This window comes from Callithrix jacchus, chromosome 3 (genome assembly GCF_049354715.1).
Source record: "Callithrix jacchus isolate 240 chromosome 3, calJac240_pri, whole genome shotgun sequence".
NCBI lineage: Eukaryota > Metazoa > Chordata > Mammalia > Primates > Cebidae > Callithrix > Callithrix jacchus.
In genome coordinates this window covers 87,232,119-87,371,621 of record NC_133504.1, presented here as the reverse complement: position 1 = coordinate 87,371,621, position 139,503 = coordinate 87,232,119, and the positions used below count along the sequence as shown (strand labels likewise).

The 139,503-nt window shown below is 39.4% G+C and overlaps 1 protein-coding gene and 1 pseudogene across 7 annotated transcripts; one reads left to right on the top strand and one right to left on the bottom strand.

Moving 5' to 3' along the window:
• Window positions 1-5,563: 5,563 nt before the first annotated feature.
• On the bottom strand, window positions 5,564-6,490 carry LOC118152224 (keratin, type I cytoskeletal 19 pseudogene; annotated as a pseudogene).
• A 26,901-nt stretch (window positions 6,491-33,391) lies between these two features.
• EGF (epidermal growth factor) lies at window positions 33,392-137,977 on the top strand. 7 transcript variants are annotated; one of them, XM_008992846.5, is made up of 24 exons: window positions 33,392-33,980; window positions 55,712-55,911; window positions 58,535-58,716; window positions 59,123-59,350; window positions 60,094-60,296; window positions 73,418-73,543; window positions 75,278-75,400; window positions 76,237-76,359; window positions 77,538-77,663; window positions 79,008-79,144; window positions 81,751-81,899; window positions 90,976-91,080; window positions 92,277-92,500; window positions 96,608-96,775; window positions 97,483-97,632; window positions 100,955-101,074; window positions 106,967-107,083; window positions 107,784-107,909; window positions 111,638-111,760; window positions 113,078-113,225; window positions 117,733-117,900; window positions 128,877-128,994; window positions 133,199-133,253; window positions 136,268-137,977. In XM_008992846.5, the coding sequence occupies exons 1-24, from the start codon at window positions 33,854-33,856 to the stop codon at window positions 136,519-136,521; spliced, it is 3,600 nt and encodes a 1,199-aa protein (XP_008991094.3). In that variant the 5' UTR covers window positions 33,392-33,853; the 3' UTR covers window positions 136,522-137,977. The 7 variants fall into 7 exon arrangements, with proteins under 7 accessions (XP_008991094.3, XP_002745534.3, XP_078222824.1 ...); XM_002745488.7 differs by having other exon boundaries at window positions 133,199-133,280; XM_078366698.1 differs by lacking the exon at window positions 58,535-58,716.
• Window positions 137,978-139,503: the final 1,526 nt, after the last annotated feature.

The following is a 139,503-nucleotide window of genomic DNA, read 5'->3' as shown; positions in this document are numbered from 1 at the left end:
CACAGGAAGGTGGGCTCCTAGGAGGAGGGTGATAGGGACCGTGTGGGTTGGGGGACATCCTGGGCTTGAGCCAACCACCAGCTGGTGTGTCTCTAGCCTCGGCTGTGGGAGAGGAACTCCTTTCTTATCCCCAAAGATCCTGACATCATGACCTCACAGACCAAGAAGGCTCGGGCACAGCTTCTCCACAGAAAGCTTATCTGTTGTTGTCCACTAACCAGAGAAAGAGACTCCACCAACAGACCCCTGGTCTAATGCCACTAGCAAAGTCACCAAATCACCAAAGGGCATGTGGCTGCCATCCCTCTTTCTCTGCATGCTCCCAGTGGGACAGTGCGGCTTCTCAAGGGTTTCACCACCCCCTACAATGCCTGCTGGGTGCTGCTGGCAGCAGCCCATGAGCAGTACATCCAAATCATAGGGGCTCACCTCAGACTTACGACTCTGTGTCTGGCTGGCCTGGAGGCCTGTGAGCTGTGGCGTGATCATCCTGAGTGTGCCAGATTCCCACCAGCGGCACCACAGGCATTTCCAGTCACCACTTGACCACAGTTAAGAAAGCAGCTGCCACCTCCATAAACAGCTAGGGTGAGGAAGAATGAATCCCAGTTCCCAAAGCAAGCATTCTCTCTATCAGGACTGGTTTAGTAACCATCAGAGCTGGTGGTTACACAGTGACGGTCCTCCTTGCCTTGGCTCCCTCTGGCACACTCCACTTCCTTTTCCACTTCTCTGCCATGCTGTGGCACGGCAGAGGCCTCGCTGGAAGCTGACCAGATATAGTGGGCAGATCTTTGACTTCTAGGCCTCCAGAATGTGAGCCAAAATAACCTCTCTTCTTTATACATTACTCAGTTTCAGGTATTCTCTTACGACACAGAAAACAGACTAAGAAAATTCTTATGGATAAAAGATTCATTCTTAACCTTAAATCTTAGAAACCTCAGCCTATGAGGGTTTTTTTTTTTTAACCTTAATAAGTCAGGAACTTTCACCTTTTCATGTAAAGGAAGCACTTTATGCTTCTCGTTGGCATATTCAAGTTGCCCGTGTCACCATTCTTGTGTTTCAGGACCACTGTCAAGTAAAACAAGGGTTACTAGAACCCAAGCACTGTGATACCGTGACAGTCCACCTGATAACCTAGGCGGCTCCAAAGTGACCGATGGGCTGGGCGTGCGTCGTGTGGATCCTCTAGACAAAGGGATGACTTACATCCTGGGTGGAATGGAGCAGGATGGCAGAAGATTGCATCAGACCACTCACAGCCACACCTCCTGGAAACACTCGGAGCCCTACTTGTGCTTGGCAGCCATCTGGAACGGACAAAACCTGAAACTCTAGCTTGATTGGACCACCTCCAAGATCAACTTAAAATTTATGAATTGCTTATTTGTAGATTTGTCCATTAAAAATGTTGGGACTGTGGTTGAAGTTGGGCATCTGAAAACATGGAAAACAAAACCTCGAGTAAGGGGGTGCTACTGTAGGCCCTTTGATACAGGCGGAAATCCAAAGCCTGCTCAAAGACCTGGTGCAGCGGCCCAACAGGAAAGGTGCCACCTGGCTGTACTGTGTTTACTGAAGAGGAAGGGAGCTACAATTCACAGGCCAAGAATACAACAGCTAGCAGCCATTTCCAAAGATGGGAAGGTTGATTTCATTACCTAAAGATCCTGTCCAGCTTATCCAGGAAGGACAGTCAGGTGGGACTCCGGACCCAGAGCAGGCAGGCGTGATAGAAGCTATTCCTGTACTCTGTCGCAATGGCTGTTCATGGCCTGGCAAGCAGCCAGCTCCAGCATAAGCCGCCTTACAGCGAAGGCTGAAAGTGGATGATGTACCTACCACTCAGGAGGGAAGAGAGCCACTGAGACATTTAGGTGTGCTCCAGTGGGTTTACTTACCTCCGTCTTCACAGGACAGAGGCGACACTCATCTAGCCCTTAACCTCAACTCAAGTCTATCTGGGCTGTGAGGATTTGCCTTGTGCACAAAAGCTTCTCCGCCTTCCCCTCACAAACACATTTTGGGCCCAGTCACTGCCTGTGCACCTCTGAGCAGCATTATGAGGGCCCCTGCCCCATCATGTCTGCAGTGACTACTTCATGCCCTCTTGGACCAAACCCAGACTTCTCTACCTGCTGCTGGAAGACACCTTCACCGTTGACACCTAGCATAGCCATGGAGACAGGCCTACCAACCTCGACTAATCTCTACTTGGCGTTTGCCAACTAGGCCACCTCTGCCACAGTTTCTATGGCCTGGAAACCTCGGTTGTGCTGGGCAGCCCGCTGGATGGACAAGACCTGAAGCTCTTGCTTCACTGGACCACCTCTGCATCTATAACATCCACCAGCGCACAGTATCTTCTTCAGACCTTACTGCTTCGCTCTGAGTTCTCCTGGTCCTCCTCTTCCATTCTGGCCTGTCGTTGCTCTGCAATCAAGCAGCTCCAAGCCTGCTACTGCCAGGTCCATTCAACTCCTTTTATATCCCTAGAGCCATTTTCCAAGACGCAGCGTGCCTGCTGTCTTTCACTGCTCCGGGTGGCCCAACATTCCGCATTGAGATGTTGCTTCTTGAGACCTATTCACTGGTTACCCAGCACTGAAGTCACTGACAATTTCCACCACAGGGTCATTTTGATTACCCAGAGTGGCCAAACCCAGCTTGCTAAGCACGCCTTCACCAACCTTCTGCCACTTGTCCACTCTTCACAGTCAAGCCCTAGTTACTGTCAACTGCCCCTCCTTTGCCATTGGTGAGACTGCCCCATATCCACAGCTGAACCCTGTTCTCATGACCTCTCCTAATTGCTCAACCGGATGCTGGACTTACCGTATATCCTCTGCTGATACAGTTCAACGCCCACCAGATTGTTCCGAGGATGCCACTTATTCCTGCCTTACCATCACAATATGCTTTCTACAGAACACCTTAATGCTGATTGGTGTACCCGGACTGGACGGCTGGATACCTCTCACCTGCTCACCCAGAGGTGGTGTGGTGGTCCTGTTCTGGTGACCTCCCTTCCTCCTGTCTACAGTCTGACCATCTGCAGGTAGAGGTAAGGGTAGATTCCCTTACCTCTACCCTGACATGGCTAGAAGTCCTGCTAGTGTTCTGGGCCTCCACCCCCTTCCCTTTCTTGACGCCATGCAGCAGGGGCAGTTGTGGCAGCCATCTTGATAAAGATGCTATTCTCTTTACAGGGAAGATTTGGGAGTATAGAATAGATTTCTAAAGCTGTGTCAGGAGTCCTGAAATATTCTGAGATGCAAGTTCTAAGAAAATACAATATTTTGTGTAAGAAACAGATTGGCTTTAAGGTACCACTTTCTAGAAATTATAATACAAGCAGCTGTAGAATGGAAAAATTGTTCATTCTACGTGGTTCTTAATTAAAAAGAAAAAATAATTATAGTATAGGCATAATCTGTGTATTAGTAAGAGGACCAGTAAGAGTGGATAGCCTCTCAGAACTCCCCAAATTCCCCTTCTTATATAATTTTCTTTCCTGTCCCTTCACCTCCCTTGTCTCCTTTCCTTATTTCCCTCCCTCCCTCCCCCCCCCACCCTGCCCTTCCCTTCCACTCCTCTCTCCTTTCTTTCAGGCCTCATTGTCCTTGGTGCTTTCGTCACTCAGTGCATTGTCTAATGATCTAACAGTTTTCAATTTAGTATTCATTGTTAACAATTTAAAAAAATATCTTTTGCAGACAATTTTGTGTTTAGCTTAAATTTATTTTAGATCAACTTATTTTAAATTAAAAGGTTACAAAGCTTGTATGCCTTTACTCTGCTATAGATGTAATGCAATTTCATTGCCATGAATTTAAAAGGCGCATATAAACCGACTACTAATATACTACCAATATTCAAAATAATATGACTGTATGAGAATGTTACAGACTACTGAGCCAAATGGTGGATATGGAAAGGTGCCTGAATTGTACAAAGGCGGGTTATTTGTCCAGGCAGTTTAACTTGTACCATCCTGATCAGATAAATTACTTACTGTCCTCATAATGAAAATCAAGCTAAGCCTGGGCTTAATTTTGACAGAGTAAAAAAACTAGTTGGTGGTGTGAAGAGGGATAGGAACCTCAGGAGAAAGCACCTGGATTATTTCTCAACAGGGTTTTGGCACAAGAGGTGTGTTGCAAGTAATTTATCACTAATAGTGAAAGCACTAAAATGACACACGATCTTCTTTCTAAAAATACATACATTTGAGAGTAAAGTTATCTCAATAGTATCAGTGCTCTCATGTTCTTACAAGTATGTTTTCTTAAGTGAGAAAGAAAGGTTGATCTTAGTGAAAAAAGCACGGAATGCCACATCATCAATAGTTTATCAGCATCCCCAGAAACACTGTGGACAGCAAGCCTTACTAATATATAGCCAATATATGTGGCAACTAAAAATGATTACAGCGTTTTATTTTCAGGAATAATGTATTTGAGTTTTGTGGAAATTGTGAGAGTGAGAGCGTGTCACACACCAGTGAGTGTGTCACGGGTGAGACTATTATCAATGTTATACTGTGACATGAAAAATTGCAAATGTTCAAAGCTCTTATCATGGCCAGAAAATGGAGCTCAAATATACTCAAGCAAATACCTTGGCTTTGGGGAAACTTTAAAAAAATTCAAGGAAAAAAACAGCTTTGCCCCATGAAATTGAGTTTCAAATAAGATTATGGCTAATGAAGAGAGATTTTTTTTTAAAACCAAGAAATAATTCAAATAAAATGGGAGACAGCTCAGGAAAGTCGAATGATTGTCTATTAATCTCAAATTTTAAATGACATGTTTATACGAAGGAAGAGTAACCAAAGGTGAATGTGGAAATATAGCAAATCTACTCTAAAAGTGCTATAAAGTAAAAACCTAATGAATTGAGGATGTAAAAAAAAAAAAGGTAAACATGACCAAAAGGAGCTGTGAGGCTTTACTTTATTTATTTATTTTGGTAGAGATAGGGTCTCACTGTGTTGTCCAGGCTGGTGTGCAGTGGCATGATCAGGGCTCACTGCAGCCATAGTGTCCTTGCCTAAAGCTCCCCTCTCTCCTTGGCCTCCCAAAATGCTGTAATTATAGCTTTTAGCCACTGCATCAGACAGATGCCTTTTTATGTCAAAAAGAACAAGGAGGGGAGAGTGACAACAGTGAGATGTTGAGTAGGAGGTCCTAGACTTCATGTGCCTTCAACCAAAGTCCAACTAACAACTATTCACAAACAAGAACTTTTGTGAAAAAGTCCCTAAATTGGGAATGAGCCTGACTCCAGTGTGGACCACAGAATGAGATAAAAACCACATTAAAGGGTAAGAGACATGGTCTTATTTTGACTACATTTCTCCCCCCACCCCCAAGTTGGTACAGGGCCACACAGACAGAGTTCCCCTGGGTCCATGATTTTATTTTATTTTTTCCTTGGGCCATAAAATTTTATTGGCAGTTCAGGGGAAGTGCTAGGGGTAAGTATCCCTTCCTTCCCATTCTCCTACCCAGGAGACACCCTCTAACGGAGAGCAGAAGCCCAGGAGCCTGCTACCTTAGAGGATCTTGGAGGTGGACAGGCTGTTGTAGTGATCTTCCTGATCCTGGAGCAGGCTGAGGTAGGTGGTGATCTGCTCCAGTTGCGACTTGATGTCCATGAGCCATTGGTATTCTGGATTCTGCCACTGTCAGCTCACACATTGCCCAGCTGAGCTTCAGTACTGCTGATCAGCGCAAGGATCTGCGCCAGCCAAACTCCAAAGTGCGTCAGTGGCCTTCCAAGTGGCTTTCATGCTAAGCTGGTACTGCAGCTCAATCTCAAGACCCTGGAGTGTGCGCCGCAGGTCAGGGACCTTGGACCTGTTCATCTGGAGCTGCTCTGTGTGGTCAGCAATCTCCAGTTCAGTTTCTCAGTCTGGCTGGTGAGCCAGGCTTCACCATCCTTCCAGTTCTGCTCGGCCATGACCTCATATTGGCTCCGCATGTCATTCACAATCTTGGCAGCATGGGTGCCCAGAACCGAATCCACTTCCACACTGACCTGGCCTCCCACTTGTCCCCTCAGGGTCTTGATGTCTTCAGGTAGTCCAGCTCTTCCTTCAGGCCTTCAGTCTGCATCTCCAGGTTGGTCCTGGCCAGGGTCAGCTCAACCAGCACCCTGTGCAGGCCATTATGTCGCCCTCCACACTCATGAGCAGAGTATGCTCCCTCTCATACTTGGTTCGGAAGTCATCTGCAGCCAGACAGGCATTGTCAATCTGCAGGACAGTCCAGGAGCTCTCAATGATGGCACCAAGAATCTTGTCCTGCAGGTCCTTGATGTCCTTATAATAGTGGCTGTAGTCGTGGGAGGGCCTGGGGCCCATGATTTTAAAATAGGAAAACAACCAGAGACAGACATCCAGCTTTCCTAGCATTCCAGGGTGCATCCAAGGAAGCTCACACCAGTCTTGCCTTATGGGGGACACTGGAAGTAATGGCATGGTTAGACTGTCTGGGGTCAGTTAGAAACAAAAAAGACAGAGCTCACAGTGACCAGTGTGCAGATCTTGGCAGTAGCTTTCTGTTCCTGCCAGCTGTGGTGCCCAGTCAGAGATGCCAGCCAATAGCACAGGCCACATGAATTGATCACTCCCAGAAGCATGGTGGGAAATTCAACCTGGCTTTAGTCTCTAGACATCCAGCATCAAAGCCCAGCCTCAGAGCCCATTGCAAGGCCCTGCCTACTCAGGGAGATGCCCACAACATTGCATTCTTCAAAACACAGGTGCTAAACCTGCCAGACATGGGAGGTCAATCAGTGACTTGATCTGGTCCCAGAGCCCACATCAAGGCACCACCCAGGCAGGGCAGCAAGCCTCAACTGTGGATTTCCATGGCGTATACCCTCTGGTCCCATTTGTCCCAAACAGCAACTCTGTTAAACCCAGCCTGCAGTCCTGCCCAGCTGTGGAACCCAAACAGTGATACCACTCAGCCAGGGGATATACCTGGTGACCTGGCTTGATCAGGGACCATCACATTGCTTGGCCATCAGCTTCACCTGATAGCAAAGCCCAGCAAGTGGTTTCACTTCACAGCAGAGCCCAGCCACCAGCCTCACACAACCTCAGAGCAATGGCAGTGGCCCAGCCAACCAGAGAACCCAACAGCAACCTCTACCTACGTGTGGCCATTACCAGCTGACCTATCCAGAATCACAGGGTAGACTAAAGTCTATCCCTCCCAAAGAACACCTGTAGACTGTAAGAGGTGGCTGTCTCTTCAAATACACAGACACCTATCCAGGACACAAGGATTACGAAAAATCAGGGAATCATGACACCTCCAAAAGAAACTAGTAAAGCTCCGATGACAGACCATAAAGAAAGAGAAATCTATAAAATGACTGACAAAAACTCAGAATAATCCTTGTAAGGAAACTCTGAACTACACGAATATATTGACAGAAAATTAAAAGAAAGTTAGAAAACAATACATGAACAAAATGAGAGGTTTGACAAATAGGACCTTTTAAAAAAACCCTAGAGATGAGGGATGCAATGACTGGACTGAAAACATTGCATAGAAAACTTCATCAGCAGACTCAGTCAAGAAAAATAAATAACCTCTGATCTCAACGACAGAAAATTTTAAATTATTCAGTCATAGGAATAAAAAAAATAAAGAATGCCTACAGGAATTATGCAACACCATCAATAGAACTAACATGCATATAATAGGAGTTCAACAAGAAGACAGAAAAAAAGCATTAAAAGCATATTTGAAGAAATAGTGACAGAAAACTCTCCAAATTTGGAGAAAAGATGCCAGTATCTAGGTACAGAAAGTACAGGAGTTTCCAATCAATTTCAATTCAAAGAAGAGTTAACTAAGACATGTAATAATCAAAGTATCAAAAATCAAAGATGAAGAAAAAATTCTTTATTGAGAGCAGCACTAGATAAGAAACATATCACATATAAGGTAGTCTCAATGTCAGTGGATTTCTTAGCAGAAATGAGGGAGAAATAAAAGCATTCCCAGACAAAGAAATGGTAAGGGAACTCATTACCATAAACTAAGGGAGCTCATAAGGGTACAAAGTTTTAGTTAGACAGGAGGAACAAATTATTTTAGATATATTGCGTAGCATTGGTAACTATAATAATGTATATTTCAAAATTGCTAAGAGAATAAATTTTAAATGTTCTTGCCACAGAAAAAGATAAGTGTTGAAATGATAGATATATTAATTAGCTTGAAAATATGTATATATACAATTGTAGTTTGTCAATCCACGATTTCAAAAAGAGCAAGGAAATAAATCTACTTCTTAGAGATGATAACAGAAGGTATATCAGAGATTAACAGCATCATTCAACTCCTACTTTTTTCTTCTCTTGTTTCTAGATTGGGTTTAAATTGCATATGGAGAATAAACTATGAAAAGTTGAAATTGCAGCACAAGATAAAATATGCACTGGCAAGCTAACTCCAAGGTGTTTAAAATAAGACCAGATAAATTTTGTACCAGGGTGGAATAGAATTTCCAGCTGTAAACTTAGAGCTACTGTTTGGTAGTCTTTGAAAAGTCATGGCAAATAGGAGAGATGCCACAAGATCACAGATGGGTACATTTCATCTTTATTTTTAAGAGAGAAATAGAAAGGATTCTGGAAATTATAGACAACTTAATTCATATTTGCAGATTTAACAACAGATTGTTAAAAATGCTCTAGTTTTTGAGCATTCAGAAATGAATGTTAGTAACCAACTAACATTCATTGTTGGTCATTAGTAACCAACAAATGTAAAATAAGGACAAGCTTTTGTTACACTCATCTGATTTATTTTTTATGAGGTTACTAAGCATGTAGATGAAAGGATTGCTTGAAAATTAAATTGAAGCAGCTAGTGATTGGTATTCATCTTGACGTGATGTAGCAATATGGAATTGTCTGTTTTCAGGAGTGTCTATTAGCGATGTTATAGTCTCCAGTAGTATGCCTTTACCCTATTTTATTCAGCATTTTCGCCAATGGCTGGATGAATATAGAGGCTTCTCAACTTTGCAGAGGGCATGCAAATAGACAAGGTATCTTATTTCAGTGCTTCTCATACTTTTTCACTGAATAGCCCTCCTAATGGAGGGGAAATAAACATGTACACCTGGAGAAACTAGTCCATCTTATTTCTCGAGGTAAAACTGCCATTTCTGTGTCTTTGAATATCTTCCACATTCCCCTAGAAGTACTCTGTTTATCTTCACCCAAATCAATTATGAAAACTTCAAACTGAATGGCCTAAAGGAAAGAGAACAGTGGCTTTTTCGTGCAGTATAAAGCCATCAATAAATGATTTTATATGATAGATGAAGAAACTGAAAATTAAACGTTATCTTAATGAGATGGCATATTAACACAATTAAATTTAATAGCAATAAGTGTAAAATTTTGCACTTAAATTAGAAGTCATATAGCACAAATATGGAAACTCAAATGAAAAACTGTGACTTTGATTGATTATAATCATTCTCTGAATTAACAGAATTATGTCATTTAAAAAAATTTAAGTAGTAGTTAGATCAAGGGAAGGAAGAATCCCTATGTACTCTGCATTAATAACCATCTCTACAAGGTCAGACTTAATTTCTGGGACCAAATTTAAGTACAGACTTTGATGAACTATAATATCCATAGTAAGACAACTAGGAATACAAAGCACCATGTTTATCGTCAGGTTTATCATGGAAGGGTTATGGACCTGGGGAATGACTATGGGGAGACCATTTAGCTTAGTGCAGCAAATGGCATGATTACTCTAAAGGACCATGCTTAGGAGCGTCTGCTTAGGATGTTAAAATGCTGACTACTTGGCTTTACATGTAGAATTTCAAATTCAGCAATATGGGCTTTTGAAAACTGCATTTTGATACTCAACTCAGGAGAAGGAGGTGAATTAATGACTTTGAAAAACACTGTTCTATAAAATGTATGTAGAGGCCGTACTGGAATTACACAGAAACAGTGTGGTTTTACATTTAAAAAAAATCTACTTTGTTTTGTTTGATTTTTTGTAACTGTCAGAGTTAGAAAACAGTGGAGTAAGCCTTATTATATTAATTTTATTGAGAACATTCATGGATATTCCAGGAGTCAGGCATGCAGCAGAAGAGACACTGAAGGACATTGTAAACTAAACATCCTCTAGTCAATCATTTAGACTACAGCAGAAAGACAAGAAAAACTTTGAAGGAGAAGTAGTGAAAATTGAAAAATTGAAAATCGTTATTAATGTAATTAAGGTGCATCTTTTGGTCAATGGTGCACATGTATTATTAGAACATGACTACTTTAGGCAGGCAGTTTTGGTATTTGCTTAAATATGATCTATGCCATTTGATAGCCAATGTCAAAACACAGCAGCGGATTGTCTTTCTTCTGGAAAAATGGGGTCCTTTAACCATGGGAAATACTTATAAACTCGACATTTATTGAATTAACTTCCCTTAGGACTCCATCTCACCCCAATCCTGCCCACACATGCTGGCCAATCCTGATACCCTTTTATCCTTAGCAGAATCTTTTTTCACTCTAGCAATGTGCACATTCGTAAAATGGAACATCTAGGGTTTTCATTTTCAAAGCATTGCTTAAGAGGTGTGTCCCTACTTCTTGGCTTTTAAAAATATGTGTGTGTGTCTGTGTGTGCATGATTGTGTGCCTGCAAGACAGTCTGCTTCTTGATAAACTGGCCCTGTAGTCATCTCTTGGAGGTCAAATAGATTTCTTGATGCATGGCTATAAGTTTATTGACTGTGATCACATTTTAGAGACTAAACTCTTGGAAGGAAATGACCATGTCTGTCAATTTACCAAAACAACATATGATTGTTTCACATGTGTTACTATGATGACCAAGGAAAGAAAGTGTTTTGGAGAATACAGTTTTATGGTTCTGATATTCACTAATATTTTTGATTTGTCTGAGCCAAATTAATATCTTTTTTTTACTTGGTGGCAGAAGAAAGTCCTTATAAAGGATAATTGAAGATTAAAATGGATCCATTATTTCCCCATCAAAAAATCAAGGCCTCATTATAGTCAGCATTGTATTCCTTGATTTATTCATTCATTCATTTTCTTTTTCACTAGGAAGATACTTCATGTTCTTGTAATTACTGAAGGTTGAAAAAGAAAAAATAAGAATGCTGGGTTCCTTTTAAAGCCAATTATGTACAACTGGTTTGCTTTATAATGCAAAAATTACTCATCATAAATTTTATATGATTAACAGCTGAACACAGAGACAGAGCACAAAGAAGGACCTCAAAAAGCATTTGCTTGATAAAATTCTATAAAATGTTGCAGTCTTTGTCAGGCTCGGCCCTTAAGCCTGTAGGCCCCATAGGCTGTTTGAAGGGTGTACTTCCTTTCAAAGGGGCCCACATATTCTTGGGAGTGTGCAAATGCAGGCACATGGGCTAGAGTATCACAGAGGGGAGGTATTTGTTTTGTTTTACCAAAATGGAAACAGCATTTTTGTGTTTGATGATTGTTAATGTATGATTTTTTTAAGCAACTTAGAAATATATATAGTCAAAATTTCTTACTTGTTCCATCTGCCACTTCTCCTAAAGATAATAACGAATAGTAATTTGTATATAGCTTTCTAGACTTTTAAATTTAAATAAACTTTTTTTTTACATTAAATGAGATGAAATTGCACATGTTGTTCTGAAATTGCTTTTAAAAACTAGCAATACATTGAGGGCATCATCTCATGTCAGTAGATAAAGACTAACTTCATCCCTTCACAATTCCTCTAATAAGGATGAAGCACGTTAATCTAGCCAAGTTCCTAATGATGAATAATTAGGTTGCTTCCATATTTTTTGATATTATAAAGAATGCTCCAGTAAATATCCTAATTTGTTCATCTTTGCCCACATGTCTTGTTTTCTCAGGATAAACTCCTAGACAGGATTGTTGAGTCAAAGTGTATTTAAAAATTGTAGTATATCTTTTCAAAGTATTCTCAGCTGAAAGATTGGACTCCAGTAGTGCATTGAAGTGTCTGTTTCCCACACCATTGAAATCACTGGCATTATCGAATCATGGCCAGTCAGATAAGTACGCAAACGTTTCTTCGTTATTTCAATTTCAATTTCTTTTTTTCTTCCTGAGACTGAATATCTCTTCATCTATTTTGGTTGTTTATACTTCTTCATGAATAGTTTATTTGAAGACTTTACACATTTTCTATTAGGTTGTTAATCTTTGCCTTTTTAGTTTGTAAAAACATTAAACTATTAAGGATATTAACTGTTGATCGGCTACATATACTGCAAATATCCATCCCCGATTTTTTCATTTGTTTTTCAGCTTTTATTTATGATTTTTGAATAAAGAAGTTTTACATTGTCGTGTAGTATCAGTTTATATTACTCTTATGGCTTCTGGCCTTATAACCATGCTTGGAAAGACCTCCTCATCCTGAAATTGCTTACATATTTCCAAATGTTCTGGACTTTTCATAATTGTGTTTTGCTTTGTAGTTTCTAATCTGTATAAAATTTAATTTATGTATGATATGAAACAGAGGGTAAATCTAATGCCAAACAGGATTAATTGAAATTAACTTGGTTTGTAAATATAAAATATTTTTTGGAACTATACGGTAAAAGATCAGACTTGAAATGTATGAAATGTAATACATTTACAATGAACATTAGGGAAAATAATATAGCTGAGAAAAACATACCTCTCTGATTATCTCAGTCATCTCTGAGGTGAATTTGTTACAAGGGTTACTACTTATGAGTTGTGGAACACCAAACCACAAGACAGATATATGATCTGCTTAGGTAATCTGCATCATGGGACAAGTGAATGACAGATGTTTGGGCCATTTGGGTGAAACATTCTATACATTCTAAGAATTGTTGAGGGGGTGGAGTTCCACTGTTTTTTTTCTCTAAAGCAGAGTTCTCAATTTTAAATGTTACATAGGAATCACTTGCTTTTATTTTATTTTATTTTTTGCAATCAGCAAACACCTGCTTTTTAAAAAATGTTCATGCCAGACCCTGGAGATTCTGATTTTATTGGTCAGTGCCTAGCTGTCTTGGATTTTAAAAGCTCCCCAGGTGATTATATAGTGCATGGCTAAGGTTGAGAACCACTGCCTTAAAGATTCCTAATGATGCCTATCTGATATTATTTGCTTAAAGTTTAACCATTTTTCAATTACTATTTCTCCAAATTTCAGTTCTAAGGCCCTGCCATCCTGGGCCATAATCAATTGTTTTAAGGAAATCACTAGGACCTTGGGTGGATAAAATCTGCACATCCTTCTAAGTGCATTTGAATCTACACAATGGTTTTAAGAGAATTGAAGAAGTGATCGGTCTAATAAAAGTTTTCAGAATCATTTCCCATGACAGTGAATTTATTAATTTGTTTTATAAGTATTCTTTTCTACAATTTAATTGCACATTCAAAATGGAAAACTTTTGCAAGAGCTTTGTAAGGCAAAATGTTAGCATCAGTGTGTTCATTTTTCCTTTTCCTTTTTAATAAAGCAAAGTAACAGCATACAATTATGGATACTCGAGCCCCTGTTGGCACACAGGTTTCCTTACTTTCATGCAGGTGAATTACTTAAAGTCAAGTGTTAGACTAGCAGAACAGAATTTGCTAGTTACTGAACTAAATATCCAACAGACTTTTGCTCAACATAAACAGCATGAAACAAACGCATGCAATCTAAGGGGAACTCAGGTGAAACACATTCCCTTGAGCATCAACTGAACATTCTTGGTGCCAGGTAGAAAACGTGATTGGGAAAATAGCTATGAATATCATTCTTTCTGTGCCTGAGAAATGTCACCTTCTCAGGAATGCAATTAACTGGGTGTTCAGGAACATAAAAAAGCATGTGAAATAAACTGGTGGGTGCTGAAAATTTTCCTTTATTCATTTCAAAATAAATAGCATGCACATAGCAAACAAAGCAAAAGGCCTATTATTGGGTTTTGGCAAGACTGGTGTTCTCCAACGCTTGATTTGGTTAGTCTATAATCAGTAACTTCCAGGTCAATGTTAAGTACGGGGTCGGTAAGTGTGAATTACCCCAAGCCATATGGTGTGTTGGAAAATATAAGTACAAGGAGTCATCAAATGAAGTTCTAGTTTTAAATAAATTCTAGCACAGATCAATCATTCCTACCACCTGAGCCAAAGTCTTCTGACTTTGGTCTCAGTTGGCCTTCTCCTTGTCCCTCCCATCCAAGAACAGCATGGACAGCTGTGACCCAAAATAGGGTGTGTCTCTGGCTATGAGACTCAGATGCCACACTCTAGATTTTCTCTCTCATCATGGCATTTGAGGTTGAGATCCACATGTTGGCTTTGCTTCCTGGGCAGCTGGGAGGTTGTATAAGGTCACAGGGCTTCTCACATGGGTGCATTGCTTCCTCTTCCCAGGGGCCTCATTTCCCTTTAGGGTCTAGGGTAGACGTGACACATTTCTGTTCCCTTTGGAGATTCCTCAAAAGTTTCCAAATGATCAGGTAGGTTTTTACCTTGGACTGATGCTATATTTTGGGGACAGTTTCCACAGAGGAGAGGCACTTTACATAACAACCAGCCTTGTGAAGGTGGTTACTGAATTTTTGAAAACTATTTGTCTATGAATCAATTTTTTAAGTCTTTGTTTGTGTACATATGCACACACACACTCTGCAAGATTTTTTTTTCTGCTTCTTTTTACTTTTAAACTATTGGTCATTCATTTATTTACCTGACAAAGACATACTGAGTGCTTGCTCTATCACAGACACGGTCTCTGGAATGACAAACTGTCTAGCTGGTCATATGACTTAGGAATCTGGTGGAAGCACTTTGGAGAAGTTTCCTCTGAGATAATTAACTTTAAGTCAAAAACAAGGCAGTCATCAAGCAGTAATATATTTTCAGGACTCAAAAAAAAAAAAAAAGAAAGAAAGAAAGGAAGGAAGAAAGGAAAATTTTAAGACCCAGGCTCTATTCCCAACACAAGCCTTCTCAGTTATGTGATTTTGAGTTAATCTGAAGGCTTTGGTGTAGTTTCATTTGTTCTTGCAGTACTGTAGGAATCAGGTTCCTATGTTGAAACTACACCAAACCCTTCAGATAAATGCCAAGGCTATATTAAATGTTTTTTGAATCCAGAAGAAGGTAGGAGATAAGAAATTGTTTTTCTCCATAAATGAAAAAATCTTCAATTTATAGCCCAAAAACATGTCTTTGTCTTTTAATCCCTATGCCAATAATAACCCAGATTTGATTGCCCTCATGGGGGCTATGTTTTCTGCCACTCTCAGGACTAGGCATTTATGTTTTCCTCAAAGAATCACATCTCGTGAGACCAACTTTTCTCAATGAAGACTCAGATATGGATAAGGTTGCTATACATGAAACATTCCACATGGAAACTGGTTTAAAAAATTTATAATGACCAGGGAAATGCAAATCAAAACCACAATGTGATACCACTTTACTTCTGCAAGAATGGCCATAATCAAAAAATAAAAAAATAGTAGATGTTGGCATGGATGTGATGAAAAGGGAACACTTTTACACTGCTGGTGGTGATGTAAACTAATATAACCACTATGGAAAACAGTGTGGAGATTCCTTAAGGAACTAAAAGTAGATTGCCATTTGATCCAGCAATCCCCCTGCTAGGTATTGACCCAGAAAAAAAAGAAGTCATTATATGAAAAATATACTTTCACACACATATTTATGGCAGCACAATTCACAACTGCAAAAATGTGGAACCTACCCAAATGCCCATCAATCAACAAGTGGACAAAGAAACTGTGGCGTATATATACAATGGAATACTATTCAACCGTAAAAAGGAATGAATTAACAGAATTAACAGCACATGCAGTGACCTGGATGAAATTGGAGACTATTATTCCAAGTGAAATAACTCAGGAATGGAAAATCAAACATTGTATGTTCTCACTCTTAAGTGGGAATTAAGCTATGAGGATGCAAAGGCATAAGAATGACAAAATGGACTTTGGGGATTCAGGGGGAAAGGGGGAAAAGTGGGTGAGGGATAAAAGACTACAAATTGGGTTCAGTGTATATGGCTCTTGTGATGGGTGCACCAAAATCTCAGAATTCACCACTGAAGAACTTTATGTAAACAAACACCACCTGTTCTTTAAAAACCTATGGAAATAAAAAAATTAAAAAATTGTAACTGCATTACATTATTAACACTTACTTGGATATAAGAAAAAAAATTAATACTATAAAACCAACGAACTTGATAGAAAGTTAATGGAAGGTCTCATCTTGAAGAGACACAGTGGTGGGCTAACTCCAAATATTCTCAAAGGAGTTTTGAAAGAAATGCCTTAATACATCCATACATATATATCAAGAAATAGACCGAAAGAAAACTAGTTAAGTAAGGTAGAAATAAAAAACTATCATACAAAATATAACTGATTAAGCACATGTATTACCAAGATATCCCTAGTTTCCACCATTATGTTATGCAAACTATTTTTTTAGTCATTGTCTGGGGAAAACTGTCCTATTGAGGCTTTCTGTTTCTCTTTCTATGCTAGAAACATGTGCTGTGTTGATAAAAAAATTAATTTGCTGGCCATGCACAGTGGCTTAGGCCTATGATCCTAGTACTTTGAATGGCCAGGGCAGAAGGATCAGTTGATGCCAGGAGTCCAAGACTAATGTGGGCAATCTCCACGCAAACTTAAAAAATTAGCCAGACATGGTGACATGTGCCTGTAGTTCTAGCTACTTGGAAGACTGACGTGGGAAGGTTACTTCTGCTGAGACATTGAAGCTGTGGTGAGCTATGACTGTGCCAGTGCACTCCAGCCTGGGCGACAGAGCAAGACCCTGTCTCAAATTGACTTAATGACAATAAGCAATATAGAGACTTGAAATTTTGAAGCCATACATCCTCTGGAGAATATTTTTATCTTAATACCTAAATTTTTAAACAGCACATTTGTTTTTGACTCAGAATGTTTGATGTGAACTATCAGGACTAGGTTATAGAATTCTTACTTATGAATTCTGCATAAAAATTTTGGTAGTTTAGCTGTGACTCCGTTAGGAGCAGGAGAACACTCGAAAGAGTCTGATATGGTTTGGTTCTGTGTCCCCACCCAAATCTCATGTTGAAATGTAATCCCCAGTATTGAGGGAGGGACCTGGTGGGAGGTGATTGGATCACCGGGGTACATTTCCATCTTGCTGTTCCCGTGATGGTAAATTATCATGAGATCTATTTGTTTAAAAGTATGTAGCATCTCCTCCTTCACTCTCTCTCTCTCCTGCTCTGCCACGTGAAAATTGTGCCTGCTTCTCCTTTACCTTCGGCCATGATTTTATCTCGAGACATCCTCAGCCATGCCTCCTGTGGAACTGTGAATAAATTAAACCTCCTTCTTTGTAAACTACCAAGTCTCAGGTTGTTCTTTACAGCAACGTGAGGATAGACTAATACAGTCTTCCTTTAAAATGTTTTTTCTATTGGTTTGATCACCAATATCCATGTTTTTCTCTTTAAAGATAAATTATCAGTGCTCTAGAGCTAGAATGAAGCAAGTTATATTAATCTGGGTTCCTCTAATTAAGTCTGCAAATTTTTTCTTTTTTCTTTTTTTTTTTGGAGATGGAGTTTCTGCTCTTGTTACCCAGGCTGGAGTGCAATGGTGCCATCTCGGCTCACCGCAACCTCTGCCTCCTGGGTTCAGGCAATTCTCCTGCCTCAGCCTCCTGAGTAGCTGGGATTACAGGCAGGCGCCACCATGCCCAGCTAATTTTTTGTATTTGTAGTAGAGACGGGGTTTCACCATGTTGACCAGGATGGTCTCGATCTCTTGACCTCGTGATCCACCGGCCTCGGCCTCCCAAAGTGCTGGGAATACAGGCTTGAGCCACCGCGCCCGGCAAGTCTGCAAAATTATTTATTTGATTGGAATGGCTTTACTGTTTCACTGTTTATACAGAAAAATTTTGCTACTTTGCAAATTAGTATGCAAAAGTTTGTAGCGTCTTATTTATCTACTTAAAATCCATTTTTTTTTGAGAAAAGGAAAGTTCTCAAACTTCTCAATTTAATTCTGTGTTACCAGATGTTCCTAATTATGAATATGTTGTTACTCTCTCCTTTTTTTCCTTCATGGGAGTTTAAAAATATATTTTTATTATGACTCTTATTTCACTGTATTATAGTATTTAGGGCTTATCTTTTCCTTCTTAGATAAGGCACTATTGAGTCGGATCTTAGTTTTTTAAATCTAGTGGTTTTCATAAATAAATATTTGTTGAGTGAATAACATTAACTCAATAACAATAAACATTTGTGAGTGCTTTCAATAAATATTTGTTGAGTGGGTAAAGGATAGAAAAATGATTAGTGTCTATCTGAAGAGACTCTGTGAGGCAAAAGAGTGTCAAATGGTGACAGACTGCAACTAGGGGTCCTGAGGTGACAGTTTTACCCTTAAGGGAAGAGTAGGTAGTTTGGTAGTAAAGGCAAGGAATGTAAACTTGACTTTTCAAAAAATTAGGTTAATTCTCCCTATGTTAACAATTCCAACTCTTAGAAAGTATCTAGAGAGTTCTGGGGTGTTTTCAATTATCAGAATAATTGGGGTGGCATCTAAATAGCAATTATTGGTAGGGAGACAGGAAAGCTAGATGTCCTCATGTATTAGAAAGACCCATTCCATGAAGAGTTTTCCAAATCTCAAACAGCCCTTGGATATTCTGCTGGACTTTCAGGATGATGAAGCGCATTTTTGTGTGATTATCTGAGCCTAGACCAGTGTTTCTTAAACTTTAATATGTATATGAATCATTTGGGAAGGCTTTATGTAATGAAGGTTTTTTTGCATTTTTAAAATTGATCTATAATAGATGTATGTATTTTTGAGGTATGTGTGGTGGTTTTTTTTTTTTGGAGACCAAATTTCACTCTTGTTACCCAGGCTGGAGTGCAATGGTGCCATCTCTGCTCACCGCAACCTCTGCCTCCTGGGTTCAGGCAATTCTCCTGCCTCAGCCTCCTGGGTAGCTGGGATTACAGGCACGCGCCACCGTGCCCAGCTAATTTTTTGTATTTTTAGTAGAGACGGGGTTTCACCATGTTGACCAGGATGGTCTCGATCTCTTGACCTCGTGATCCACCCACCTTGGCCTCCCAAAGTGCTGGGATTACAGGCTTGAGCCACCGCGCCCGGCCGTGTGGTGTTTTAATACATGTATACAAGGTGGAATGATCAAGTCAGGTAATTAGGACATCCAGTAACTGCAACATTGATCCTTTCTTTGTGCTGGGAATATTACAATTCTTCTTTTGTAGCAATTTTGAAATATATAATAAATTATTATTTATTATAATTTCCCTACTGTATTATTGAATATTAGAACTTATTATTTCTATCTAACTATATTTATATAATGCAGATTCTAATTCTTTAGGTCTTATTTGGGCCTGAGAGTTCCATATAACCAGCTCCAGGTGATGCAAGACACTAGTGCCTGGGTCCCCTCTCAGAAGGTGTGATTGAACCAACTGGGGTGAGTACTGTGCATCTGGAGCTTTGAAGGCTTCCTGGGCTGTTTTAATATGCAGCTATGGTTAACAATTACTAGCCTAGAGCCTAACTCTTTTTACATATAAACACAATGTATTTTTTACACGGTTTTATGCACAGGGAACTTTTTATGACACCATGTAAATGGAAGAAAGGCTGTACCTTGATTTGTTTTGAACTGTTCCTAAGAGCTGTTCACCACTTTCCAAAGTTGAGCCCCTGATGGCAAGACCAGTCATGGTATTTGAGATGTTAATTCATTCTATCTCTATTGGTCACTTTTGAATTCACAGTGATCCACCTACCTTGGTAAGTTTTTGACACTTTCAATGGGGCTTCCCTAGTATAATCATGCCCAAACATTTCTATATAAATATAATATAATTGATTTACTTTCTATATAAAATACAATATAATTGATTTGCTTTCTATTTCTCATTTATAATAAAATTAATAATTATGTTGATTTTTTAAAAATATGTGGGCAGGGAGGTTATTATCTGTCAATGTCATTTTGCGGTATTAGTAGGGGAATTAGGTCTGATAGAGCTGAAAACTTCTGAATCAGAATGAAAGGTGGGGGAGCGCCATCACAAGCAGCAGATTGAGGAAAGGGGCTTTAGGCTATAAGAGAACTGAACACAGTGTCTTCACTTGAAGGTCAGTTGATGGCTTAGTAAGTATCATTAAAATTATGCCTTTTTTTCTTTGAGACAGAGCCTCACTTGGTCATCCAGGCTGGAATGCAGTGGTGTGATCTTGGCTCATTGCAACCCCTGCCTCCCCAGTTCAAGTGATTCTCAAGCCTCAGCCTCCCGAGTAGCCAGAATTACAGGTGCGCTACCACATCTAGCTGGTTTTTGTATTTTTGGTAGAGACAGGATTTCACCATGTTGGCCAGGCTAGTCTCAAACTCCTGACCTCAAGGGACCTGCCTGCCTCGGCCTCCCAAAGTGCGGATTACAGGTGTGAGCCCCTGCACCTGGCCTAAAATTATAACTCTAAATAACAAAAATTTAAGTCAAAAAGGAAAAAGCCCATAATCTGACTACCTACTCAAATAAACTATTTTCATTTTTTCTGTTTCTTACCCATGTATATGCAATGATAAATACTATAATTATAAAGTAGATATGATTTTTTATTTTTTCCATTAATATTGTGGTAAACATTTCCCTTTAATAACTGTATCATGTTCTTATAACAATGTCTTAATCATTTCTCTAATTATAATTGAAAATGGTTTTAAATGTTTACAACTATGAATAAAATTACAATATACATTTGTATGATTAGAATTTCTTTTTATAGTGGAGAGATTATTCCTTTAGAGAGAAATGCCAAGAGTGAGATAACGTGGTCAACACTTACAAATATTTTTATGGCTCTAAAATGTGTTGCCAGATAGCTTGCTGAAAGGGCTATACCAAATGCAGATTGGCTTTTAAAGGTCAAACTTACTTTCATATAAGATCAACATATGTGCTACATTAACTACCCATCAACTGGTGAGAAACAAAATATGTCATTTCTTAACATACAGAATACGAATATAATCCAGGAATTGTGCCAAAATTTCATGCTATGAATGGGCCAGGCAATCACAAAGCTCAGTTCTCTTCATTTCGGTCTTTTTTTTTTTTTTTTTTTTTGAGACAGAGTCTTGCTCTGTCACCCAGTCTGCAGTGCAGTGATGCAATCTCGGCTCACTTCAACCTCCATCTCCTGGTTTCAAGTGATTCTCCTGCCTTGGCCTCCTGAGTAGCTGGGATTACAGGGCCCACCACCACACCAGGGTAATTTTTGTATTTTTGTTAGAGACAGGGTTTCACCACGTTGGTCAGGCTGGTCTTGCATTCCTGACCTCTAGTGATCTGCCTGCCTTGGCCTCCCGAAGTGCTGGGATTACAGGCATTGCCACCTCGCCCCTCCCTTTGGTCATAATTTTAAAGTAGAGCCCCTCTTCTCTAAGTCACATTTTGGACAGACTGTGGCCCAAGCCTCAGGTATGATTATTTCAATTCCTCTTTTTGCCACAGCATATGTGGGAAGGTCAAGGCTATAATTTTACTTGTGTATATGCATGTTAAATCTCATTTTACTTCAAAATCTCCAGCACTTGAGAGGATTAAGAATGAAGATTATGGCCGGTGAGGTGGCTCACACCTGTAATCCCAGTACTTTGGGAGACTAACATAGGAGAACTGCTTGAGCCCATAAGTTTGAGACCAGCCTGGGCAACATGGCGAACCCTACCTCTACAAAAAATTTAAAAAATGAGCCAGGAATGATGGTACGTGCCTGTAGTCCTAGCTAGTTGGGAGGCTGAGGTGGGAGGAGCCCTTGTAGGATTGAGGCTGCCATGGGCTGTAATTGTGCCACTGCACTCCAGCCTGGACAACAGAGTGAGACCTTGTTTCAATAAAAAAAAAAAAAAAGAATAAAAATTACAACTTGTCCCCAAACTTCTTGGAAACAACATCATTATTTCTCTTAAAAAATAAAGCAGTAAGGGCCGGGCACGGTGGCTCACGCCTGTAATCCCAGCACTTTGGGAGGCCAAAGCAGGTGGATCACAAGGTCAAGAGATTGAGACCATCCAGGTCAACATGGTGAAACCCCGTCTCTACTAAAAATACAAAAAATTAGCTGGGCACGGTGGCACGTGCCTGTGATCCCAGCTACTCGGGAGGCTGAGGCAGGAGAATTGCCTGAGCCCAGGAGGCGGAGGTTGAGGTGAGCCGAGATTGTGCCATTGCACTCCAGCCTGGGTAACAAGAGCGAAACTCCGTCTCAAAAATAAATAAATAAATAAAGCAGTCAGCTTCTGAGATATAGTTTCAAATATATCTTATATAAACAATTTATCTGCATAACGCCTTTCATTTTATGAAAGGGCTAAAATACATACGTGAAAGCACTTAGGGAAATTGGAGTCATAGGTGACCTCAGAGAGAATGGACACTTTCCACGACATCAATTTAAATCAGGTGACAGGATCTGAGATCTGGTGTCTTTAAAATTGCCTCAGGATGACTTTTAGTCTTAGCAAAAGTGGCTAAATACTTTCCTTTCTTTTTCCTCCAACATACTTAAAATCTTTGTGCAAAATTTGGAATAACACCATTTATTGGCTATTCTAGAAGTAAGAAACTCACTTGCATTCGTTCTTGGGGTTGTTTTCTTACATTTTATTTGATTTTCCTCTCTTGAGTACTGACTTAAACTTCCTTGAAGACCAGGGCATCTGTTTATTTAATTTCATGGCTGACTCTTTTTCTTATTATCTCCAGGCACATCTTTATGGATCACTGAAGAAGAATACTTCATTTCTCAAACAACACAAATTATGACATTCAGCGCAGCCAGATATACCTTAAATGTGAAAATTTAAATGCAGGGGAACACCAGATAAGTTGGCAAAACCAGGAAGAATGGATGGGATGGTCTCAGGAGCAATCATGGGAAATGCGAACTCATTATAACATTATTGGTGAAATAAAATAAACCTTTAAGAGTGTGTTTTAGGTTCATGTACTAGAGATAGTTGTGAGACCTTGGGCAAATTCTTTATCTTTTCTTTTTTGAGACAGAGTCTTGCTCTATTGTCTGGGCTGAAATGTAGTGGCACAATCATAGCTCATTGCAGCCTCTGGGCTCAAGAGAACCTCCCACTCAGCCTCTCGAGTAGCTGGGACTACAGGTACATATACCACCACCACTCCCAGCTAGTTTTTTAATTTTTTTATAGAGAAAGGGTCTCAATCTGTTGCCCAGGCTTGCCTCCAACTCCTGGCTTTAAGCAGTCCTTCTGCCTTGGCCTCCCAAAGTGCTGGAAATGCAGGTGTGAGTCACCATGTAGAGCCTTCTTTAACTTTTATAACCTCAGGTTTATCTTCTGTAAATGGGGTTAATGTCTACTTTCATCAAGTTTAGACAAGGCTTTTCTTCCTCAATTTTCTTCCTTGTGGTGGGTCCTGAATGATGGCAAAGGAAGGTGGGTAATATTTGAAAAAACAGATAGGCATTTTATTCTATTTTTTTTTTAAATTTTACCACTAGTATTTTGGGAGAAATATTAGCCTTTGGACTCAATAAACAAACTCCAGATATAATGAAGTATTTAGCAAGGTGGAAAAATACAAGGCCCATATACAAAACTCACTTTTATTTCTATAAAGCACCAGCAAAAAATTGGAGTATAAAAAATAAAACTAATAAAGTAAGCAACCTATTTATAAAAGCATCCAAAAAACACAAAACAAAAATAAATTTAAGAAAAGGTGTGTAAAGCTCTACACTAAACAGTAAAAAATAATGATTAGAGAAATTAAAGAAGTTCTATATAAATGCAGAAATATGCTTATAGGTTGGGAGACTCAATATTGTTAAGATCATTCTTCCCAGATTGGACTATATATTCATTAATATCCCAAACAAAACTCCAAAAGAAATTTTTGGTAGAAATTAACAAACTAATTCTAAAATTTATGTGAAAATGCAAAGAACCAAGAATAACCAAAAATAATCTTGAAAAACAACAACAACAACAACAAAGTCTGAGGATTACCCTACCAGATTTTAAAGACTTACTACAAAGCAATAGTAATCAAGACCGTGTGGTATTGGCATGAGGACAGACCAAGCAATCAACAAATTAAGTCTTAAAACAGACTCACACATAGATGACCAAATAAATTCTCCATAAGTGTCAAAGCAATTCAAGAGTAAAAAAAAAACTCTCTTCATAAAATAATGCTGAAGAAATTGAATATCTAAATGGAGAAAAAACCCTTCAACTTCAACTTTATATAATATACAAACATTAATTAATATGAATCACAAACCCAAACATAAAAAGCAAAAACTCCAAAAGTACTATTATGATTTCTACAAAATCTATGAATTCAATGCAATTCCTATTGGGTATAGTGTACACTGCTCAGGTGATGGGAGCACCGAAATCTCAGAAATCACCACTAAAGAGAAAACAAAAAATGTTAACCACAAAAGAAAAAAAAAGATAAATTGAACTTTATCAAAATTAAAATTGCCTGCTTATCAAAAGACACTATCGTCCTAGCCAAAGCAATCAGACAAGAGAAAGAAATGAAGGGCATCCAAGTCAGTAAAGAGGAAGTCAAACTCTTGCTCCTTGCCTGTGACATGATTGTGTACCTAGAAAACCCTGAGGACTCATCCAAAAAGCTCCTAGAACTGGCAAATGAATTCAGCAAAGTTTCAGGATACAAAATTAATGTACACAAATCAGTAGCTCTGTTATACACCAACAGTGACCAAGCTGAGAACGACATTAAGAACTCAACCTCTTTTACAATAGCTTGAAAAAATATATATAATACATAGGAATATACTTAACCAAGGTGGTGAAAGACTTCTACAAGAAAAACTACAAAACACTGGTGAAAGAAATCATAGATGACACAAACAAATGTAAACATATCCCATGCACATGGATGGGTAGAATCAATATTGTGAAAATGACCATACTGCCAAAAACAATCTACAAATTCATTGCAATTTCCATCAAAATACAACCATCATTTTCACAGAACTAGAAAAAATAATCCTGAAATTCATATGGAACCAAAAAAGAGTCCACATAGCCAAAGAAAGACTGAGCAAAAAGAACAAATCTGGAGGCATCATATTACCTTACTTCAAACTATACTATAAGGCCATAGTCACCAAAACAGCATGGTGCTGATATAAAAACAGGCACATAGACCAATGGAACAGAATACAGAACCCAGAAATAAATCCAAATACTTACAGTCAACTGATCTTTGACAAATCAAACAAAAGCATAAAGTGGGAAAAAAACATCCTATTCAACAAATGATACTGGGATAGTTGGCAAACCACATGCAGAAGAATGAAATTGGATCCTCATCTCTCATCTCATAAAAAAAAAAATCAAGTCAAAATGGATCAAAGACTAAAATCTAAGATCTGAAACCATAAAAATTCTAGAATATAACATCTGAAAAACCCTTCTAGACACTGGCTTAGGCAAAGCCTTTATGACGAAGAATGCAAAAGCAAAAGCAAAGAAAAAGCAGATAAATGAATGGGACTTAATTAAACTAAAAAGCTTCTGCACAGCAAAAGAAATAGTTTGCAGAGTAAATAGACAACCCACAGAGTGGGAGAAAAATCTTCACAACCTACATAGGCAACAAAGGACTAATATCCAGAATCTACGAGAAACTCAAGCAAATCAGGAAGAAAAACAAACAATTCCATCAAAAAGTGAGCTAAGGACATGAATAGACATCAAAAGAAAATATATAAATGGGAGACAATCCAAGATGGCCGATCGCTAACATCCCGGGATTGCAGCTCTCAGTGAAGGTGTGGAGAACTAGAGGACGCCACACTTTCAAATTCTGGTCGCTCATGGAGCAGAAGATCCCCAGTGGAGGAAACACACGGGTCGCCAGTGCGACTCTCGTGGCTGGCGCAGCGGTTCTGCCCTCTGCGTGGCAGCTCTTGGAGCAAACAGGTTTGGAGAACCCGCACGGGCCCCCAGCACAACACCAGAGCCCTGCGCAGTGGTTGTGACGGCAGCGCTCGGCGCAGAGTAAACGGGACCGGTTCCCTTTCTGACCGAGGTTTGGAGCCCCGGGAAGGCAGAGTCTCCTACTATGGACACAAGAAGGAAGCCCGACAGGAGAATCCTGGGAAGAAAAGCACCATCAGTTTTAACGCCACTGCTCTGGCCCTGGGAACTAACAACCTGGACGCCCACTCAAGAGACCTAATCTGAAAGTTGGTAAATTCAAAGATGACAGGAGGATAAATTTACAATGACGTGAAGAAACCAGCATAAAAAGGCTGAGAATACTCAAAGTCAGAACGCCTCTCCCTCTAAAGATGATCACAGTTCCACATCGACAATGGAACAAGGCTTGATGGAGAACGAGCACATCCCAATGACAGAAGTACTCTTCAAGGAATGGATAATAACAAACTTTGGTGAGTTAAAAGAACATGTTGTAGCCCAACGTAAAGAAACTAGGAACTTTGAAAAAAGGTTTGATGAAATCCTATTGAGAATAGACAACTTAGAGAGGTGTATGAGTGAATTAATGGAAGTGAAGAATACAATACAGGAACTCCGAGAAGTATGCACAGGTTTAAACACTCGAATTGTTCAAGCAGAAGAAGGGATATCAGAGGTCAAAGTCCAACTTAATGAAATAAAACGTGAAGAAAAGATTAGAGAAAAAAGGACAAAAAGGAATGAGCAAAGTCTCCAAGAAATGTGGGACTATGTGAAAAGACCAAATTTACGTTTGATAGGTGTACCTGAATGCGACGGAGAGAATGAATCCAAGCTGGAAAATACCCTTCAGGATATTATTCAGGAAAATTTTCCTAAACTAGAAAAGCAGGTCAATATTCAACCCCAGGTAATACAGAGAACACCACAAAGATATTTCTCAAGAAGAGCAACCCCAAGGCACGTAATCGTTAGATTCACCAGGGTTGAAACGAAGGAGAAAATACTAAGGGCAGCCAGAGAGAAAGGTCAGGTTACCCACAAAGGCAAGCCTACCAGACTTACAGCAGATCTCTCAGCTGAAACTCTACAAGCCAGAAGAGAGTGGGGGCCAATATTCAACATCCTCAAAGAACAGAACCTTCAGCCCAGAATTTCATATCCAGCCAAACTAAACTTCACAACTGAAGGAAAAATAAAATCTTTTATGAACAAGCAAGAACTCAGAGATTTTATTACCACCAGGCCTGCTTTACAAGAGCTTCTGAAAGAAGCATTACACACAGAAACAAACAACCAGTATTAGCCTTTCTAAAAATATACCAAAAAGTAAAGAGCACCAACATAAAGAAGAATTTACACCAACGAATGGATAAAACAGCCCGTTAACATCAAATGGCAGTAACCCTAAATTTAAATCGACTAAATCCCCCAATCAAAAGACACAGCCAAAACCCAACGGCATGTTACATCCAGACCTGTTTCACATGCAAGGATACACAAAGACTCAAAACAAAGGGATAGAGAAAGATTTACCAACCAAATGGAGTGCAAAAATAAATAATAAATAAATAAAAAGCAGGAGCTGCAAATCTCATATCGGATAAAATAGATTTTAAAGCAACAAAGATACAGTGGTAAAAGGATCAATGCAACAACAAGAGCTAATGATCCTAACACCCAGATACATAGAGACTTAGATTCAATGAGACAGAAAATTAATAAGGATATCAAGTACTTGAACTCAGATCCGGAACAAGTAAACTTAATAAATATTTATAGAGTTCCCCGCTTCAAATACACAAAATATACATTCTTGTCAATACCACATCACACCTACTCATAAGTTTAAATGAAACATTGATTGGCCATTATTAATACCCAATTTATTTCAGAATAAAGCAATATTTCCGTTTACTCTCCCTCTTTCTCTTCCTTGTTCTTCCTCTCCTTTACTTATTTTTTTCTTTTTTTCTTTCCTTCTCTCAAAAAAAGAAATCAACTTGTAAATCTCTATATCCAGGCCGGCAATGTCTCTCTCATTGCTTGATTTCCTTCCTTCCCTTCCCTCCCTCCCTCCCTCCCTCCCCCTTCTTCCCTTCCTTCCTTCCTTCATCCCTTCCTTCCTCCCTACTGTCCTCCTTCCCTCCCTTCCTGCCTTCCTCCCCCCCCCAAAAAGAAAATATATAAATGGCCAACAAACATAAGAAAAAAATGCTTGACATCACTAATTATCAGGGGAATTCAAATCAAAACCACAATGAGATACCACCTTACTCCTGCAAGAATGGCCATAATCAAAAAATAATAGATGTCGGATTGGATGTTGTGAAAAGGGAACATTTTTATGCTGTTGGTGGGAATATAAACTATGGAAAACACTGTGGAAATTCTTTAAATAACTAAAAGTAGAACTGCCATTTGATCCAGCAATTCTACTCCTGGGTATCTACCCAGAGGAAAAGAAGTCATTATACAAAAAAGACACTTGTACACACGTGTTTGTGGCAGCACAATTCACAATTGCAAAAATATGGAACCAGCCCAAATGTCTACCAATCAACAAGTGGATAAAAGAAAATGTGGTACATATATACCATGAAATACTACTCAGCCATAAAAAGAAACGAAATAACGGCATTTGCAGCAACCTAAATGGAATTGGGAACCATTATTTTAAGTGAAGTAACCTAGAAATGGAAAACCAAACATCATATGTTCTCACTCATAAGTGGGAGCTAAGCTATGAGGACACAAAGGCATAAGAACAATACAATGGACTCTGGGGACTCGAGGGAAAGGGTGAGAGGGGTACGAGGGATAAGACTACACACTGGGTACAGTGTACACTGTCTGGGTGATGGTGCACCAAAATCTCAGAAATCACCACTGAAGAACTTATTCATGTAATGGACACCACCTGTTCCCCAAAAACCTATTGAAAAAAAAAAGACACTATGAAGAAAATAGAGGACAGGTGTGACGGCTCATGCCTGTGAGCCCAACAGTTTGGAAGGCCAAGGTGGGAGGATGATTGCTTGATGCAGGAGTTTGAGACCAGCCTGGGCAACATAGTGAGACCCCATCTCTATAAAAAATAAAAATATTAGCCAGACATGGTGATGCACATCTGTAATCCTAGCCACTTGAGGGGCTGAGGTGAGAGGATTGCTTGAGCCCAGAAATTTGATGTCACAATGAGCTATGATTGTGTCACTATACTCCAGCTTAGGCAATCGAGTGAGACCATATCTTAAAAAAAAAAAAGAAAGAAAGAAAGAAAAGAAGAATGCATAACCCCCAGACTGGAGGAAATATCTGTAACACAAAGATTTGACAAAGAATTTGAATCTAGACTATACAAAAAGAACTTCTACAAATCAATAATGAAACTTCAAACAATGCAATAAAATAAGCAAAAGGTTTGAACTGATGTCTCACAAAAGAGAATACATAAAGGATCAATTAACCAAAAAAAAGATAGTCATATGTCATCAGGAAAAGGCAGATTAAAATTGCAAAGTGTTTTGTTACATGTAGAAAAATGGTTAAAATTTAAAAGACTAACAGTACCAAATGCGGGTGAGGACACAGAACAATGGACCTCACATACATTGCTGGGGAGAGTATAAAGTGGAACAGCCACTTTGGAGAAATATTTGGCATTTCCTTATGAAGTTAAACATATGTCTACCCTATGACCTAGTAATTAGGTATTAACTGTTGAGAAATGAAAACATTCATTGAGCCAAACCTGGAAACAATCCAAAGGTTCATGAACAAGGGAATAGATAAACAAATTGTATTATATCCATACAAAAATATTTCCCAGCAATAAAAAAGAATAAAGTATTCAATTAAAAAGAATATAGTACTGATATACACAACACAAATCTCAAAAAGATCATGTTTAACAAAACCAGCTAGACCCAAAGTTGAACATACTGTATGATTGCATTTACATGAAGTTCAAAAACAGACAAAACTAATCTATGATGAGAGAAATAAGAACAATGGTTACCTATGAGCAGGATTCACTGGAAGGAGTTTATGGAAAATTTTGACAATAAAGGAAATGTTCTGTGCTTGGAAATTTCTACCCAAAATGGTGTTTTTAAAAAACCAGTTTGAGATATTGATGAAATATATATATACATTTATCACAACTCATCAGACTGTACACTTAAGATCTGTTCACTTTATATACATTTTACTTTAATGAAAATGAAAAAGAATACATCTTAATTATAAGTCAGGCTGGGAAAACCAAATGAAAGCAATGTAATTTATTTTTTTTCTTTGGTATTTAAAACGGAAATAATCCATATATCACCAAGTCAAATATTTTCTCTCACCATCTATTTTATACATCTTTTCAGTTTTGAGTGGCAAGCCGTGATTATTTTCACCTAAATAATTTCTGGTTTTGGAAATAGAAAAAGGGAAAGAGGATACTGATTCGCAGTTTTATACACGTAATAAGAGCCGCGAACCATGGTTTGCATTTTCATTACTTCCAGCGAGTAGTGTTTCATTCCATGCAGTTGACAGTATCTCTAGTTCTCTTGTCAAGGCTTGTAGAGCTCTTGAAGTGCTCTACATTTAATGGTACAGTACTTTTATAGATTGAGCCAAACTGAAGGCCAGGGAAAGATTGTTTTGGAAATGACAGAAAAGCCAGAGTTATTTCCCTAAATAACTCATTTTTAGAAATGAAAATACCTGGGAGGATGATGAAGAGGTATGCTGTAATTAAGGAGGCAATCTGTTGATGGTGTGGTGGTGGCAATGACTAGCAAGAGGTGCTGAGCACAGCAAATAGATAACTCAGGAGAATTAGGTGCTCTGCGTTTCAATGAGGAAATTTCATCTAACAAGTTAGAAAAATGACCAGCACACATAAATATGTGTCCCAATAGTCCCTTCCAGCTATTGCTGTCCACTTACACTTACAAGCATTCCGAACTGTCTCCTTGTTATTAACGTCCAACTTTCTTACTGACCTGCCTGCAGGGTTTCCCCCACCCAGCTGTGTCCCTTCGGGTTTTGTCCTTTCCTGTTCCACAACCTATTGTCAAGATGACCCTTCCATGTCCCCCTGAGGTGTCCTAATTACTCCACAGTGCTTCACACTGCAGGCTGTAGTCCAAAGTACATTGCAGCTCCCCTCCTTCTTTCCTGACAGCCAGTACATGATCAGTCCCATACTTGGAGACTGGTCATTCATTAGCTCATACTCATATACTCTTTGTTGTTGCTGTTAATCAACCTCAGTAAGCTCTTAATGTTGAGGATGATGACTTCTGTTTCCTGTACTCCAGACAGTGCTCTATCACATATAACTGTTCAATTAATTAATCAGTTAGCTAACTTTAACTCAATTCGAAAAATTAAAGCATATTTGGAGCTCAAACCCATAAGTCATTATGCATTTCTTGTCAACTTTAAAATACAGAGTGTATTTCAATCTTTTTGAATGCAAGACAGGTTCAGTTTTATCTAGAAGTGGAAACATAAACTTATTCAATATCTCTGGAAATCCTTCCTATTTGGGTAGCTCTGTCCTGTGATTTTTCCATCCAGGCACTTGTGGATGATGAATTAGCCGGGATTGATCTTCATCATCAGTCATCAGCCATAGCATCTGCTATAACTCTGTTGACTCTGTCATCTCCTAGGGGGCTTGTACTCAACATTAATGACAACATTAGCCCAGATTACATGTAATTAAGAAAACAAACCTTTTTCCAACCAGAAATAATATGAGAGGCTCCAGATCCAAACAGAACAGAGCTGTGGATCGTTTCATGTTTGTCTTCATATCATTCTCCCCTCTGACACAGCTTGATGCTTGACTGTCCTCTAAGCCCTTTCCATTGCTCTCATCTCAGATGCTGGCAATGTATTCTGCTAAAAGGGAAGCTTATTAATAAAGTTAGTAACTTGGAGAGTCAGTGCAGGTTATTTGTAGGACACTCATTATGAGTCTTGAGTCTGACTGAGTCCGGAAAGCAGTGGAATGTTCCACATATCCACCCACAGGACCTCTGTTTCCCCCCTCCCCAGGGTCTGTTTCGCTTGTAAGGGTTCAGAGCTGCCTGGCAGAGGCTGGCTGAAATAGGAGAAATCCTGAATTAAGCTGTTTCAGAAAAGTGACCCAGTCTTTGGAAAATAATTAAGTATGAGTAAAAGGCTCAGAGTCATTCTATTCTCCTCTGTAATGGGGTGTTCATTGTTTTTGTGACTACTGCTTTTATGGACATTTTGGTTGGCACTTGGAACACTACCTCAGGGTAACTTAAATGAAAGTCTATTTTTCAGGATGGAGTAAACTGGCAGAAATTTCCATTGTGTATCAAATCTGCTATAAATTGTTTGCCTTCTGGGTATTTTGGGCCCAAGATGTACTCCTGAAGAAATAACCCCTGTTGCTCCAAGTAGAAAGTGGTTGAGGAGACAGCTAACAGATACGTCAAGCTCTTATTTTCTATCACAGAGCTGTGAAAAAAAAAAGCCTAAATTATCTGAGAAGGAATAGCATTCTGTTGTGCTGGATTCCCAGTGCTTCCCAGCTTTTGCACTGTTAGCTTAATTTTTCCAACGGCCCTATAATAACAATCCACTCTTTCCCCTACACTCCTGGCCCGGGTGATGTTTTATCATGCTCATGCTGAAAGAAAAGGTATGTGTGCATACTGTATCTCTTCATTTGGCTTCAGGGATTTCCCTTTGATTTGGAAAGAATAATCTTTCAAATTCCGCTATAAACTATACAGGAGAAAGAGAAAAAAGAAGATTAAGCTTCTGGAATGTGCACTGGTATTGACATTTTGTTCAAATAATGAGCCGAAGGTGAACTATCTTTAGTATTGCTCATGTGAACAATCAATTATTATCAATCCAAGCTATCAGCAGTGTTGCTCATCATTAATTTATACTGGATGGTTTAATTTTGTCTCCATCCTTCAAGACTTTAAAATATAGCCAATATTTAGCAGGTCCTGCCAAGACACCATGAGCTCCTCCACAGCCTCTTAACTGCTCTCTCCCTGTTCTGTCCAGGATATTTATGGTGAGCAGCAAGTTATCTCCTCTTTGGCAGCCATCCCTGCTTTCCTGTGCGGAGGAATTGCTCACATTCTCATTTGCAAACAGAGGCTCACTCAAGTGTCACTAAAGGAAAGGGGGTGGAGCCTGAAGAGCTTTAAAAAGCAAAGCTGAGTCATTCCACTTTTCAAAAAGAGAAACTGTGTTGGGAGAGGAATAGTATCTCCGTATTTCTTCTTTCAGCCCCATCCAAGGGCTGTGGCTGGAACTTTCCATCAGTTCTTTCCTTTTTCCTCTCTAAGCCTTTGCCTTGCTCAGTCTGTCACAGTGAAGTCAGCCTCAGGTCGCCAGAGTGGGGCTATTGAACTCTGCGAAATTTGTCATAAGGGTGCCAGGTGTTTCTTACTGGCTTCCAAAGAAACGTAGATAAAGAAATCTTCCCTGTGGCTTCCCTTGGCAGGCTGCATTGGGAAGTTCTGTCAGTGGAAGAAAGAGCTGGAGGGCAACAGCACAACAGGAGGGTAAAACATGCCCCACGGCCAAGGCTCCGCTCAGGCAGCCGCATTTGGGGTCAGACACACTCACCTTGCCCAGGCCATGCTCCAGGAAAATCAAGTTGTTTTCTTTTGAAAGTTCAAACCCATCAAGATTATGCTGCTCACTCTTGTCATTCTGTTTACAGTAGTTTTAAAATTTAGTTTTGTTAGTCTGTCTGCACCGCAGCACTGGAGCTGTTCTGAAGGTACTCCCGCAGGAAATGGGAATTCTACTTGTGTGGGTAAGTAATCCGATGAAAGAGAGCTCCAGGTCTCCGGGAAACTGCCCTCACATCCCTGTTGATTCAATCCTGTATACTTGGGCATTTAAAAAAGTTTGTCTTTGGGTGTATACAGTTGCTTAATTTTTGTTTTCTGATGCATGTTTATTTTCTTACTGGCCATTAGAGCTAATGTGCTACCAACTAAAAATTTATAACTCTCAAACTGTACTTCAGTGTGTAAGTGAATGAATATACCTCATTTTAAACTAGCAGAGCATTTCATGGAAGCTTCAGTTTTTATTCTGACAAGACAAGTAATCAACACCTAGTTGATTGGCTTTATATTGGAAACTAGGGAAACAGATGGTTAATTTTTTGTTTGTTTGAAACTCTTCAGTCACAAAGAAACAATATCCTTCCTTCTGAAAGCTTGGTGTAAGAATTCAGAAGTTGCTAAGAATTAGTGAAAAACGGGAAGGGAACTGTGAACAAAGATAATTGTGAGAATTAACCTAACTTTCAATTTCAACCTCCTTTACTTTCTCCCCACTTTCGCTATTTCTGAGGCTGACACGACTCTGGAGTTTTAGTAATAGATGCATTGTAACTCTGAGAACTGCCAAATATGACAATGGGCAAATAAGCCACACTGTCCTCTCATATTAAATGGATTTATCGCCAAGGGGAAATGGGAGCTTGACTGAAGGCAAATTACATGCCTGCCAAAATATATTGCCTGAAAAACATTCTCTCTCTAACTGTTAATTCATTTGTTGAATCCTTGGGTGGGTCTCCAACCTGCTGATCCGACACGGCAGCCACCTCCATCGATGAGAGAGTATAAGCTGCTCTGACATTCCATTCTTATCAGCTTGCTCTTTTGAGATGGGGTCTGACTTTTAAAAAGAGGTAGATGGAGGGGGAAACACAGTACAGTTTTCAGGAGAGACACCTCTGGAAGACAGTACGCAATAGTTTGAATAAAGAGAGCAGAATGGAGCCAAACTGCCAAAGCCAGGCTGCTGTCCTGGCTCACTCATTAAGGAAGTTCCCAGTGAGGAAATCAGGTGCTTCTGCTCACAATCTCTGGACTCTGTTCTCAGGCGGCACTCCTTGTAACAGGTGAGCAGAACTCTAGGGCGTTTGAAAGAAAGGCTAAGTCCTAATGATCTCTATGTCCGCAGCACCTAGGACATTTCTGCTTCCATAGTGTGTACAGCAAATTGTTGTATATGAATGAGGTGTTTTTCTCTGATCTGCTAATGACATTGTCTTAGAGAACAGCAACAAAAGGAGGAGACAAATGACAAAAGTGACCTCATGAACCTTAGACTCAGCTGCTGGAGGCAGAAGTAAAACTTTTGTATACAGTTATATCAAATGGACTGGAGCCCCTTTGGGGTGGAAGAATTTTCCTGGGAGTAGCTGGCAAATATCTAGAGTTGGGCACTGTCATTTACATGGGATGTGAGGGGTGACAGTTGGACCAATCTATCAGGCAGCCAGCAGCTAGGAAAGAAGAACCCAAGTTGCTGAAGCAGAACCCAGGAAATTACAAAAATGAGCTTTAATGGTTGGCTCTGGGATCTCAGAATAGTTTGATTTCTGGAAAGCAAGTCTATGCCTTGTTTTCCTTGCCACCCCTGATGGTGGCTCAGAAGTGCCTTCGTTGAGCTAGGTTGTACCCAATAAACATAAAACCCAGGATAGAAACAATGAGTTGGGGAGACTGTGTCATGAAATGGAAGGAACCACAGGTTTCAGAAGCAAGCAAACCTCGTTTCATATCCATGCTACTAACTCGATAGCTGAGTTACCTTAGAATATCTCTGGGAAATAAAGCCCTCACCCACTGCTTTTAGGATTTTTGTGGGGAGTCACATGAGATAACCCAGTATGTACCAAAGCATGGTGCTTAGCAGTGTGTGTTCAACTAATGTCCTCTTGGGCTCCACGTCTTGGCTAAATCTCTTTGATCAAGTCATATGATGAGATGTCATATTTGAACAGCGCAGTGACATGGCACAGATCCCTGGAGTATGGAATGTATGGATGCCACTTTGTGACTCCCGGCCTCTCTGCTTCCTCATTTCTTGCAAGTCACTGGTTTAAACCCCGTACTTTACACTCGCGGTCTCATGTTAGCTGCTAACTGCCTGGGTCACCCTCTGTCACTGTGTGCATTTCAGAGGATAGTATTTCTTTCTCCTCCCTAAATAGATACGGTACCATCATCTATTTTTCCCTCATTTAAATTCTACTTGCCTTATTTCTTGACCTTGTTATTGAGACCTCTGCAGCCAACCTGACCCAGCAGGAAGAATGCTTTGTGATCTAACAGTATTCATGTAAACTTACGCAGGATTATTACTCATGTGGCTGCTGGCCAGATAAACCAAGTCATAGCAACACAATTAGGTTTCTTTCTATTCCCCTTCCTCTCCCTGCTTTTAAACAAATTAACTGAGTATTCTCTTGGCTTCTACTTGAGCTACAAAAGGTGAGAAGAGCAGGGAAGAAAACTGCTGGCAAGTGGTTTCTGAACTTTCAAGGCTATTTACCCTGGAGGACAAATAGCAGTTGAAAAAGAAACGGTTCCTGTTTGGCATCTGTACCTACATTATTTATATGAACTTTTTGGTAAATAAAGAGTAAGAAGAAGTACAGTCTCCCAGCTGCAGGTGGGATCCTGGGTGGCACTACGTTAGCCAACTTGGTAGATCACTTTGAGTAGTAAACAGTGAAATCACTGATTTCAGCACCAGCTAAGGCTTGGTCAGCTTCCCAGTCACGGGCAAACCAGAGTAATTCTGAGACCAGGAGCTTGTTTGTTTTTTCAGTCAGGGTTATGTGAACTTTTTTTTTTTTTTAATCCAACTCCAGTGAAACTATCCTCCAAATATTCAGTGGTTTTTGGTCGTTGGGGGTAGTAGGGCTTAGTGGTAAAGAGCGTAAGTTTTGGAGAGAGATTGCTTGCCTGTGTTCAAATCCCATTTCTGCTGCTTGTGAACTGTGTGTCTCATTTTCCTTACTCTAAAATGAAGATAATTGTACCCTCTTCCTAGGACTCTTGTCAGGATTTCGTTAATGTATTCATTTTCAACGAGGGCTGCACATTAGAATCACCAGTGTTTAGGTGATCGGCCCAGGCAGTCTGGATCACAGACTCTTCTGCGATTGAAATCTAGGTCTCATTTTTAAAAAAAATGTTCTCTTGGTGATTCTAATCAATAGCCTGGGTTTAGAACCACTAAGTTAATGTGTGTAAAGTGCACAAAACAGAGCTTGGCATATAATAAACACTTGATAAGCCTGAGATTCAATTAATGTTTTTGTTGTTCTAAAAATTATTTTTATGGATGTAACAGTATTTTCTAAATGTGACTTGGTTTTGCCTATAATCATTGAACATTTTTTATACATGACAAAATGCCATATTGAAAAACCCAAGAATAGTTCTACAACATTAAAAATTATAGTCAAAGTAATTTCAAAATACAAAAATTCATATTTTTGCGATCAGAAGAAATGTTTATTAAAAATACAAAAGCATATCAACTCGATTTGAGTAAGTACCCTTGTGGAACTGCAGCTCTGGTGTTTGTCTTTTTCTTACACCAATTAATAAAAAATTCCATTCATCGCAAATTAAGTCTGTTTGTTAGGTTTCTTACTGGTAATAATGTTATTTTAACAGCAGCAAAAACAAGCCACTTGAAAGTGATAGTGATTATTTAAATTTTTTGCATATTTTTGTCTATATGTGGAACCTTTCCTGAAGGATTTTTAAAGCTATTAAAGGCATATTAATTTTCGTAATGAATTTACATTTTGGGGCTAATTCGAGCTGGTCTAAATATTTGACATTCAATTTAGAAGTTGGAAGGTCAGAACCACTTGGTTGTGTTAGGGTAGAGCAAATAATTGATCATTTCCATCAATAGTAAAAGGAGTAGAAGGGGCATGGTGGCTCGTGCCTGTAATCCCAGCACTTTGGGAGGCTGAGGCAGGCGGATCACTAGGTCAGGAGTTTGAGACCAGCCTGACCAACATGGTAAAACCCTGTCTGTACTAAAAGTACAAAAATTAGCTGAGCATGGTGGCTGCCACCTGTAATCCCAGCTACTTGGGAGGCTGAGGCAAGAGAATCTCTTGAACCCAGGAGGCGGAGGTTGCAGTGAGCTGAAATCATGCCACTGCACCACTCCATCCTAGGTGACAGAGTGATACTCTGTCTCAAAAAAAAAAAAAAGTAAACAGACTAGTAATTTGGCTCAAGTAAATTAAAAACTTTATAATTTACAAATCTGCCTTTATGAAAATCCATTTCAAAGTATGCCTTGTGTAGTGTGATTGGCTGTTTTTTTTTTAGCTTTTAGTTTTTTGTCTTTTTAAATTTCAATTGTTACTTTAGATTCAGGGGACCATGTGCACATTTGTTACAGGGCACATTGTGTGAGGTTTGGGCTTCTATTGATCCCATCGAATAAGTTGTTTTTTTATTTTTATTTTTACAGACGGATTTTGCTCTGTCGCCCAGGCTGTAGTACAGTGGCGTGATCTTGGCTCACTGCAACCTCTGCCTCCTGGGTTCAAGCAATTCTCCTGCCTCAGCATCCCGAGTAGCTGGGATTACAGCCATGTGACACCCACACCCAGCTAATTTTTGTATTTTTAGTAGAGATAGGGTTTCACCATGTTGCCCAGGTTGGTCTCGAACTCCTGACATCAAGTGATCCATGCACCTCAGCCTCGCAAAGTGCTGGCATTACAAGCACAAGCCACTGAGCCTGGCCTCAGTTGGTTTTTTACATCAGTAGTCTTCAGTCTCTGTTCCATCAGTAAAATAATTAAAATGTGAGCATATGCTCCTAATAAGCACGTTTATTTATTAATTAATACATGTAATAAGTACACTGTACACATGAATATGTAATACAATGAACATTACACAACAAATAATATATCTAATATTTTCTTTATCTAAAGACTTTACCTGAAGGGCTGCTGTGGGGAGGATATCGGGAGGGGCAAGGGTGGCTTACATCCCAGCACTTCAAACAGGATGCCTATGCAATTGCAAACCATCTTAACATTCTCTATATGATATACACCCTCCTTGGAAGATAGTTTTAGAAAAAAAGTGAAATGGCAGAATAAATGTTTACCTTTTCTTCACTATAAGCTCTATTCCTTTCTCTTGATTGCTAGGTGTGTGTTTTTAAACAATTGTTATTTCGAGTAAAGGTGGGTTCTTCATAGCAAATGACTTTTCTCAGAGTGTGTAATGGTAGCAATAGAAATGGTTGTGCTGAGATTCTTCCAGAAGGACCAGAAAGCCAGATCATCTTCTTGACTGGGGCCTGGAGTTTCAGAAATGCCCAGGTCCTGTGGCTTGCTGGCTCTGCATCTATTTAAATTGAAGTGGCCTGCATGCACCTCCATCCTATGTTCTGGGAAACCTGGAGTCTCATCTGTCATGGAAGATGCTGGAGGTGGGGACTGTGATGAGGAAGGAAAGGCTACGTGTCCCTTCTGGGCCTCCTGCTGAATTATTCATCTACCTTGTGTCTGGCTGCCTCATGTACTGTTCCCATTCCCATACTTCACCCCTTCACGCCAGCCACAACCCTGTCTCACTTCCACGAAAGAACAAGGAAACAATTGTTTTGAGCTGTGAGGGACAGACTTTACCTGAAGGGTTGTTATGGGGAGGCTTGGGGCAGGGGCTGCTTACATCCCAGCACTTCAAACAACAAAACAAAACATTTCTTCATTCCTATTCTTAAAAGTGACACAGTGTCGTCTGTGGAAAGGACTTGCCAGGCATCTCTTCTTCTTGGGCCTTAGTCTTCCACCACGTCAGCCAAACCCTCTCCCTCTGCGGTGGTGTTGACCTGCACCTTGGTCCCTTTCCTGGGCCCCCCGAATCTACTTCAGACCATCCACATCCTTCTGCAGAACATTTTAGATTTCTTCTTTCTCCAGTTTTGTTTTTCTGATCATATCCTAGACCTTTTTGTTCTTTTTTTGAGACAGTCTTGTTCTGTCGCCAGGCACTAGGCTGGAGTGCAGTGGTGCAATCTCGGTTCACTGCAACCTCCGCCTCCCAGTTCAAGCAATTCTCCTGCCTCAGCCTCCTGAGTAGCTGGGACTGCAGGTGCACACCACCACGCCTAGCTAATTTTTGTATTTTTAGTAGAGACGGGGTTACACCATTTTGGCCAGGATGGTCTCGATCTCTTGACCTCGTGATTCACCTACCTCGGCCTCCCAAAGTGCTGGGATTACAGGCATGAGCCACCATGCCTGGCCTTAGACCTGCCTTTTTAAATGAAAATAATTTTTTAAACTGTTAAATAGTGCACTGATATGTTTTGCTAACCAAAACAGTTGTATACATGTAAGAATTTCTGGCTCCTGGTTTCATACCAATATTTTCCTTTTCCTTCTACAATGAGTGATACTAATTTTGAGACAGAACTGAAGGTTCTCATCGGCAGTCCCAGGTTTTGGGAATCCATGCTCTTCTTTCTCTCTCTCTCACTCCCCCCCACCCCGTCTCTTTTTCCTCCTCCTCCTCTTCTTCTTTTTCTTCTTCTTCTTCTTCCTCCTCCTCCTCCTCCTCCTCCTCCTCCTCCTCCTCCTCCTCCTCCTCCTCCTCCTCCTCCTCCTCCTCCTCCTCTTCTTCTTCTTCTTCTTCTTCTTCTTCTTCTTCTTCTTCTTCTTCTTCTTCTTCTTCTTCTTCTTCTTCCTTTTCTCTCTCTCTCTCTCTCCCTCCCTCCATCTCTCTCTCTCTCTCTCTCCTGTATTCTGAGTCTTGGAAGGGACTATAGCACTTTGGGGCTGGGGAGTGCCCTTACTTTGGCTTGGTGGACAAAGAGACTTGAAAAGAGACTTTAACAGGTCTGGTCATGGCCAGTGGCTGTGAGTTACACTATAGGTTGTCTGTCCTCCTCCTCCATTATCCACGATCCTTAAAGAGGACTTTATTCAAAGTTAGAACTTGATCTCACTTATGCTCAGGTGAAATGGTACCATGAGTGACAGGTATGGGGAGCCTTCTTCCAGGAGCACTGTGGCCTCACACTGGTGTGGCCAGAGATCAAGGAGGTCAGAGGAGAGCTTTGGATGGGGTGAGGATGAGAGAGGCAGGACCTGGAATCTCTCAGAGGGGTCTAGGGTGGGAGGATTTTAAAGGAGACTAATTTCTAGCAATTTGTTGGTGGTATAAATTTTTTGGCATAATCCAAAAAATTTCACTATAAAAAAGAAATATGCCCTTGTTTAGTAGTCCTTGACTGGTCAGGCCAAGTGTAAAGTCTGTGAATAGAGATGTATGCTCCGAATATTCCCTAGTCAGTGGTCTACTAGATGGAGCATCAAATAGTTTGGCTTGTGAATCAGTACAATGCCTTTTATTTTTATCACTGATATGTAGGTTTCATTTAACCAGTTCATACAGATTAATTTATAAGTTGCTTTTTAATGCACATAGAGTAAAAAGTCAAATGTTGAATTTCAGATGAAAGATAACAAAGATTCCTTACCTGGAAAATAAGTCTTCTAAAATCTGTTCAACATCCTTAAACTTTCAGTCACTTTGATTACAGTAGAGGAAACTAGGAGAAACTAGCAACTTTCCAGTGTAAATTGCCTGATCTAAGCTATTTTAGCAATTATTGTACAGAAGTAGACTTTTTACAAACGAATTGTGAACAAAACAATTGACTCAATAACTATCCTCAATAGCTGGAAATGACTGCATTGGAGAACATTTTCCAATGATCAATTTTTAAGAAAGAAATCACTTTCTCTCATTGGTGCGGCCAGAGGTCAAGGAGAACAGAGGAGAGCCCTTGATGGGGTGAGGATGAGAGAGGCAGGCCTGGAATCTCTCAGAAAGGTCTAGGTCAGTTTTAAAGAAATTAATCATTTTCGGCCGGGCGCGGTGGCTCAAGCCTGTAATCCCAGCACTTTGGGAGGCCGAGGCGGGTGGATCACGAGGTCAAGAGATCGAGACCATCTTGGTCGACATGGTGAAACCCCGTCTCTACTAAAAATACAAAAAATTAGCTGGGCATGGTGGTGCGTGCCTGTAATCCCAGCTACTCAGGAGGCTGAGGCATGAGAATTGCCTGAACCCAGGAGGTGGAGGTTGCGGTGAGCCGAGATCGCGCCATTGCACTCCAGCCTGGGTAACAAGAGTGAAACTCTGTCTCAAAAAAAAAAAAAAAAAAAAAAGAAATTAATCATTTTCTTTTAAAGGATTCCTAAATCTTTTTCAGGAAATGTTCGAATTCCAGCAAGCAGTTTAATTATTACTCCGAATTTGGGCCATCCTGGAGCTAGAAAACAAAACGTTAATCTTGTTCATGTTGTAGTTTCTCATGTCAGAGTTAGAATTAACCTTAAGAAAGAACCAAAAACAACAACAGCAACTACAGAGATCCTGACGATTGGAATGCAATTGTCCCCATTGTCTATTGACTTCTTGCCTACAGGCCAGCACTTTCCTCCAGAATGCTAATTTTGTTCAGCATGAAGGAAGTATTCCCTGGATATTAGGTGAACTAAGAACATAGATTCACTCTGTAGAGATTCTTTGTTACCAATGAGGTGGCTCTGCGTATGGCCATCCCAGGTCCTTCCCAGCTGTCCTATTTGCTGGGGCTCATGACAAGATGACTGAGAGTCAGGTCTGGAAGGATGAGGACTATTATTGCCAGATGTAGAAGAAGAAAAAAATTATACTGAACAGAAGGGATCTTTATACCTCTTTTTTTTTTAAAGTATATTTTATTGTGTTTTAGGTTTTGGGGTACATGTGAAGAACATGTAAGATTGTTGCATAGGTACATACATGGAAATGTGGTTTGCCGCCTTACTCCCCATCACCTATATCTGGTATTTCTCCCCATGTTATCCCTTCCCAACTCCCCACCCCTCACTGTCCCTCCCCTGGTTCCCCCCTTTACACTTCTTGAAAGATCTCAGTATCTCTGAAAATGCTTTACCCTTTGGTTTTATATGGCTAAAGTTACTAACCTTCAAAGGCAATTGTGGAATAATGCTTGTCAATATGTCTTTCTTTAGGGGATGCTCTATTTCTTAACAGCATCTTCCAGCGCTTTCTCCTCAATTCTGGGAATTAGCAAATGTATAGAAACTTCAGTTGTTTTAGCCAAATACAAGGCAGAAACTTCTACTTTCATTACCTGTTGACCTCCTTTCTGAGTCTGGAATCTGTATTGGCATCTGTTTTTTTGATTCTGACTTGATTTTCTGATTCTCCTAAGTTGGCCAGAGATACTAATGCCTCTCAGTGTCTGGGTTTCCCAAGTATTTCCCAGGACATTCAGTACACTGGACTTGGTGTGTGTGTGAAGGTATTAGAGAGCCGGTCAACTCCTGCTACAGTGATCCATGGTAGGCACTGATTTATATGCAGAGCCTCTTCCCCGTGATATAAGAGTCCTTTTGGAGAAAAGCACTGCCTCCTTCCTCCATTCAGACTAGCTTCCCAGGGTTCTGTGGACCAGCTTTGTGCGTAGTAAGGGGACTGTATCGGTGAGGTGGTTCTTTCTGTGGGTAGGTGGTTGCTAGGCTACAGATAGTCACAACAGTGTCATGGCAGCTGCCTTGCTCTTCAGTACGTGGTATATCAGTTGAGAAATAGTGTTTTATTTCATTCATTCAACATTTTTCTGGTTAAAATTTTAAAAGCTTGAAGAAAGATCTTTCTTTTTCATATATACCATTCTTGTATAAATAGGTCAAAAGCAGATTAGTCAAACTCAGCATTGTCATACTACATGATGGTTGACACCAATCCTCTGCCCAGGACACCAATCTTCCAGCCCAGCCCTTTTCTTATGAGGGTTATAAACATGCCAAAGGGTTGAAGCTACCAAGGGTCTTCTGGTGTTTTTCTCAATTCCTCTGAAGCACATTATCCTGTTTCCTATAAGATTTTCAACACAGAGGAAATTGCAAAGGTTATTGTCATTAATGTTAATTTACCCACGATATCTTTTAGATTCAAGCAACATTGTTTAGAATGTTCAATGCTCTAAGTGGACCAAAAGGCTTATTATTTTTTGGAAGACAAATTTCAAAAACCTACGGGAACTTTTATCTCTCCTGGTTATTTTAATGAATCATGGCAAATATTCCATGTAAGTGGGAAAATAAGAGGTATTTGAAGAAAAATGTTCACGTAGGATTTCAATCTATTAAAAAGCACCCAATTATGGACACCTACAAGAGGATAAGTGACTGTCTTTCAATACTCACATGTTGTCTTCTGAGACAGGAGCTAATAGAAGCACATAGCACGTGACATCCTCTTTAACATGAGCTGTGTTGGCACATATGAAGTTACCAGGTTTATTACTTCCAAGAGGTGCAGTGCCATTTTGAAACAGAGGACACATTTTAAGCAGAGTGAGTTCTGGTTGGTTCTTTATACAGTGGATTGATCTTGTCACACAGACAAAAATGGAGCAGCTTTGGGCAGATGGTTCTAATGTTACATTTGCTTGTTGCCTCACTTTGCACGAAGGAGTTCACTCATCGTTGGTCAATAGCCTATACCTAGCATGTCATGTTAGGCCTCAGTTTTGAAATTGATAGGGTCTAATTCTGGAGCTGATACAAGCTGCTAATACCTACCTCTTAGATTGCTACGAATACTAAATGGATTAATTCATGTAAAGTGCTTAGAATCTTAGCTGATACATAGTGAGTTATCAGTAAATGCTGCCTATTACTCTCTACCAAAACCCATAAATGAGACATATTACAAACAGCTTTGCTTTCTATGCTTTTTCTAAAACCCATTTCTTCAAATTTTCAACAATGCTTAGAAAAGTCTAAAGTTAGTTTCCTGGGATGAACTAAGTCCTTAACCAGCAGGTTCTTTGTGATTTGTTAAATTATCTTTTTTATTATCCTAACATATGACACAAATTCCCCATTAATTATTTTTTAAATAGTTAATCTTTCTATTTTTACATGTGCCTTCAAGAAAATTATATAAATTATTTTTCTCTCTATTTATATAGCTGTACCTATAGGTATATATGTATAAAGGTAGGGCCCAGAATTTAATGACCAGGGTAGGATTAATGAGAACAATGAAATTGGACTCAGGAAATATCAAGACTCCAATACTTCTTAATTTTACCTCATTGTTATAGATGGTACAACACTCAGAATGTACCATCTATAGGCAAATATTTATGTGTTTATCCTTGCAATTTGAGAAACTAAATTTAAAGTTGGCTAAAAAGGAGAGAAGATAATTGTGTCCAGTATAAATGACGCTTACACCAAATTTTGTACCTCCAATAAATTTTTTATAGATTTAATCAGTAGATTAATTTTTAGAATTCCTTCAGAATATTGGGTTTTCAGTGCCACTTGGGGGAGGTTATTTGTTTTATTATTTTACTTTCCTTAGTAGGGATCCTGATGACACGTTTTTAAATTATTATGATTATTTTTTTTGACAGGGTCTCACTCCTGTCACCCAGGCTGGAGGGCAATGGTACAATCAAGGCACACAGCAGCCTCAATTTCCTGAGCTCAGGTGATCCTCCCACATCAGCTTCCTGAGTAGCTGGAAATACAGGTGTGTGCCAGCACACCCAACTAATTTTTGTATTTTTAGTAGAGACAGGATTTCACCATGTTCCCCAGGCTGATCTTGAACTCCTGGGCCCAAGAGATACACCCACCTTGGCCTCCCAAAGTGCTGGGATTATAGGTATGAGCCCCCATGCCTGGCTTATGACACATTATTGATTTTATATTAAAATTCAAATAAACAGAAAAGGAAACAATTCACAGAAAATAGAGGTTAAGATAATATGCAGAAATTTACCACAATTTTAAGCCTCCTTGCCAAAGTGCCATAAACAAGAAAATTATTGAATTCTATAGGACAGACAATATGAATTAAATTGATAAATGTCAAATTACAAAGGAACTTCAAGGTCATTTAGCCCAATTGCTTCATATTATGGATGAGAGGCTGAGATCTAGACAGATGAAGTAGCTCCTCAGGTCCTATGAGAACAAAACTCAGGACCCTGGATTTTATTCTGCCAACTTTACAATGCACATGACACCTCTCAAGATTAATTGTTGAAAATCCATCAATGTAATGATTTTATTAGTTCTTTCTACCAAAAAGTATTAATAGTTTTAAATTAGTTTAGGAAAACTTTCCTAATATATCTAGTTCTCCATGTTGAAAAAACTTTGAAAGTAGGACTTATATAAATGAAATTTTCTTTTGTATAAATTATACCCATTAACTAATTCAAATCAAGTCAACAAGTGTTAATTGGACACTATGTGCTTGGGCTGACAGTGGAGACATCACTGATCCACATACACAGGGTTCCCTGGCAGGACAATGGGGCTCCAGAGCTCAGTCAGCAGTTTCCTTGATGACTTACAGATCATGTTATTTGGTTTTATCAAAACTAACTCTTACAAAATTTAGCAAGTGTCTCAGACACCTTCCTACAGAGAAACTAAAGATTGCAGACAACACTAATGTTGCAAACCCAAGAGAATAATTAGGAAAGGGCAGCCTTGACACCTCTCTTATTCCTAGAATGAGCATTTTGTTGGCTACATAAGAGCTGAAAGCAATGCAAATCTCTATAGATTTTACCAAAAAAAGAAGTTAAAAAGAGAAATTAACAAGAAGACAGCCTGAAAAATGGATTTACAGTTGTTATTATTAGTGACGAACCTCACAACAATTGTAAAATGTACCTGGGAAGATGTTAGCTAATGATAACAAAAAACCATCAAGACAAGCAATATATTTGAAAATGGGTATTCAGATCTGAAAATGATTTTTAAAATAATTTTTACAGTTGTGTTCAAAGTTATGGTAGTTAAGACTCTATTTACTAAGCTTAATGAAAAAAGTCAGAAGCCTCTCTTGAGGTTTCTTAAGGCAAAAGAGGAAAAGCCTGATATTATTGGTGAAACACTTGTTCCTCCGGCTTCCTGTGGTGGTAAAATATTGCTAAAATAATACATGGAAAACCAGACGACAACAAATTAAAATGGGTTCCTCTGTAAGCAAATAATGCTGAAAACTGTACAGAAAGAATCGATGAAAATGTGATGAAGTAAATACTAAGCAATTATACTGTTGAATGAAAGTAAAGGTGCCTCTAATATATCACAGCTTAGGGGTATTTTCTAGAAACTAATAGCCGACATTTACTGAGAACTCACTATGTGTCAGACAAGATTTTAAGCACTTTACATGAATTACTTTACATGAATTACTTTACTTATTCTTTTTGACAATCAGTGAGGTAAGTATTACTATTATTCCCATTTTATTTTTGCAGTTGAAGAAACCAAGATACACAGAGGTCATGTCGTGTGCTGAAGGTCACACAGCCAAGAGTATTGAAGCCAAATAGAGTCAACATGAGTACTCTGTCTTCACTGCCAGTAACCTTAGCCACTATCATATTATTTTCTATGAGAGAATAAGGGAAAAATGCACCGGAGAAGAAATTTTCTCAGTGAAAGTTCTCATAAGTCAGAAATGACTTTTTCTATATGTTAAAAAATGATCTACAAAAAAAATATAGTATAACTGTGTTTAGCAGTGGTAGAGCCACTGGACTTACTAGAACATCAACTGAAAAGCATGCTTGGTGAGATGACCGAGAGCCCCACAGTCTTCACAGCAAGGCTGTGTGGCAAAGAAGTTGAAACTGGAATTGCATCAAGAGCTATGGAATGTCACTGATGCAGTTATTCCTGTAAAAACAAAACTAACTAGTCTCTTTATAATACTTTGTATTTGATGGGGAGTAATCATAAAAATATTTGTCTTACATACCTTCCACAAAGTATCTTGAAGCAAAGCACTTAACAGAACACTCAAATATCACATTATTCTTTTTTTAAAAAAAGACAGGTGTTGGCTAGGTGCTGTGCCTCACTCCTGTAATCCTAGCACTTTGGGAGACTCAAGCAGGAGGATTGCTTGAGGCCAGGAGTTCAAGGCTGCAGTGAGCTATGACTGTGCTACTGCACTCCAGCTTGAACAACAGAGTGAGATGCCATCTTAAGAAGAAGAAGAAGAAAAAAGGACAAGTGTTTAAAATTTTTTGGCTTTTTTTATTTTTGTGATTACAGAGAGATGTCAGTAGTATGCTACCCAAAAATAACTAAAACAACAAAACTTTATCCGAATTATAGATGACATTTTAATAAGTGAGAAAGTGACTACTAACTGTAAAATATTTGTGTATGAAGAGAGCAGTTTGAAGATTGATATTGGAGATGTTTCCATTGTTATGTCATTTTATTGTTGAATCAATGCCAATACATCACCTATTCAAAACTCTGTCTGCACCTTTAAAACGTTTGCAAACAGCTAAGTTATTTAAAAAAATCTTCCAAATGCAGCTTTTGTTTTTTTAAAAATCACTTGTTAAAAATATAAAATGCATTGCTATGTACGTACCTATGCAACAATCTTGCATGATCTGCACATGTACCCCAGAACCTAAAGTACAATAAAAAAAAAATTAAAAAAAAAAACCAAAACATAAAATGCAATGCCTTCTGGTTAGTTTTCATTTACTTTTTAAAATCTAGAAGATAGAAATTTGCTGGTCTAATTCAACAAAATTTGTGAATTGAGGGATGTAATTAAAAGGTAAATTTTGTGATTTTGTAAAGACAACCAAGGGTGCATTTATTTTATTTAATATAGACATAATTGTGAAAAATTCTTTTTGTTTACAACAGCTGTCAAAAACCAAAAATCAAAATATATTGAACTTTAGATTAGATTTTTCATCAAATTCAAGCTTTTCAGTAAGCAAACTAATCAGAAGGTGTTATGTAATATCAATTTTTAACATGCAGAGGTACTTTTGGGATTCTGGGACATTCCTGACTAGAGATGTCCACCAGAGACATGTTCAAAGTAGATGCAAAACTCAGTAGACAGATCAGGATAGTGATTTCTGAATTTTGCTGTGTGTGTGTGTGTGTGTGTGTGTGTGAAACATTTGGAAAAAATTTTCTAATGCTTCAATGTTGGTAAATTTATGTTAGTCTAGTAGTGGTAGTCTTTAAACAAAATTGAGTGTAATTTATGTTGAAAAGCTGAGGGGTGTTTAAACATGCTTACTTAAGATTAAGGATTACCTACAGCATAGGAACATCATAACGGTTCACTGTTCTGCAAAACTGTGTTATTATGAGTTTTAAAAGTTATACTGAGCTGTAGTATTGGCTAAGAGATAGACACATAAATTAATAGAAGAGAAAGTTCAGAAATGGACTCACACAAGTACACTCATTTGATATTTAACAAAGATGTTAAAGCAATTTAATGGAGAAAGACCAGTCTTTTCCAAGGGTGTGGGACCAATTAGGCATCTATAAGCAAACTAGTAAACTTCAACCTAAACCTCAATCAATACATGTAAGATGTACATTGGTTTGATCAGGAAAGGCAGGGCAACTCAAAGGGCAAGGTTAGGTGGGGGTAGGTTCCAGGTCACAGAAAAATTTTCAAAGATTTTCTGATTGGCAATTGATTAAAAGGCTTATCATCTAAGGACCTGGAATTAATAGAAAGGAATGTCTGGGTTAAGATAAAGGGTTGTGGAAAGCAAGGTTTTATTATGCAGATGAAGCCTCCAGATAGCAGGCTTCAGAGCTCTTATAAGATTAAAAGTGGTGCCAAACCCTTAGTTAATTCTCTCCTGGATCAAGGAAAAGACCTGGAAATGAAAGGGTTTTTTCCTGCAGAATGTAGATTTTCTCCACAAGAGACAGCTTTGCAGGGCTGTTTCAAAATGTTAAAGAAATACATTTTGGGATAAAATACTTTGATTTCTTTCAGTGTCTTCTAAGTGCCATGTGATGTTACACTAGAACCAGGCTGGAATTTGGTTGTCCTGTTGCTACAAAAACTCTGTTTTGTCAATCTTAAGATTGTTCTTTAAATGTTAATGCTGGTCAGCTGTGCCTGAATTCCAAAGGGAGGAGGGTATAATAAGGCATGTCCAGCCTTCACTTCCCATCATGACCTGAACTAGTTTTTCAGGTTAACTTTCAAATGCCCTCAGCTGAGAGGAGGGTTTCATTCAGTTTGTTGGGAGGCTTAGAATTTTGCTTTTTGTTTACAAATGCAACACATTATAGAAGTAAATATAAAATTATTCAGGTGATGTAATTATAGGAATCTGTTTAAAGGGACCTGCTTTATAATTAATTTCTGAAAGATAAATGTAGGGAATCCATCCTTATGGTGAATATGCCTAGAACAGAGTTTCCCGGAGTGGGTTCTTTGACACAATTGAACTATAACACACTAAACAATTTCTGGTATATTTAGATGAGCAGTATAGCTTGGTCTTTAAAAGCTAGGGTCTGTGATGAGAAAGGCATAGCTCTGTATCCCTACTCCACTATTTATTGGCCTTGTGACTTGGGGCACGTTAACTGTTTGAAACTTTCCTTTCTTCTTTTGTAAAATAGAGATGTTGAGAGCATTTATCTCCTAGTGTTCTCCAATTAAATGAAATAATGCATTCAATGTGCTACCCCAGAGATAACACAACATATGTTGACTAAAATTATTCTGATGAAATTCACTACCCACTCTCTTAGAGTAATAGCACATTAAAGACTGAGAAGTCCTGTTGAAAAACAAAACAAAACAAAAAAAGTTTTATGTTGTAGAACTTGCTAGTCTCAATTAATATCCTGGGGATCTGGGAAGTAAGCCTTTTCAGCTTACATGTGAATGTGGTTGGGAATAGGTAGGGGCTTATTTTCTGCCCCAGATGACACATTTCTATCACTACTTTAGTTAATCTTCATTCACAATTTTGGGGAAGCAAAATGAGTTTCAGAGCATTTTTTTTTTACATAATTAAGACTTAAATTCAAATCTCCTGGCTCTTCTTTCTGAGTGTATTATTTTTAAATCACCTGGCTTCTCTCTCTCACCTGACCTGAATTTTGACATGAATGAATAAACTGAGAAGAAAGCTGTGATTGTCTAAAAAGTACATTTGTGCTTGATATCGTTTGGCTCTGTGTTCCCACCCAAATTCCATCTTGAATTATAATCCCAGGTGTTGAGGGAGAAACCTGGTGGGAAGTGATTAGGTCATGGGGCTGGTTTCCCCAGTGGTGTTCTCATGATAGTGAGTGAGTTCTCATGAGACCTGATGGTTTTATAAGGGGCTTCTCTGCTTTGATCTTTCTTCTCTCTCCTGCCACCATGTGAAGAAGGTCCTTGCTTCCCCTTTGCCTTACGCCTTGATTGTAAGTCTCCAGAGGCCTCACCAGCCATGTGGAACTGTGCGTCAATTAAACCTCTTTCCTTGGTAAGTTACCCAGTCTTGGGTATTTCTTTATAGCAGTGTGAAACTGGACTAGTACAGTGCTCTTTTAAGTATCGTAACTGAAGAGAAGATGAGATAGTCTTTCAGAGTGAATAAAACTTTCTGTACTTCATGAAACCCAAGCTATCATTTGAGTCAGCCCCTTGGGAGTGGTAATAAATGACTCTTCTCAGAGTCATTTATGTTGTTCCTGTGGGAGCAGTATGAGGAGGCTTCAGCCTTTCTTATGTAGGTCCATTAGTTTAGAGCTACATTCTTTTCTCATAGTGTCCCTGAAATTTTTGAGGTTTGGAAGCTCCCTTTTCACTTTCTTCATCTTGTGAACTTTCAGTCTATCTCTAGATTTAGGGCAAAAAACCTGTGGTGGTGAGGGCAGGTGGCAGTGTTGGCCTGAGAGACAGCTAGGATTTCTTGTTAACCTGGTTGTGGTTGTCATTTATGTGTTAACTAGCTTTCATGATGTTTGCCCCCAAGGCCTGCAGAAGACAGGTAATATCTCTTCTCACTCACCTGTGTGGGGCCACTCCCTCAGACTCATGGAGGATGAAGGGGTGCATGTTATGAAATGTTCTGTTTCTGCTGCCTACTTCAAGCAAAGCCTGCTTTTCATCACTGACCTCTGTGCGATGTAGTCCTAGTTCTTTGAAGTCACTGATGAACAGCTTCAATATGCTCCAAACATTCGGAACTCCTTCTAATTCCTTAAGATCCCCTACTAATCCCTAGGTTGAGAAGTCAGAGGTTCTAATTCATTTGCTGTGACCTGTTTGCTGTCTTAAGGTTTGTGTTCCCTAGAAATGTTTCATTTTCTATATACTTCCCCCTTACTGAAATGCACCCAGAACAAATGCTGTAGGTTTTGACATGGGAGAGCGTCAGCTGTTCAAACATGCACACCCTGCTTACATTCAGATCCACAGACTGTACCACACACCTGTGTTTACAGAGTCCTTGACAGGTCTGAAAAACATTACCATATTTATCATTTCCATAGGCAGAAGAGAATAATGACTATTTCACAAAGCCTTAATTCTCAAAGTGTTTCATTTTCTTTAAAATTATATTTTATTTCATTCTTAAAAATGTAGCCTGGGCTCTGGTTTACATAAAATGATGTTGGCTGGGCGCAGTGGCTCATGCCTGTAATCCCAGCACTTTGGGAGGCTGAGGCGGGCAGATCACAAGGTCAGGAGCTTGAGACCAGCCTGGCCAACATGGTGAAATCTTGTCCCTACCAAAACTACAAAAATTAGCTGGGCATGGTGGCGGGCACCTGTAGTCCCAGCTACTCAGGAGGCTGAGGCAGGAGACTTGCTTGAACCTGGTAGGCGGAGGTTGCAGTGAGCCACGATCGTGCCACTACGCTCCAGCCTGGGCATCGGAGTGAGACTCCATCTCCAAAAAAAAAAAAAAAAAAAAAAAAAAAGACAGTGTGGGTAAAACAAACACTGCTTTGAGGGAATGGAATTGTAATTGGTTACACAAAGAAAATGAAGATTGTGAACACATGACAACCCAGACCAAGGCAGGGTAGAATTGGAAGTGTACTAGATTGGCAGTGTAGTACCTGGATTCTAATTCCAAGTCTACCACAGACTAGTGGTGGGACTTTGGGAAACATCACTGAATTTCCTCTTAATTAGATCTATGTTTTCCAGGTCCGCTAAGACTGAGAATCACCTGGAGTGCCTGTTCAAAAAACACATGCATACCCCTCAGATCAGCCCTACAAGATTAACTGGAATCTCAAGAGTAGGAATCTGCAGAAAATATGAACATCCACTTACACACTCACAGAGAGGCACCCTGGGTGGTTCTTTTGAACAAACAATTTGGGGAAACCATTTGAAAACATCCATGGTCTTCCTAATTGCTAAGAATCGCAGGCTATGATTTGCTCTTGGATGGGCAAAATCTGAAATCGAATGTATTATTTATGCTTTGATTTCATATTTTTATTATCCTGTAATTTTTTTGAGAAGTTACAGAAGTTAATGCTGTAATTTGTGTGTTATGAATTTAAGAATTCTTGAGATTTCTCTTTTTCCTCTGATTTATTGGTTCATAGTGTTATATTGAGGATAAATGCAGTCAGGATGTAAAAATTTGTTATTATTGCTGCTAGTAAAATAACTACTATTGAATATATTCATCTTTTATTAATTTGATGTGTCTGTTTCTATGGCTTTGTTACTTTTGATAACAGCTCAAATAAAAAAAGAACACAATTATTTCTTCATTAATTTATTGTTTTATTCAAAATTTTTGAGTACCTGTTATGTACAGAGGATTGTACTGTTATGCAGTAAGAAATATTAAAATGTCTAAAGTGCTTTTCCTTTCTCCTTTTTTACATGGAAACCTCACACTTAGTAATATTTTTAATAAATAAAACGTTTTCTTGATCCCACCAATATGTCAGTGCACTACGAAATTAACAATATGTATTGGATCCATTTATTCAGCTTATAGAGCGTGCATGATACACATAGCAGGAAACTGTTAGAAATAAACCTAGATGTCCGTGATCATCTATGTTCCATGAATTAGTAGCTATGGGTTTAAGGTGTGTCTTCCTAATGCCTTCCTTTTCTCCATGATGAATTGCTCTGTTAGAGACAAGTTATACCAATGTTCTAGTCCCTGAGTTCAAATCCAAACAGTAGCACAACCTATGTGGTGAAAACTTGGTTGTGGCAAAAAGCAATGGCGAATGATATACATGTAGTCCTCCACAATTAATAACATACGTTCACGTCTATAATTTCTTTTTCCCCCCATAATAATCCTCTGATACAGGCAGGGAAGATCCTGTGAGATGTCCAGAGAAGTGAAGCTAGTGGGGCCAGGACTGGAAACCTGGCCTCTGGCTTTTTGTCTGGTGGCCTTTCCCTTTCTCCCAAGATGCCTCTGTGATTCTACAACTGAGGCACAGTGCAGCGGGGGCTCCCCCACCACATGTCTGTGTCAGGGGGCTTGTGTTGTAGCAAAGATCTGGGAAGAATAATTTGAGTGAATTCTCTTAGACATTTATGCTGGTACCTATTTCAAACTCTTATGATCTTACAGTTCTCCCCGCCTCTTGTAGCTTTAATACAATGTACTCTCCAAAGTGGAGTTAGTGTTTTCTGACTCTAGAACATAGTCCCTGCGTAACAGGATGTTAACCCATCATTTTGTTCAATGCTTACAGCAATAAACACATTTATCAAGTCATATTAAGGTATTACTTTTAATGATAAAACAGAATGGAGTAAGCCCACCACAGAAGGAAGAATATGTTAGAATTCCCCTCTGTTCCCCACTTACCTCAGTAATTCTAACATTTTTCTAAAGGCAGAGTGGCACAAGCTTCCTCACACTTGGGCAAGAGAGAAAGACCAAGGAAACTAACTTGACTTAATGAAACAAATTTCATCCTCTGGCGTTATCTCAGAGCATCAAAGGCAAGCTCTGTGTGGAGTCTGATAGTAATTAGTGGTGAGGTTTCCCAGGAAGGGATCAAGTTCCCAAGTAAATATTGAATATTGGGGCCATCACCTAGAATAGGAGAGGACCTCAGGTGCAGGATTCGGATACCAAACAAGGCCCTAAAGGAACCAAGAAATCCAGTGAAGTTTGCCACACAGATTTAGCAAATAAAAATGCAAAGTGCCCAGTTACATTTGAATTCCAAGTAAACAGAGAAAAAATTTTAGTACAAGTCCCATGCAATATATGTATGGAATTCAAATTTATTTGGGCATCCTGTATTTATGTGGCAAAGCTGACAGGGTCAAAATATTTCAGGACCTTTACAGGATTCTGAAACGGAAACAGCATTTCAATTTTTCCTGCTTGCATGTAAGACCTCCTGTTAGTTTTCACCATCATCTTCTAGGTCATGTTGCTGAAGGCTCTGGTCATAGGTAAGGCCCTAGGAGTCCATTTCCAAAATAATAATACCTATAATTTTTGTTCCAATTCATGTCATTAAATGTTATCCTTATATAGATACTTTCCACAACAGAATATGGTGGGTGGTTCCCTTATGAACATAAAAAGTTATTTTATGGATAATAGTAAAAAGTTTCTTTCTCTTCAGATAGTTCATTTTTCATAATTTATCAATGTTCATGTCTTAGAATCAGTTTGTGGAGAAAATGTACAAAATGAAGTGTGAATATCTATGAGAACTCTTTATTATCTGTACAACAGACTTTAAACAGAAAAACCAGTAATTAGAAATTATTTCTGCTTGTGTTTGTGGTCATTGGGAGGTATTCTGTTTAAATGAGATGAAATATTGAAAATATACACTTTGGTTTCTTTCTTCCCACCCAGGTCCTGCACCATTCTTAATTTTCTCCCATGGAAATAGTATCTTTAGGATTGACACGGAAGGAACCAATTATGAGCAATTGGTGAAGAATGCTGGTGTCTCAGTGATCATGGATTTTCATTATAGTGAGAAAATAATCTATTGGGTGGATTTAGAAAGACAACTTTTGCAAAGAGTTTTCCTGAATGGGTCAAGGCAAGAGGTAAAATACCATTACCTGCAGTATTTGAGCTGTTTTTATACGGGCTAACAAATATAATATATTGAATTCTTAATGTATAGATAAATGAAAATTATATTACCGTTCAAATGTGTGTCTGTCAAATATAGGCAACTATTTAATCTGCACCTGTGGTAATATGGTAATATATTATGGAATAAGTTCACACATTGATATTTAGAATCCCCAAAATGAGAAAGTGAGGATATGAATATAATTTTGAAAAATATCTGAATTTATTAAGTCAGATCACCATTTTATGATTAAGATAGATTATTTGCATACTTATTTCTTGCTATTTTCATGGTACCCCAGTATTTCTCAGGTGGGGGGCAGTTTTTCCCTGAGGGAACAATTGCCAGTGTATGAAAATATTTTTGGTTGACACAAGTAGGTGAGGAAGGTGGAGATGATCCAGGCATCTAGTGGGTAGGGGCCTGGGATGCTGCGAAACATCTCACACTATGCAGAACAGCTCCAGAATAAAGAATTATCCAACCCCAAATGTCGATAGTGCTGAGGTTGAGAGACCCTGTTTTATCTGTATAAAATCTCCGTCATGGGTTTTGGCACCTGACATGTAGAAAGAAAAAATTTCTTCGTTTTATTCTCAAGGTACTTGCACTTTGGAAAAAAATAATATGGCAGATGACAGATATAAAGTACTTTACTTCAAGTACATACAAAAGATTCTTAATCTTTCTTTTTGGCTGGTAGAACCCTTACATGAGTCCCAGGGGGAATGTTCTCTCAATTTTGTGATGGATTACAAAGAGCACGTGACTAGAGAAACTTTAAGAGTTGATTCTCTATACAAAGTGCACAATGTTTTTTGGTTTTTAGCTCAATCTCTTTCCAATTATTCTTAAAAGCTCCAATTAGGTGCTAATATGTTTTATCAAATCTCCAATATTGCTAACCTCACTTTTCTCAAGGAAGGCTACTCATTATCCTACAGATATCTGGTAGTATAGTTTAAAACTCTTGAGTCTAAGCATCTGGAGGGTTTAACCCTATCAAGAACACAGAAAAACTTCAAATAGTTGTGAATTTATATCAAGTCATTAGGAAAGGATCCACTTGATACCTAAAATTCCATCCTTATAGTTCTTCCTTTGGGTTAAAACATTGTTTATAAAGGACGACTGTTAAAATGTAAACAATATACCTGGGTGAGGTAATTTATTAATGTATTAGGTTGGTGCAAAAGTAATTGTACCATTATTTTCGTTTTCTTTCTTTTTTTTTTTGAGACAGAGTTTTGGCTCTTTTTTTTTTTTTTTCTTTCAAAGATGGGGTTTCACCATAATGGTCAGGCTAGTCTTGAACTCCTGATCTCAGGTGATCCACCCACCTCGACCTCCCAAAGTGCTAGCATTACAGGTGTGAGCCACCGTGCCTGGCGTGAGTTTTTGCTTTTGTTGCCCAGGCTGGAGTGCAATGGCACGTTCTCAGCTCACTGCAGCCTCTGCCTCTTGGGTTCAAGCCACTCTCCTGCCTCAGTTTCCCGAGTAGCTGGGATTACAGGCATTCACCAACATGCCCGGCTAATTTTTTTGTATTTTTAGTAGAGACAGGGTTTCACCATATTGGCCAGGATGGTCTCAATCTCTTGACTTTGTGATTCACCTGCCTCAGCCTCCCAAAATGCTGGGATTACAGGTGTGAGCCACTGAGCCTCCTGCCTGCACCATTATTTTCAATGGCCAAAACGCCAGTTACTTTTGCACCAACCTAATATTAGCAATTGGCAAAATAAGTTGGCTAGATTTCTTTGTTTGAGATGTTGAAATAGCACAGGCTTATGAGATTTTACAATTTCAGCCCAAATCTTATTTCAGTGATGTCACCTGGGTAGCTGGAAGTCTACCATGGTAGAATATTTACACCATGAAAATCTTTAACAGTACAAATCGGGGCTTCTGCTCACCTCACAACCTCCATTCCCCAAAAATACCAGCTTACCTGTGCATGGCCAGAATTAGGAGATAACAATTTTTGGTTGGACATTTTTATCATGAAAGAGTCAGGAACCCAGCCCAAGGTGCATAAAAAGATGCCCTGCTACTCTGGTCACAGTGTGAGGGCATGAAAAGGAAGAGGCCTATTGAAGGAGGAGGGCAAGAAGAATAAGGGGGGCTGTAATGAGAAATTCATTGACTTCGTGCTTTAAGCTCAAACTCCAAGGAAATCTTGCAAAGCTTGGAATTGAGTTCAGTTGCAGATGTGGAAAATTCCATTAGCAAATGGAATTGAATAAGCTATCTTTATGGTTGCATGAAAATTTCCCTATTACTACTATAGTTGAAATGATCAATACATTATGGTTGCCTGCCTAATTTAAATAGTATGTAGGATAATTTTTAGTTTCAAAGCTATAATATAAGTACTATTTCCAGAAATATTTACTTGGGGGTCGCAGGAGGTTTAATAATGCTGCATCAAAAAAAGACACTGTATCTGTGGCTATTTTATCATTTAAATAATTTTGGAAATGCATAAAAATGACACATACTTAAAAGAATAGACTTTTTATTTATAACCTTTAAGATAATTTTGTTGTGAATGAGGGAAATATTAACAATTTTAAAATTTGATCTTGCAGAGAGTGTATAATATAGAGAAAAATGTTTCTGGAATGGCAATAAATTGGATAAATGAAGAAGTTATTTGGTCAAATCAACAGGAAGGAATCATTACAGTAACAGATATGAAAGGAAATAATTCCCACGTTCTTTTCAGTGCTTTAAAAGATCCTGCAAATATAGCAGTTGATCCAGTAGAAAGGTAAATTCTGCTATATTCAGATGTTGAAATATATTTACAAATCTGGCGAAGATTGATAGAATTATAACATTTTAAATTCAAAGGAATCCTCTCACTGAGACCAAAGCCCTCTTTTGCAGTACACAAGCACCATTTTCTATAGAACAGTTGCCTGCATTTCAACTGAGGCACAATTCCTCCATAAATATTCCTAACTATCATGATGTTCTGCTGTAGAGGCATCATTCTCCTTCTAACTTGAAATTACTTGTAATGTCACTAATAGGGCAGTGTATACTCATTGAATACATTTTCATTCAAAATAGTCAAACTTGCCCTGTGCAAGAGCTGCTGAAACATTGAGAGAGTTGGCCATTTAAGGCACTATATATTCATTTTTGTGTCCATGTAATGTTTTTGCCCTCAGGTTTCTATTTTGGTCTTCAGAGGTGGCTGGCAGCCTTCACAGAGCAGATCTCGATGGTGTGGAAGTAAAGGTTCTGTTAGAGACATCAGAGAAAATAACAGCTGTGTCATTGGATGTGCTTGATAAGCGGCTGTTTTGGATTCAGTACAACAGAGAAGGAAGCAATTCTCTTATTTGTTCCTGTGATTATGATGGAGGTTCTGTCCAGATGAGTAAACATCACACACAGTAAGTTTTACTCTTGTTGTAAAATAAAACAATTGTCATCTGAAGTCCATGAAAGAAATTAATTTTACTTTTGTCAACCAAGCTGATATAGTGGGTTAGCCCATAGATTATGAAGCCAAAAGATTTAAGTTCCATCCCCAGATTTACCATGTTAGGTGAGTGACTTTGAGTAGGTTCTACAACTTCTTTCATCCTCAGTTTTCTTTAATATGAGGATAATCATAGTATCTGTGTCTTGGGATTATTGTGAAGAGAAAATAAATGAATACAAACAGAAATAATTAAGAGTATTTGGCAAATAATAGTTCTCACATGTCGATCATCGTTATTCTATTTTGAATTATTATGTTATATATTTTTATCTTTCAATGATTTGCTATCTTGCCAGTTACTGACTTTCCAGGTTTGTGGCAAGAGGCAGAAATTAGTCACGTGAAATCGATGTCACTAGAAACTCACTCTTAGCCTGTTCCTCTCTGCTTCCCCATTTTCATCACACTTATTGGATGACTAACAGAAGAATGAGAAAATGGATCTGGCGCTAGAAATTATAACTTATTAGCTCAGCATATAATGACATAAATAAAATTTTAAACTTAATAGACTTTTTCTAATCCTGAATGAGAAACAATTGAAGAGGTAGGTGGTTGAAATGTAGACAATAAATTGAAATGAAGAGAAACTTTAATAAGCCAAAGAACAAATGTTCTGTTGTTCTTTTTTCTTTTGTGGTTTCTTTTTAGGCACAATTTGTTTGCAATGTCCCTTTTTGGTGACCATATCTTCTATTCAACATGGAAAACAAAGACGATTTGGATAGCCAACAAACACACTGGAAAGGATATGGTTAAAATTAACCTCAAGCCATCATTTGTACCACCTGGTGAACTGAGAGTAGTGCATCCACTCACACAGCCCACGGCAGAAGATGATACTCAGAAGCCTGGTGAGTCATCATTGACCTTGTGCGGGGTCTGACACATAGTTCCCACCCACTCACCTGCTCGAACCAGACACAGAGGGATTATAGGGGAAAAAAATATTTTTTTCTTCAACCCTCATATATTCTTAGTTATAATAGATCTCTGTAAGAAAAGAGAGACTAACGAGAGAAAAACAAATAGAAGGCCAGGCATGGTGGCTCACACCTGTAATCTCTGCACTTTGGAAGGCTGAGGTGGGAGGATTGTTTGAGGCCAGGAGTTTGAGACTAGCTTGGACAACATAGCAAGACTCTGTCTCTACAAAAAAAAAAAAAAAAGAAAAAAAGAAAGAAAAACAAATAGAAATGCATTCACATGTACATTTTATATATACATGGGAGACACCTGAGGAATGAGTAGCTCTTCAAGAGGTGGCTTTAAATGCCAGCTTATATAATATATTTAATAAAGAACAGTAAATTTTTAGAGAAGTGACAAGACAGAGGAAAAGAACTTTGAGTTTCTATGAGCAGCAACTTGGGGGAAGGCAAATAAATGGCAGATAAATGCTAGTTAATAAAGCTTGTTAATGTAGATACCTCTGCAGCCATTGCCAGACCATAAGAATCTAAAGCTATCTTCAGTGGTTAACTTTTGTTATTCCTGATAGAGAGGGGGTACCTATTGCCTTTATAAATCTATGTCTTGCATTGAGAGAGAGAGAGAAAAAGAGAGAGGAGGGAGGGAGGGAGGGAAGGAGAGAGAGAGAGAGAGGGAGAGAGAGAGAGAGGGCTTTTCTGCATCTATTTCTTTCTAATTGTTTGAAGCTGAGCAATCCTTCCTATTTTGGAATTCCATATTCTGGAATCCTACAGGGCCATCTTTGAGTTTTCCCACTGTCTCACCCCCAACTTCTAATCCAACACCAAATCCATTCCATTCTGCCTTCTAAATGCATTTAAATACCCACTTCTCTTCTCTACTGCCACTGCCATAGTCTAAACAGACAGGCACTTTTTGCTTGGCCTGCTATACTAGCCACTCAGCTGATGCTTCTGTTTTCTGAATCTGATCCATTCACTCTCCTGCATAAAATACTTCAAAATCTTTGCTTCGAACTTAGGTTGAAGTTCATTTTACCAGTCTCATCAATGTTGGACCAACATGCTCTAGTGATCTCTGTCCTCACTAGAATTTAGTGCAAGTCTTGCTGTAGCTCCTCAAACATGCTAATCTCCTTCCTTTCTTTAGGGTTTTGCAGTCACTCTTCCTTGGCTTAGACTTCTCTTCAGTTCTGAGCTTAAATGTTATGTCCTCAGATAGGTCTTCTCTGATAAGCCAATCAAAATAGGCCACTTCATCTCTTACTTTTTCCACAGTACGCCCTTCATTGAACTCATCATGAGGTGTAATTACACACTCATTTGCTTGCTCTTTGGATTCTTTCTCCCACTTGATTATAAGTGCCATATAGGTAGGAACCATGTCTGTGTTGTTTGTTTTTTTTAGCCACCATATATACAGTAGATATTTATAAATAAATTAATTTTAGATGGTAAATGTTAGTAAAAAGTATGAACGATTGACTGAATCTAGTCACAGTCCCAAATTTCTACTTCTAAATGTAGGCGCCTCTGTTTAAATTCCTTAGCATGTAATTGTTTTTAAAAAGTTGTCATGCCTGTAGTCCCAGCACTTTGGGAGGCCGAGGTGGACAGATCACTTGAGGTCAAGAGTTCAAGACGAGCCATGGTGAAATCTTGTCTCTACTAAAAATACAAAAATTAGCCGGGCGTGGTGGTGCATGCTTGTAGTCCTAGCTACCTGGGAGGCTGAGGCAGGAGGATCACTTGAACTTAGGAGGTGGAGGCTGTCTCCAGTTACTAAGATGTGCTTCACACATACTCCAAGTGTGAAGGACTTTTGATTTCAAGAGCACTGTTACTTTGGCCATCATTGATTAGGTGTAAAATGTTTTAGTGTCTTAGAAAGCAGGAATTCTTTTCCTGTGATGTAGGGTCTATGGATCTCTTGATTTCATGTGTTAGATGAAAATATGCAGTGTTCCACCTAGGGAGATGGTATATAAAATTTATCAGGTTTTCGATGTGTCTGACATCCTTCAGATTTTTTTTTCAGACGACATCTGGTTCTGTTGCCTGGGCTGGAGTGCAGTGGCACTATCTCAGTTCACCTCAACCTCTATCTCCCAGCCTCAAGAAATCCTCTTGCCTCAGCCTCCTGAGTAGCTGGGATTACAGGCGTGCATCACCACATCCGGCTAATTTTTTTGCATTTTTGGTAGAGCGAGGTTTCACCATATTGCCCAGGCTGGTCTCAAACTCCTGAGCTCAAGCGATCTGCCTGCCTCGGCCTCCCAAAGTGCTGGGATTACAGGCGTGAGCCATCGTGCCCAACCCATCCTTCATATTTAAAGACACACTTCTCTAGAGGCTGGCTAGTTCCTCCTGGATATTATGCCTAAATTGCAGCTCCTCTGGTGATCTGGAAAGTAGTACTTTGGTTTACAAAGCATTTAGTAGTGAAGCTGCTTCAATGAAGACATAACAGAAAAATCATATAACCTGGTTGATATTATTTTTGTTATAAAATATAAATATTTATACAAATATGAGTATCAATAAGCTTACTTCTTACAAAATACCTAAGCTATCATTTATCGAAGCATGGTCTATAAAACTCAAGTTCGATGGGATTTAGTGAAGTTACTTAGGGGAAAAAAACCTTTCAGGGCCAAGCAATTTAGAGATGCTGAGTTCAATAAAGTTGAATGAGTTTTTTCTCAAGTGAAATTTCTCAGAACCATTCATATGGTTATGTGCATCGTAACTCTCTAAAGGTGACATAACCCATGGCACTTTTCTGTTTCATTTCCCATGCAAGCTGCCCATAGGACTCTTGAATCTATTATTTGTAGCTCGGACTTTTTTTTTTTTTGAGCTCAGGACAATTTTTTTTTTTTTTAAAGGACTCAGGCATAATAAGTGTCAAGTTGCAAAGATTTGGCTACAGAGTTAAGCTACAGACAAAATTGATTTAAAACATGGGAATTTATTCATAATATACAAAAAGAAGCAGCCCTTGTGAAGACTGTCTGGCAAAGGCAAGGGAGGGCCTTACAAAGGCAAAACTTCATGAAGAAGATTGATTTGTTGGTTTGAACAAGTCATTGACTTGCAGATTCAGGTTGTCTGGTTCTGGAGGAGTTTCATGCTGTAGACATCCAAGCCCCAAGTCAAAGTAATAGAGCCACAGTTTCACCATCAGGCTGTTTTTGATGATCTGACCAGTTACCCGAAGAGCAGTGCCCTAGTCCTTCTGGGCCATGACTTCCAAGCTCAGGGTCCTGCAGTGGGCACATAAAATGCATGTGTTTGGGCTCAGTAAAACTATCCTTATCAAGGCCCTTATAATTGTCTGCCTTGTAAGCATGTCTACTTGGATTTCTTGCAAGTGTTTCAAGCTCAAAGAAAATAACTGACTTACCAAACTTTACCTCTCCCCTCCCCAGCTCTTCTCCCACTAGTATAATCAACTCAGTGAATGGCATCACTCTCCACCCCTTCTCCCAAAGCAGAAACCTAGGAGTTGCCTGTTCCTTCCTGTTTCTCACTCCCATTCCATGAAATCAATCTCTGTGTCCTAACAATTCTACCCCTTATGATCTAACCACTGTGCCCTTCCTTTAGGGTTCTTTCTCCAGTATCATCCAGACTAGTATCCCTGTCTCCATTTTCTCTGCTGCAGGGAGCATAATCCCTCAAAAAAGAGGGCCCAGTCTTGTCACTCGTTGATGAAAATCTGCTGACAATTCCCAATCATCAATAATTAAACTATGGTCTCTTCCTCAGGCTCACCAAGCCTTCTGCTTATTTCTCAGCATCTTCTCTCACCCTTGTTTGTATTACATTCTGTGTGGCAGCCATCATCAAAGATGTACTTTCCTTTCATGAGGCACACTTATGCTCTCCTCCAGCCTGGTCCACATGCTCGGGAACTTTCCTCCTCCTTCCCTTCACTGCCTGTCTCTCCTCATCCTCTGAGAAACACAGCTCCAACATGACTTCCTTCAGGAACACCTTCCTTGATCCACTGTGAGCCTAAGTTAGCTGTTCCAGAGAATGTGTTCACAGGGAATGTGTTCTCAGAGAATGTCTTCAATCATATGACACTTAACCATGCTTCGCTGTAGTTGTTTGTCTTTCGGTATTCCTTAGTACTTGGAGGACAGGGAATATAACTCTCCATTGTATTCCCAATGCCTAAAGGACTTTAATAAACCAGTTGAAAATACAAGTGAGCCAGGCATGGTGTCTCACATCTGTAGTCCCAGCACCTTGGGTGGCCACAGCGGGTGGATCACTTGAGATCAGGAGTCTGAGGCCAGCCTGGCCAACATGGTGAAACCCCATCTCTACTAAAAAAAAAAAAATACAAAAATTAGCTGAGTGTGGTAGTATACACCTGTAATCCAAGCTATTTGGGAGGCTGAGGCAGGAGAATCACTTGAACTCAGGGGGCAGAGGTTGCAGTGAGCTGAGACTGGGCCACTGCATTCCAGCCTGGGCAACAGAGCCAGACTCCATCTCAAACCCCACACCTGTCAAAAAAAAAAAAATGGGGGAAAAAGTTCTTCGGCACTCTGTCTCCTAAAAAATATAATAAGGATCAAGTTTTAAAGGTGTGTAATATCTGAGTGCATGGGCTTTTTTTTCTTGTTGTTTGTTTTAATTAGAATTTGAAAAACCCATCTAAGTACATAGTGACTTCTTGGTTTACAGAGATACCATAATTATTGCATGTGTACAAAATTGTCTGCTCTTGCCATAATTTAAGGGTTTCCCTTACACTATTTCACTTAAGCTTTACGACAACTCTGTTAATTAGGTGTGACAATTAGTATAATATTATAAATTAAAAGTTCTGAGGTTTAGAGATGTCACAATAGCTTGCTGAAGGTTACAGAGCGGTGGAATTGGGATTTGAACCTAGGCACACTGATACCATGTTGCCTTTCTAACTACGCTCTATTATCTCTCATTCCATGTTATAGATGTGACTTATTTGTTTTGGGAAAACCTGTAGTTCAGCATATCATTCCCTGTCTGTGACTTCCCAGTAGTTAAATGCTTCAGTTTGCACCGATCATGGAGTCAAAACCTTATTTCTCTCTTTTTAAAATTTTAATTTTTTTTCATTTCTAGAAACTTAAAATCTTTCTCTTTTTCTCTCACTTCTTACCTGGCTGTTTAAAAAAAAGGCACAGAATGGATCTCACATTTTTTGTTGGCATGATTAAACTTATTAGCCAGGTATCCTGGCTGCCCTGACACCTACACTATTATCTTAATCTCAGAAATAGTGTGGGAACATTCTGTACACAAGTTAATGACAATTATTTCAAGTTCAACTTCTGGGGATTTTACAACTAGTTTACTGCTCTTAGATATGTTGTAAAAAGTCCAAATAATTTTGCTTTCTTCTGTATTCTTTAAATGTAGATTTCAGTTTTAAGCTCATAAGAGAGCTTCAAAAGCATTTTCTTTGGGAAATGAAGGTAATTTATTACCAGCACTGTGTAAAATACTTTACATTCATTTCATGCACAAAAAGATGGCTGAATTTAATTCTGTGAGTTCATGAAGGATAATTGTCTCCACCTGGAAATGTACTTGCTTCTGGAAGCAATTAGTATAGCTAAAATTGCTAAGGTGGGGGTCTGATTCATTCTATTTTGTTGCTGGAGTGTCTACTATATGATTTTGGTTATTTGGAAGCCCCTGTAAAAGAATCATCGTAGAAAGATGAATGTTTAGTTCATGTAATTTTTAATTATTAAACACATAAAATTCTGTTATTCTTCATGGAAATATTGGTAAAATATGGATTGCTGTATTTTCTTAACATCATTTATAGTTACTGACATTTTCTTAGTGACTAGAGTCACATTTAAAAGGATACATGCCGTTACAGCCAGCATAGGACAGGTTTGGGGCAAAGCTGAGTTCACCCTGACACCAAATGGTTGCCATTTGAAATGTCTTTTACATACTTGAAATTGCTGTTTATCATTTTTATGTTTTCTTTCTTGCTTCTGGTTCTCACATCTTGCAGGTTTTCACATGCCTGGCTGTGGCCTGTTTATTTTCTAACCTGAGGCTTTTTCTTGCCACTTGCTTGTTCAGGAAACCAAATCATTAGTCCTATAGAATTTCCCACTTTCTGGATTTTGCAGATTATATCCCCATGTGTCATTTAACATCTTTGTCTAACTTCCTTGTTACCTATAAACTGGTAGTTTAGTCTTAGAAATCTGACCAGAATCAGATTGTTTGCAAGAATGCTTTAAGGGTGGCACTGCAGGTGATTCTGTAAGCTTCCCCATTGTACCACATTAAAAGGCACATAGGCTGGTTCTTTTTCTTTTTCATGATGTTCAAAATTAATTAGCATTTCAGAAGTCACCGGCCTGCTCCAGCCACTGCAAGTTTCCCATCAGCTTTTGCTTAATGGTTTTAGAAGCTATTGATTATCATTGCCTGGACCTATTTTTTATTAGACATTCAAGGCAACGACATTCTAATTCTATCACTTTTTATGCATATATTAGCTGGGATTCTCATACAAAGAAAGAGGCTTTCCAAATCAGATATATGATTCTCCTAAAGAGGAGGAGCTTTTATAGGAAAGGTAAATTTCAGTGTTTGATTCTGTTTCTTAATTTACCTATTTTCAAAATAAAGAGTTAGTGTCCTAACCCTCCAGGATCCTCCAAAGGTCACCTTTTCTTTAATAAAAATATGTCAATTATTTTTATTCACTGTAATTATTACCATTTTCATACTCTAATTGTACCATTTTCTCTGGAAGGAGCCCTGACATGGGGTTTCTAGTTTGTGTGGGAAATTACCTGCTGTCTCCCAGCCATTGACACTGGCAGTCTGGAATGCAAGGTTAAGGTTACATCTGGACTCAGTAAGAAAGAACACTGGACTCACGTAGCCACTTCTGTCATTGGTGAATGTGGGTGGGGTGCAGTGGTGACAGTGGGAGTGGAGGTATACACACCTTGTCTTTTTAAAATGTATTTTTAATGATGGATACATCATAGTTGTACATATGTCATACCTTATATTTTCCATCTTCCTGCTATGGGCAGCCAAATCACCAGAAATGAGAATACAATAAGAAAAGACGCAATGGGCTGGAAGGGCTCTTCTAAGAGTTAAAAGCATTATTATTTTTCTATTATTTTTGAGACAGAGTCTTGCTCTGTCACCCAGGCTGGAGTGCAGGGGCATGATCTCGGCTCACTTAAACCTCCGCCTCCGGAGTTGTTCAAGCAATTGTCTTGTCTCAGCCTCCCGAGTAGCTAGGACTACAGGTGCCCACCACCACGCCTGGCTAATTTTTGTGTTTTTAGTAAAGATGGGATTTCACCATGTTGGCCGGGCTGGTCTCGAACTTGTGGCCTCAGGTAGTCTACCTGCCTTGGCCTCCTAAAGTGCTGGGATTACAGGTGTGAACCACTGCACCTGGCCAAAAGCATTTTTAAAGTGCTTTAAGTTTGTTGTTTACTTTTTGATTCCTAAAAGGGTACAGATGGATATGATACTAAGTGGCTGAATTCTGGCTAGGTCATTTTTTTTTTTGTACTGTAATTAGGAATTCCAATAACACAGAATGGCCATTCTGGTATTTTCTTCCTTGTACTTCTATGAACTGAGAAGAATAAACTTCTATACCATTCGGTTTGAGTTTTTTGAGGAAGTTGAGGCAGTCATTTATTGAGAACTCATTAATGGTGAAGACAGTAACAAATGAAGCAAAAGTATAACTAGGCTTTTATAGACATTTCATGAAACTAACATGTTTTATGTGCATGTTTATACAAATGCATAAATATAAACACGCACACATAGAATTGTACATATGTGGTAAAAAGAATGGGGTTGGAGTCAAAGGGCTTGGAATAGAGTCCCAGTTCTAAGCTCTATTTTCTATGTGATCCTTAACAAGGCACTATTTCCTAATCTGTAAAATGAAAGATGATACTTGCTCTGCATAGCTCAAGGGCTTGTTATGAAAATGAAATGTGATGCATATAGATACTTTACAAAGTATTATTCAAAATTTTTGTTATGTGCTAAATATTGGGGATGCCAAATATTTAGTTATGACTTTAGAATGACCAAACTTAATGAGTTTGAATGGAAGAGACTAGAAAGGCTTTGTTGATGAGGTGTCTTTTTTTTTTGAGACAGCGTCTCACTCTGTCACCCAGGCTAGAGTGCAGTAGCGCAATCTCAGCTCACTGCAACCTCCACCTCCCGAGTTCACGCAATTCTCCTGCCTCAGCCTCCCGAGTAGCTGGGATTACAGGCACATGCCACCATGCCCAGCTAATTTTTGTATTTTTAGTAGAGACTGGGTTTCACCATGTTTGCTAGGATATTCTTGATCTCTTGACCTTGTGATCTGCCCGCCTTGGCCTCCCAAAGTGCTGGGATTACAGGTGTGAGCCACTGTGCCCAGCCGGTGAGTCTTTTTTGTTTTTTTTTTTTGGAGACAGAGTCTTGCTCTGTCACCCAGGCTGGAGTGCAGAGGCGCGATCTTGGCTCACTGCAACCTCCACCTCCTGGGTTCAAGCGATTCTCCTGCCTCAGCCTCCCCAGTAGCTGGGACTCATGGAATTGAGGTAGACAAAGATGTGATTAGTGGGACAAAGCAGGAAAGGGAATCCCAAGTGCCTTGTTTCAGAACTGGGCCAGGGTAAAATCTACCGATTCACTTGGCGATAGTAAAGCTCATGAGTGCCTGTGTGTTAGCCAGGCAGTTACTGCAGGTGCAGTTGGTGGTGGACATTAAACTCCATGATTAGGAGCTTTAATTAATCTCAGAGGTCATTAAGCCTCATTGCTTAGCTCTGAGAAGGGGTGTTATCTGAGGTCAGCAGCAGCAGTCTCAGTGCTGGCTTTGGCCTATTTTGAAGCTAAAGAACAGCAGAAGATTAAGGAGATTAAAGAAAATAAAACCTTCAATCCTCTGTGTTTTGCCACTACCTAAAATGACCCTTTAAAGTATTTAGTGTTTGAATTCAGGTCACATCATCAGCACAACTAGGCAGAGGAGAATAGTGATTTCTGCCCTGCCTGTGTTCATTATTGAAGAGTAATATATATTGTTAATAAGCATCACTAAAACCATCAGCAGCATGACATAGTGGAAAAAGCACTAAGCTAGCATCTTGTGACAATCTGTTTGAGTTCTAGCTCTGAGGTTGATTTGATTAGCACTTCAAGGAAGAAATAAATAGGGAGTTAGATTGCAGGTGACATGATCACAGGGATTTTTTGTGGATGTATTCTAGATGTTTACTGGATGCCTATGTTGTAAAAGGCAGCATGCTAGGTGTTACTGGGACTAACGTAAATAGGATACATGCCTTATCCTCAGAAGTTTATCAATGGAAAAAGATGCATATACCTAATCGTGGTGGTGACAATGGTGATGATCATCAGAACAGACACAAATCCAGGGACGATGTAGTAGAAAAATATGGGAAAAAAGAAAATATGTATTGGATCTAGAAGAACACAGCATTTTCTATACCCCAGACAATAGTTGTTTTCTTCATTAGACAGTTTGATTTCCTGTTACCAGACTATAAGCAGTAATTAAGGTTTGATAATCTTTATATGTATAAACTCAGAAGAATTTATCACAAACATTTAATTCGGTTTATAACTATAGAATTTTTTAAAAAACAGGAACTCAGTGACTATCTATCTCAACTAGTTTATTTCAAGAATTAGGAAACTTCGGTCAAAGAGATAAAGTGATGTGCTGTAAAAGGAAGAACCAAGACAAAACTCAGTTTTCCTGATTTGTAATCCAGTGACCAGCATGCTGAGTTTGGAAAGATTTTTATGAGGCAAAGGAAAGATTTTTATAAGAAGCATAATCTTTCAGTTTTTTGTTACCTCAAGAAAGTGGTAGTATTTCAGTGCTATTGAAAGGCCAACTCAGGCTGGGCACCATGGCTCATGCCTGTAATCCCAGAACTTTGGGAGGCCAAAGTGTGGTGGATCACGTGAGGTCAAGCTCAAGACCAGCCTGACCAACATGGTGAAACCCTGTCTCTACTAAAAATACAAAAAAGTAGACAGGCATAGTGGTGAGAGCCTGTAATCTCAGGTACTCAGGAGGCTGAGGCAGGAGAATTGCTTGAACCCAGGAAGCAGAGGTTGCAGTGAGCCGAGATCATGCCATTGCACTCCAGCCTGGGCAAAAAAAAAAAAAAAAAAAAAAAAAAAAAGGCAACTCAAACCTTTCTCGATTTTTGTTGTTGTTAACTTGTAAAGTTTATAAAAATAAAAGTTAAACATATTACTCCTTCTTAAAAAGACATTTAAAGTGGATGAATTTTCTCTCCAATGTTTACAAGTTTCTTATTTTGGTCATTCACTTTTAAAATTTAGGCCATTTTATTTTTTAATTTTGCTTAAAATTTTGATAGTTTAATGAAGCATATGGAACATGAAAAATAATGTAATTATACATGTATAATTGGATAAAAACCATAGGAAAGAAATAAAATTTTTGAAATCAATTATCCACAAGACCATTCAATATAAATCTTAACTGATTTAGCAGGTAAAATTGCAATGGTATTGAGAGTTGACAAGACCGATTTTGCATTTAATTCTGTCAAGAGGTTTGAAAAAAACAGGTTTAAAATAACTAAGGAAGTAACACAGACTAGCTAAAAGTAGTTGCTTGTAACTAAGATGAAGGTGTAATGTTTCACTAGTATATTAGGCCAGTGTTTCTCAAAGTGTGGTGTGAGGTAGCCTCCTGACATCATAATCACTCCTGACTCTGAAAAAATGCAGATTCCTGAGCCTTTGAATAACCAAATCAGAATCTCTGTGGGGTGGCATACTCGATGTTCACTAGGGATATTTTCAGGGGGGCAAGAATATGTTTCTACTGCATCTTACTGTTATTGGTCATGTCTAGTGATGTTAAATAAAATTGATGGAAGACAACTGACTTGGACTGAGCTCCTGCAATAGATCCCAACAGACCAAACCAAAACCAGCTTGTTTATCTGATTCTCTAAGGGATCAGGAGAGAGATGATAGCCAAATCCCCAAATAGGTCCGTTTTAACTGGTACGATAAGGAAATCCCATCTGGTTTAACCTTTATGAGGAAAGTAGCCTGAAGTAAACTGATGTTAACCAATCCATTATTTGTATCATGCTGTTTCCTTGTTCTCACTCAAGCTATGTCACAAAATTGACTATGTTGCCACACCCAGTATAGCATCTGTCTATTTTTAGGTAAGATGTTGCCCAATTCATGAATCCCAAATAAAAGTCAATTTGATCATTGAATTAAATTTGTCGAAATTTTATCTTTACAGATTTGAAACAGAAGGAAATGGGTACAGACAGCAGAGACTTCTTTATTAGTAGATAACAGATCTGAGAAACCAAACCTACTTGGAGAACAGTCTCAGGCCCTCTGCCTGCTTTGCTCAGGCTCTTGCTGATTTGTTTCCTGTGTCCTTCCCAGCAATGCTGGTGTTCTTAGAAGTCCTTTCCTCAGGCCCTCAGCTCTTCCCATGATACATCAGCTCTAGCTGATTTTAACAATGCCATGACTTCAGAATCCACGACCCCAATAGTTCACCTCTTGCCAGACCTCTGACCTCTCTATCTACCTGCATTCTGGGTACCTGCCCTCACACTCAAGCTTACCGCATAGTATTTTACAATTGTCCTATTGTTTCTAAAATGGGCAAAAAATAAGGTGCAAAAGAGACAAACACCTCATTAACTTTTTGGAAAGAGATATACAGTTGTCCCTCAGTATCCATGGGGGATTGGCATCCCCCAAGATGCCTAAATCTGCAGATGCTCAAGTCCCTAATATAAAATGCTGTATTTACATATAACCTAGGCACACCTTCCCACATACTCTAAATCATCTCTAAATTGCTTGTAATACCTAATGCAAAGCCTATCTCACTTCATTTCTGTGAATTCAACATAGTGCTTGGCATGTGGCAAATTCATGTTTTGCTTTTTGGAACTTTGCTTTGTGGAGTTTTTTTCTCAAGTATTTTCAGTCCTGGGTTGGTTGAATCCACAGATACGGAGGGCCAACTGTAGGTGTCACTAGTTTGACCCTTGATTCTGGCTCAAAAATCGGTGGTACCAAATTGACCACTTGTTCAGTATAGCTGAGCAGATTTTACTGTTTACTATGGGATATTTGGAACACATGGGATGCTGGCAGCAATAACTTCAGAAATTTGAGGATCAGAGATATGGCAATGGTGTATATTAAGTCTGAAAAATATTCATTAAATAATGATATTAGAAACAGCTAAGTAGCATACATATCTAACATATAAATATGACACTTAAAAGGTATTCTTGGCCAGGCGCAGTGGCTCACGCCTGTGATCCCAGCACTTTGGGAGGCTGAGGCAGGCAGATCACTTGAGGTCAGGACTTCTAGACCAGCCTGACCAACATGGTGAAACCCTGTCTCTACTAAAATTAAAAAAATTAGCCAGTTGTGGTGGTGTGCACCTGTAATCCTAGCTACTTGGGAGGCTGAGGTAGAATAGCTTGAACACAGGAGGCTGAGGTTGTAGTGAGCCAAGATTGTGCCACTGTACTCCAACCTGGGTGACAGAGGGAGACCTTGTCTCAAAAAAAAAAAAAAGCATTCTTAGATTTGAATCTTTTTAAATATTTTAAACATATTTTATTTTCAGAATTTGTGTGTTTTTTTGTGTGTGTGTGATAAAAGTAAATTAGAATGAAAAAGCTAGTAAGTAGTGTTTAGTATTCACAACCTAAGGAATGACATCTCCAGCTAATCAGGACGCCCAATCCTGAGAGCTGTTGGAGAAGTAATACAATTGGAGAAAAAAGTGGGCTTTGGGATGCTGTGGAATCTGGGCTCTGGCTAAATTTGCCTCCGTGAGAGACGCCCCTACAGTCATTGCAGGGAAATAAGACCACTTAAGAACCAGTACGAGATTTAGCAGTGTCTGCTGTCAAAACATGGCCCCACTCCAAATAAACCATCTTCTCTTTTAGAGCAGAAACTTTGCAAATCGAGGAAAGGAAACTGCAGCAGCACTGTGTGTGGGCAAGACCCCCAGTCCCACTTGTGCACATGTACAGAGGGATACGCCTTAAGCCGAGACCGGAAGTACTGTGAAGGTAATGACTGGAAGTACCGTGAAGGTAATGGAAGAGTCGCTGCTTGAGTGGAGGAATGCCCAGCTGAGCCGACGGCTTGTCTTCAGTGGGCCAGCCAGAACCTCAGTTGGAAACCAACTTCAAGTCCATGCTGCCCCTCCCTCCGCACAGCCCCTGAAGACTATTTTTTATTTATTTTTTCTTGTTTGTAAAGCCTTTATAATACTTTCATATCTTTTTTATATCTTGTGTTTCTAGATCAAACACTCTGAGAGGATGCTTAGGGATTGATATAAGTCTAAGTGGATTCTACCCACCTCTGTGTTTGTGTGCAAAATTTCAGTACATGTACATTTTTAGGAGAGTGGTTTCATAGTGATCATAGATTCTCAAAGAGTATGTGACTCTTATCTTATCCCATGAAGATCTAGTAGGAAGCTTGGGAAACTGAACCAGGCTGGTTGTCTAGGGATCCTCCCATTTTGAGATTCTGGACCAAGTGCAATGAGCCCAGGAGAAATACTGTCTTTTTTCCTAGAAGGTGTAGTAGTGCAGTGATGAAAAGGATCCAATGACTGCAGCACCCATCCAGTGGAATTAGTTGGGGTGAGACCTCAGGTAAATCTAGCATCTGCCTGATAATTATAACTCCCTCTGGACCAATGGATGGAAGCCATGGCATAGAAAGAGTGAGCTGGAAGGCTGGGGCTTCAGCCAGAATAAAACTGCTGGAGAAGGTTTCCACATTTAGGGGAAGGGCTCCAGTCTTGAAGGGTGAAGAACACAAGAAATGTCCTAAGCTGGGGCCGGGCACAGTATCTCACGCTTGTAATCCCAGCACTTTGGGAGGCTGAGGCAAGTGGATCACTTCAGTTCAGGAGTTCAAGACCAGCCTAACCAACATGGCGAAACCCTGTCTCTACTAAAATTACAAAAATTAGCCAGACATGGTGGTGTGCACCTGTTATCCCAGCTACTCAGGAGGCTGAGGCAGGAGAAACACTTGAACCTGGAAGGCAGAGGTTGCAGTGAGCCAAGATTGTACCATGGCACTCCAGCCTGGGCGACAGAGTGAGACTCCATCTCAAAACAAAAAAAAGAAAAAGAAAAAATAAATGCCATAAGCTTGTAAAGAGCTTTCAAGTGTCCCTAACTTAAATGGCATGCTATCTTTTCAAGGGAAATACTACTACCTTTTTTCCAAGGGTAATTCTAATATGAAAATCTATATTTGAAATATAAGCTGGGCCAGACATGGTGACTCACACTTGTAATCCTAGCACTTTTGGAGGCCAAGGCAAGATCACTTGAGTCCAAGAGTTTGAGATTAGCTTGAGCAACATAGCAAAACCCCATCTCTACAAAAAAACACAAAAATTAGCTGAGTGTTGTGGTGCAACAGCTGAGTAGTAGTCCCAGCTATTCAGGAGGCTAAAGTGGGAGGATCGTTCAAGCTCGGGAAGCAGAGGCTGCAGTGAGCCAAGATCATGCCATAGCACTCCAGCCTGGGCGACAGAGCCAGACTCTGTTTCAGGAATAACAAAATGCATAAAATGTGACAGATTAGAAATGGCTTTTATCATCATATCATTGACTTCTTTTGCCCTTTGCTAGAGTATGGAAAACATCTTGCCATGATCAATTACAGCATATACAAATATCAGATACCCTACGTTGTGATGACTTGTTAGTGATAGCACAATTTATTTTCAAAAAGTAACCATTTGCATGTATTTTGCTGATGTCATTGTGCAGATGTTAATGAATGTGCCTTTTGGAATCATGGCTGTACTCTTGGGTGTAAAAACACCCCTGGATCCTATTACTGCACATGCCCTGTAGGATTTGTTCTGCTTCCTGATGGGAAACGATGTCATCGTAAGTCATAGCAACCAGTATTTATTGCATTATTTTTCTTCATTTTTAATATGTTTCTAAGGTGGCTATGATCTGGGTTGGTGATCTTTAATCAGAATTACCTTGGAGTTTTATTTTGTTTGGCTTTTTAAAACATGGATGACTGCCAGCCTGAGCAACATGGTGAGACCCCATCTCTACTAAAAACATTTTAAAAAATTAGCCAGGCATGTTGGCCCATAACTGTGGTCCCAGCTACTCAGGAGGCTGAGGCAGAAGGATTGCTTGAACCTGGGAGGTGGAGGCTGCAGTGAGCTGAGATAAAGCCACTGCACTTCAGCCTTGGTGATGGAGGGAGAGCCTGTTTCAAAAAACAAAACCAAACCCACGGATGACTGGACTCTACCCCAGACCTATCAATCAAAACCTCTAGGGTTGGAAAACAAATCATCTGTCATCTATCTATTATCGATATTTTCCTGTTTCTTTGTCTGTATTACCTTATATTTCATGTCTATCTCTTTTATTTTAATTTTTAAAAATAACTGTTGGTACTATATTTCATTGTATATCGTTAAAGGATAGGCATGTAAAAAACCATCATGGTACTAAAAAACTTACCTATAATTTCTTACTATCGTTTAATGTCTAGTGAATTTTTAGGTAGAACCACAATACTATGATCATACATTAAAAAATTAAGGCTAGGCATGGTGGTTCACACCTGTAATCCCAAAACTTTGGGAGGTCAAGGCAGGAGGATCACCTGGCAATATTAGCAATATTAGCAACTGGTTGCAATAATTTTTTACTAACCTGATTTGACACTAATCTTGACCTTGTTCTTTATTAATTAGAGCTTGTTTCCTGTCCAAGCAATGTGTCCGAATGCAGCCATGACTGTGTTCTGACATCAGAAGGTCCTCTATGTTTCTGTCCTGAAGGCTCAGTGCTTGAGAGAGATGGGAAAACATGTAGTGGTGAGTTTATTTGCTTTATTTACCTTTATTTGAAAATATACATTTGCTCAGTGACATCTAAAAATTGATCTTATTGTCAAAGAAGAATCGATTTTCCAATATTGAACACTGAAAGATATTGATACCACAGATTAATACAGATTTAAATTTAGTTTTTTTATTTTTGTTTTTTTGTTTAGACAGCACAGTGTAGTGATTATGAGCAAGGACTTTGAGGCTTGGCAGCCCCGAAGTAGCATTACCAGTTACTAGCAGTTTTGGTTTTGGTCTAGTTATTTGTCCACTCTTGGTCTCTGTTTCTTCAGCTGCGTAGATATTGATACTTGCCTCCTTGATTAAATAAGGCTTCAGTTGCAGAGTGCTTAGTCTGTTTCTTGCACGTAATAAACACCTCTCTACTTTTATCTTCATAGAGACTTAAGTATATAGATAACTGGATGTAACTCAGAATTAGCAGAAGAGTTGTGTGTGGCTTTTTGACTTTTAATAAAGAAAGCAAATAAAGTCAAGCACCTAAAAATGTGAGAGAGAAAATATTACTCACTAGAAAGAGTTAGACCAGCTGCCAAACTCATCAGATGAATTTTTTGTTCTAGCCAACTGCCAGTGCACTTGCTCTTGAACTCACTGGTAGAATAAAAGGACAAGGGTCATTGGAATGTGCAGGTATCCAAGATGTTGGGTTATAGGGAAGGAGGGTACTGTGACATTTAGATTTTAATTTCAGAAAAATAACCTTGATTGCAGCCATATGAATGATTGTGGAAATATTTTTAAAAATTAACATATGGGCCAGGCACGGTTGCTCACACCTGTAATCCTAGCACTTTGGGAGGCTGAGGTGGGTGAATCACCTGAGGTCAGGAGTTTGAGACCAGCCTGGCCAACATGGCAAAACCGGGTCTCTACTAAAAATACAAAAATTAGCCTGGCATGGTGGCAGGCGCCTGTAATTCCAGCTATTCAGGGAAGCTGAGGCAGAAGAATTGCTTGAACCCGGGAGACAGAGGTTGCAGCGAGCCGAGGTTGCATCATTGCACTCCACCCTGGGTGAAAGAGCAAAACTCCATCTCAAAAGAAAAAAAAAATCAATGTGTGGTTGAATCACCCCATTCTTTGATGAAAATTAATTATATTTTGGACGACATAGCATCATCACCAAGCAATTGTTTTTGTAGGTTGTTCCTCACCTGATAATGGTGGATGTAGCCAGCTCTGCATTCCTCTAAGCCCAGTAGCCTGGGAATGCGATTGCTTTCCTGGGTATGACCTACAACTGGACAAAAAAAGTTGTGCAGCTTCAGGTTAGTGCTGTGGTTGTCTGGAACTGTGTCCTTGGAAACTAATTCATAAAAACCTTTCATTTAGAAAGATGGCAAGTCAATTGCTTTTGGTTTCTGGCTAGAAAGTATAATTTTGTATTTTTGAAATGGAAAAAAGGCAAATACATTATAAATGTGAATAATATGAGTAATAACAATATAACTAGTAATCATGCATTTAAAGAATACTTCTATTCTTAATTAGCATCCAGGAAAGGTTTGCCATATCAGATAGGAAAATCATGACAAGAATAGTCTTAAAACACTTTATAGTTAAGAGGTATTTAATAAGTATTTGTTGATTGATTTGATTTTTATCTCTCCAGTGAATATAATCACAACACTTTGACAAATTCTGTCTTTTTTATGTCAAAATTAAATATAAATTTCTATGCTTCAGCTATTTTTTTTGTCTTCTGATATTACATCTCTTGCACCCTTCAACAGCCATGGAAATTCTAGATTTATACCAAATTGATTTAATATCTCCTGAAGGCTCATTACGTTTTTGATATATAATGCTTATAATGCTGTAACATAATGATGATTCTGTATACCTTGCCCTAGTGAGACCTCAATATTGTTAAATTCTCAGAGCCTTCATTAATATAGCATAATCTAAATTCTTAAAATTATCAAGGGTCTTGCTATTAACTCAAATCATCGTGCCTACATTTAAGAAGTGTCTAGGCCAGGGAAAGTTATTTATTCAGACATGAATGTATATAATCTACTACTATTAGTCTTTCAGTATGTATGAATCAAGAAGATGTATAACCCTAAGACTTACATTACTTAGCTATGGTGTTGGTTATTTAATGCTGGCTCTTTAAGTAATTCACTCTTTTTTTTTTTTTTAAAGAAAAAGATGTTTAATAGACTCATATGGCTGGGGAGGACTCACGATTATGGCAGAAGGTGAAAGGCATGTCTTACATGGTGGCAGGCAAGTGAGAGAATGAGAACTATTCAAAAGGAGTTTCCCTTATAAAACCATCAGATCTCATGAGACTTATTCACTACCTGAGAACAGTATGGGGGGTACTGCCCCCATGATTCAATTATCTCCTACCAGATGCTTCCCATAACGTGTGGGAATAATAAGCAAATACCTGGAAAGGGAAGAAGCTAGAAATTCTGGCAATAGGTCACCTCCTCGAAGAGGACATCTTGCCTGTTTTTACCTATACCGTACTAGAGGGAAATTAAGAAAACAAGCACTGTAGAAATTGAGGGAAAAGGTACAATGAAAGGGAAGAGTCAGAGATGCCTCTTAGTTTCTAAGGCACATTTTAAATGCAGCCATATTTGAACTTTGGTTAACAGGACCACAACCATTTTTGCTGTTTGCCAATTCTCAAGATATTCGACAAATGCATTTTGATGGAACAGACTATGGAACTCTGCTCAGCCAGCAGATGGGAATGGTTTATGCCCTAGATCATGACCCTGTGGAAAATAAGGTATGGTTTTGTTGCTTGAACAGATGTGGACATGTTGCTGCTCATAATGATTTCATTCATTTTTATGAGCAGTATTCCATTGTATATATATGACACATTTTAAAAATCCACTCATCCATTGATGGACATTTAGACTGATTCCATTTAGACTTTGCTATTATGAATAGTGCTGGGTTAAACATACAAGTGCAGATGTCTTTTTGATATAATGCTTTCTTTTCCATTGGGTAGATACCCAGTAGTGGGATTGCTGGATTAAAAAGTGGTTCTGTTTTTAGCTCTTGAGAAATCTCCATGTTTTTCCCATAGAGGTTTACAACTTTACATTCCCACTTACAATGTATAAGAGTTATTTTTTCTCTGCATCCTTGCCAACATCTGTTGTTTTTTGACTTTTTAATAATAGCCATTCTGATGGGTGTAAGATGCTATCTCATTGTGGTTTTCATTTTCATTTCTCTGATGACTAGTGATATTAAGCATTTTTAACATTTATTTGCCACTTGTATGTCTTCTTTTGAAAAATGTCTGGCGTGTCCTTTGCCCACTTTTTAATGGGGTTGTTTTTTGTTTTGTGAATTGTTTGCATTCCTTATAGATTCTGGATGCTAGCCCTTTCTGAACTGCATTGTTTGCAAATATTTTCTCCTATACTGTAGGTTATCTGTTTACTCCGTTGATTATTTCTTTTGCTGTGCATAAGGTTTTTCGTTTAATTAATTCCCATTTGTCTATTTCTGTTTTTGTTGCATTTCCTTTTGAGGACTTAGTCATGAATTCTTTGCCTAGGCAAATGTCCAGAAGAGTTTCTCTTAGGTTTTCTTCTAGGATTTTTATAGTTTCATGTCTTACACTTAAGTGTTTAATCCATCTTGAGTTAATTTTTTAAATATAGTGAGAGATAGGAGTCTAGTTTCTTCCTACTGTTTATGGTGCTCCAATTTCCCCAGCACAATTTACTGAATAAGATATCCTTTACCCAGTGTATATTTTTGTAAACTTTGTCAAAGATCAGTTGGTTGTAAGTATATGGCTTTACATCTGGGTTCTCTATTCCATTCCATTGGTCTATGTGTCTGTTTCTATACTAGTACCATGCTGTTTGGGTTACTATGGCCTTATAGGATAAAAGTCAGGTAGTATGGTGCCTCCAGTTTTATTCTTTTTGCTTAGGATTTTTTGTGCTTTTCAGGCTTATTTTTTGTTCCATATGAATTTTAGGATTGTTTTTTCTAATTATGTGAAGAATTATATTGGTAATTTGATAAGAATTACATTGTATCTGTATATTGCTTTGGGTCATTTTTAAACAGTGTTGTGGAAATTCTTGTACATGTGTGATAGGCTACATAATAGACTGAAAAAGAACTTTGAACTGGTCAGATATTCTATTGAACAAGATGGATGAATTAAAATGAAATTACAGTCATGCATCACTAATGACAGGTGCATCATTAGTCAATATTGTCATTGTGCAAACATCATAGAGTGCAATTACACAAACCTAAATGGCGTAAGCTACACTCACCTAGGCTATATGGTGTAGGTTATTGCTCCTAGGCTACAGACCTGTGTGGATGTGACTATGCTGAATGCTGTCGCAATGAAGTCACACAATATTAAATACCTGTGTATCTAAACATAGAAAATGTACAGTAAAAAAATATGGAATAAGAGATATTTTTAAATGATACACCTTTATAGGAGACTTACCATGAATGAAGTTTGCAGAATTGGAAATTGCTCTGGATGAGTCAGTAAGTGAGCGCTGAATTAATATGAAGGCTTAGGACATTACTGTACGTTGCTATAGATACACTGAACATTTAGGCTACACTAAACTTATAAAACAATAAAGTAATTGCACTATGACATTGTGAATGCTACAATATCACTAGGTGATAGAAATTTTTCAGTTCCATTATCATCTTACGGAATCACCATAATATATGCAGTTCAGTGTCAACCGAAATATCATTACATGGCATCTGACTGTATAGAAGATTAGAGACAAGAGAAACTTTAGCAAATACCTAGTCTAACTTCCTCATTTTTACAGTTGAGAAAATTGAGGTTAAAGAATTTATTCAAAACAATCAGGCAAATAAGTGACAAAACTGGGAAACAGTTTTGACCTGCATTGACTGTCTCTTGACTTGCAGTGAAGTGGGATGCTATGGACTGAACCCGGTTTGTAGCCCTCACTAATTGCAAATCATTGCTCCCTTTCAGAAGCCACTATGGTTCAAGCATGATGTCTATGTCATTGACCAATGATCAAGGGTTAATAAATTACCAATAGCATTAGCAATATGTGCCAGATACATGGCTAAGGAGATATCTACATCTCTGTCTGTCTGTCTAATGAATCTGGTATTATTATCCTCATTTTACCAATGAGGAAACTATGATTCTGAGACATTGAGTAACTTGCTTAAGGTTACACAAATCTGGGAAGCAGCCTAGTTGGAGTTTATTTGCAGGTCTGCCTATCTCTAAAGTCAAGCTTTTAACAGATACACTGTACAACCTAAAGACTAACACTATTTGTATACATTCCACATTAGTTTAAAAAAGATCGGAAATGCTTGTGTCCTCTTTTGTAGATATACTTTGCCCACACTGCCCTGAAATGGATAGAGAGAGCTAACATGGATGGTTCCCAGCGAGAAAGGCTCATTGAGGAAACAGTAGATGTCCCAGAAGGTCTTGCTGTGGACTGGATTGGCCGTAGATTCTATTGGACAGACAGAGGGTATGTTTTCTGCTTCAGTTTTAAGCTATGTGAGATGGGAGTGATGGGATAGGTAATATTATTGGCTTCATCCTTCACTTTGAACACAGAAAAATGTTGCTGGGCACTTGGCTGGGACTGGAGAATAGAGGCCACCATTGCTGTCCACATTGCTTCCACTTCCTCTTTTCATCAAGATTGCATCTGTGTGCATGGGAGGATTTTGAAGACTAAGAAAATAGCTTGAGTCAGGAGCAGAAAACCAAACACTGCATGTTCTCACTCATAAGTGGGAGATGAACAATGAGAACATATGGATGTAGGGAGGGGAACATCACACACTGGGGCCTGTCGGGAATTGCGGGCAAGGGGAGGGATAGCATTAAGAGAAATACCTAATGTAGATGATGGGTTGATAGGTGCAGCAAACCACCATGGCACATATATACCTAGGTAACAAACCTGCACGTTCTGTACATGTATCCCAGAACTTAAAGTATAATAATAATAATAATAATAATAATGATAATAATAATAAGTAGCTTGTGTTTTGGCCATTCAGGCTGTTGTTATCAGGGAAATGCAAAACCTGTCTGAATATAATCAATAAGCATCCTCTGAGCATCTGCTATGGATATAAGTCATTCTCCTAAGTCACATGGGACCTATATAGGAGCCTAAGATATACTCCGTCTTTTTAGTCAGCTCTTCATTTAGCTGGGGAGATAAGGTATATTTCCCCAGCAAAAATATTAATATAAATTCTTGGTCTAAATAGCAGTTCAAGAAATGTCATAAGGCCTCACATAAATAATTGCTAAATGACTGGTGTACATTCTCGGAGGGAGCCACCATGGAATGAGCTTTGGCATGCAAGTGACAAATCTTGGACTAGAATGTTGACTAGGTAGTTAACATGCCTGTTAAACAAGCATGAAGGAGGGAGGAGAACCGCAGCTGGTGTTGTGAGGAAAGCGCATGAGATAAGAGGAATGTTGTTTCCCTACAGTGGGAAACAACAGAACCAGAGTGCAGTTGTGAAACCCCACTCTCAGAGCTGCAGGAAGGGCTACTGTACTTGGTGTGTGTGTGGTCTGCGTGAACCACAGAACTAAATGGTCGGAAAAAGGAAGGAAGTGGCTGTATCCCTTATGTGTGCTAATGAAAGCCCACTTCCTCACAGAACTACAAGAGAAGCTGCTAACCACAGATCTTTCACAGAATAATATTAGAGATGCAGCGTGCTCTAGAATATATTCTCAGAGTAACTGAAAGCCAGAAAGTGAAATGGTGGCCATCCTTAACATCTGGTGCCGATGCAACCAAGTAAAATAAAATAAAGGGGAGAATTAGGGTTTCACCTCTGTGAAATCAGCAGTTCTAATACAGAAGGAGAAGTCCCAGGGAATGGGTTTCTTTTTTTTCTTTTTTAAAGTGAACTATAAAGAAAACCTATAAGTACTACCACCTGATCTTTGGTAGACAAGTATTCAGTGATGAATAAGCAGTAGTTTGATAAATGAATGACCTTTTGTTACTTCAGAATCTATAGCTTATCCCTTCTGAAAATAATCATGTATTAAGAAGTTGCCTGAAATGCTTACTGATTACATCGATTTCCTCAGCTGTCAAAGCATTTTAGATATTTTAAAACCCGAAACCACTTATTTTATTTTAAGAAAAAATGGTCCTAGGAAAGATATACAATATCCCCAAAGTCAAATTGCAAATAATGACAGAGGATCTTGGTCTTGGCTTTCAGTTCTGTGTCTCCACATGTGTTCATAAATGCTATTTGTTTGGCACAACATATTTTCCGTTTCATTGTATTTCCTCATTATGGTTTTAAAATATGGTCTCAAATTCTTTGGTGCTCATTCCAGTGAGTGTCATTGAAGTCTTTGCCCTCTCTCTTGAATCTGAATGGGCTTGTGACTGCTTTGACCAATGGAATACTGTAAAGTGATGGTCTGCAGCTTCTGAGGTAAGGTTATTAAAGACCACTGGGCTTCTGCGTTGTGTTCTGAATACATATTCTTTTTTTTGTTTTTTGTTTTGGAAAGAAAGAAAAAAAAGGAGTGAAGGGGAGGAAAAAAGAGAAAGAAAAAGAGGGAGAGAGAATAAGAATGTAGCTTTATTCTAAAAATGGGTATTAATAATGGCTGATCAATATTTTGTGTATTTAAAATGAAGAGCTCTATAAATATTTGTTGAGTTTACTTGTTCCGGATCTGAGTTCAAGTCCTGGATATCCTTATTAATTTTCTGTCTCATTGAGTCTAAATCTCTTTATGGGTCTTATGTATCTGGGTGTTAGAATCATTAGCTCTTATTGTTGCATTGATCCTTTTACCATTATATCTTTGTTGCTTTGAAATCTATTTTATCAGATGCGAGAATTGCAACTCCTGCTTTTTATTTATTTATTTATTTTTGCTCTCCATTTCGTTGGCAAATCTTTCTCCATCCCTTTGTTTTGAGTCTTTGTGTATCTTTGGATGTGAGATGGGTCTGGATATAGCATACCATTAGGTTTTGGCTGTATCTTTTGATTGGGGGATTTAGTCAACTTAAATTTAGGGTTACTGCCATTTGATGTTAACTGGCTATTTTATCCATTCGTTGATGTAAATTCTTCTTTATGTTGATGCTCTTTACTTTTTGGTATATTTTTAGAAAGGCTAATACTGGTTGTTCCTTTCTATGTATAATGCTTCTTTCAGAAGCTCTTGTAAAGCAGGCCTGGTGGTAATAAAATCTCTGAGTACTTGCTTGTTCATAAAATATTTTATTTTTCCTTGAATTGTGTGGCTTAGTTTGGCAGGATATGAAATTCTGGGCTGAAAGTTCTGTTCTTTAAGGATGTTGAATATTGGCCCCACTCTCTTCTGGCTTGTAGGGTTTCTGTTGAGAGATCTGCTGTAAGTCTAATAGGTTTCCCTTTGTGGGTAACCTGACCTTTCTCTCTGGCTGCCCTTAGTATTTTCACCTTCATTTCAACCCTCATGAATCTGATGATTATGTGCCTTGGGGTTGCTCTTCTTGAGGAATATATTTGTGGTGTTCTCTGTATTACCTGGGATTGAATATTGTCCTGCTTTGCTAGATTGGGAAAGTTTTCCTGAATAATATCCTGAAGGGTATTTTCCAGCTTGGATTCATTCTCTTCGTCACATTCAGGTACACCTATCAAACGTAAATTAGGTCTTTTCACATAGTCCCATATTTCTTGGAGACTTTGCTCATTCCTTTTAATCCTTTTTTCTCTATTCTTATCTTCTCGTTTTATTTCATTAAGTAGGTCTTCGACCTCTGATATCCTTTCTTCTGCTTGATCAATTCGGCTATTCAAACTTCTGCATATTTTGCTAAGTTTTTGTGTTGTGTTTTTCAACTCCATTAGTTCATTTATATTCCTCTCTATATTGTCTATTTTTGTTAGCATTTCGTCAAACCTTTTTTCAAAGTTCTTAGTTTCTTTACATTGGGTTAGAATAAGTTCTTTTAACTCCCAGAAGTTTCTTATCATCCACCTTCTGAAGCCTACTTCTGTTAATGGCACACAGTCCTTTTCCATCAGGGCTTGTTCCGTTGCTGATGAGGAACTGTAATCCCCTGTAGAGGGAGAGGGGTTCTGATTTTGGGTGTTCTCAGCCCTTTTAGGCTGGTTTCTTCCCTTTGTTATAAATTTATCCATCTGTCATCTTTACAATTACTGCCTTTCTAGTTGGGTTTCTGAGTGGACGTCCAATTTATTGGTTCCCAGCGATGGAATCCGAGCAACCCAGTGCACTGGCCAAAACAGCAGCGATAAGACTGATGGTGCTCTTCTGCCTGGGAATATCCTCCCGTTTACTCTGCACGAAGAGCTGCTGCACCGAGGTGCCAGCAAAACCGCTGTGCCGGCCACAAGAGTCACGCTGGTGACCCATGGGGCTCCTCCACTGGGAATCTTCTGGTCTGTGAGTGGCAAAAACTCATCTGAAGTGTGGCATCCTCTCGTTCTCTGCGCTTTCACTGGGAGCTACAATCCCGAGCTGTTAGCGATCAGCCATCTTGGATTTAATCTCCGGAATGGGTTTCTATGCCTGGGGGTAGGTAGGTTTTTTTTTTTTTTTTTTGAGACAGAGTCTCACACTGTGGTCCAGGCTGGAGTGCAGTGGTGTGATTTCAGCTCTCTGCAGCCTCCGCCTCCCCGGTTCAAGTGATTCTCCTGCCTTAGCCTCCTGAGGAGCTGGGACTGCAGGCACCCACTACCACGCCCAGCTAATTTTTTGTATTTTACCGGATTTTACCTTGTTAACCAGGATGGTCTTGATCTCCTGACCTTGTGATCCACCTGACTTGACCTCCCAAAGCGCTGGGATTACAGGTGTGAGCCACAGTGCCCACCTGGGGGTAGGTGTTTTACATCCTAGAATATCTCTTTTAATAAGGATATGAATAATTCCATACAGGTAAAACCTGTATGGGAAACAAGTTTTAAAAAATCAACCAGATGTATGATGTGGTTATCAGTTAATCAATAATATGGCCCTTTTACATCCAAGGTGAGCATATTTTCTTTCATTCATTCATTTGTTCATCTAATTATTCCTTCATTTCTTTGTTATTTGGGGGTTTATTGAATAACTGCAATGCACCAGATACTGTGCTTTATATCCATGACACTATTAAATCCCCAAAGTTAAGTTTTGTTATCTCCAATTTAAAGATTAAGCAAATTGATAATTGGAGAGGTAAAATAACTTTCCCAAGGTCAGGCAGTCAACAAGTGCCACGGGGATCTGTAACTGGAACCCAAGGATGGCCATTTACAAAGTGTGTGCTCTTAATAGTCATAGAGATGTACCACCACCCCAAACCAGCGTGGATTTTACATGTGCCTGACTCAGAGTCATGTGACAAATTAAAATCAACTTCAGTTATAATAATTATAAAAATTATGATAATGACCTTCTCTGCATTGAACCTAGTTAAAAGAATATTTTAAATGGCAGCTGTGTCTAATAACAGAGCTGCACATGGTTGTTCTCAGAAGGGTAAACGATGATCAAGATGACAGATGTCAACTACTCTCAGGCCCTCTAAGGATGCCAAGTCTTCTCATATTTCCCTACATTCACAAGGCACCTCTAATTTTAACAGTGTTTGATTAGTAGCACCATGGTGCCGACTGCAGAGGCAGTGCCTTTGGGAGATAGACAGGCACCACTGTTTCCTGGAGAATCAGACCCCAAATTCCCCAGTTCATTGGCTTCAGTAATAACAAGCCCTTCTTAAGTCCTCTGGCTATAAAGGCAGCTGCTAAAAGAAAACCTTTAATTTGTCAGGAAATGAGAGGTTTATGGTTTGAAAACCTTGATATTACCTAGAAATTGGACTTAAATAACTGAAATTCCAATCTCATAATATTAGATCACATGGTAACTCTTAGCCAATCAAAAGAGCCAAAGTGGGATGCTTGCAGTTCATTTTGGCATAGGAAAAGACGAATTCAAATTAACATCTAACTGTAGGAAGGCAGCAAATTGATAATTCCAAGGGTAATGCTGTTATTTAGTATCAAGGAATACTGACTCCTAAGGTCAATTGCCCAGTAAAGAATCAAGAGGGCAAAAATATAAGCTATCTGTTTGCTCATTTTTTTTGAGGTAACAAAATCTAATATAAGGTAAAAAATCACTCTTCTAGGGTTTTTGATGAACAACTCTTACCCTAGAAGGGGGGTGAGTTTTTCTCTTGGAGGATCTCAGTGGTATTGGGATGATTAGACAGTGGATTGACAGACAAGAACACACCACTAGATTAAAGGTGATGCTTGAACTCCCATGAACCCAAATGTCCCTGCTGGTCTTTGCTTTCTCATTTCCAACACTGGAGTTTGAGATTTGCTCTCTAGCTGAATCAAATAGAAGTATATTATTAGGTGAACACCTTGGGAGAGCTTTAAAAGTAAATTCGAGCAATCCTGCCTTGAGACAACTCCACAGTCAGGAGCTTATGTAGTTCTCAAGTCCCATCACCTAACTCCTGCCTGAAACAGAATTTGGAAATGATGTCTCTCATCTGTAAGATGATTAGAGATCACGATGAGATCAGAACTGACAGTTTCATCTTTCCTGGTCATAGGCAAGTGGCCTCAGAATTTCTTCCCTCCCACCAAGGGAAGAGGCCCAGCGACAGTTGTGTCTGAGAACAGAACATAAGACATTAAGTTCATAAATACCATCCACCCAGCAGTATCCTTCCTATGACCACTTCATCTGGGAGCAAAATTATCTTTTTAAAGTGGCACTGGAGTAGAAATGGTTTCAAATTCTCCACTGCTTTTAGTTGGTAGTTTGCAAAGTGTTCCAGACCCAGCATAGGCACTGAGCCAGTTTTACCTTCACCTCTCTTCTGTGTACTGCCTGTGAGAGGCATACATAGAACCCTGTTCCCTATACAATGCCTAGAAAATAGAGTTGATAAACCAGCCACTGGAGAAGGTCTCCTTAGCATTTTGTAAAACCGAGAGCAGGGAGTGGTACTACTCTGTGTTTCTAGGCTGGCTTGTTTCATGCAGACATTGCCCTCAAGAGCAAGGCGAGAGACCTTTAACAGATGTTTATTGAATGAATTAAAGGTGGTTATATTTTCTAGTTTGAAGTAGGGAAGCAGGGAAAGCAGGCAGTATATGGGGGAAGGGAGGCTCTTCTTAGCTCTATTTATATCCCCTCTGCCTGTGGTCCTACCTGCTCCAAGAAGCTGCTCAGCAGCTCCTGAAGGCGGCGGGGATGCCATAGAGTCGTGTTTAGCATTTGAATCTATCCAGTTTTCTCCATCTCTCCTACTACAGTTTTTTTTATTGAGTTTTAGGTTTTGGGGTACATGTGAAGAACATGCAAGATAGTTGCATAGGTACACACGTGGCAGTGTGATTTGCTGCCTTCCTCCCCTTCACCTATATCTGGCATTTCTCCCCATGCTATCTCTCCCCAACTCCCCACCCCCCACTGTCCCTCCCCTATTCCCCCCAACAGACCCCAGTGTGTGATGCTCCCCTCCCTGTGTCCATGTGTTCTCATTGTTCAACACCCACCTATGAGTGAGAACATGCGATATTTCATTTTCTGTTCTTGTGTCAGTTTGCTGAGAATGATGTTCTCCAGGTTCATCCATGTCCCTACAAAGGACACGAATTCATCGTTTTTGATGGCTGCATAATATTCCATGGTATATATGTGCCACATTTTCCCTGTCCAGTCTATCATCAATGGGCATTTGGGTTGATTCCAGGTCTTTGCTATTGTAAACAGTGCTGCAATGAACATTCATGTGCATGTGTCCTTATAGTAGAATGATTTATAGTCCTTTGGATATATACCCAGTAATGGGATTGCTGGGTCAAATGGAATTTCTATTTCTAGGTCCTTGAGGAATCGCCACACTGTCTTCCAAAATGGTTGAACTAATTTACACTCCCACCAGCAGTGTAAAAGTGTTCCTATTTCTCCACATCCTCTCCAGCATCTGTTATCTCCAGATTTTTTAATAATCGCCATTCTAACTGGTGTGAGATGGTATCTCAATGTAGTTTTGATTTGCATCTCTCTAATGACCAGTGATGATGAGCATTTTTTCATATGTTTGTTGGCATCATGTATGTCTTCTTTTGTAAAGTGTCTCATCACCATCATCTCCTGCCTGCCTTGCTTTTTTCACACTAAAGTCACAGCAAACTTTCTAAAATGCAAGTATGACTGCCCCACGTTCTTTAGGTCCTGCGCTTTAGAACGTCATACATGCATGTTTCCTTGCTTAGGGTACTCTTTCCATCCCCACTCACCTTTGTCTGGCTGCCTGCTTCTCATGCTCGTTTGTTATTATCTCCAGGAATCCTTCTGTTTGGCTGGGCTACCCACCCTGCCACCGTCCCAGAGTCTTCCAATTATACTCTTTACATCCTTCTCAGCATGTGCTTTCATGTGCTGTGTTATAATCCCCCCTTCCTCTTTCCCCTCTTACCTTCCCCTACCTCTTCCTCCTTCCCTTTCCCATCCACCTAACCCTTTCTCTTCCCCTCCCACCTCTGCCTCCCTCTCCGTCTGTTCCTGTTGAACTGTGAGCTCCATAAGGACAGAGACGGGGTTTTATTTACTATTGTATCTCCAATGCTTAGACCAATCCCTGGCACACAGTAAATGCTCAATAAATATCTATTTGACAAATAAATAGAAAAATCAGGAAATAAGAATTTTATACCCTGCCAGATTCCATTGAGTTCTTTTTTAATGTAAAGATTAGCAAGAAATATTTCAGTACAATTGGTCTTCTTTATCTGTAGGCTCCACATCTGAGGATTCAACCAACCTTGGATCAAAAATATTCAAAAATTAAGTTAAAAATAAGAATACATCCATAAAAATAATGCAAATAAAAACCAATAACTTATAACAATTATTTACATGGAATTTACATTTGGTATTATAAGTAATTAGAGATGATTTGAAGTACACAGAGAAATGTACACAGATTGTATCTGAATACTGTGCCATTTTATATTAAGAAATTGAACATCTTCAGAGAGTTCTGGTAACAATCCCACACAGATGCTGAGGGACAATTGTACACCCATTTGTCTTCGCATTAAATGAAGGAAAATTGAAGCCAATGTAAATCTCCATGTACTGTCCTTGTGCTGGCTTGTCTCCCTCCTCGTCATGATCCCACGAGGCTAACAGTCTCTTTGCTTCTGGCTTCCGTTGGTTTCAGCAGGAGATAGGAGGTCATTAAGAGAATGTCCTCACCCAGCCAACCACACAATCCCCTTTTATCTTATCCTGTCATTGTGTATTTTCAATACCTTCAATAAATATTGGGATACTAATTAAAAGTATTTTAAAATATAATATTTGTGGGCTTATTGCAGCTCCTTTGTTTGTGGGTGATGGGGAGGGAGAGAAAGAGTAAGAGAGAGGAGAGAGAGAAACAGAGAGAGATAGGAGCTGGTTTAGAATGCCTATCTTTGCATTTCAGAAAGAGGAAAAAGGAGTATTTTTGTTTGAAAAGTAAATTTGTTATAACAAACTCCCTTATTGTGCACATACTTTAGGAAATCTCTGATTGGAAGGAGTGATTTAAATGGAAAACATCCCGAAATAATAATTAAGGAGACCATGTCTCAACCACGAGGAATTGCTGTTCATCCAATGGCCAAGTAGGTATTTGTAAAAATAAGGCACTGCTCTACAGAGGTCATGTGACAGTCCATGGTTGATATGCTAATGTGCAAAACCACAGACCAAGAAAATCCATGCAATTTGTTCAAATCTTCAGAAATGATATGGCTAGCATCAATTCCTCATCCTTTTAATGTCTTGATTTTCTACTCTTGTATAATAATGTTATTGTTAATAGGCTCTTTTAAGTAAATTCAGTTTCTTTTTGAAAGAAAAATACATTGTAATTCATTTACCAACTAGACTTAATCATCTATTTTCTTTAAAAATCTGCAGTTGTTTAATGAACAGAAAAGGATATTTGGATTGTGTGACTTACAAGTTCTATTTAGAAAAATCATAACTTCAAATGAGAGGTCATTCCTAGATTTTAGATGACAGAAAATTGAAATTGTGAAAGGTTAGAAGACTATGCTGTTAATTGTGAATTAGTGACAAATTTTTATTTAGAGATTAAAGGACAATAAAGAATTTCTTCTTAGTTGTTAAAAAAAAAGAGACAAAGCCAACCCTATTTTATTTACATTGGAAATTTCACAATGGTTGATAGGAGATAATATATCGTTAGTAGTTGATCATTGATTTGGAGCCAGCCAAATGATTAAAACTGTGAGAACGTAACCATTTCTAAACAGGCCAATGACAAGATATGAACCATACTGACTTCAAAAAATATGTACCCAACACATGAGTTATGGAAGTTAAAATTAACTGAGTTAATAGAGTACATTGCATAAAACTGGATAACAGATAAATATGATCTTTCCTTTAAGTTATAGTTTTACAAATCCAGTGAATTTTACATACATATAACAGAAGAAAAGGCTAGCAAGATTTCATTGCCTTTTTGCAGTACAAAATGCTAATTCAAGAATATTCTACTTAAAAACACTTTTGATTGGTCATATACTGTAATTTTTAAACTAATTTCTTTTTTAATCTGATGATCTGAGCCTTAATTCATTTCTTTTCAAAGATGTTTTACATAGACAAGTTAATTGTTCCGCTTTTGAAAATTATTTGTCCAACACACAGTGCTATCTCTTCTTCTGTATTCCTTAGTGTGCCACTTTAGCATATTATGAAGTAATTTACATTGATATTTTCAAAGATGAAAGAACAGAATAATGTCTTTCATGCAGATATTATTTGTTGTGTGTTTTCTTGATTAAAGGAGATTATTCTGGACTGATACAGGGATTAATCCACGAATTGAAAGTTCTTCCCTCCAAGGCCTTGGCCGACTGGTTTTAGCCAGCTCTGATCTAATCTGGCCCAGTGGAATAACAATAGACTTCTTAACTGACAAGTTGTACTGGTGCGATGCCAAGCAGTCTGTGATTGAAATGGCCAATCTGGATGGTTCAAAACGCCGAAGACTTACCCAGAACGATGTAGGTGAGGCTTTGGGATGGGTGACTTCTTCATCTTGACTGAGTGTTTATGAGTATTAAATACAAAATATGTTCACACACATCCACACCTCCCCCCGACACTTAGCTATATGGGTGCATATGGAAAAGAGAGACTTCTCCAGAGAATCATGAGCTGCAAGGCTTACCTTAACATTGGAATATTGAGTAAAACATCTTGTTGTATAATCATTTCTCTTTCCAAGAAGTCCCAAAATCGGAATGAAAATATCAAAATTTTCTAAATTCCTTTAGGAATAAGAACTTGGTTCAGCTCTTTTCATTTCTTATGTTTTAGAAAATGTGGCTCACAGCAGTGATAATATAGGCACTTTTAGGCATGCATCAATATCAGTTGATAACATGTGCAAAGATTAATATAGTTTCCTCCCCTATTATTTTCAGATTTTACATGGGGTGTCATATATTTTCATAAATATCTTTAAAACATTGTAGCTTATGCCTGTTAAAAAGAACTAAACTGTTAAAAGAACTATAAAATGGCTATGATATATAAGCAGTGGGAAACTGATTTTGCTCCAGGAAGGTACAAAGACAGTATTTGAACTGGGCCTTATGGTAGATAGATGATGACAAAAGATTATAAGACTGCAAAAATTGGTCTTTGCATGTTGGTACTGCCAGGATTTGTTGACTAAACTTAATTCTGAATTTAGTGGAGGGGCATTGAATGTTCTTGCACATAAAATGTGTATGTCAAGATTGGCATATTCGGAGAGCTGGTTAGGTAAAGTATAGGAGTTTGATTGGAATTTGGAGGGAAGGAAGTCTATAGTGGTTGCCCAGGCAACAATTAGTGATGGCCTGAGATTGAACATTGTCATTTAAAAGTGGAATGAAGGATTATGGTATTAAAAATTATTGTAGATAAAAATTAAGAGTATTTTGTAACATTGCATATAGAAAATGAGAGCCAGGGAAGTGTGGAAGATGCTTTGGAGAGTTAGAAATTGGTTGGGAAGATGAAAAAAGTGGTTTGTCTCATTTAGGAAGAAGCTAACAAACTAATAATCTATATAAGACATCTATTTTACCCATTTTCTTTGGCTCAAGATAAGCATAATTTAAAATTTTTGGGACTGGGTGCGGTGGCTTACACCGGTAATCCTAGCACTTTAGGAGGCCAAGGCAGGCAGATCACGAGGTCAAGAAATCGAGACCATCCTGGCCAAGATGGTGAAATTCCATCTCTACGAAAAATACAAAAAAATTAGCTGGGCGTGGTGGCACGCGCCTGTAGTCCCAGCTACCTGGGAGGCTGAGGCAGGAGAATTGCTTGAACCCGAGAGGTGGAGGTTGCACCACTGTACTCCAGCCTGGTGCCTGGTGACGGAGTGAGACTCTGTCTCAAAAAAAAAAAAAAAAAAAATTAGAACTGAGACCATGGTGATTAAAAAAAATTAAAACTTTATGTATTTCTAAGATCCTCTAAAAATTAAAGATATACTTCACAACAAATGATATGCTTATGTGTGACCTCAGACTTTATCATCCATTTATTTCAGGGGTATTTATTGAGATATTATAGGAACTGGAGATACACTGGGAACTGGAGATACACTGGAGACTAAAACAAATATGATTTCTGTAAAGCCAAGGAATCTAATGCATAATACATACATTATTTAAAAAATAAAAACAAAAAACAAAACCAAAAAAACCATCATCCAGGCTGGGCATGGTGACTCACACCTGTAATCTCAGCACTTTGGGAGGCCAAGGCAGGAGGATCACTAGAACCCAAAAGTTTGAGTCCAGCCTGGCCAACATGGCAAAACCCTGTCTCTAATAAAAATACAAAAATTAGCTGGGCGTGGTGGCAAGCACCTGTAATCCCTCTGCCACTCAGGAGGCAGAGGTGAGAAAATCACTTGAGCCTGGGAGGTTGAGGCTGTAGTGATCTGTGACCGTGCAACTGCACTCCAGCCTGGGTGACAGAGTGAGACCCTGTCTCAAAAACAAAAAACAAAAAACAAAAAATACATCATCCAAATAAATGTAAAATTGTAGCTTTGACATAAAAAGGTAGAAAGGAATTTGAAAATTTCTGACTGGAATGTGAAGACACCATATTCTAAACCAAAAAGCATAGCAGATACTTTGTGAATCATTTATATTGCTGCTATAGTCTATGACTAATCGAACTGACTAGTCACGGCCATTATCAAATAATTTTATATTAAATTATGTAAGTAACATTCTCGCCATTACAGTGCCATCTATTGGTATATATGTGGTAGCTTCCCAACTGACAGTTCAGGATTTCTGACTGTGGATGTTATGTGCTCTTACCACAAAAATGATAACTGAGGTAATGCATTTGTTAGTTGGCTAGATTCAGCCATTCCACAATGTATATATATTTTAAAACATCATGTTGTACATGATAAAAACATATAATATTATCTGTCTATTAAAATGTATTTTAAGAGGTTTAGGATATTCTTAATTTAAAATACAATTAATTGTGGCTCTTCTGTAAACAAAAAATAGGAAAGATTTTGTCTAGTGTGGGGTGTTTGTTGAAACACTGTAGCTAATCCTAACATGTGCTTCAACATGGATGCATTCCTGAGGACACTATGCCAAGAAATAAGCTAGTCACCAGAAGACATGTACTGTATAATTCCAATTATTTGAGGTATTTAGAGTAGCTAAACTCATAGGAAAAAAAAAAGTAGAATGGTGGTTTCCAGGGATGAGGAAGAGGAAATGAGAAGTGGTTTAATGGACACTGAGTTTCAGTTTTGCAAGATGAAAAAATTCTAGAGATTGGTTGTACAACAATGTGTGAATGTATTTGACACTACTGAACTTAGAAATGGTTGAGATGGTAAGTTTTCTGTTATGCTTTTCACCCTGATAAAAAAGCACTATAGGTATTTTAAAAATTCCCTTGCTGTACTTAAGATTTTAATTTGGGACCAAGGACTAGAGACTAAAATGAATCTTAATGACCCTGGTCAACAATGGTAAGTGGAGACTCATTGTAACCGGGACAAGTTATTTGAGTTTGCCACCAGTAGGGGAAGACATTCATTCTAATCTGTCAAACGTTTACAAAAAGAGTGGCCTGGGGGAATGTGAGTAGCCTTGATTAAAACATTCAACTTGAGCTTCCTGAGCTTTAGTCTCTAACCACTTGAATTAGAAGTTAAAACATTCCCATGTGTGTTCGATACTTGCATGCCTTCTCAGAGCGGTTCCAGTGGCACGGAAAGGTATGTTTGATGGAGGTAGCTCAGAAGGATGCCCACTTACTGTCAGTAGGAGCCATGAAAATGGAGGCAGCAGATAATAAATGACTCTTGCAAAAACTTGGCTAAAAAGGGAAGGAAAGAGACCAAGAGGAGCTAGAGGGGTCACAGGGGTAAGGAGATGAAGATGGGAGAGACGATATTAGTAGACAGAAGGAACAAAGCTAGTGGAATGAAGAGTGAAGATGTAAGAGAAAGAGGTGGTTGTTGATGAATCTAGGCCCTGGAGAAGGCAGGAAGAGTGACCTCAGGGGCATAGGTCAATATTAAATAAGGAGAGAGGAAAGGAGGTGGGGCTCTAACGCAGACAAATGTGTTGGTGGAGATGGGAATGTAGAGAGACTCTTATACAATTACCTTGAGTTTTGAAAAATCCTTATCACAACCTGTGAATTTGACCTACTGCTTATTACTGCTGCTCAAAAGAGTGGAAACCTAAGGCAAAGAGTGGTAAGATAAGTTAGTTGAGTTCAGTCTATAAGTAGTGACAGATGTACTAAAAAATAAAATTCCACCTTTGCCTCCTTCTTGGTGCTAGGAAAACAATCAGCCCACATTCTCCCCCTCTGCAAATGTTGGGTAATAATAGGCTTTGCTGGAACCTCATGCCACTGGGCTCCCATTCTAAGGCGAGGTTCCCTACTTGCATGGGCTCTCCTTGAGGCAGGTGTAAGTCAGTGGCTTGCTCATAACTTGCTGAGTAGCTAAAGAGTTGATTTAGTGTAGGAATGGTATGTAAATTTCAAGCCTTGTCCTTTCCGTAAATCACTACAAAGACAAAGAAGGTGTATTTCACAAATTTGAATTGTTTCTAGGTCACCCGTTTGCTCTAGCCGTGTTTCAGGATTATGTGTGGTTCTCAGACTGGGCTATGCCATCAGTAATAAGAGTAAACAAGAGGACTGGCAAAGATAGAGTACGTCTCCGAGGCAGCATGTTGAAGCCCTCGTCACTGGTTGTGATTCATCCGTTGGCAAAACCAGGTACACACTGGAGATGTTACACCATTTTTCCTTGACAGGAATCTGCAACTATTTTAATTGTTTGATGTCATGCAGTTGGGGTGGGGGTGGAGGGGATTTTGTAATTTTCACTAACTGTGTAGAAGTTAAGATTTCCTAGGATTTAGGTTTAAGACAATATGGTAGTTTGGTAATTGGGGCTTTATCCCTTCAATTTCATCTCTTCTCTTGAACAACTCTTACTTACCTGCTACATTTCAAAGAGCCTTGGGTTAAAGGCACTAAGGGCAGGCAGTTTAGACACGCACAGTGGACACTTGGACCTTCCCATACCCCTGAGGGTGCCAGTGAGTGGGTGTCAGCCGGGAGTGAGCAAATGAAAAAGGCATCTCGCATTTTATGGTAGCTCTTCTTTCTGAATTGCTCTTTGTCAGTTTGACTAGATGACAAGTCAGGAAATACAAATCACATTTGACTAAAGAGCTTCTTGAACAAAAGTACTGGCTATACTCAGTACTCATAAGGTAATAACATTCTGGCTTTATCTTAGAATCAGTGGCTTCTTGGGAAAACTTTTCTGAAATAACTATTGATACACCCTCTGTTTAGATCCACTGCGTTTCTCTCCCTAAAAGCTGTAGCTTCCGAAAAGCAAGCTGTAGACTTGGATTCATAGCATCCTTTTCATCTCCAAACTCACCTGTGAATTTCCCTCTTTTATCTTCTAGGAGCAGATCCCTGCTTATATCAAAATGGAGGCTGTGAACATATTTGCAAAGAGAGGCTTGGAACTGCTTGGTGTTTGTGTCGTGAAGGTTTTATGAAAGCCCCAGATGGGAAAATGTGTCTGGCTCTGGATGGTCATCAGCTGTTGGCAGGTAATATAATAAATTATGTATCAAATTATTTAACCTTGGTGCAGGAATACAGCTGTACATCCATCCCTATGCTTTCACTGATTTTTAATATTTTGGATGTTAAAAGCTTTCCTGTTTTTAGGAATGCTAAGAATTTGTTTGTTTATTTGTTACCCTCTGTTGAGTTTTGAGTTCCTTATTACAGGCACAATTCAATTGACCTCTAGTGATAAAAGTCTTAAGTTCCAAGCCCTCCACCTCCCCATCTATAGTGCAGTGGGTCCCAGACTTGGAACTAAATGTCAAAATTGAATCACCTCACAAAAATGTTTAGAGATATTTTGTTTAGAAGTTTTACGCCCTCAATATTAGAGGCAGTAGTATATGATCTCCCTGTCACATGACAAGACTTAATAGGAAAAGCAAAGTCCTTTATAAAAAATAACTTCAGGCTGGGTGTGGTGGCTCATGCCTGTAATCCCAGCACTTTGGGAGGCCGAGGCAGGTGGATCATGAGGTCAAGAGATCGAGACCATCCTGGTCAACATGGTGAAACCCCATCTCTACTAAAATACAAAAAAAAAATTAGCTGGACACGGTGGCGCGTGCCTGTAATCCCAGCCACTCAGGAGGCTGAGGCAGGAGAATTACCTGAACCCAGGAGGCGGAGGTTGCGGTGAGCCGAGATTGCACCATTGCACTCCAGCCTGGGTAACAAGAGTGAAACTCCCATCTCAAAAATAAATAAATAAATAAATAAATAAATAAATAAATAAATAACTTCAAGTTACCAAATACATGTGGGAAATCCAGCCTGAGAAGGCTTGTGATATGCTTTTTTACAAACTAGACATGCCTCTGAGCAAAAGGAAGAGTGAGCCAAGTGTGACGTATACCCAGGAGTTGCCTCCCTTGAATGTGCACCCAAACAATCTGGGCATCTTTGGATTCATCCCTTGATATCTTTCTACCAGAAATATACCAAAGATAATTTACATTTTATTAAGTTTTATAAAGGTGATATTTATCTGGCAAGTATGGTATAAATATAAGTAAAGTGACAGATGATGAAAAATGGATAAATCTAGCCACGGACCAGAATTGGATACTTTGGATTTTTAGAACTTTCTATTAATTGTTGCCTTAGTTCAACAGTTCTCAAACCTCTTGGTTTCAGGATCCCTTTAGACTCTTAAAAATTATTGAGAACCTCAAAGGGTTTTTATATATATATCTGTCAATATTTATATGAAAATTTATAACACAATTAAGAAATCTATTGACATTACAATAAATGTATCTATTAATATATATTTTATAAAAGTAACTGAAATAAGTACATTTTCCAAAGCAAAAGATGTGTATCGAGAAGACTGACATTGTTTTACACTGATAACTCTAATGTCTGTCTTGTAGAGGGCAGCTGGATTCTCATGTCTACATCTGTTTTTAAATCTGTCATCGTGTGTCATCTTGGTTAAGTCTATGAACAAAGTCTGGCCTCACACAGACATAGAGTTGGAAAAGGGCTGTTACAATCGCCTTTTGAGGTGCCTTTTTTGGATATAGACAGCAGCTTCCTAAAGCTTAGTTGCAATGTGGAGTCTGACATTGGCAACAGTTATTGCTAGCTGTACTCCTTGAGGTGCTAGGCTCACTTCATTCATTTCTGAGGAGAAGTGAATGTTTGCTATGTACCCAAGTCTTAATAGCACAGTTTTCATTTTTTTTTCCTCAAGTAAAACAATGTGCTATGAAAAGAAGTGGTCAGTTTCAGCTCACAATTCAGAAATTACTTGTGTTTTTCCTCTAGATAACCATCATAACTTCAGTATGCACTGAAAGAATATACATTTTTTATTTTATTACATAGAATGTTAAAAAGCTGTGTAGTTAATGGTCGAGAGTTTTAAAATCAATAATTCTTATTGATTCAAAACAATCTTGTGAAACTGGATTTTATTGATTTTTTGAGACAGGGTATCCCTCTGTTGCCCAGGCTGGAGTACAGTGGCATGATCATGGCTCACTGCAGCCTTGGACCTCTAGGCTCAAGTAGCTGGACCCCACCTTAGCCTCCTAGTAGCTGGGACCATAGGCATGCACAACCATGGCTGGCTATTTTTATTTTTTGTGGAGACGATATCTTGCTATTTTGCCCAGGCTGGTCTTGAACTTCGGGCCTCAAGTGGTCCTCCCACCTCTGCCTCCCAAAGTGCTGTGAATACAGGTGTAAGCTACCCTGCCCCGCCAATTTTTCCTTTTCCTTTATTTTTATTTATTATTTTTTTGAGACACGGTCTTGCTCTGTCACCCAGGCTGGAGTGCAGTAGCATGATCTCAGCTCATTGCAACTTCTGCCTCTGGGGCTCAAGAGATTCCCCTGCCTCAGCCTCCCGAGTAGCTGGGATTACAGGTGTGTGCCACCATGCCCAGCTAATTTTTGTATTTTTAGTAGAGATGGAGTTTCACCATATTGGCCAGGCTGGTCTCCCATCTCTTGGCCTCATGTGATCCACCCGTCTTGGCCTCCCAAAGTGCTGGGATTAGAGGTATGAACCACTGTACCCAGCCTTTTTTCTTTTTCTGTTTTTAAAATGTGAGTGTGACAGTGAAGAGCTCAGCTGCTGGTAGAGTTTGCAGTCATTTCTTTTTTTCATACTAAGTCACCCACATTCCTTTGGCCATAACAGTACAAATGCGAACATGGTGGGAAAAGGCAATTAACTTTATTGTATTATTAAGAAGACTTATGACTTTAGGGACTCTCTGAAGGATGATCCCAGGGTTCTTAGGATTACAGTTTAGAAAACTGTTATCTTACAGAATCCATTTCTCCCCTATTCTGAGAGTGGAGAGTATATGAACCTTACACCTGTACAAAATCATGACTTTTTAAATGTCCTTTCATATTATCAAATGTAGGTAAAATCAGGCTAAAAGAAGCATGAAAGCAGCGTAAAGGAGAAACTGTGTATGGAAGACAAGCTGGGGAGATCACTTCTCTACTTTGTCCTTAACTGTGGGCTGTGATTATGAGCTGATTATGTACCTAAGGATTTTGGTATTTTACTCCTGTTTTTGCCAGTACCTGAAAGAGTCCTATCTTTCTTCCCTGTTGGTTCCTTACTCCCCAAATCATTAGCGCTCAGTGAAAATGAGAGGGTATGGGGTAGCAGGGTGAGCTTTACTAAGTTACCAAGACCTTGACAGTTTTTCTGAATCCTCTTACTGTGAGGATGAGTCTGAACTCACAACAAATGAATAGTCTTAAACATAAATTAAATCAAACTTTTTTTAAACAGAAAAGCCAAATTTACTTGCATTTATTGACCATCAATAGGTGGTGAAGCTGATCTAAAGGACCCAGTAACGCCACTGGACACCTCATCCAAGACCAGAGTGTCTGAAGATAACATCACAGAGTCTCAACACATGCTAGTGGCTGAAATCTTGGTGTCAGGTATGAATAACCTGTTCTCTAATGTACCTTTGGCTCCAGCAGTTTCCATCCTACTGTGAGAAATTTTGAATTACCTTTCTAACTTAATATTGGCTAAGTTCTAAACAAGGCTAATAAAGCCAAACCTTGGACTCAAGTCTGTCTCTTCTGAATGATGTGCCTGAGAAAGATGGCTGCATATTAGTCTGGACATGAACAGTACACCTCGAGAGTCTTTGGATGAGAGTCTTTGTTCTGTAAAGAAATACAACCTGGAAACGAAAGTAAAACAGGACAACATGTTTGAATGTATCTTCATCCATACCTGATATTTTTGGTATTTGGTCCACCTGGCTGTTTTTCCATTAGCGGGAAAAGTTGATAGTAATTGATAAGCAAATATAGGTTGGCCGCTTATTTGCTTATTTAACTGCTGCAGAAAGTCCACAAACAGCAAATGTTGGATTTCTTTTCTTCTATGTTGCACATTTGTCACCAAAATGCCAAATCTTGTGTTTAGTAAGTAACAACTTTAGAGAACCTAAGTCTTTTATCACTCAGGAGGTCAGTGGTTTTTTAACTGGGTTCAGCTTAGCCCTTAAACTTCTGCATACCCCACCCTTTCACTCTAGGTCACTGCCCTTTAAGCAGTGTAACTTGATTTTGAAATATTTTGTTCATTTGTGTTACTGAGTAACACTTTATTTTAACAAGATTTATGTGGCCAAAAAAAAAAAAAAGTTTTCAAAACACCACATTAGGACATTTAAGGAAATGCTTTACCCAACTTTTGTGGTCTGCAAACTACTTTTTTGATGTACAGGGCTCTGGGGACCTCTTACCTTACCCTATCAGTGTGATTTTTTTATAAGATAAAAATAAGGAGGTTCATACTTTTAGTAATAACAATAACTAACATTTGCAGAGAATGTTACATTATATATACAGTCATTCCTTTGTATCCACAGGGGATTGATTCCAGGATCCCTGAGTATATCAAAATATGTGCATATGTAAATTCCAAAGTCACCCTATGCAATCCAGGTATACAAAACACCAGCCATCTGCATAGGCAGGTTTCACGTCCCACCAGTCATGCTGATCTGTGTTCAGTTGAAAAAACTCCAGGTATAAGTGGACCTGTACAGTTCAAACCCATGTTGATCAAGCGTCAGTTGTAATCTCTAATTTGCTCCTTATTACAAATCAGTTTGCAGATGTGAAAGCTGAGAGACTAAGACATAAGTTAGTGTCTTGACCAAAGGTTTTTGAAAATTATGACCAAATAATTAATTCATGTGAAAATAAGAAGTTCTGGAAAACTTTGTTAACGTTAGGAATATCATGTGTTCAGCAATCTATTTGGCATACACTGTGCTAAGTGCTGGGGATACCAAGATGAGCTGAATACCACCCCAGTCCTCAAGGCCACAGTTTGTTGTGGACACAAACAATATGATAGAATAAAATACTTTAAACCAATGTTAAGGATATAGAGAACCTTGGCAAAGTCACCAGGAGTCCCTAGAGGTTCATAGAGCAAGTTTTGAAAGACTGATGGTTGAGAGACTGAAAGACTAAGACAAATGACAGATGTGTGGGAATGGGGGAGTGATTAAGTGACCAAGGATTTGTGAATTTGGCTTAATACCTGGAGCCTAGTGTAGAATAGAGGGGACTGATTGTCCTGGTGAAAAACTCCTCATCTTTCTATACTCGGATTGTGTTCTGTGTTGTCCTAGCCTGTGAAGTCTTACTTCCTTCTAAGTCAGGCTCAGGGGTCTAATTTCTGTTTCAGAGTGAGATTTCACATCAACAAAGTATCTATGGCTAAAAGACAATGTGAAAACTCCACATTAGGATTTTAGAGTATCTAAAATTCTTAACGTGGCCTGCTGGGCTCTGTATGAACCAACCTTTAGATACCTCCCCAGTCTCAACAAGGGCTCATCAGCCCTTTTGCCCTTGACTTTCTGTGGCCTGCTTCTGTCACCCTGGCCTTGTTTCTAACAGACACGGGCACGTGCCCTAGTTGTTTTCTCAGCCCATGCTTTGTTTCTTTTTCTTTTTTCTTTTCTTTTTTAAATTATACTTTGAGTTCTGGGGTACATGTGCAGATCTTGCAGGATTGTTACATAGGTACACGCATGCCATGCTGGTTTGCTGCCTCCATCCCCCCTTCACCTACATTAGGTATTTCTCCTGATGTTATCCCTCCCCAACCTCCCTACCCCCGTCATCACTCCCCTAGCCCCCGAGCCCCCAACAGACCCCTGTGTGTGATGTTTCCCTCTCTGTGTCCATGTGTTCTCATTGTTCAACACCCACTTATGAGTGAGAACATGCGGTGTTTGGTTTTCTGTTCTTGTGTCAGTTTGCTGAGAATGATGGTTTCGAGATTCATCCATGTTCCTGCAAAGGAGATGAACTCATCCTTTTTTATGGCTGCATAGTATTCTACGGTGTATATGTGCCACATTTTCTTTATCCATTCTATCCTTGATGGGCATTTGATTTGGTTCCAAGTCTTTGCTGTTACAAACAGTGCTGCAATAAACATATGTGTGCATGTATCTTTATAACAGAATAATTTATAATCCTTTGGGTATATACCCAGTAATGGGATTGCTGGGTCAAATGGTATGATGATAAACAACTTCAGCAAAGTCTCAGGATACAAAATCAGTGTGCAAAAATCACAAGCATTCCAATGCACCAATAACAGACAAACAGAGAGCCAAATCATGAGTGAACTCCCATTCACAATTGCTTCAAAGAGAATAAAATACCTAGGAACACAACTAACAAAGGACGTGAAGGACCTCTTAAGAAGAACTACAAACCACTGCTCAAGGGAGTAAGAGATGACACAAACAGATGGAAAAACATTCCATGCTCATGGTTAGGAAGAATCAATATAATGAAAATGTCCATACTGCCCAAAGTAATTTATAGATTCAATGCTATCCCCATCAAGCTACCATTGACCTTCACAGAAATGGAAAAAACCACCTTAAACTTCGTATGGAACCAAAAAAGAGCCTGCATAGCCAAGACAATCCTAAGCAAAAAGAATGAAGCTGGAGGCATCACACTACCTGACTTCAAACTACACTACAAGGCTACAGTAATCAAAACAGCATGGTACTGGTACCAAAACAAATATATAGACCAATGGAACAGAACAGAGGCCTCAGAAGTAACACCACACACCTACAACCATCTGATCTTTAACAAACCTGACAAAAACAAACAATGGGGAAAGAATTCCCTGTTTAATAAATGGTGTTGGGAAAAACTGGCTAACCATGTGAAGAAAGCTAAAACTGAACCCATTCCTTAGACCTTATATAAAAATTAACTCCAGATGGATTAAAGATTTAAACATAAGAACTAACACCATAAAAACCCTAGAAGAAAACATAGGCAATGCCATTCAGGACATAGGCATAGGCAAGGACTTCATGACTAAAACATCAAAAGCAATGGCAACAAAAGCCAAAATAGACAAATGGGATCTAATTAAACTTAAGAGCTTCTGCACAGCAAAAGAAACAGTCATTAAAGTGAACTGGCCACCAACAGAATAGGAAAAAATGTTTGCAAGCTACTTATCTGACAAAGGGCTAATATTCAGAATCTACAAAGAACTTAAACAAATTTACAAGAAAAAAACAAACAACTTCATCAAAAAATGGGTGAAGGATATGAACAGTCACCTTTCAAAAGAAGACATTTATGCGGCCAACAAACATGGTGTGTTTCTTAACCCTTCGAAGTTGTGGGTGCCCTTCTGTCCTCAGCCTTTCCTAGTGCCCAGCTGGGCTAGGTTGCCTATTACAGCTCTCTTAGAACCTCAGTTCTGCCCCTTGATCATACTCATCGCACTTGTACTTCAGTAACTAATTATGCAAAACAGGAGCCCTTGTCAATAGCAGAACCCTATTCTTCACCACAATATTTTTGGCTCTCAGGAAGGCCCAATACATAGCAGGTACTTTTGAATGAATTATTATATTAGTTTTACTAACAGGACCTGAAGTTTCTTCTAGTCTGATAAGGTTAATTCTTATTTAAATTATCACAGTATCTTTCTTTTTCATCCTTACTTAAATGTGTATTAAAGAGTGTTTGATCAAATATTTAAACAAATATCTTGGTCAAGAGTTTTTTTTAAGTCACCTTTTATTCTTGTCCTTAGAACCATTATGAAAAATAGACCTGGCAGAAATTGTCACAACTATTTTAGAGAAGAGTAATGTGAGCACAAGCATTTGTTTCTTCCAGAGCTCCTTTGTAGCTTTATATATATATATATATATAACTCTGGCTGTAGCCCATCCCTCCTATAACTATTGCTTTTCATTACACACAGCTGCCTTGGGTTTTCATGTTACTAAATAAATCCCAAATCATATTCTAATTTAAGATAATTCTGCTAGTGATTTAAAATGTCTTGGGTAATCGGATACTGTCCACTTCACACTCTGAGCAGCCTAGTGATTTGGGAGCTAGTCTTCCAAATAAATGCTGAATTAAATGGATAATTGATTTGGTCTGAACTTATCCGTCTCTAGGAGTCATGAGTGACAGGAGATGACCAAGCAAGCACGAAAGGCATCTGCTCCCGCAAGAGAAATCTTCTTGCTCAAGTAGCTAAGCAAATCAAATGCAATTACCCAATGTCTGCATTCACATGCCACCTGAATCCTACTTAGATCATTTAACTTTCTTTCATTTATCAGCAAGTTTGGAGGGCTTTTAAAAAAATCTCTTCTGTACTCAGATAAGCAAACTTACCAGTTAATAGACAGATGATAATTTATATCCTACTGTGATGTGTCAGATTCCCCCAACTCCAAAAAGGTAGGGTGGGGTGGCATTTGGAGAATGACTACATACGTAAGTAAAGCAAAGAAAACAAAAACTTGCTCATGTTTATGGCTCAACATGTAACTCTGTCCCCTGGGGCACTTGCATTTCAATGGAGTGTGAAATGAAATGATCCATTTACTGCACTTAACTCATATGGTTCATGTCTTTGTAAAAGTGCCTTGAGGTGTGCAAGTTACTACATAAATCTTGATAATAAACACACATTGTGACATACACATTCTATTATATATGATATTAGTAAATTGGCAGTAAATCTTTTTTATGATTGAATTTTTTTGCCTGGTTGGTGCACAGATCTACTTGCTAGATATTAGTCTGTGTGTCTTTGCAGGATAAGAATAGATTGACTCCTTTTGTTGTCAAAATGGTTGGGAAGTTTCAAAATGAGCAATAGGCCTTTGAAATTTGAGTCTATTTACTTCTAGCAATTTTATAATTTACGTTTGCAAATGCTTTTAAAAATTACAAATAAGTTCAGATAGGGTTCCTTGAACACCAGATAGTTCTTTAAGACTAAAGTTCTTTGAGAGCACATTAACAGAAGTATGGCTATGGGACTATGCATCTTGTTTTATTTTTTAGACAGTGTCTCACTTTGTTACCTAGGCTGGGGTGCAGTGGTACCATCTTGGCTCACTGAAGCCTCAACCTCCCGATCCTCCTACCACAGCCCCCCAACTAACTGGGACTACAGGCATACACCGCCATATTTTTATTAGAGATGGAGTTTCACCGTGTTGCTCAGGCTGGTCTTGAACTCCTGGGATCAAGCAGTCCACCCTCTTTGGCCTCCCAAAGTGCTGGGATTACCAGCGTGAACCACTGTACCCAGCTGGGCTATGGATCTTGTAAATGTATATATGGTTTATAGGTCAACTAAATGTTTCTGTTTGGAGACTAGCCTGCCCCAGAACTTGGGAAAGGAAGCAGTGGACTGTTCTGTAGAACCTAAAATATTAAAGTCTATTTTCTTTTCTAAGGTCTGGAAATAACTGCACGGGATTCTTGTATTTGCAGATCAAGATGACTGTGCTCCTGTGGGATGCAGCATGCATGCTCGGTGTGTTTCAGAGGGAGAGGATGCCATGTGTCAGTGTTTGAAAGGGTTTGCTGGGGATGGAAAACTCTGTTCTGGTAAGAGCACAGGGAAAATACACATATTTGGACAACAGTGAACCAGAAACATTCTTTCTGCTCTTTCTGACTTAAAAGCTCCAGAAGGATGTAATCAGCAGGTTGAATAAGTTATTTGATGTAAGCTAAAAAAAAAATTGGATGACATGCATAGAAAATATGAGACATAAAAATATATTTACACAAATATACACAAACTACATTGAGTTTATGGTAAATTATTATGATTATGCAATATATGCAGTTGACATTAAGGGGAAGAATTTATAATTAGTTTCAGAAGCATGAATCTGAGTTCAAGTCAAGTATATGACTTCACCCATTTCAGTGCAAACACAACTGTTTCCCCTAGAAGCTTAGGTCCTAAGGTTTAGTCAAATAAATTGATTCATAGATAAGTTCCTATTTTACATTAATAGAATCAACGTTATAATTTAATGATTGCTGGAAAGATCTCAGTTCTTATGGTCTGAAACCCTGGCAGAAAGAGATCTATTTACATATTTGTCTAATCAGATAGGTGAGAACTCTGTAAAGATCGATTCAGCAAAAACATGTGAACTTTATGTCCAAGATGCAAGATGTGCCTGATGTTGTAAACAGCACCTGTAAAAGACTGACTCAGCAATTGAATATAAGATTATACTTGTTTATGTTAGGATTGCCTAAATATTGCACTAGTTCCTAATTTTGTCCACAGATATAGATGAATGTGAGATGGGTGTCCCAGTGTGCCCCCCTGCCTCCTCCAAGTGCATCAACACTGAAGGTGGCTATGTCTGCCAGTGCTCAGAAGGCTACCAAGGAGATGGGATTCACTGTCTTGGTAAGAGGATGCATGTGTGGAGGCAGTAGGGCAGAGTCAGGCCTCAGAAATCAGGAGACAGTGTGGGTGCAGTGAGCAGAGAGAAGACAGGTTATAATTGGGGTGACACACATGTCACAATTTAAAGAGTTGTATGACCTGCTCAAACTGACATATTTCCATTCTTGGTGAACAGTCAAGTTTGTGCCCTTATGCTATTACTGCCCTAGTCAGCTTCAAGCTCCTTTGGAAGGTGCTTACTCCTCTGCCTTTCTAAGTCTCTCCGAGGTTTGAGTGCCACCAGTGTCTCATCAATACTTCACACCTAGAGCCATCATGGGGGAGTTGGACAGCATTTACTTGTCAGTGAATTTGGTAAGAGAAATGTAGTGAACTGCAGAGCTGATGACAGTTTGTTGGAAGTCACTGCTGTGTGCATAAAGAAAAAGAGGTATGGCCTGTGAAAGGACTCCTCCCATGTTTCTTGGTATGTTCAATAGGTGGGAGAGTCAAGCTGCTGACATTGAGATACAAGTAAAGAATGATTCAAACCTCTTTCATAATCCCTGTCCTCTGGTAAGGTCTGGGTGCGGCATGTTGAATTGGGAGTTTGCGTCGTGGATGTCTCATACCTTTCCATCAGTAGCATCGCATCACGTACAAGTGAAAACCTGCCTGAAGCCATCTGAGGCATGGGGAAGTGATCTGAAGTTTTACAGCTCTTTAAAACTTCCCTTTCAGTATTTCTTTCCCTCCTTCTGAAAATGTAAGAAACTGATAAGAAACTCAAATGATACTGCTTTCTCCCACTTGTTAAGGTTAAAGATGAAATATCAATCATAACTATCAATTTTTCGAATCTCGTTGATTTAAATCAGACCTTTATCAGATTAGTTTTGTGGAATCCACAGACATCTGTAAACACTCTTATAAGCACATATTTGGCTGTCAGTCAGAAAAATGTCACTGCTCTAATCAAGTAGGCCCATAGATAATTTAGACAAGCACACTTCATATTTAATTTCCTTAAATATGAAGAAAAAGGAAGGTATCTCCTGGATGTTTAAACTTGTTAGACTCTGGTTTCTCACACTGTTATTAACTCATCTCCTTCCAGTATTGATCATGCAATGGGATGTCCTCGCCCCACCTGCGTGGTTGGCATGGAGTCCTCAGACTCCATGGAAGCAGTGGGCTTGCTCCTCTGTTCTCTCTCCCTCCAGTCACTCTCTCTCTCCTGCTCTGTGTATGTATGTAGATATAATACTTCAAACCATGTCTGGCACATAAAAAGTGCTACGTAAAAGTGTTATCCTTCTTATTAAGAGTAGTTGGGTTTCTTGGTCAAGTATACACCTTTGTCTTTCTTCTTGGAAAAGCTCTCTTTCTCTCAAGGTGATAGTTTATTGAAATTATAACAGGAATTCATAAAAGAGTCAGTTTGGGCCATCCAGGATAGCAATTCAGTGTGTTAAATATTTACTTGCCCCCTATTAGGGGCAAGGCCACAGTATTAGAAATGTGAGAAATATCAGGATGAGAAAGGTCGTCCTTGCTTGTGAGGAAAATGTGAGCTAAAAGAAATAAAGCTGTGATCAGTGATGAGGAAGGGTACACATCATAAGAGAAGTAAAAACCACAACGAAAGTTCAGAACTGGGAGAAATATCTGTTTGAGGTATTGGGACAGATTTCAGGGAGGAACTGTCATTTTGGAGGGAGTGTGGTGGATACATAATTTTATTTGCAGAATGTGAAGGGATAGAAGCATTCCAGGCATGAACAGATCACATGACTGGCATTATGGATAGAGAGTAGTTTAGGTGAGCACTAAGTTTAGGTTATATCAGAAACTGAGGCTGATAAGGTAGTGTATGCCATAACAAAATATAGACTGGATGACTTAAGCCACAGAAATATGTCCTCTTATTATTCCGGAGACTAGAAATCCCACCCAGATCAAGGTGCTGGCTGATTTGGCTTTGGGTGAAGGATCTCTTCCTGGCTTGCAGATGGTCACCTGCTCACTAGTTCTCACATGCCCTTTCCTCTTCGATGTGTAGAGAGACAGAGAGAGGGAAAGAGAGATAGAGAGAAAGAGAGAGAGAAAGAATACTCTAGTTTCTTTTCCTCTTTTTTTTTTCTCCCTCTTCTTTTGAGGACACCAATCTTATTGGAGTAGGACCCCACCCTTATGACCCCATCTAACCTTACTTTCCTCCTGATAGGCGCTTTCATCAAATACAGGCAGTCACTTTGGGAGTTAGGGCTCAATATATGAATTACAGGGTCAGGGACACATTTCAGCCTATAACAGATGGTTTGGGTTACATCTGTGGAAGACTAAAATCTGAGTGTCAGTTATCGAGGTTTCACTTCTCCAGTGAAACTGGCTGAGGGTCAGCCAGTGCTGTCCTAAAATTCCTAGTGACCAAGTTACAAAATGTAAAATGAGACAGGCAAAATGAAATTTAGTAATAATATTACTATTCAAATTTAATATTCAAATATAACCAACATATTAACATTTTAATAGGTAATCTGTATAAAAATTATTGAGATATTTAATATTCTTTTTTATTTTGGTACCAAGTCTTCAAACTCTAATGTGTGTTTTATACTCGCAGCACATCTCATTATGAACTAGTTGCATTTCGGGTACTCAATACGCTCATATGGTGATGGCTAGCAAGTCGGACGGCAAAGTTCTAGGCAGCAAGGAACCACTGGCAGCATTTGGGTAAAGGGGTGCAATGATGGCTTTATCATTGCTGTGTTGAAAGGGGAATAATCTGGCACTGGTGTTTAGGCGTGGCGTGAAGGAAACATGGGGTCCAGGAATATGGTAAGGCTGTTCTTGCAGTAATGGAAAATCGAGAGGAAGAAAGGCCATCAATGTTAGGGTGGCAGTAGCTGAGAAAGAAAAATGGTGGGTAGTTAGGAAAGAAAGGGTGATTTGTCTTATATAGTTTAGACTTATATAAAAATGCAAAACTGTTATATTTTATATACTATGTATGTCAATGAAACAATGTGTATTCAAAAAGTTAAGTACGAATCTTTAGGATCTGAACTTATAATGTTTGCCTAGAGATCATTTACTAATCTCTAACTTTGAGAAGTCTCCTTTCCTTCCAACCAGGAAGAAAGCTTCCAGCCTCTGTAAGGAGTTTAGAACACCTGCCTGGGGCTGGGTGTGGTGGCTCATGCCTGTAATCCCAACACTCTGGGAGGCCAAGGCAGGAGGATCACTTGAGGCCAGGAGTTTGAGGCCAGCCTGGGCAACATAGTGAGACACTATCTCTACAAAAGGCAAAAACAAAAAACTAAAAAATAAACAAGAAGTAGCCAGGCATGATGGTACAAGCCTGTGGTCCAAGCTACTTGGTACGTTGAGCTGGGAGGATTGCTTGGTCATGGGAGGTCAAGACTACAACGAATCACGATCACATCACTGTACCTTATCCTCGGCAACCAAGTGAGATTCTGTCTCAAAAAAAAAAAAAAAAAAAAAAAGAGAGAGAGAGAAAGAAAGAAAGAAAAAGAACACCTCCCTGGACATGCATTATAGGACCCAGTTCATCTCTCCAACATTCATGAAAGTACCTTTAATGCTAAAAATGCACAGGCCTTTGAGAACATATAGCATGACAGAAGCTGATGAAGCTCCTCTTCCAGAGGCTGTCCAACTGTAAAACCCTCTTTTTCCATACCCCACTTTTCTCTCCCCTACTCTGTCTTTTCTGACAGATATTGATGAATGCCAACTGGGGGTGCACGGCTGTGGAGAGAATGCCAGCTGCACAAATACAGAGGGAGGCTACGCCTGCACGTGTGCTGGACGCCTGTCTGAACCAGGACTGATTTGCCCTGGTAGGTGGGTGGGTGGTCTAGAGTGAAGGGGAAGGACTTGGTTCAGGGAAATTCTATACCCTAATCTCTATTTGCGTTAGAGATTCTAAAAATCATTCAGTTCAGTCAGGCTGCAGAGCTGGCTTTCCTGATTACGATGATGCTGGGCTTGAGAATTTGAAATGGTCCAAGTTTTCTTAATTTAATAGCATCTGGAATAAATCCTTTTTTATTACTCACAATCCAATAAAGATGGGAACATGGGTGTCTCTCTTTAACTGTACAACTAATCTCCCTATTTGTAATGTCGATTTGTGAGGCTGCTGGATAATTTTGCAGGGCTAGGCAGGTCGGTGAGAATATCTGAAGTTAGCATTTTAAATCACTTTCAAGGATTTTAAAATATTACTTGAAAAAGGCAGTATTTCTTGATCTGCATTAGAACTCCAGCTCTCTTCCCTTTCTTTTTTCAATATTAATAATGGTTGACTCCTGCTTCCTGAATCTTCTCCCCATAACAGCAGTAGCATCTCACCATCAGCACCCCAGAAAGGGAGCTGGCTCCACTGAGACCCTGGAGACCAGGACGGAACTCTTTCCCATCACTGCCCACTCTTTACCTTTCAGCCCTACAAGTGGAAAACATCCTAAGAAGGAAAAATTCCATGCTTACTTGGTGTCTGTTCTTTTTTTTCCTTAGCATGTTATTTTTCTCAAATAATTTGCTCTTCTTAAAGGTATTGAAAAACTGCTTATATTTATATATCAGCTACATATCTTTTCCTTTTAAGGAGCAGTGAACCATTCAATAAGAGAGACTTTATATTCCACTTCGGCATTCCCTCTGATATGGGAACATTTTCTTCCTGTCATAGTTGCTACAGTCTTGTCCTGGAGGGCTTCTCTGAAAGTTAGTTTTAAGGAGAAAGAAATTTTTGAGACTCCAGGATGTTGGAGGTAATGGACTGCACATTGATGCATAAGTTTTAAGCGATAAAGAGTTACCAGTTGTTCAGTGAGACCTTGATGCTAATTGTTACTTCACATGGTTAGTGTGTTTTTTGTGTGAGACAGATTTGTTTTATGAGATCAGTGACTCTGAATTCGTATGGCAACTTAGGACTAGCCATTCTTTTACCTGCCTCCAATATGCTATCCTTCATGCTCAGATAATACTAACGTCCACTAGGAAAGTAAAACTGTTGTCCCTTCTGGTAGTTCTTCTGTCACTAAAAAATACTGTATCACAAATTGTTCACAGAAACTGGTTCCTGATATTGATACTTGAAAGACATGAGTCCCTTCAGAAGGTAAAAGTAACGTCTTGGGTTCTTTTAGACTCTACTTCACCCTCTCACCTCAGGGAAGATGACCACCGATATTCCGTAAGAAATAGTGACTCTGGATGTCCCCCGTCCCACAGTGGGTACTGCCTCCATGATGGTGTGTGCATGTATATTGAAACAGTGGACAAGTATGCATGCAAGTAAGTCAAACTGTCTTGCTGATGGCACAGAGAGATGGTATTTAGTGCATCACTTTTAGCTAATTTGGAAAATGTATACTGAGGATTCTGCAATTAGATGTTCTTTTGGAAAACTATAAACAAACACATATAAACCATGTGTGTGCACTTCATCACACCCTCCTTGTGTATCACGATGCCCCTCTCAGTTACCAGTGATAAATATAAATCTAAGTAGTTGGTGGTTTCCCCTTTTACTGACATAATTTGATGTGACCACTGGTATAGTCTAGGGATTAAATGTCTCATCCTGGTTGAAAAACTTAGGTTTGTGAGATAATTCCTTAAAACTTTGATTTATTTTTCATCAAATATGCTTTACATTATATGTGAGCATCAGTGATTTGTTTCTGGATTTACAAAAGTGTTGTACATGTTCACACTGGACTTCTTGCCAGAGTCCAAAAATATTTTTCTTCAAAAATAAATGTATGCCTTTTTTTCTTCACTTCCTAACAGTTGACTTTACATTTTGTTGGTTAATAACAATTGCTGACACTGCAGCTGCTGCTTCTTGCTCCCTTTTTGCCCCCATGAGGGTTTTCACAGTGGATGAAGTGTCAACCTGGAAAGATGATTTGAGGAAGCCCTAAAAAACTATAAGGCATTCCCACTGTGCTCCCTCCAAAAACCTTTCCTGTGGACCCTTTAACAAAACCCAAACCCACAATAGCCAGGTCTGCCTCAAATGCTACCTTTAATTCATTTCATGTTTTCAAGGCAATAGGAGGAAACTGATAGATATCAGAAAACAAATAGGTCTCCCAGGATTAGGCTCCTGATCCACTGATAATTTTCTGTGTGCCTGAGGGAGGGGTGATAAAATAGTCTGAGCCTCACAAATCACTACTACAACCTTAAAGGCTTCTCCCATTTCATCAGTAATAATGAGCAGAATAACTAAATTCATGGAAGAGTAAGCTATATTCCATGACAAAGTGTATGGCCTTGCATTAGAAATCATGTCAGCATGACAAACATAGTGAAAAATGCTCATAAACACTAGTAAAAATGACTCAGTCCTTATAGAATTCTGTTTTTATATTCATATTTACATGCTATAATTTCCTAAAGTATGATAAATTGGGTATCTGCAATAGTTATTGCTAGTTTTAATATTAAGAATCTAATTGGTTTTGCCTGTTCATTGTTTCTGGTCATCCCAAATGATGAAATTACAAAAACAAATGTCCACATTTATTAGGTCATGGTTTTTCTCCATAATACTTTAGATTATAAAAATCATTATGATAATATAAAGGGTACTACAGGGTTACATGTTGCATTTAGAACAGTGTTTTCATTTGGATCTGATAGCATCCATTTATTAAATGATTGATGAACTCTATAGCACACTGCTTTTCTTTCTTTCATTAAATCTTGATGAAAATATCATATTTCCCTGATAATGTTTTAAACATGAGTTGTTACAAATGACAAACTGGAGATAAACTCAAATTTAAGGACCTTGAATCTAAAGCAATATTTAAAATATTATCAGAGTTCACAGTACTCTGGATCATAACCTTATTTTTAAATTGTGCATTTAACCAAAATGTGGTTTAATCAACGATTCAACCCTTGCCTCCTCCTGTCCGGATGACCTAACCTTGTGCTTTATTAATTCCATAATAACAAGTCTCTAGGAAGTACTTTACCAGTCCAACTTTTATTAGAAACACTTCCTAGGCAGGCGTCATTCTGTACAGAGTGTTCTTCCTGCTGCAAGCAGGTTTTGGAAGACCCAGCTCTTCCTTCCTTTCTTAGAAGCAGTGGAAGTTCCCCTCAGCCACATGAAACCCCAGGGTGCCCCTGATGATGCAGAGGAAGTGAGAGTTGGAAATCTCCATGCCCGAGGTATTCCTTGAACATTTCCTGGTTTGGAGATGCTCAGGAGGCTCCAAAGCTTCTGGGCTCAGAGGAGGTCCTCATTCATTCTGTGTTTCAGCCAAACACCCTTCTGGACAGGTCTTTAGACCAAGATCCCCCAACATCAGTGTTGTGAAATGCTTCTTAAAAACAGGTTATGTGGGCAAATCACATTGAGAGATGCATCATACTCTAGCCCTCAATATTATTATTATTATTTTTTGCAAGAGACTGTAGTTTTATTATTACTCAAATTAGTCTTCCTGAGCATTTGGGGAGCAGAGTTTTTAAGGACAACTTGGTAGGTTAGGGGAAGCCAGTGAGCCAGGAGTGCTGATAGGTCAGGAATGAAATCATAGAGAGTTGAAGCTGCCTTCTTGCACTGAGTCAGTTCCTGGATGGGGGCCACAAGTTCAGATGAGCCAGTTAATTGATCAGGGTAGTGTCAGCTGATCCATCAAGTGCAGGGTCTGCAGAATATCTCAAGCACTGAGCTTAGGAGCAGTTTAGGGAGGGCCATAATCTTGTAGGCTCCAGCTTCGTGACTCCTTAACCATAATTTCTAATCTTCTGTCCAGCCCTCAATTCTTGATTCATAGTATACCACAGCACATTAAAAAATCTTGTTTACCAGCCTGGGTAATATGGTAAGAACGCATCTCTACAAAAAAAAAAAAAAAAATTTTAAAGTTAGCCAGGTATCGTAGCACACATCTGTATTCCCAGCTACTTGGGAACTGCTTGAGCCCAGGAGGCTGAGGTTGCAATGAGTTGTGATGGCACCACTGCACTCCAGCCTGAGCAACAGAGTGAGACCCTGTCTCAAAAACAAACAAACAAAAAGCCTTGTTTGTCTGTATTGAGTCCAAAATGTCTCAAAATTATTTGACTATGGAAAGGCAAACTTATTTGTCCAGAGAATCTTTTGTTTGGTTTAACAGAAGAACTAATTCATAACCAAAGAACTAGTATCATGTGTCCCCCTCCCCCAGTGGAAAATGCTGAAGGACTATTCTGGGCCTTGTAAGACTCAGTGAGACTCTGCTATTGCAGCTGACTTGGATCTCCAGGACTCTTGGCCAAGGACTGACATATTTCTCAAGACCCCAAACTCTCTGAGAGGATCAGAGGTGTGGCCCATTAACATCCAACAGTTTAAAAATTGTGCTGCTAGGCATTGATAGCAAATGGCTCTAACCAAAGATAGCTAGAATTAAAACAGCATCCAAGAAAGCCTGGGATAATGGTTGTCCTTTATGCTTCTGCACTCAGATGCTGCTAGCTCTTGCATGGTTAGTTCTAGAAAATAGCTTTTCAGAGCTGAATAGAGCATCAAACTTTTTGGAAGCAGCATGGTATAATAGAAAGAACATAGGCTTTGAAATCAGAGAACCATTGGAGTCAAACCTGTCAATCATAGCTGTGTGACCTTGTACAAACTCCTTGAGCCTCAGTTTTCTCATCTGTAATATGGGAATATGCCACTAATAAGAAAATGAATAAAAGTGCCTAGCAGGGTGTCAAACACACAAGATGGTTGAGAAGCACTAATCCCTTTCCCTCCTTCTGTGAGTGGCTTGCCCAGTCCTCTGACCAGCTCACAGTAGAGCCAAGTCTAGAGCCCAGATCTTCTGGAGCTTTGTCCGGTGTGTTTTCAATGCTGCCTCTTCTCACTATGGGCCCTGGGGTCAGATCTCTGTATTTTTTTTCCTTTAAGTCCTTTCGGAATTAAGTGGGGACATGGATGAATAGTTTATCCAGGGCCTGAGGAAGGAATTTTTAATAAGTGGGGATTACAGAGTGTTTAATGGGATGTTTTTCAAAGTTGGTGCTTTTGCAAGGATAATAGAATACAGATGTTTACCTGAGAGCCTAATCGTTTCCAGAAATGCACATTCCCAGTAGATGGCAGCATTGCTTCATTTACTAAAAAGGACAGCAGCTCATTCTAGTGACGATTTCACTGAGACAGCAGGGTGTTTGTGGGTGAATGTCCCTTTTTCCTCCATAGAGCCCATTGAAGAAAAAAGGCAAATGCCTATATGTATGTTACTGGGTCTTCCCTTGCGCTAGTAGTGATTCTTTTTAAAACGAAAAAAGCTTTCTCTGCAGACTAGGTTATGCATTCTGTTCAGAAACTGCACACATTCCTCTATAGCCTGCTTTCAAGTGAGGAACTCCACCTTCAAATTCTCCTTCCTTTTCACCTATACTCATTGCAATCTGGCCAAACATTTGTTTCCGAAACTCCCTTGGCTCTTAGGGCAGAGTTGCTTTGTGTTGGTTTTAAAAGGTGGTTCCTCAGGATTTTAGCCTAACAGAAACTGATCTTTAATCAATGTCCTGTAATGCCTTATAGAGGCAGTATGCAAATAATCCCACATAAATCCCAGGGCAAACAGACAGAAGGGAGAAGTCCATGCTGCATTAACTTGTAAATTAGAGTGCTTTCAACGAACCCTGGATGGATTTTCTATATGCTTCCAAAGAGCTGAGTCTAGAAATGCAGAGGTTGAGAGATAGTTGAATATCGAGTGTCAGAACTATCAGTGTCTTTGGTCAGGCGTCTCTGATGACCTCTGTTTGTGTGTTGTCACAGCTGTGTTGTTGGCTACCTCGGGGAGCGATGTCAGTACCAAGACCTGAAGTGGTGGGAACTGCGCCACGCTGGCTACCGGCAGCAGCGGAAGGTCACCGTGGTGGCTGTCTGTGTGGTGGTGCTTGTCGTGCTGCTCCTCCTGAGCCTGTGGGGGGCCCACTACTACAGGTGACCCTGTCTTTCCTTTGGTACTGGAAACCTCTTTCTGAGACCTCCCAGGGGAATGCCTGCCTCCTTGAGATGAACGTCTGCACACTAAATTTAAAGTGTGAAAGAGGCGGGGCATGGTGCTCATACCCGTAATCCCAGCACTTTTGGGAGGCCAAGGTGGGCGGATCACTTGAGGTCAGGAGTTCCAGACCAGCCGGCCAACATGGTGGAACTAAAAGGGCAAAAAGTAATGGGCGTGGTAATGCACACTTGTAATCTCAGCTACTCGGAAGGCTGAGGGATGAGAATTACTTGAAGCCAGGAGGAAGAGGTTGCAGTCTGCCAAGATTGTGCCACTGCACTCCAGCCTGGGTGATAGGATGACACTCCATCTCAAAAAAACACAAAAAACAAAAAAAGTGAAGTAAGAGTAAAATTTTTACTGTTAGCTCAGAAATTCATTGCCCTGAAACATCAGTGCTTTTACTTTTTCCTTGTTCCCTCGCAGTTGTTGTCCACACACCTGCATGGTATATGTGTCGCTATTTATCATGATGTGTTTTTGCATTCTACTTCCTTCATTTAATATTATGTGCTCCTCCCATAGCCTGCATAATTTTTCATGGCTGCCTGCCATTTCCCACAAAATATTAATGTTGTAAAAGAAAATATCTTTCCTAACTTGGAAGGAAATTTCTGGTTCTCAGATTTTGTGCTTTTAGTAATTTCAAGTTAACAATTAAAAACTGTGGAAGAATAACGTTTATACATATAATTCTTTAAAAATAACACACATTAGGGTGAAGACATAGGCAATACACTGTTTTCTTAGAAAGTAGGACAGCATCCTCTATTATCATCGATATTGAAAAGCATTTTATGTACTGTTATAGTTTGTGCTGTACAAAATCAGTGAGTCATAAAACTTCAGTGCTGAAGGGGACTTTATGGAATTATCCAGTTCAATCTTATCATTTCATGGCTGGAGGACCTAAGACCCACTTGGCTAATAGGTCCCAATTCTCTGGGAATGTACAAAATATGTGCCACCATCTGTAGATAAAAATTTAACCACATTTACTGGTACTACACAACCACTCAAGTGGCAACTGTCTTGTGTTCTGGAAAATTCAACATATCAGCCAAGATGTACTTATCTGAGATCCTGCTATATCCTAGTATAGTGGTTAAGAGCACAGCCTCTGGAATCAGGTTATACAGGTTCAATCCCAAGTTAGTGTCTAAATAACACCAGCCATGTGTCCTAACCTCTGTTCATTAATTTCCTTTGCTATAAAGTAGAAACAAGAATAGTACTTACCTCAAGGATTATTGTCAAATTAATTGGGTTAACCTAAGTAAAGGCTTTTATGTAGGTCTGGCATATAGAAATGAATAAATGCCATCTGTTATTACTTTGATTTTCTATGAACTGTAATCTTCCCCCAAAAGTCATATGCTCTAAGCCCTTTTCTACCACCTCTTGAGAGACAAGATTCTTTTTTTTTTTAAATTTTTATTGGATTATAGGTTTTGGGGTACATGAGCAGAGCATGCAAGACAGTTGCGTAGGTACACACATGGCAGTGTGCTTTGCTTTTCTTCTCCCCTTCACCCACATTTGGCATTTCTCCCCAGGCTATCCCTCCCCACCTCCCCCTCCCACTGGCCCTCCCCTTTTCCCCCCAATAGACCCCAGTGTTTAGTACTCCCCTTTCTGTGTCCATGTGTTCTCATTTTTCATCACCCGCCTATGAGTGAGAATATGCGGTGTTTCATTTTCTGTTCTTGTGTCAGTTTGCTGAGGATGATGTTCTCCAGATTCATCCATGTCCCTACAAACGACACAAACTCATCATTTCTGATTGCTGCATAATATTCCATGGTGTATATGTGCCACATTTTTCCAATCCAGTCTATTATCAATGGGCATTTTGGTTGATTCCAGGTCTTTGCTATTGTAAACAGTGCTGCAATGAACATTCGTGTACATGTGTCTTTATAGTAGAACGATTTACAGACTTTTGGATATATACCCAGTAATGGGATTGCTGGGTCAAATGGAATTTCTATTTCTAAGGCCTTGAGGAATCGCCACACTGTCTTCCACAATGGTTGAACTAATTTACACTCCCACCAACAGTGTAAAAGTGTTCCTTTTTCTCCACATCCTCTCCAGCATCTGTTGTCTCAGATTTTTTAATGATCGCCATTCTAACTGGCGTGAGATGGTATCTCAATGTGGTTTTGATTTGCATCTCTCTGATGACCAGTGACGATGAGCATTTTTTCATATGATTGTTGGCCTCATATATGTCTTCTTTCGTAAAGTATCTGTTCATATCCTTTGCCCACTTTTGAATGGGCTTGTTTGTTTTTTTCCTGTAAATCTGTTTGAGTTCTTTGTAAATTCTGGGTATCAACCCTTTGTCAGATAGGTAGACTGCGAAAATTTTTTCCCATTCTGTTGGTTGCCGATCCACTCTAGTGACTGTTTCTTTTGCCGTGCAGAAGCTGTGGAGTTTCATTAGGTCCCATTTGTCTATTTTGGCTTTTGTTGCCAATGCTTTTGGTGTTTTGTTCATGAAGTCCTTGCCTACTCCTATGTCCTGGATGGTTTTGCCTAGATTTCCTTCTAGGGTTTTTATGGTGCCAGGTCTTATGTTTAAGTCTTTAATCCATCTGGAGTTAATTTTAGTGTAAGGTTTCAGGAAGGGGTCCAGTTTCTGCTTTCTGCACATGGCTAGCCAGTTTTCCCAACACCATTTGTTAAACATGGAATCCTTTCCCCATTGCTTGTTTTTGTCAGGTTTATCATAGATTGTATAGTTGTATGTATGTTGTGTTGCCTCCGGTGCCTCTGTTTTGTTCCATTGGTCTATATCTCTGTTTTGGTACCAGTACCATGCTGTTTTGATTACTGTAGCCTTGTAGTATAGTTTGAAATCCGGTAGTGTGATGCCCCCCGCTGTGTTCTTTTTGCTTAGAATTGACTTGGCTATGTGGGCTCTCTTTTGGTTCCATATGAAGTTCGTGGTGGTTTTTTCCAGTTCTGTGAAGAAAGTCGATGGTAGCTTGATAGGGATAGCATTGATTCTGTAAATTACTTTGGGCAGTATAGCCATTTTCACGATATTAATTCTTCCTAACCATGAACATGGAATGTTTCTCCATCTGTTTGTGTCCTCTCTGATTTCGTTGAGCAGTGGTTTGTAGTTCTCCTTGAAGAGGTCTCTTACGTTCCTTGTGAGTTGTATTCCAAGGTATTTTATTCTTTTTGTAGCAATTGCGAATGGCAGTTTGCTCTTGATTTGGCTTTCTTTAAGTCTGTTATTGGTGTAGAGGAAGGCTTGTGATTTTTGCACATTGATTTTATATCCTGAGACTTTGCTGAAGTTGCTTATCAGTTTCAGGAGTTTTTGGGCAGAGGCAATGGGGTCTTCTAAGGTATACTATCATGTCGTCTGCAAAGAGAGACAATTTGGCTTCCACCTTTCCTATTTGAATACCCTTTATTTCTTTTTCTTGCCTGATTGCTCTGGCTAGAACTTCCAGTACTATATTGAATAGGAGTGGTGAGAGAGGGCATCCTTGTCTAGTGCCAGATTTCAAAGGGAATGCTTCCAGCTTTTGCCCATTCAGTATGATATTGGCTGTTGGTTTGTCATAAATAGCTTTTATTACTTTGAGATACGTTCCATCGATACCGAGTTATTGAGGGTTTTTAGCATAAAGGGCTGTTGAATTTTGTCAAATGCCTTCTCTGCGTCAATTGAGATAATCATGTGGTTTTTGTTTTTGGTTCTGTTTATGTGGTGAATTACGTTTATAGACTTGCTCATGTTGAACCAGCCTTGCATCCCTGGGATGAATCCTACTTGATCATGATGAATAAGTTTTTTGATTTGCTGTTGCAATCGGCTTGCCAATATTTTATTGAAGATTTTTGCATCTATGTTCATCATGGATATTGGCCTGAAGTTTTCTTTTCTCGTTGGGTCTCTGCTGGGTTTTGGTATCAGGATGATGTTGGTCTCATAAAATGATTTGGGAAGGATTCCCTCTTTTTGGATTGTTTGAAATAGTTTTAGAAGGAATGGTACCAGCTCCTCCTTGTGTGTCTGGTAGAATTCGGCTGTGAACCCGTCTGAACCTGGGCTTTTTTTGTGTGGTAGGCTCTTAATTGCTGCCTCAACTTCAGACCTTGTTATTGGTCTATTCATAGTTTCAGCTTCCTCCTGGTTTAGGCTTGGGAGGACACAGGAGTCCAGGAATTTATCCATTTCTTCCAGGTTTACTAGTTTATGCGCATAGAGTTGTTTGTAATATTCTCTGATGATGGTTTGAATTTCTGTGGAATCTGTGGTGATTTCCCCTTTATCATTTTTTATTGCATCTATTTGGTTGTTCTCTCTTTTCTTTTTAATCAGTCTGGCTAGTGGTCTGTCTATTTTGTTGATCTTTTCAAAAAACCAGCTCTTGGATTTATTGATTTTTTGAGGGGTTTTTCGTGTCTCAATCTCCTTCAGCTCAGCTCTGATCTTAGTTATTTCTTGTCTTCTGCTGGGTTTTGAGTTTTTTTGATCTTCCTCCTCTAGCTCTTTCAATTTTGACGATAGGGTGTCAATTTTGGATCTCTCCATTCTCCTCATATGGGCACTTATTGCTATATACTTTCCTCTAGAGACTGCTTTAAATGTGTCCCAGAGGTTCTGGCATGTTGTGTCTTTGTTCTCATTGGTTTCGAAGAACTTCTTTATTTCTGCCTTCATTTCGTTGTTTACTCAGTCAACATTCAAGAGCCAGTTGTTCAGTTTCCATGAAGCTGTGCGGTTCTGGGTCGGTTTCTGAATTCTGAGTTCTAACTTGATTGCACTATGGTCTGAGAGGCTGTTTGTTATGATTTCAGTTGTTTTGCATTTGTTGAGCAGTGCTTTACTTCCAATTATGTGGTCAATTTTAGAGTAGGTGTGATGTGGTGCTGAGAAGAATGTGTATTCTGTGGATTTGGGGTGGAAAGTTCTGTAAATGTCTATCAGGTTTGCTTGCTCCAGGTCTGAGTTCAAGCCCTGGATATCCTTGTTGATTTTCTGTCTGGTTGATCTGTCTAGTATTGACAGTGGAGTGTTAAAGTCTCCCACTATTATTGTGTGGGAGTCTAAGTCCTTTTGTAAGTCATTAAGAACTTGCCTTATGTATCTGGGTGCTCCTGAATTGGGTCCATATATGTTTAGGATCGTTAGCTCTTCTTGTTGTATCGATCCTTTTACCATATGTAATGGCCTTCTTTGTCTCTTTTGATCTTTGTTGCTTTAAAGTCTATTTTATCAGAGACAAGAATTGCAACTCCTGCTTTTTTTTGCTTTCCATTAGCTTGGTAAATCTTCCTCCATCCCTTTATTCTGAGCCTTTGTGTATCCTTGCATGTGAGATGGGTTTCCTGGATACAGCACACTGATGGGTTTTGGATTTTTATCCAATTTGCCAGTCTGTGTCTTTTGATTGCTGCGTTTAATCCATTTACATTTAGGGTTAATATTGTTATGTGTGAATTTGATACTGCCATTTTGATGCTAAGTGGCTGTTTTGCCTGTTAGTTGTTGTAGATTCTTCATTATGTTGATGCTCTTTAGCATTCAGTGTGATTTTGGAATGGCTGGTACTGGTTGATCCTTTCTATGTGTAGTGCCTCTTTTAGGAGCTCTTGTAAAGCAGGCCTGGTGGTGACAAAATCTCTGAGTACTTGCTTGTTCGCAAAGGATTTTATTTTTCCTTCACTTCTGAAGCTCAGTTTGGCTGGATATGAAATTCTGGGTTGAAAGTTCTTTTCTTTGAGAATGTTGAATATCGGCCCCCACTCTCTTCTGGCTTGTAGTGTTTCTGCCGAGAGATCTGCTGTGAGTCTGATGGGCTTCCCTTTGTGGGTGACCCGCCCTTTCTCTCTGGCTGCCCTTAGTATTCTCTCCTTTATTTCAACCCTGTTGAATCTGATGATTATGTGCCTTGGGGTTGCTCTTCTTGCGGAATATCTTTGTGGTGTTCTCTGTATTTCCTGCAATTGAGTGTTGGCCTGTCTTGCTAGGTGGGGGAAATTTTCCTGGATGATGTCCTGAAGAGTATTTTCCAGCTTGGATTCATTCTCTTCGTCCCCTTCTGGTACACCTATCAAACGTAGGTTAGGTCTCTTCACATAGTCCCACATTTCTTGGAGACTTTGTTCATTCCTTTTTGCGCTTTTTTCTCTAATCTTGGTTTCTCGTTTTATTTCGCTGAGTTGGTCTTCGACTTCAGATATTCTTTCTTCTGCTTGGTCAATTCGGCTATTGAAACTTGCGTTTGCTTCGCGAAGTTCTCGTATTGTGTTTTTCAGCTCCTTTAATTCATTCATATTCCTCTCTAAGTTATCCATTCTTGTTATCATTTCCTCAAATCTTTTTTCACGGTTCTTAGTTTCTTTGCATTGATTTAATACATGATCTTTTAGCTCACAAAAGTTTCTCATTATCCATCTTCTGAAGTCTAATTCCGTCATTTCGTCACAGTCATTCTCCGTCCAGCTTTGTTCCCTTGCTGGTGAGGAGTTTTGGTCCTTTCTAGGAGGCGAGGTGTTCTAGTTTCGGGTGTTTTCCTCCTTTTTGCGCTGGTTTCTTCCCATATTTGTGGATTTTTCCGCTGGTCGTCTGCATAGTTGCTGACTTTTCGATTTGGTCTCTGAGTGGACACCCAGAATGTTGATGATGAAGTATTTCTGTTGCTTGGTTTTCCTTCTACCAGTCTAGCCCCTTCGCTGTACGACTGCTGAGGTCCGCTCCAGACCCTGCTTGTCTGGGGTGCACCTCTAGCAGCTGTGGCACAGCGAGGGATGCTACCAGTTTCTTTTTCTGCTATCTTTGTCCCAGGATGATGCCTGCCTAGTGTCAGTCTTTTGGATATAGAGGGGTCAGGGAGCTGCTTGAGGAGACAGTTTGTACTTTATAGGGGCTTAATTGCTGAGCTGTGTGCTCTGTTGTTCATTCAGGGCTGTTAGGCTGCTATGTTTGATTCTGCAGCAACAGAGCTCATTAAAAAACCCTTTTTTTTTCTCAAATGCTCTGTGTTGAGGGGTTTGGGCTTTATTTTTGGATGTCCGTTGAGGTCCTGTCCAGCTAGGACGCAGACTAGCAGCTGTTTGGCTGCTGAGGCTCCGCCCTGCTGTTGTGTGATTAGCCCTGTTCCTGCAGGCTCTGCTGTGGTCTCCGCCACGCCCTGTGGCGGAGTCTCTCTGTTGTAGCGGGTTGCCTCAGCAACGGCAGGCTGTGTCAGCAGTGGGCGTGTATCTCAGTAGGGACGGGTTGCCTCAGCAACGGCAGGCTGCGTCAGCAGTGGGCGTGTATCTCAGTAGGGACGGGTTGCCTCAGCAACGGCAGGCTGCGTCAGCAATGGGCGTGTATCTCAGTTGGGGTGGGTTGCCTCGGTAATGGTGGACACCCCTCCCCCTCAGAGCATCTCGGGCTGTCTGCCTGGGGCTTGTTTGAAATCGTGGTTTTGTTCATCCCACTGGGCCAACCCTAATGCTCTGTCCCTGCGATCCCCTGGCTGGCCCACTGTCCAAGTCTAGCTCAGTCTCAAGTCCAGCCCTCTCACGTCTCCTGTTTCTGGTTCAACGGGGCACCCGGACAAGCGCGCCCTGTGGGGAGCGCTGGGTAGGGCCGGCCACCGCCACCCCGGCTGCCGGCTTCGCCAGGCGGAGGTTCTGCCTGGCGTCCCGCATCTCCTCTTCACTTGGGAATTTCCCCGTTCCGTGGGCAACAAAGATCAGTCTGGAAATGCAGCTCAGACTCACCTTTCTGCGGACACAATGCGAGCTCCAATCCTGGGTTGTTCTCACAGCGCCATCTTCCTGCATACCGAGAGACAAGATCTTAGGCACAAACTTGACATTTTAATTCAGTAGTCCATTGGTAACATTGCACTTTCTAGCCTGGTGTTTAATCAATATCTTGGATATGTATAGAAAGAATAGTGAATGATCAATGTTTCATCCCTTGGACCATTGCCAAAAGACAGGAAAAAAGTGAAAATGAGAAACTTAAGTTCATGCATGCCATAATTATTGAGTCTTTTTTCCTATTTGTTGTGTTGTGACATAGTATGTCTAGATCTGGATTGAAAGCTAATGGCAGATTGCTGGCTTTTTAAACTTGGAATTCAAAGATTAGTTCAGCTGAAAGCTGACTATAGACCTCACATACATATAAGAATATATATCTTCAGCCTCAGACTCTCATATACCTAAAATCAGAAATGAAAGGACTATTCCTCCAAAAATAAAGTTCATCAGAACCCTTTCTTTTTCTTTTCACTGAAATGCATCCAGAGTTGTAAAATTTTTTTTAGAGTGAATCTATGGTTATTTACCTAACAGTTCTTATCAGTATAGCTGCTTACCTCTCCACGAATTTTCAGCTATGTGCATAACTACCTTTGTACTATAGATCAATTCTGACGAGATCACATTAAAACTGCTAGACTAAATGTTGCCATATCACACTCAACTGTACCACCAAACATAGCTCCAGCATTGAGTTTTTAAGTTAGATGGGTTAAATATTTTTCTTTAAAGGTTAAAATCAGTTATTTCCTCCCTTATACCATTCCTTGTCTGTCTTACCTTGCTTGTTTGATACTGTTTGTCTTCTGTCTCTCAAAAGATTGTGAGCTGGACATGGTGCCTCATGCCTGTAATCCCAGCCCTTTGGGATTGTATTTTTAGTGGAGGCAGGCAGATTGCTTGAGCCCAGGAGTTTGAACTAACCTGGCACCATGGCAAAACCCTGCCTCCACTAAAAATACAAAAAATTACCCAGGAATGGTGGTACACAGCTGTAGTACCACCTACTCAGAGGCTAAGGTGGGAGGATCGCTTGAGCCAAGGAGGCTGTGATTGCAATGAGCCATGATTGCACTATTGCACTCCAGCGTGAGGTGACAGAGTGAGACTCTGTCTCAAAAACAAAACAGGACAAAACAGAAGAGACTGTTTGTGAAACTAAATACATTTTTCAAATATTGTAATATTATTAGTTTACAAAATGTGATTTCTTAGAAGGACTCCTTGTAAGAAAATCAACAGGAGGTATTTCATCACAAACTAAAACTTTGTTTTTTGTGGGTTAACTTTTATTTTAGGTTCAGGGGTATATGTGAAGGTTTGTTACACAGGTAAACTTGCATAACCAGGGTTTGTTGTACAGATTATTTCATCACCCAGATATTAAGCCCAGTAATTATCTTTTCTCTTCCTGTTCCTCCGCCCGCCTCCACCCTCAGGTAGGCCCCAGTGTATGTTGTTCCCTTCTTTGTGTTCCGGAGTTCCAATCATTTAGCTCTCACTTATAAGTTAGAATATATGATATTTGGTTTTCTGTTTCTGTGTTAGTTTGCTAAGGATAATAGCCTCCAGCTCCATCCATGTTCCTAGAAAAGACATGATCTCATTTCTTTTTATGGCTGCATAGTATTCCATGGTATATATATGTGCCACATTTTTTTAAATCCATTCTGTCATTGATGGGCATTTAGGTTGATTCTGTGTCTTTGCTATTGTGAATAGTGCTGCAATGAACATTCACTATGGTAGAATGATTTATATTCCTCTGGGTATATATTCATTAATGGGATTGGTGGGTCAAATGGTAGTTCTGCAGTTAACTCTTTGAAGAATCACCATACCGCTGTCCATAGTAGTTGAACTAATTTACACTCTCTTCAACAGTGTAAGTGTTTCCTTTTCTCCAAAACTTCACCAGCATCTGTTATTTTTTTTTCTACTTTTTTTTAATAGCCATTCTGACTGGTACAAATTTTAACTTTGTAACTTTATAACTTTTAGATTGTTTTTATTAGCCACTTGCTTCAATTTTTTTCTTTGAAGCCTTTGATCAAAACATATAACAACCCATACCATCTTCTGGTACTATCTGTGGTGGCAGATTCACAGCAGCCCCTCCCATCCTTATCACTCTTCCTGGGATGTCTGGATAGGGCTTTTAACAGAGACTTGCATTCCTACAGGCAATTAAGCTGCCCATCTGCCCCAGGACAGTGGTGCTGTTGTAGAATCTCACAGATGTATCTCTCTCGCCTTCTAGAGGCTATTGCTTTGAGGACAGGATTCCATCTCCGTGCTAAATCTCCCCATCCCTACCCGCAGTGAATGGCACCATGCCCTGCATAGACTCAGTGCTGAATGTCAAATAAGACAGTACTCTAAAAAACTGGATTTGGAAGCAAGATACCTAGTGTATTTCCTGGCTTGGCAACTATGAGACTTTCTTATCTTGGGTCAATCCACTCCTTCTGTTTTTGCCTCTAATTTCTTTATGAATGAGAGATTGCAGTGGGCCATTAAGAGCAGCCTAGGCTTTGTGTCATGATGACACACTTCTTACACCATCCTTAGTAGCTGTGTGCCTGAGGTGAGTCACTGCCATTTCCAAGCCCTGATGGCTTCACTTGTAAATGGAACTAACATAGTCTGCCTCACACAGTTGCTAAGACGTTTTTTCCACAGACTTCCCCACTCCTTTCTGCAAAAGTAGTAAGTTGTTTTATTGTTGCTATATCATCAGTACTAGGACAGTGCCTGGGGTATAATTAGTACTCAATAGATACCTGTAAATGGATGAATGCAAAGCTAATCCCCAACGTGCATGGGTATGCACATGCGCACGCACACACACGCACAAGCACACGGACACGCGCGTGCACGCACACACATACGCCCTCTATCTCACAGAACCTTGGAAAGAATGAAACACTATCTGGAAAGTATTTTGAGTTTTGCAGAAAATAATGCCTTAAACATCTAAAGTTATGTTCCTAGTTATCTTTATATTTCTTCTTTCCCACACAAGTGCCTAAATTTTAGTAGCAAAAACAGTTGTCCCTGACCATCACTGAGTGGGCTGTTTTGTTTTGTTGTGTGATTGTCTCGAATTTTGACTTTATCACAGGACTCAGAAGCTGCTATCGAAAAATCCAAAGAATCCTTATGAGGAGTCGAGCAGAGATGTGAACAGTCGCAGGCCTGCTGACAGTGAGGCTGGGATGTCCTCTTGCCCTCAACCTTGGGTAATGTGACCAAAGCAGATGAAGCAAGGAATTGGCTTGATATCAACCCCTGTTCATTTTTTTCTAATTTTTCACTGAGTTCAGAATGACTGGAATCTTATAGCTTCCAGCTGGTGTCAATGTTAGCCAAGACCACATCAGCTAGGGAGGTCCTGGGTGGGAGGGCGTGGAAATAATGCCTGGCATTTTTATAATTTAATGGCACAATGAATTTTTGAAATTTTCTTTCATGTAGATTCTATAACTTAGATTTGTATGTGTTATGTGAAGACTTTCCATATTTTTAGTTGATAGATTCCAGATAGATGTCTTAAAAACCCAAGAGTATGCTTCTAATTTCTTTTCTTTTTTTAAATTTTACCTTTTGGGTGCTGTTTCTTTTTTTTCTTTTTAAATTGTCCTTTAAGTTCTGGGGTACATGTGCAGAACATGCAGGTTACATAGGTATACACACGCCACGGTGGTTTGCTGCATCCATCACTTTGTCATCTGCATTAGGTATTTCTTCTAATGCTATCCCTCCCCTAGCTCCCCCACCCCGTGACAGTCCCTGGTGCATGATGTTCTCCTCCCTGTGTCTATGTGTTCACATTGTTCAACTCCCACTTATGAGTGAGAACATGCAGTGTTTTTCTGTTCTTGTGTTAGTTTGCTGAAAATGAGGGTTTCTAGATTCATCCACGTCCCTATGAAGGACATGAACTCATCTTTTTTTATGGCTGCATAGTATTTCACGGTATATATGTGCCACATTTTCTTTAGTCTATCATTGATAGGCATTTGGGTTGGTTCCAAGTTTTTGCTATTGTGAACAGTGCTGCAATAAACATATGTGCGCATGCATCTTTATAATAGAATGATTTACGGTTCTTTGCATATATACCCATTAATGGGATTGCTGGGTCAAATAGAATTTCTATTTCTAGGTCCTTGAGGAATTGCCACACTGTCTTCCACAGTGGTTGAACTAATCTACACTCCCACCAACAGTGTAAAAGTGCCCATTTCTCCACATCCTCTCCAGCATCTGTTGTCTCCTGACTTTTTGATGATTGCCATTCTAACTGGCATGAGATGGTATCTCAATGTAGTTTTAATTTGCATTTCTCTAATGACCAGTGATGATGAGCTTTTAAAAATATGTTTGCTGGCTGCATAAATGTCTCCTTTGGAGAAGTGTCTGTTCATACTTTTTTCTTTTTTTGAGACAGGATCTAGCTCTGTCGCCCGGGCTGGAGTGCAGTGGCCAGCCATGGCTCACTGCAGCCTCGACCTCCTGGGCTCAAACGATCCTCCCACCTCAGCCTCCTGAATAGCTGGGACTACAGGCACACACCTCCTGTAATTTTTGTTTTGTTTTTTTGTAGAGACAGAGTTTCACCATGTTGCCCAGGCTTATCTCAAACTCTTGGGCTCAAGCAATCCACCTGCCTTGGCCTCCCAAAGTGCTGGAATTGCAGGCATGAGCACTGCACTGAGCTCTAATTTTCTTAATATTTCTTTTCTTAGACACATTTCAACTCCCTAAATTTCAGTAGCAAAATAGTTGCCAGATAACAAATAAAAATATAGGATGCCTAAATTCATGCTTATACTGAAAGTTCAAGTTTAAATTCAAAGTTAAATTTAACTGGGTTCTGTATTTTATCTGACAATCCTAAATATTTTCCAAAAAGCATAGAGGTTTGGGAAGTTCAAGATGGCTTCATAAATCATCCACTTCAGTAATTGGGCTTGGAACACTAGAGGGCAGTCTTGAGACAGGCTACACATTTTTGAATCAATTAAGGGAATTTCCATTGCTAGAAACCTGTCAGAGTTAAGGACTGATTCAGTGGGTGCTGTTGGCATTATTTGTGGTATGTATTGTGGAAGAGACTGGAATATGTGGCAGGCTCATGGAGGATTGAATCCTTAGGGAAGAGCTATCAGGGAGAGGTTATGGAGGAGCAAAGGCAATGTTTGGGGTCCTTCCCACCTCATCCCCCCTACTCCTAGCTCCCATCTCACTGTGAATTCCCAAAAAAAGTAGCTTCCTGTGACTGTGCTTTTGACTACCAGGTGATCATCTGTTCCTACCTGTAATAGGATTTCCGTGTTTCCTTATTTTTTGGTTGGACTCAAGTTTGGGGGAAAAAAATTAGAGGCTGGGCGAGGTTGCTCATACCTGTAATCCCTGTGTTTGGGAGGCCAAGGCAGGAGGATTGCTTGAGGCCAGGAGTTTGAGACCAGCCTGAACAACATAGCAAGATCATGTGTCTTAAATTAAAAATCTTTGCTGGGTGTGGTGGTACACACTTGTAGATCCAGTTACTCAGGAGGCTGAAGCAGGAGGATCACTTGAATCCAAGAGTTCAAGGTTGCAGTGAGCTATAGTAGCACCACTGCACTCCAGCCTGAGTGACAGAGTGAGACATGAGAATAAGAAATGTGAGTTCTAGTCTTACTCCCCCACCAATTAGTTGTCTACATAAAATTCTTTAACCTGTGCAGACCTCTGCTTCCCCCTCAGTACAAGGGGTTTGGATTAGAGTATTTCTAAGATCCCTTCAGTCTTTATCAATTCCACAAGTGTGTGATTCTTGGAGAACTTAGCTCTAGAATGTGCTTGGTTCTTTGAGGCTTCATGACTTTCTGAACTTCTAAGTTACCCAGATTTTACTTGTCAGTCTACATGATATTTCATTTAGGTTTTGAATAGCAGGTTTAATTTATCTCATTAATTCATCATCATGGGAGTGAAGGAGAAACACAATCTGTGTATGCCTATTAAAAAATCAAAAGCATTTGCTGCTGTTATGAGCAGCTTGTTGGCTCAGAACTATGTTAGGAGGCCTGGGGCTGCTGAGCTCGGTCCCCCACATCCTTCATAACTGTCATTGACAGCAACTGCTGCTATAGATATCAGTGGGAGTGGGAGAGAGCTGAATGCTCAAACTAGAGGAAGCAGCAGCAGAAACAAATCTGGTTCCATCAGCTGCTTTTCCCACCTCAGCCCAGAGTTCCGGGACCTGTGTTCCTCTCGCAGAGAGGCACAAGATTAGAAAATTTGCAGTGCAGAGGTTGAATTTTGGCTTGAGACAGAAATAATGGGCATGTGTCTTTAAACAGTGGATCCTGTGTTGATTTTGCAATGTGTTGCTGCAGGAGATCATTAATGAGGACAAGTTGAAGCGTGATTATTAGTATTGTAAAGAATAAGAAAATGAAAATACATGTTGTCTGGATTCACCCTTCCCTTATCAACATTTCCCTGTCTTCTCCCTAATTGGCCCCACTCATCATCCCTTTCTACACCTTTCTCAAAGGAAAATATGGACAAAGAGATTTTTTTTTCTACTCCTCTTTCTGCTGTTTCTGAGTTGCACACTCCTTTCTGTGGAGGGCCCATTTCTGAACCAATGGAGCCTGATCAGCCAAAACCGTGGGGCAGTCCTTGTACTGGTTACTGATTGACAAGGAAGGACTTCACCAAATGATGTCTTTTGTCCTGCTGTATGCGGTTACTTCTTTCCTTTCCTTGTAGCATGGATCTGTTTTAATATCTAATCTATCTAGAGTGAATGTGAGCCAGTGAACTCTGGTCAGCCCGCACTGCAAGTGCCCAATCAATTTTGGATAATACAAATAATGACAAAAGTAATCATTTTGTTGACTTGAAGAGAAATGTTGTTGTTTTCTGTTCCTCTCTATTAAAATTCTGGGTCCCCAGGCTGTTCAACTAGCTTGCGAAATTGTCATTGCACTAGTTATTAATACCTTTAACAACCCCAAATTACTCAGAACTTGGTAGCATGTTTAAATAAGTGTTATAAATGTGTGTGTGTGTGTGCATGAAAAGTTGTAGCACATACATATATGAGATATTATTTGTCTGGCCTATGGGTGAAGAATACTTATGGATTCTTAGATTTCAGTGGCCTTCAGGGATCCATGACCCTAACAGCTGAGATTCCAGAATTAGAATAGATTCTTCAGTGAACATATTGGTAGTGCCTAGTTGCTTTCAGAGAAAGTAACACAAGGTTCTTCAATGAATGCTGAATCTCTCTTTAGCTAGAAAGACAAACTTCACAGGGCCTTTCTTCTGACTTTCACTTTACATACCATGAACATTGTAAAGCCATAGACTTTGATTCAATGACGTTGAGATCATTTGTGAATGATAACAATATCCTCTCTGTCTCCTTTTTATTGTCTGCAGTTTGTGGTTATAAAGGAACACCAAGACCTTGGGATTGGGAGTCAACTGGAGGCTGGTGAGGATGGTCATGCAGCAGATGTTGGTCAGTTTTTATCCCTGGCTCCCAGTGGGTGGTTGTTTTTACTTAGTTCCTGACTGTTTTTCAGTGAAAAGTCTCATTTAACCACACACACACACACACACACACACACACACACTAACTAAATTGCATAAGCTCTGTGAGTAGCTGGGCTGTACTGAAATGCCATGGACCTTATTTGCACTGGAGTTGTGTCTTACATGAAGCTAACATGTTCACTCAGAACTCTAGTCACACAGCAGCCCATGTCCTTGCACTTTGAGCAAGAATACAATGGGTGGCTCCTGGATTTGAACTGAGTTTTGAGGTCATTCTTTGGGTCCAGGATCTATACTGGTAGCTGCAGTAGTCCCAGTTAAGTTTTAAATGGTTTCAAGAAAACATGTTCCATGTTCATTCCATCTTGTGGGAAGGGTTTCTATGAATTTAAGTTGATGTGAGGATTGTTCTGGGGATTTCAGAGTATTCAGGTCTTATCAGGGGCCTGACCTTAGCCAGACGCCTGGCTGTCTGTGAAGTCCAGCCAAGCCACTTGTGGAGGGACCATAAAATCAACCCCGGGTCTCAGGAACTCAGTCTACTTTGGATAGAAATGAACTCAGATACCCCTTCACATAATACTTTTTCCAAGAGTTGTGTTATGATCAACCTTTTGGGTTTGAGTCTCAGTTTGAGTTTTGTTTCACAGGCCAGAGGACATTGCATCACAGGCCAAAGGCATTTTTGACCATGCCTTTGTGTCATGAGCCTTTGGAAAGGTTTAGAGAAACTTTTAGCCCACAAAAACAGTACCTCTGCTAATGAAAGGAGCTCATGAAATATCAACTCTAATTATATTTTCCATATTTTTTTTTCTTCAATATGCTTATTACCGTAACCTCCTCCTCAGACTTCCTTCTGGAAGAACATAGGCTTCTTATTTCGGAAAACTCGCTCTAAATTCCCTTCTCATACCTATGTTGCTATGAAACCCCAAATACTGAATTCAGTACAACTTTGTTACCGAATTTGAAGAAAGCCTGGATATTAAGGGACGCTTAAGAACTGAATGTGAAAACTACAATAAATAACAGTTTTTTATATGGATCATTACTTTCCCCTGATAAAACATTCAGCATTTTCAAAAATTTGCTTCAGTGTTTATTGTTATTGGTAACACTATTAAAAAGTAATGGAATATCTTGTAGTTACCACTTTTCCTTGAGCAACTAAAAGCACATAATTCTTTCTTATAATGGTAATCCACTATAGAGGCACAGGTAATACAATTTTGCAAGCTAATAGCACAATGATTTGACAGGAATTTGGTTAAACTTAGAAAAGAACTAAGGACTTGTTACAGGTAGCTGAGTACTCAGGAATATGTTAGAATGTCTCTCTCTGCTGCTGCTGTATTGTCCTCCCCCCGCCACCCCTGCACTGTACTGTAAACAATTTGACCCATTCTCTGTGGGTCACTCATATAACTGTCTCCCAGTAGGAGTGATCACATCCCCGATCATGTCCAGCTGTCTCATAAATGCTTGGGGTGAAAGTGAGCATAGAGATTGGGGTGGGGGGAGGTCAAGTGAGGAATTAAACAAAAGATCAAGTTTGGCTCTGAGTCAATTTCTTCTCTGCTCCTGAAAAATGTATTAAAACGCAATACTAGTGTAATTCCATAAAACCATCTTTGTTGAGCTCAGCCAACATCAGCTGACACAGGTTAAGTGCAGAGCATGTGCTAGGGGCAGCCGACCATGCCAGGGGAAAGGAAAATAAATACATCTAAAAGCTGAGCTCAGACCAGGCACAGTGGCTCACCCCGGTAATCCCAGGACTTGGCGGGCAGATCACTTCAGAACAGGAGTTAGAGACCAGCCTAGCCAACATGGTGGAACCCCATCTCTACCAAAAAATACAAAAATTAGCCTGGCATGGTGGTGCACACCTGTAGTCCCAGCTACTCAGGAGGCTGAGGTGGGAGGATCATTTGAGCCTGGGAGGTGGACGTTGCAGTGAGCTGAGATAGCAACGCTGCATTCCAGCCTGACTGACAGAGTGAGACTCCATCTCAGGAAGAAAAACCAAAATAAACCTGAGCTCTGTCTACTCTTAAATCATCTGTGGTCCAGATGGGGAGATAGAAAGTACACAGTAAAAGTTAAAGAGCAATGTGTCAAGTAGTACAGTTCTTTAAATCATCTCAATTAACCAAGACTATTTTAATGAAAAAAATTTAAGATGCCAACCAAGACTATTTTAATTTTTCAAAACTTCTTTTCAGTCAAGGTCTTACTCTGTCACCCAGGCTAAAGTGTAGTCATGGCTCATTGCTCAAGTGATTCTCCAGCCTCAGCCTACTAAGTAGCTGGGACCATAGACATGCACTACCATGCCCAGCTAATTTTTTATTTTATGTAGAGATGGAGTCTCCCTATGTTACCCAGGTTAGTCTTGAACCCTTGGGTGCAAGCCATCCTCCCACCTCAGCCTCCCAAGGTGATAGAATTACAGATGTGAGCTACTGTACTGGCCTATTTAATTTTTAAAAAATTGGGTCCAGGGTGGGGCACTGTGGCTCATACCTGTAATTCTAGCATTTTGTGAGGTGAGGTGGGTTAATCACCTGAGCCCAGGAGTTCAAAACCAGCCTGGCCAACATGGCAACCCTGTGTCTAATAAAAATACAAAAATCAGTCAGGTGGTCCTAGCTACTCAGGAGGCTGAGGTGGAAGGATCACCTGACCCTGAGGAAGAGGCTGTGGTGAGCTGTGATTGTGCCACTGCACTCCAGCCTGGGAATCACTCCAGCCTGGGTGACAGAGTGAGACCTTGTATAAAGACAGACAGACAGACAGAAAGAAAGAAAGAAACAACAAGAAAATGTGTCTAGAATAGTTTGAAAATGGGTTATATTTGTGTTTCAGGCCAGTTCTGCCATTTATGATTTCTTTTGCCACGTGTTATGAATGATATGAATACTGAAATTTCTTTTGTCTTTTGTATAGGGTCAGTGCAACCAACTTCATGGAGTCAGGAGCCCCATTTATGTGGAATGGGCACCGAGCAAGGCTGCTGGATTCCAGTATCCAGTGATAAGGGCTCCTGTCCCCAGGCAATGGAGCGAACCTTTCATATGCCCTCCCATGGAACACAGCCCTTTGATGGGGTTGTAGAGAAGCCCCATTCTCTCCTGACAGCTAACCCATTATGGCAACAAAGGGCCCTGGACCCATCACACCACATGGAGCTGACCGAGTGAAAACTGGAATTAAAAGGGAAGTCAAGAAGAATGAACTATGTCGATGGACAGTATCTTTTTTTCAAAAGTAGAGGAAAACTACAGGTTTTGGTTCCACGATCTCTACGACTAATCACCTACTCAATGCCTGGAGACAGATCTGTAGTTGTGCTTTGTTTGTTCTTTCAAGCAGTCTCATTGCAGTCTTACTTTCAAGTAAGAGTACTGGGAGAATCACTAGGTAACTTATTAGAAACCAAAATTGGGACGATAGTGCTTTGTAAATTGTGTTGTCTTCAGTAGTCAATACAAATAGATTTTAGTTTTTTTTGTTCCTGCAGCCCCAGAAGTAGTTAGGGGTTAAAGCAGACAATCACACTGGTCAGTTACAAAGTAATTTCTTTGATCTGGACAGAACATTTATGTCAATATCATGAAATTATTAGAATATCACAATACTGTTAAGATACAGTGTAGGCATTTAACTCGTCATTGGCATGGTCCAATGCTGATAATTTTGCAAAATGAATTGTGATGAATCAATGAAAAATGTAATTTAGAAACTGATTTCTTCAGAATTAGCTTTTTTTTTAAAATCTTTGAATGAAAACATTTTATTTTAAAAATATTACACAGGAGGCTTTAGGGTTTCTCAGTTATTACTGTCCTTTTCCCCCACAGAATTTGTATGTATTTTCAAATACAAGATTTTAAGTAAATTGCCTGATTTATTTTCCTTATAGGTAACAATGAATTTCTTCTAATTATTTAAATAAAATTACCAGAAAACATAAACATTTCATTGTATGCCTGGTTAAGTAGTTAATTACAGTCTAAGATAGTGCTAGAGCTGAACGAAAATTATTTGTCAAGTCTGCTGATGTTCCTGTTTTTTTTTTTGAGAGAGAGGATTGTGTCTCACTCTGCTGTCCAGGCTGGAATATGCAATGGCACAGTCATAGCTCAGTGCAGCCTCAAACTCCTGGGCTAAAGCTATCCCCCTGCCTCAGCCTCCAGAGTAACTAGGACCATAGACACAGGTCACCATGCCTGGCTAAATTTTTTATTTTTATTTTTTGTAGACATGAGGGTCGCCAATGTTGCCCAGGCTGGTCTTGAACTCCTGGCCTCAAGCAAAGTCATGCTGGTAATTTTGCAAAATGAATTGATTTGCTTTCAGCCTCCCAACATATTAGATTACAGGCATAAGCCATGGTGCCCAGCCTTGTAACTCCTTAAAAAATAATTTTTAATCTACAACTCTGACTTTATAATTTAAAATTTCACATCGTGTTCTAATTAAATATTTTTCTTGCAGCCAAGGAATTGTTATTAGAGACAACACAACCTGATATAGTGACTTTGAATTTTGGAGGCTTTCAGTCATTCAGTTTATGCATTAACTAGTCCCTTTGTTTATTTTTCATTTCTCAACTCTTTGGACTTTGGCAATTCCAGACATCAGAATAAAAAGAAATTGAAGTACATGCTTTCAAATGGATACTTTATAAGAATTTTGGTAAAGATTTGGTGATGGGGAGGATGATTTGAGGTTTGTGGATATTAATTATACAGTATGACACCTCACCCAGCTAATTTAGATTTTTCTATATTCAGTTTTGCTTTCATTGACAATTAATGTCCTAGAGGATCAGAAGGCTTGTCTATTTCTGCTGAGTGAACTGACCTCAGAAAAATAACAGCCATGATTTCCCCCAAGGTTTTCTTTCCCTAAGTGTGAATATTTTTTCTTCCTCCAAAAGCTCACTTTCAGGTTTAGATTATGTTTTTGTATTTTAGCACCTCCTTCTTTTAGGGTTTCAATGATGGCAAAAGAAATGACATGAGACCACAGCTACCCATAACATACCATTAGCTTTGAACCAGAACATCCTTGTCTCCTTTTTAATGACTGGTACCTTAGAAACTGGGACCCTGCTAAGTCCTTGTCTAGGCTATCCACCACCTCCTGGTTGGACCAAAGAAAAAACGCACTTTGTGTTTTTTAATCAACAAGCCACCCTGCAGAGATGTCTTCTTCTTGCAACTTTGCATCTTTACCAGTAATGTCCTCTTTTCTTTAAAAATTCAAGTTTTAAAAACAGCATTTTCATGTAAAAACTTGATTCGTGTTTTTTCCAGACTGAATGCTTTTACTCCCTAACTGTCAGGGTCTCATTTTGCACAATGCCTGATTGAAATTCCGTTCGACTAAATGTCATCTACTACATCTAAAATGAGCATTCTGGCCTCTTTTCTAGAATCGAGTAAAGGCTAAATATACTGTATTCTTTTGAAACCACATGATTTCAGTCCAACTATTAGCCTTGATTTCTAACTGATGTCCTTTTCATGAGAATAAATTATTGTGTGATCACTGAAAATGTGATAGGTGTACTAAATTATAAATCCTTAGAAAACACACATACACATGCAAGCAAAACAAACAAAAGGCTAAAAGAAACAAAATATCTAGTAAATTTAAGCAGTGGTGACAGGCAGGATTTTATGTTTTGCTTGTTTTCTTTTACTTTTTATTTCCTCTTAATTCTTTAAATCTTTAAATGAGAAATTCTTTTCTGCCTTAGTTCATTCTGAAGCAGGAATTCCAAACTTTCCTGTTTGGAACTTGACAGGGTTTCTGTAGCTAGAGGCCACATGCTAGAAACAAGGAAAACACCAGGCTTTCCATGCCTGGCAGCCTTGTACTGTGTGAACCAGGGAAGCTGTAACTGTTGCCCAGACTTTCATCCCTGCATGTCATTGGGATATAGCTGGTCACTGTGGTTAGATGCAGCAAAAGACAGATGCATTGGTACCAGCTCATCCTCACTTTTCCTGGTGTGGTTGCTGCCAGCCTGCAGATTGTCTCCACTGTCCCTTCCTTAGTGTTTCCTAAGTCTCTTTTTCCTGAGTGTTGGCCCTGATGTACCCTGATGATTCCAGGCCCACCACCAGACACAGATGCAGCATCTTTCCATCAACTTCCCTGCCTGGTCCACT

What these genes read in the sequence shown, in the direction of transcription:
- EGF (XM_002745488.7), top strand. Translation starts at nt 33,854, where the DNA reads ATGCTGCTCACTCTTGTCATTCTGTTTACAGTAGTTTTAAAATTTAGT. An exon ending in TGAATGGGTCAAGGCAAGAG is followed by an intron (nt 55,912 to 58,534) that starts GTAAAATACCAT and finishes TTGATCTTGCAG; the next exon opens with AGAGTGTATAATATAGAGAA. An exon ending in ACCAGGACTGATTTGCCCTG is followed by an intron (nt 111,761 to 113,077) that starts GTAGGTGGGTGG and finishes GGGTTCTTTTAG; the next exon opens with ACTCTACTTCACCCTCTCAC.